Source organism: Desmodus rotundus, chromosome 4, assembly GCF_022682495.2.
Source record: "Desmodus rotundus isolate HL8 chromosome 4, HLdesRot8A.1, whole genome shotgun sequence".
Classification (NCBI taxonomy): Eukaryota; Metazoa; Chordata; class Mammalia; order Chiroptera; family Phyllostomidae; genus Desmodus; species Desmodus rotundus.
Window position 1 is genome coordinate 101,249,570 of NC_071390.1, and position 144,179 is coordinate 101,393,748.

The following is a 144,179-nucleotide window of genomic DNA, read 5'->3' on the forward strand; positions in this document are numbered from 1 at the left end:
TCATCTTGTATTGTCACGGAGAGAATAAGATATGATTGATATGGAAGTGGCTTACAAATACAAAGCACCATGGAAATATAAGTGGTATTATTCTTGTTTGTTGTCATTGGTCTCCTATGGAAACATGTCTCCTCAGGGGGGGGAGAAATAGTAGCAACATCAGGCACCTGCCCAGAGGGCGGAGCCGTGGAGCTGGAAGGTGGTGGGGCTTCCAGAGCTGTTGGAAGCCCACCGTTGTCCGGCATTAAAGTCCTCTCTTGGTCACTTATTTACTGGATGAACAGTGATCCAACTTTTCTGAGCCTGAGCTGTTTTATTTGTAAGTGAGGGAGAAAATTATTTACTTTTCAGTGTTAGGAAGGTTCAGTATAATATGTAATAATAGGATCCTGTTACATGCCCTCTCATGTAATCCTAAATAGCTTTAAACAAAACAAAACCAAGAACAGCTTTCCAGTTGAAATCAATAAAAACAACAAAACCACAGACCATAACATTTTGAAGATAAACAGAAGTCAAAAAATATTTAAGTATTAATATACCAAGATTGTCAAGTATTCTTACTAGTATAACGTGAAAAGTATGTGATATTGTAACAGGATGCAGCCAAGAAGGGGCCCCAAATAGGGATTTGTAATGGGGTCCAGAACTCAAGGTGTCCAGGAAATATTAGAAAAATATATTTAGGAGGACCTCACCCTCACAAGTCTGGGCTGGGGGATGGGACACATGGAGCAGGGCCATTGGGAGCTGCTTTGCATAGCAACAGCTGTGCAGCTAACCTCTGGCATGGTTTCATGAATATGTTAAATAGCTGTGGCCATGCTTTGAGCCAGGGAGATGGGAGTCACTTCCACCCAGGATGTAACTGGGAGGCGACTCCCCATGGTTACAGCGCCTGTGTGAGAGCTTGGAGATGATTGGCTCCACACCATGGGGCCACATCTGCCCAGACTTACTATGACAGCCAAGAAAGGCTGGAAAAATATGGGAATGCTAGCAGGTATAACATTGTAGGAGGGCTCGGAAATGGGGCTGCAGAGGAAGGTTGGCGCTGGGATTTAAACCCCGGTGCGGCAGCCATGCCGGGGAGAAAACCACACATTGGGCTTAGGAAGCAGGAGAAACTTTGCCGGGAAGAAAAGGGGAGAAAGGACTCTTGCTGGTGGGCCGTGAGAAGGTGCCACCTGGCTTTGGATTAACTGGAGATCATGGCGGCGACACAGCTGATGGTGCCGGGAGCCCAAATCATGGACTTCTACTTCTTTTCCCGAAATATGGTGCCCCAGACTAGAGCAGAGGGAGAAGGAAGGACTGTGTGCATCTGTGGGTATTCTAAAGGACTTAGTACTTTAATGAAGACGTGAAGTCATTACTCTAAGTCTGTATAACTTTTGAATAAATAATTCCTTTCCTTTTCACAAATCTTTGGCATTGAGAGACAACTTTTCTCTGGCAGTGGGCAAGGCGAACCTAGTGGGGGGGACCACTGGAGAAAAAGGGGGGGGTCCTTTCGGTAATAGTATATCATTCACCACCACCCTCCAGGTCTGTTCTGTAACAATATGAATGGCATCATTATTTTGTCAAAAATATCAATGTACATTAACTATAATTTTTAGATGCCAATACTACAAAATACAATAATTTGTAGTTTCTTTTGGTTTGTCTATATACACAATCAAATTATCTGTGAGTAACAGCACTATGGGAGGCAGAATAATGATGCCCAAAGATGGCTAACTTTAACTCCTGGAACCTGTGAAAATATTATGCTATGTGCCAAAGGGGAATAAAGATTGCAGAAAAATTGGGCTTGCTAATTAGCTGACCTTAAAATAGGGAGAATTACCCTAGATTATCCAAGTGGCCCAATGTAATCACAAGGACCCTTACAAGAGGAAGAGAGAGGCAGAAGAGGAAGACCCTTAGAGATGGTGGCATCAGAAGGACTGGGCCTGGCCTGATGTTGCTGGCTTTGGTGATGGAGGAGGGAGCCAAGGATGCAGGCAGCTGCCAAGAGCTGGAGAAGGAAGGACACTGATTCCCCCTCAGGGCCCCAACAGGAATGCTGCTCTGCCAACCCCTGAATTTAGCCCAGTGGGATCTTTTGAACTGTGAAAATATAAGATAATAAATTTGTGTTGTTTCAAGACACTAAATTTTGGTAATTTGTTACAGGACCATAGAAAACTAATACAGGCAGTTTTTTTTTGTTTCTTTCTTTTCAACCCTTTTATCTTATTTTTTGCTTCCTAATTGCATTGGCTAAGACTTTCAATACAATACAGTGCAAGACAAAAGTAGGTTTACTATTGTTCATGTGCAAAAATAGTACTATAATTACTAAGTGATAATGCAACCAGAACTTTCATGTACTCACAACTGTAAACTTGCTTTTGCCCCACCCTGTCTTTAATAGGAATAGTGATGTTAAATATTCTTTTCTTGTTCTTGACTTTAAAGGGACCATTTCTAACTTTTTGCTGTTAAAAGAAGATGTTTGTAGACTGAGGTGATGGTTTCACTGGTGTACACTTCTCTTCAAACTCAAGTTGCATACATTAAATACAGCTTTTTATAAGTCAATTACACCTCAATGAAAGTTAAAAAAAAAGAAAGACATTTGCTGTAGGTTTTTTTAAAAAACTATTCCTTTATTTTTACCATTTGCATTTTTAAATTATACTCTTTTCCATTACCATTTATCCCCCTTATGCCCTCTTCTGCCCACACCCACCCCCAGCTGTAGGCTTTTTTTTTAAGATTTTATTTATTTATTTTTAGAGAGAGGAAGGGTGAGAGAAAGAGAGAGAGAGAAACATTAATATGTGGTTGCTTCTTGCACACCCCCTATGGGGGACCTGGCCTGCAACCCAGACATGTGCCCTGACTGGGATTCAAACCGGCAACCATTTGATTCGCAGGCCTGCACTCAACCCACTGAGCCATACCAGCCATGGTCCATGCTGTAGGTTTTTAACATATTCATACTTATATCTGATTAGGGAAAATTTTTCCATTTCAGTTTTTATCAGGAATATCTATCGAATTTTATCAAATGCTGTAACTTAATTTCCTCTTTCTTATATATTTACTACTTTTTCTATATCAAAACATGATATAATTAGGCTCTTCTCCCTTATATATCTTTTAAATTTTATTTTTGATTTTAGAGAGGGAAAGGAAGGGAGAACAAGAGGGAGAGAAACATTGACCTCTTGCCTTCCACATGTGCCCCGACTGGGGACCCGGCCAACCCAGGCACGCGCCCTGACCAGGATCCATCGGGTGACCTTTCATTTTGCGGGACAACGACCAACCCACTGAGCCACACTGACCAGGGCCCTTTCTTATATTTTTGAAAAAGTGGTGAGTTAGGGAGGACAATACTCTTCCAAAATTAATGGATCCTTTAGCTCCAAGAATAGACAAGATACCTTTATTGCGGTGGCATTCTCAGAGTGGCCCTGGCATCGCAGATGAATTGAAGAAGAGAAGTGAGAGACGATAGGGCAGTAAGTCGTAAACAGTAAATTATGGGCAGCGAGTTTAAAATAGCAAGTAGAGCAAAATATGTGACTACAGTCATTTCAGGATAAATTATCTTGTCAAACACCTTTACCCAATTTTTCCATTATCACTCGCTTTTATTTATGTTTGTTTTGATTTTCTGAAAATAGAATAGTCTAGGAAACTCCACAGTTATTCAGTATCTAAATGGCAAGATATTTGATATTTTGTCCATCTATCAAACATGTTAGCCATAGGTGAAGTCAACAAGTATTTTTCTAAAGTCTTACCATTTCAGTATTCCTAGCTTCTTGGTCAGCGACTTGACATATTGACTCAATATAAACATGGCTCACCTCTTTCCTTGTTCTCGTATTCCAACCACCCTTTTAATTTGCAAGTCAACTCCTAATTTTGTAAGAAAAGTTTATTTCTAGTTGGCTGCCTGTTATGCACTGTGCTGAAAAACATTTCCCAAATGGGACTTTATTACTCATTACTCTTGGATCTTGTCATTGCCTTTGAATGATGGATTTGGGTCAGTACTAAAGTGAGGCTCCAATTCAAACTGAGACGAGAACGTTCGGTGGAGACATGAGAGGGGCCAGGGGAGGAATGGAGACGGAAAAGGGGAGGAAAGGAGTGCCACACAGTGAGGTGTTCCCAGTGAAGACAGCTCTGAACCGTCACTACTTGGAACAGCTCCTAAGAGAAGAATGTCACCTGAGCAAGAAGCACACCGACTGCCACATGCCTGAGCAAGGGAACTGAAGGCAGAGTGTGGAAGAGGGTGGCAGCGGTCAGCTGCAGCTAATGCTGCTGGGAAGAGCCAGGGAGATGAGGACTGAGAAGTGTGGGCTCTCAGTAAGGACTTGTAAATAACTGGGGACTTGACTGCAGGCATTTGACATTCATTACTCAATACATTTAAGTGATTACATTCTAATTGAACAATAATAACTGATTTGATGTGGTGGAAATAAAAGTTAATGGAGTGTAAGGAGGTTTAATTTATCCAGATGGAGAATTCTGGCAGAAAGGTGAGTTTGGAGGGGAAGCTCAGTCTGGAGGCATGACTATCTGATAAACAGAGAGTCCAAGTACAAATTTTTAAAAGAAAATCATCATGGCTAAGTATGTGCACTAAGTTGAATGGGGGTATTGCAATATTGTAGAGATGTAAAATAAAAGTATTTATGGCCTGTGTATAAATCAGAGAAAACAGGACAAAGTATTCATGAATATCAATAAAGCTTTATAACAATACAATTCATTACCATTGTTTGGGTTAATATTGTAATAATTACACACTTTTTACATTATGAAAATAAGTCATAAATAGTGTAAAAATAATTCTGAAGATCAACTTCTCACAAACTAAGAACCCTGTAAACAAGTTATGAAAGCAAATAAAGACAAATTAGAAACTGAACACAATGCAATTATCTTCAAACTGCAAATTGAAAATCACACGCATCGTTTGATTCAGCAATGTCAGCTGGAGAAATTAAAATGAAATTGAAATAAGAAATCAAACAGGGAGAATTCATCTCAATTATTTACACTACAGAGAAAAACAGGTTTGTGCCATATTTACACTGATAAGACACAACATATCTTAGAATAATCAATTGCATGAGACTGGCCCACAATACATTAAGAAAAATATGCAGTGTATTGTGTGCCAAAATAGTTTGTTTGCATTTTCCTCTTATTTTGTATTTATGTGATTTTTTTTGGCAATATAAAAATAGCTGCATGTAGAGATGAACTTTAAAATGTAAAAAATACAAATAAAAATATAATATTTTCTAAAGGAAAATCAGATACATACATCTTTTTAAAATGTTATTCAGCTGCATGAAACATTTACAACAGTATAAAGAATATTCACATAAATGTCAATAATATGTAAGACATTATTTTGTGAATCCAATTTATTAATATTTTGGGGATATGTGAGAATATCAACTACATTTTAAGAGGTGATAGTACTTTATTAAGTTTTCAATAATCATAACAGGGTAGGTTTCAAAAGTCTCCCTATTCCCAAAGGACTGTCCTGTCAATAAGCAGCACAGGGAGTCTTATGCATTTAAACACACTGAAAAAATCAGACATGCCATTAAAATGTTTCAGCATTGGATTAACGAACACTAAATCCATTAAAAATTTAAATTGGAAGGGTATCTCTGCTATGGTGTATAGTAAATCTAGCCAATATGAAGATATTTCAACATAAGTGGAAAAAGTAGGGACTGAAGGTCAGCAAGTCATAATTGGTCAGTCATGTTAATTCCACGAGGAAAGAATAATTTTAACAGCCAGAATCAAATGCATGATATTGTTCTGAATTGTTATTTATGTGAATATAAGAATATGTTGCTATGGTCTTGACTTTCTAGAGATAGCAGGGATTTTGTTTTATGTTTTGGTATAAGTCGAAACAGTTCATTTTTTGGTAATGTTAACTATTAATCTAACTTGATTATCAAGAAATAGAGAAAATATCAGATTGGAATATTCTTATAATTACTTATTAGAAGGTATGAAAACACCACTCACCAAGCAAAACATAACTGACTTCTGAGCAAGATAATACATAGAGGCAAAAAAAAAAATGATGAAAAGTGGTGTTAACATTTTATGCTACGATAGTAACAGCCAAAAAAAACCAAAGAAAGATCTTGGAAAATTAAGCACATTTCCTAAGTAATAAAATATAAGATACCAACAATTTTTCCCTAGACACTGACATGTTGGGCTGACCATTTCCCAAACTAGCAAAGGACATATAGAATGAACTACTGGCCGTGTAAGTTCTTCCTGTGCCTTCAGAACGCCATGCAGAGGCAGTAAATTCAAGAAGACTTTTTTGGAGAGAAAAATTCAAGACAGTCTCATTTTTTCTATAAAATCAAATAAAAAAGAAAAATTCTTCAAGACTGCTTTTCATAATGGAAATAAAAACTACAAGAAAAATTTAGGTCTACGTGTGTGTCAGGCATGCTATGAATGTATGCAGGCTTGTCTAATTCTGGTTTTGTCACACAATCAAATTCTGTAAGCTAAAAGGTGGGAATGAAAGTTGATGAAAGGCAGAGAGCACGTGAAAAGAACACATGACATGAGGATCCATGACCCAGGTAAGGACACGTCATCTTTGGGTTCATTGTTCCGTTTTGTTTTATGTTAAAAAGACTGGTCATTGATTGAACCATGATTACAGCAAATTCGTGAAGTTTAAAATAAAATCACACACTAACAGTTTAGGAATGCTATTAAACAGAGAAAGAAATTACCCATAGACCAGTTGCACTGTCCATAAAGAAAAATAAAAGAAATAACATCAGCACCAACACGAATGAAAGACAATTTTAAAGCTAAAACACACACCAGTTTGGTATCCTTAAAAGATGCTTATCAGCAATAGAACACGATCTTGATTTACTTCCAATGTGTCTTTCATGTATTTTTTCCTCAATCCTCTATCCAATTATATAAATTAAAAGAAAGAAATCTTTAAAATATATGTATCTGCCAACACATATGTCAGCAGACATAATTTATTAGTTCACTTGGCAGTTACTTAAGGATTCTCTATATTGATGACAAAATGGATGGTTGAAAATATTTTAGTAACCAAAAGTTTATGATTATCCATAGTGGTTAAGACCCAGTAATTCCACTGAATGAAGAGGAGTACTGTGATCCCTTTGTTTTTCCCAAGGAAGTACATGTAATAGAAGTTAATAATTTTATTCCTTTACTCATAGAATAAAGGTCAATGCTACCAAGTGAGAGCAAAAACCCAATATACACATAGGACAGAACAATAACCTTAAAGGGCTGCATTTTTAAAAAATTTGTACATAAAATGATTATCTTTTGAGGTATTATTCTTTAGAAGCTGTGCAAGTTTTAAATAGTGATCCATCTCAACACCAATTTCTACTAGAGGAGTAGAAAGAAAGATAGGATGAACTATAACCACCAGATTTTTCTCAAGATACTACTGTTTGTTTTCCTGAGGAGACTATAGTTTGATCTGCTTCAGTTCATTTTTCCAATCCACTTAAGACGAATTGTTTCAGACACTGAACAACAATACCTTATCCTAACCATGTTGTACAAGAGATGGTTAGAAAAATGCCCTCTGTTGTTCTAAAGATGCCGCACGGGCTTCAGAGTGTGGAATGTTACCAGAACGGTGACCAATCAGGCTGACCCAATTGTTTGAACATCTTTCCAATCTTGAACTTAATGGAAATAAAAAGAAGGCATTTTGCGTAATTGAGCATTTGGTTATAAAATATGAAAGAGCTCTTAAGGACCGTAGGATCCTCGTCTTATAACCATATCTTAACTATTGTCAGCTTAAGTCATTGATGAACTAATTTTCCCTCTGGTGGTGAAAACCTATACATGAAACTAGAAATTTCCCCACAAAATGGCATCAGGTTGGGAGAAAAATTATATTGTTCCATGTACTAAATATGACTACTCCTCATTGATGAGTTTTCCCTAAAGGAACTCTCCCCTGTAGAACAAGCCAGTTCAGAACACTGTACGAACACTTTACTGTGCAAAGAAATGCTCAGTCTAATCCAGTTAGGTAACTTCTGAGCAAAAAGATGAAAAAATACTCTCTGTATGGCAACTATATTTCACAGCTTTCTGAGATCTCAGATTTGGTCTATGCATACAACAAACATTTAGAAATGTAAAAAAAAAAAGATAAAGAAATCTAAATAGAGACAAATCTTAAATCTAAATAGAACTACAAAAAAAAGAAATGAGTTAATACTATCAAATGTGACCAAATCTTGACTTTATCTTTACTGCTAATCACTATGTATGTTATATTCATCATATGAAAAAAGTCAAAAAGTACTGAAAAAATTGCTTAACTTTGATACTTTGCTATGACTGAAGTGAAAGTGGAGCTTCTTTTACATCCTCTTCAATTATTCAGAACAAGAGAGAAAGAAATTAGTAAAAGGTCATTTTGACTATTGGTTCCAAGTTACTAGGATCTGAAGACTTTTTGTTAAAAAAAATTGTTCAAACAAATATGACAAAAGTATTTCAGATTAGTGTTCCTTCTACTAAAAAAAGAAAAGAAAAGAATTGAAAAGAATTGGAAGTCTTCTGTTTCTAGAACCTTGTTGAAAATGTTTGAAATGGGTTCCATCTTGGAGAGAAGAAAAGCGCTCACATGAGCTTCTGTAGAGACTGTGGAGTAAGCCCCCTTCAGGACGTGTGAATTTTTCAGCAACCTGAGTTGTGGTGGGATGTACAAACCCTTCATCCTCAGAAACAGAGGCTGCCATTCCAAGAATCCTTTACCCGAAAGAAGCTCTGTTATGTCGCTGTCATTTTCCAAAAGCACCCATCCTAACACCTGCTGAAATTCAGTTTATTAAAAAGAAGGTCTGCTGTTCTGGGTGCCTGCACTTGTAAATCTGTCTCCTACTTGGTCACACGAGAAACGGCGCAGGAGGCTGAACGGGTCCTCTTTCCTGGTCTTCACTGCCAAGGACAGCCCAAGGAAAACCAGCGGCACAAGCAGCTCAACCCCTTGATATTTCAACCAAGGTGGCCACGTGAGCCAGCAATACTGGAAGCTGTAGATCCGCAGCTGGGACTGCAGCTCCCTCAAAATACAAGACCATGTGTGTGTGTGCTCTCCGCCACCTTATCTCTTTTTGGCAATAAGCCACGGTGTAACCCCCTTGAGATGACAAAAGAAACAAAAGCTCAGATGTGATCAGAGGACTCATGGAGAGGCATGCTAGCAGCTGGAGTTGCACGGCAACAAGCGGGTTTGGCACGGTCATGCTTTTTTAGCTGGTTTCCGTAGGTGGTGTGAACTCAGTGCTGAGAGTGAAGGTGAGTAGGGACGTGACAATAAACTCTAACATCAGTCAGTGTAGTACACTTTCATGGTTTCCAGTCCATATTTGGTCACAATTTTATGTAAACTATTTCACGGCACCTTTTGTCCATGCAATGAACAAGCCCAAAGTAAGAAAATAGCAAGAACAATCATTCTCTATCACTGGTATGTCCATATAAATACACATCTTTACATAAGATAGAGATACTGATCTATATTTTTTGCATGCTTCTCACTAGTTTCACAGGTTGCCCGTTTTAGATGTAAGAGAAGAAAAGATGGACATGTGCCCTACTGCAAACAGGAAGAAGCAGCTACACGTAAACATATCTCAGACTTGTAAAATCTGCAATTCGATTTTCAACTATAAATATAAAAAGTGGACCATTATATACACAACTTCATGCTTGGGAGGTTAGATTCATCACTGCAGAAAAACAAACAACAAAAAAGACAAATGCACAGAATTAGTGGTCTAGGATAAACATTCCAAAGTAACATTTATTTTAAGAAAACTGGTAGAACCCTGAATAGAGGTGTTTTTTATTTTTAAATCAATGAACCAATCAATATACGTCCTACACATTACTTTTCTGAAACTCCAGTGTCATCGAAATTTCCACCCTAGCTTCCACTCACATTTTCCTTTTGCTATGGAGAAGTTTCTGGTAAGTGTTTCAGTAACTATTGTGAGAAAGCAGAAAATTCGGATTTTTAGCATATATGTGCCATAATTAAAATATATATCCTATTTATAACTTACATACCCTTCCCAAAGCATTAAAACACTCTGTGTCAAAGGCTGAGGATTCTGACCCCAATGGCACTCCACGCTTCATAGACACCTGACTACAATAGTCCACTTCTTGTACCCTCTTTCCTTTTGCTAGTCCTGCCCTGCTGTGGCAGACGTGCAGGGTAAAGCTGCCTGCTATGAGGTCTTTAAGCTGTATTACAGGTTCCACTGTGATCTAAGATACCATAAATCCCTGGCTCCTCATTTTGAACAGCCTTACTTATCAAGGTTTTCCTAGAACTAATGTTAAGTCTGAGAGAACTGCGAGACAATTGTCTTTGAGGTAAAAACTTACAGAACAGATCCTGCAGATGTTGACTTTTACTCAAAAATAAAAAGCAGTGAGAAAAGTAAAATGTCCAATTCATTAATTAAAAACATCTGTTATCTCTCCCCAAGATATATAAACACTACATTAGATGTGTTTAAGAGGCTGGGAACTTTGTAATCTTTAGAGACAGGGTTCACTCCGTGTTTATGCGTGTTGTGTCCTCGCCAGAGAATGTGCCTACAGGAAGTATTTCTCCAAACCCTCACTTATCTCAAATTTCAGACAGATGCACATTTTTGAGTACCAGTGTTTTGTAAATAATCTATAAAATTTAAAACATTTCCCCCTACCCTTTAGATTTTAAAACTTACTTAAAAAATCTGTCACCTTGTTTTCAGTAGGTTCTGCTAAAAACCTGTCAGCTCTGCCTGGACAAAATAAGGTTTAGTGAAACATTAAAAAATACAAAGGCTCAAGGTATTTTTCCTATTAAATAGTTTTAAGGTCCAGGTGAGGATGGATGACAACTTCAGTAGCCTGTAAGTATTTTCTTAACCATAACTTCTGCCTTTTACTCGCTGTGTGAATTACACTGAGAACTGATACATCATTATTCTTCAAAATGTAGAAAACTGAACTGTATCTAAAAAGAAAAGTAATTTAAACAAAGACCAAATCATTTTGCATGAAAAAATTATTACTGAGAGTAGCTCAACCAAGGGGACTTGCTCCCCAGTCATGATTGGCACAGCCATTGCAATTGGAATTTTCCGACAAACATTTACCACCACGTTCCAGAGGCTAATGAATAATAACGTTCATAACATAGGATGAACTACAAGGAATCTACTGGTCTTCTTTTTAAAATATTTAAAAAATAATTTGATTTGACTAACAGTGTATTTGAGATAGCTAAGTTGACCACATAAGAGATTTTAGATCATGCCATTTTTCTAATTGTTTCTTTCTTCTCCTGGGGGAAGGGGGTGTTGGGAGAGGCTGATCACAACAAGTTGCCTGTGTGTGTATTGGGAGTGCAGTACGCAACACTGAGGTCTTATCACTGAGTTATTATTCTTTATGTAAGAAGATGCTAAATTTAAGAAGTCCTTATCTTATGTAGACTTTGGTACCTATTCTTTGGAAAAATGAGTACTTACCAGGGACATTTCTGATTTTCTGATGCTACTTATATTACTACTATGTTTGTCCTTTTCATGAACCCAAAAGATGATGAGTGCTTTGCTTTTTGTCATTTTTATGCCTTCACAAAAAGGAAGTGATTTAGAAGTCAATGAAAATGAGGCGAACCCAAGTTCTGAGTGGTGTTAGAAGGCTGCTAAAGTCAGCCTTTCCTACATCTCCCTCTGTGTAAGGTGTGCCAGTGGCTGAATTAAAAAATCATTATAGTATCAGATTACAGGTCAAAGGTTAAGGAGTAAGTGGTAATTCCAGCTCAGGATGGTATTAAAAATTCTGAGAACAGGCATTTCTCAGGTGAAGAAGAACCTGATGATAGGTCCATCTTCCTGAGAACCGCTTGACCTCAGACGTGATTGAGATCATTATCTGACAGGCTGAAAGTGGAGTTTGGGAAGCTATTAAATAAATGACGCTGCTGAGAAAGAAGGAAGGTGTTTCTTTTCCCGATCAAGCAGGGTGAGAGTGGCTAAGCAAGAGAGTGAGTTACATAGGATCTCGCCAATATAGTTGATGAGCTAAGATGAAACCAGGAGAGTCAAGTTTCCCTTCATCTTTCTGCAGTCCTACATAATTCTGTATAATTTTGCTGATGAAACATGTCTGTAAAAAGCTACTGACTAAGCCACAAGGTTTTAGAGAAGAAATTTCAAAATGATCAAAGGAGTATGCATACTTTCCCCTAGCTCAGTTTTACACCAGTGGAACTCCTTTACCCTCCGGTAGCACGTACGCACAGTCCTGCACAGGTTCATACCGCGTTGGTTAAGGGTTTGGTATCCCCTCAGCACAGCACAGGGCCAGCTCTTCCCTGCCACAAATTCTGCCATTGCTGTTCCTCGTCCACCTCTAGCTCTGTTACTTACTAGCTCTGGGCCTTGGACGTTCCTTAGTCTCTGAATTTCAGCTTCCTCATCGGAATCACTGAAGGGGACACCCCGTGGAGTTATCGGGAGGATTAAATAAAATGATACCCCTTCTGTGAAAGGGCTGATCACCCAGAAGTTTCTCTGTTAAGGAAAAGTTCCCTTCCCTACACAGTGACCATGGGTAGCCACATAAAGAGGCAAGAATAAACGAATAAATCAAGATATTGCTGAAGAAAAACGATTATGCTTAGATTTTCTGCTTTCTCAGCTTTGTGACTAATAATGACAGGGTTCTACCGTGTATTTGCATGTTTGCCTAAGTAATTGAGTATAAATAGAAAAAAATCACAATTAAGATAGTTTTCAACAGTAGGAGGACAAAGAGTTCCTTGAGAGACAAGCAAACCATTATGAACATGCACTGCCTGCCCCTTTCCATCCAAAGAAAAGATTAGACAGAGAAGGTTCCAAATCACAATGTTTACTGAGAACTGTTTCCACTCCTCAGTTTAGGAAGAAATCAGTAGTAAACATAGTACTCACAAGTATTCTGGAGATGGAATCTTTTGCTTTTTAATATCCAAAAAACTTTCAGCAATGTCGAATTCAAAAGCTCTGCTCTAAATGGAAAAGGCTAGGCCAGGTGAAGAGAAAGAGAGCGTGCTTATTTTAGAAAAAATTCCATAAAGCCTACCTTTTGCCAACAGCCAGGCATGGGTAATCCATCTGGCCCCTGTTTGATAGAGAAGGATAACAATTCCTCAGGCTCCGCAAAAGTGATCATACTTCATAATTCACATGCTCAGAGGCTTAAAAATGGATTTCTACTCATTAGGTAGCTTTAGTCATAGGAATCTTTTCTAATTACAACATCTTCCAATAGAATTCCCAACATTAGTAAAAATGAAGAAACTCGTGTTTTTCTAGAGAAAGTACACATTTTGAAAACCCATACAGCATAGAAAAAATAAGCCTAATTTTGAAAAAGTTATTTGTAAAGCATGGTGGGCTACTCAGTTCTATCTTTAGATAATAAATCTATATTATTTCTCTTAATTATTAAAACACATTTCACAATTATTTTTATTAAATAAAGCGAAATAACTTCACTTCCTGGTCACTATGGTCTATGGTCGAATGCACCGTAACGATGAATAATCGATGATGAACCATTTCTATCTGAAGTTCGTAGCTCTTTACATGTTATTTTTCACTTTTCTATATTGAAAGAAGATGTAGTAGAATATATTTAATCAATTGAATTAAAACATAGGCAGCCCATCTATATCTTTACAGTAAAATGTTATCCATAGCATTCGATTTTTCTATTAAAATTCTTCAGAAGCCAGTTAACAAGTTCTGAATAAACAAGGGATTCCTAAATGCTGCAAAATTTATTTTTATTTAAAGCATAAATACTCTTCAGATACAAATGATACAAAAAAGGAGAGCGAGTTGGTATATGATGAGGCATGCTTATATTTTCTTCTCACAAAATGGTTGTAAAACATTATTTATTATCATTACCAAGCAAACAAAAGACTGTGCACTTCATACTGATATTTTCTAATTATAATTATGAGCTGAAAAAATATTTTCTGTAAATAGTATCTCTTAAAGGACATGAGATACATAAGGTTATCTTTATAGAATCATGCTTAGCACTGAAAAATAATATAAGAACATGCAGACCAAGTATAACCATCAACACACCATAAAATGTTTTCTGTTATACCTCAGAATATATTAATACACTTTTTTAAAATCTAAAAATGCCCACTTTGAAATAGCTTTATAAGACACTTGGGGAAAAATCGGTAATGCCAGATTGGTACAAGGAGAAGGGTCACCCAGTAGAATTTTAGATTTTAGTATGAGGAGGATTTTGAGTTCATGCCGATGGAGATAAGGGAGTTCTGTCTATTTTTAGGAAAGTGAGTTTCAAAAGGAGAGACCATTAAATCGAGAAGGTTATGTGACAAAGAAGAGGGTCTGGGCTGTAGACTATTGTCATCTTAAGAAGCTCAAAGAAGCTTGGGTTACGTCCCCACGGTCTCTTAACAGCATCCCCTAGAAAAGGCTAACTCTTGACTGCAGAAGCCTAATTCTGTAGGCTTGGCCTTATTTTCATCCTGACAGAAATTTTGTGGAAGAGGCAAAAATGCCTTTACTTCCTTTAGGGGAAAAGAAAAATAAGTTCAATGTAGGAGAAACACCCAAAGTTATGGTTTAGCTGTGCCTTTACATAGAAGCTTTTCATATACTTTAATGTAACCTTTAAATATTTACTGAGTAAATTAATATCCCCAGAAGGCAGACATGGTGGTCATGCCAGTTGTGAGAACGAGGTTAGGAGATTAATTTGCAGTCACTGATAGAAATGCATGCTTGCTCTCTTCACTTGGCAGAGTTGCTGAAGGAGCTATTCATGCACATGCATGTAGTGTGTTTATCATGTAAAGCTTGGTCCAGAAGCACCACTTTACACCGATAGAGATGAATATGTAATAAACAAAGGAACTGCATGCAGGGAGGTAGGAAAGAGAAATACTGTACCAATTGGCAAGGGGCATCCAGCCCATCCAGGCCAGGCTGGCCTGGCTCCCCTTTTTCCCCCTTAATGCCACGGAATCCCTGTTTGTAAAGATTAACTCATAACGTTACTAACAAGAAATCATTTACATACAAATTCTGCTAAAGAAATAAACACAATAAGAAAAGGCTGGGAGAGGAGCAACTCTGAAGTGAAAAGTAACCAACAAGGAGGGCTCGTCTGGGAACCGCGCCCTGGGTTTGAGAAGTACAGAATCATGTCATAGACATTCACGCTGGATCAATACTTGAGCGTTAAGAAACCAGGCAGAGCTGGTGGCCAGAGACAAGGTGTGGACCATACCAGGATAACCCCGATGGATACTCCTGGTACTTTGAAATCTATGTGAAATGAGCCCATTCAGAACTCCTGCTGTTACCGGTCCCTCCAGCTTGCTCCTCTCCCTTCACACATGACATCTGGAGACAGAGTTCCATGAGTCAGACATACCAACGGGCAAGGTGCATCTAATCCAGGAGCACCCTGTTCTCCTTTCTCCCCTTTAGGCCCCTTTTTGCCTTTCTTTCCCTTTTCCCCCTGTGGATACAAGGGTTTAAATAAAAGACAGGTTTTATTGGGGCAGTGGGGATAATGGCGATTCAAAACATGATTTAGCCAATAAAATCTGGAAGGGCATTTACCACCGGTTTAGGTAAGGCATGATATTATAAAAATGACAGAGTGACAGTGGATTCTGGGCAACAATATGTGGCATTGTATTTACAGTACTCAATGAGGTGATAGAAGGAGGCCTAAGAGGCCGACCCATCAGAAAGGAGCATCAGTGCCTACAGAGAACCCAGGGCGGTCATCCTTCTGAGTGAGGTGTTTCTGCCATGGATCTGGGGAGGGCGGGGTGTGTGACATATGCCAACTGTACTGAAGCCAGCCAGCGGCACGTGAAGTTCAGAGGAATAATGGATACTTCGCCCAATTTTCAATACCTGTCAACTTGTTTTTTTCCCTAATCCTATAATGGATGAAAGCTTCATTGAGCCAGAGGAAAAGAACATTAACAGCTTCTACCTTTTTGAATATAGCCACCATTTTTTTGTAGCTCTCATTAAAAATTATTCAATGTATTTAAATATGCTTTTATATCTTTTAACTTTTTTTTTCAGGGAACTAAAGAGCAAATATTTTCCTTATTAAGTCAGGTAAATAAATTTTAAAAGTGCTAATACTTCTCAGCAATACCAATTGGAGAAATGGACTTATTTATAAACCCAGGGATCTTCTTTAATTCACTCTTACTGATTTCATGCCAGGTGTTCGCAATGGTAAATGGGTTTCCAGCTTACTTACAAATGCCGAAAAAAAAAAAATTCTGTTCAGGAGAGGAAAAGCAGTTTGGACTCAGCTGAGCTAACACTAAAAATAAGGTAGGCAGGATAATTACATAGTGGGAATGTAGCCATGGAAATTAGTATTAGGAATCAAGGTAAAGGTTGTGGAAATCTGCATGGATCAGAGGGATGGAGGAATTTAGGAAAGGAGGCAAAAGGAGGAGAAGGAAGGAATGCACCTCAGCTGTTTTACATTAACATAAATATCTGCATATTTATAGACAAGAAGTTGGTGAGTACAGAATATAAAATACAATACATATTTAAATCAGCATAGCCATTTTGCAATCAGGATGGCAGTTACGATAAAACTGAATAATTTCAGAAGCAAAACAACATGAATAGTTGAAGTGAAAAGCCACACATATAACAGAAATATATGAGATGTGCATTCAAATTAATGTATTCATTCTGACTGCGAGAGCAAAAGCGCCTCATTTATCTCCTGTGTGCCAAAAAGATTGCATCAGAAGGCTCGGAATCAGAAACACTTGGGTTTCTCCCATGCTGGGGAACGAGAGATTCTCTTGTGTGGTTTTGTTGATCACGATTAAAGACAAAGACCTGAGAAGCCAGGGTAAAATGACGGCAGGTGCGACCGGAGGTAAGATGGGAGGAGCGTTCAGGAGTAAATCGCTCACTCATGCAAGATGAATAAACATCCTTCCTCAGCAAATAAGTTTGGGTCCAAGACAAAAAATTGATTTAACCTTGTTTGCACGAGCTCTTTCCTCTCAGGACGCAGTGGACTCTTCTTTACGTGGGCATGACTGACACCAGGTGTGTTAGGTGTTGTTAATTTAGAATTCACTTCATTGTTTGGTAAATCAACTCATTAATAATTCAGCAGAAGAGTGTTGTCATATGAATGTTGAGTGAACAGGCTATGGAAATAATTTTTCAGTAATGTTTGGTAAACTTTAAGCTTTATGGAAAACAGACAGTAGTATACACAAAGAATAATGTATCGGTGTTATTGCCAATCAGCATAGTTTGCAACAGTTAGGGATGCCCTATGTAACGCAAAACCTCTGTCCTTGTGGGAGTGAGCCCGTGAGGGCTCCTGCTGTATTTCTCTCCCGTGTCAAAGAGTGACATACGAACATGAAGTGTTCACATCTAGAATGCAATTTTCCTAAACATAAAACTTCTACACCTGGAATCTGAAATATGGAAATGTCTTGTATGGGTGATTAACATTACTCTGAGGGTTACATTTGCAGCTTAATGTTTTTGTAAGTTACAATACTGGTAATTTCTTCTTTGTTTAAAAGACCATTAGTACTGAATATCCTCATAATACTGACATACTTTTGAGTGAGTAAGGTTTTAGACTCACACAACCCATTAGGTAAATATAAAATCTATAATCTTTACAGCACAATCGCCTTGAGCTAAAATACAAGATTTCTCTCAAAACCTTTATATTTTATAGTTAGAATTTATTATTTGGAATAAAAGAATTATTTTTGCCTCAGTTTCCTTGTCTGTGAAATGGGCACAAAGAGCACCAACCTCAGGGGGTTGTTATCAGGATTAAAAGACTTATCCTATGAAAAGCTTTTGGAAAAACACTAAGTACTCCATGAACGCACTGGTGCTGATGATGACGGTGGTGGTGGTGCTGTCACACAGCCGCTGGCGGGAGCTCTCTGACCAGCGCAAGGTGAGTAACCCCAGGGCTGTGGCGCGCACGCGGCCCTCAGACAGCCCTTTCTTTGACAGCTCTCATTTCAGCCTTGGTTTTCAACAGCTGCGAACTTCACTGTTAATGAAAATTAACAGTGAAGTTTTGAAAACTTCACTGTTGAAGAAAACTGTGTGCTGTTACGTAGACCAGGACATGACTGAATCTGAGAAATATAATTGGTTTCAATTTGAACTGTGAAAGCACAATTTCAGCCATTTCACGATGTTCTCTATGCTATTGAGGTGCTCAGTTTTTGCTTGCTTCTTTTGCTGTGTCCAGTGTAAAAAAAATTATCTTCAAAGATCTAAGCAAAGGGGAGAGGAAAGAAAAAAGTGATTTTGAAAATCCATACCTAACTTTTACTTTCAGACATGAAACCATTTTGCCTGATTTGGGCTCCTATGGACCCTGGAGCTGATGGTCCTGAGACAGAACCTAAACACGACCTCATAAAATACACCAGCATCTTCATTAGAAACATCTGCAGCAGCTAAGAGCAGCAAGTCCTGGGCCCTGCCTAGTGGGCCCACTGGGGCTTATCAGTCACACTGCTTCTATTTTCCAATAAAAAAAATCCAGATACAGAACCTATCTTCTGTTTCTTCACTGGGAACATTGTGAAGATAATTGGGGTGTGGGCTTTTCCATGTTAGGTGAACTCTGCCAGAAAACCACTACAGATTTGTGCGATTTTAGTTTCTGTTAATGTGTAATAAATGCTCTTTTTTTTCATTTTCAACAGTCCCCGAACATTACATCTTTCAACACATTGTGTCAGGTAGTTGAAAAATTGTAGCCTGGCTATCTGGGGATTATAATGTTTTTCTTCTATACTAGTGAGTGCTCTTATGTCTAGTGGTATAGCCTTCTTCATTCTGCCGTGAAGACCTGATGCCTTAGATCAAGCATCGGTGTGTTTTTGGAGCACAGGATGGAGAAAGATTTGATGTAGGAAAGGATCACACAGGTTGAACAGCAAAGCAGACAGCATGAGAAAAACCAAGCAGGCATGTGCTGGGACGGAGGGGTCACCTTTTCTCCCTTTTCTCCTAGATCACCCTTCTCGCCGCGTGGTCCAGGGAAGCCCTGCAGGATAAAAAGCAAACCAAGGAGATTGATCTGCTGATGTAACTGTGGCAACACCAAATTCAAAACAATAAATGTAATATTTCATGTTTCTCAATGTAGACATAAAGAAAAATGGCAAGCCCAACAATCTCAAAACTTAGGTCCAGTAGCACTTAGAAATAATAGTTTACTAACATGTCAATTATCTACATACAATAGAGTTCTTCCCAGGAAACGTCCAGTGGAGAGAATATCGGGGTCCTAGTCGGGATCCTGGCAAGTTCACTGCTCTGCGTGGCCTTGTGCAAACCACTTACCTCAGCATGTTAGAGCCATGTCCGTAAAATGGGGTCGATGATATCTACTACACAACTGTTGGGGTGAGTATTAAATGCAATAATGTACAGTACCAGAATTAGGTCTGCACATCCCAGGTGCTCAATGAACAGTAACTACTATTATTTTTGCTATTGTTATTATTCACATAATACGGGACAAACAGTGGTCATTTCAAGAGGCATTTACTTTTGAGATTCTCTATATTTATAGAATTGTAAGATATAGGGGGGCTTTATGCTAAAGGAAAAAATGTCGCATCAGAGCTTTGACAGTAGACATGATATACCGTTACCTAAGGGCGGTGTGTGGAAGGTACTTCAATTTTATGCATATTTTAAAATAAGTGGTTCAACTGCAAATGTTGAGAGTGTCCCTAGTTTGGGAAAGTATTTTGAAGTGGCAGTATCACTTGTCTGTTATTAATTTTATACTAGATAATTATCCTTTCTTTTCTTTTATGTTTAATTTATGCAAATGCTTCTGGTGTGTTTTATGTCGCTGTGTATATGCACAGCTGTCTATATTGTATGTGTAACTGCGTGCACAGAAACAGTAAGAAGTATTCTCGCTGTTCCTGATGATGGAGACCACCAGCATCTACTATAATAGGAAGATGTTCACTGCACGTATTACTTACATCAAGACCAGGCTCTCCATCTTTCCCCTGCCAAAGAACCACAGTAGCTGCATTAGTGTTCCTAGGTTTCATGAATAGGTTATTGTTCTATTTATTTCAGGCTGCCTGGACATGCAACACTAGTATTAGAGCTACTTCAAAAGGGTGAAAAAGGTTCTCTACGGATTAGTAATACACATCTCTTTCACTAAATCGAGTGAAGTGACTGTTAATGTTGCTGTTACGAGTCACGAAAAGTCTTTCTTATATATTGGGTTAAACAGTTTGTTATTTGGCTGAAGTTGAATGCTTGGCATCTAAGTTATCGATCCAGGAGAAAGATGAAAGGAAAGTGGTTTAGTCGATTTAAAAACACGCCAGCACTAATAAAGTATGCAAGTCATTGCCGCTTTAACTTGGTAACTTAGCAGTTAGCTTGTAAATGAGTTAAGAAGGGGCAACCTTATCGTTAAATACAGTTTGAATTTGGCTGCATGTGCACCTTGTCTACAAATACTGAGGGTGTGAGGGTCACGACTCAGACACCGTTTCTAACAAGCTTCGCAAACGCACGATCGATCCCCAGCCATGAGAGGAGTCGGACGACTGTCGTGACCAGACCACAAACTCACTCCCAGGGCGTGGGTCGCCGGGCCATGAGCCCGTCCCGTCAACAACGGGTCTGCCCAAAGTTACTGAGAGGGCGCTCTAATTTCGTCCGCTGAATCTGTTTCAGAATCAGCCTTCGTTTGAAATCTATTTTAACATCAGCCTCTCTTTTAGCACCAAAGTAATCATGGTTTATTCTGTCACTTCACGAAAACTGAAAGTACAAGGTATGTGGATGGTACACAACATAAACCTTAACACAGCATATGCTTCTACTGTAGTCCTTCCCTACCCCATGGAGCCCTTTATGAGTATCCCAGAGATAACGTTCTGAAGCAGACCTGAGGCCTCGATTAGAAGTCTGGGTAATTGAGAGTTTTTAGAAGAGAGAACACTACCCACATTCTATGTTCCGAATATCCGTTGTCATCTCAGTGACTTAAAGGGACATCAAAGTCATCATAAACAGCAATTTGAGAACTAATTTTATTAGTAAGAGTAGTCTCAGTGAGTAACCCACGAGAACAGACCAAGTCTGCAGGAAGTTGTTTTAAAGAAAGCTTCTACAGCCACTTTTGGTAGCGTGGCCTCCCAAAGAAGCGGCGACTAGGGGTGAGCGGTCAGATGGTCTAGGGACGGTGTCATCAGACTGGGCCTCCCGCCTTTCGTCAGAACTGTTCCTCTCGTGGACAAGCTCTGATCCTCTCAGTCTTGTGAAGGGCAGGGGCGTGCGTCTGCACGTGAGTGGGAGAATACGATACGAATATGACCCCTCTCTGGGGGACGTGGTGACATCGGGGTTGTAGAGTATTAGTGGGCTGCTCATTGCCCCTGTCACATGATTAGTTGGCCCCGTGAGGGGAGGGTTAACCATGCCAGTGGCAGGTGGTCTGTGCAGTGCAGGGAGGCACACAAAGACAGAGAACTCACAGGCAGACCATAGGGTCCTCTGGGTCCCGGCTCCCCCACAGCTCCTTTTTCACCCTAAAATAAAAGGCAGAAAGTTCAAATCATACCCAAACACCAATATTCACACATGTGCCCTCAAGGCCTGTGTATAAAGCCTCTATTTGAAGTTCAGTCTATCAAAATCCTGAAGATTCAGGCTCTTTCAGAGTCGCTGCCAGTGATACAGTAAAATCATCCACATTAGACTATTTTACTAAATCACCTTGGAAAGAGGGGCTGGTTGTGCGAAAGGACCGGCATATCTAGGATGCTGTACTTGGGTTATTTTGGCACTAGTGTGAAACATTTATTTGTTATTCATTACTTTTAGTTACTATCTTTTTAAAACTATAAGAATAAAATGCCTTTTTTTTTTCTTTCTGTCAAACGTCTCCTCCTCAGCGAGGCCTACCCTGACCACCCAGGTCTTCTGGAGCTCACACGCACATGCAGGGAGACATACGCGGTTACAACCTGTGTACTCTTCCCTGAGCTCGTCACTGGAATATTCACGCTCGGGTGCCGGGGCCTCTGGCTTGTTCCCTGCGGCACCCCCACGGCCTACAATAGTGTCGGGAACCTCAGTAAATATCTGTTAATTAATAACTCAAATCACATTAATATAACCATGTCCCTGTTTAGCTTCTTTTCTGAAAAAGAGGGTTTAAAAACTCTTATGTCTTCTCCTAAGTGCCTGGTGACCGTCACGGCTCTTTCTCCATGTGCCTATTTAAATAGAATAGCATGCCTTGGCTTAAATGTCCATCTTGAGTGCTGCTAAAGAATAAAGGCACCTGGAGGTGGTCCCATGAAGGTGGAATATAACCGTGATGACAGAGAAAGAGGTGTTCTGCATTTCAAGCAGAGTTCCCCTCCACAGCCATCTCCGACATTAACGTGTTTGAGGATTTAGCATGAACACTTCGGGGGCCACGTGCTGTTTCCATGAGTGGCCCAACAGAAAATGTTACCTTCTTTTATCACACCCCTGAAGAAGTTTAAAGGTTAGCAAATTTTTTTCATGGGTAAAATGCCAAGTTCAGCTAATAACTGTGCGTGTAGGTCCAAGTATGTTGTTGTGTTTCTCTGTGCTCCAGAGTCCCTTTGGACCACAGTTCAAGTCTCTGCTACCGTTCTTCTTTAACCTAACTGTAGGGTTTGGTGGATCTAGCTGGCAAGGCCACCTGTAAGCATACAAAGAATAGGGAGATTACTGAAAGTAAACATGATAAGTGCTTTTGAACATTATTTTTGTTACTGAAGGAGCAGCAATTGCCTCCAGGAACACAGCCAGGCTTTGGGGGTCAACGTTTGGATTTGAATTCCAGTTCTGCTACTCACTGGCTGTGTGGCCTCAGGTAACTTTCTTAACTTTTCTGTGCCTGAATTTCAATGGCTATAAAAGGAATTTTTCTGAAGACAAATGTGATGATAAAATATGAAATTTATTGTTGCCAAATAATATGTCTCATACATAGTAGGTATCATTATTATTATACAATTAGAGGTCTTATGTTTAATTAAAAAGAGCTTGGCAACTCAAAGATCACTTAACAAAATAAATTTATTTCACTCTGAACTGGCATGTTCTTCATGGTCTTTAAAAGGCAGTGGTGGGTGTATGTGTGGGAGTAGTGGCAGGTAGGGGTCTTGAAGGAGGGCTCTCATAACCGGGAGGAGACCTAGTTTAAAAAACTTGACAGATTAGAGTAGATTTAATTTGAAAAAATCCCCACAGATTATATTTATATACTTATTCCCTGCTTTGACTGAGTACAGTGGCTTTATTTTGTTTTAAAAATGAACATACCATGGCTTATTTGAATTAAGCTGCCACTAAACATTTGTCTGTGAAACTTCTCTTATAGAATTGCCCACCCCAAACAGTTACTTTAAGCTAGCAATGACCATCCCATTCCCCTCACCAGTGGGGACTTCAGAAGCAGATATGAGGTGCGGGAGGCATCGGCTGGGGAGCCAGGGGGAGGACTCCTCGCTCCAGGCCAGGAGGAGGAGGCCTCTGGGTGCTCTCTGCACTGCCCTCCTGGAGCGGGGTTTAGAGCCACCTCCACCAACCTGCCAGTGGTCAGAAGACAAAGGCAGCACGTGGAAAGGGCACAGAAGCAAAGCTGAGAGTCCCTCCTTTGAACATTTTGTTACACGAAACAATAAAAGTCTTTATTGTTTAAGGCATTTGAGTTGGGGTTCTGTCACTTAGAGCTAAAAGCATCCTAATGGTCCCAGCTGGAACACTTTCAGGAGTGAAATATTGACACAGGGATGGGGATGGGCAACTTCTTTTCCCAGATTAAATAATTCTAAAAACCCTTTGAACCTCTCAAATTTAACATCCTCTACACAGTTCCTAGGCAGTTATAAGGCCGGATGAGGAAACCAACTGGAGGCAGGAACCATCCATCAGGTGCTTGAAGAGCCGAACGCTAATGGTGTCAGTCATGTTTTTGACCATTTCTGGATAAAATGGCCTGTCAAATGCCTGGTTTCCTTCAGCTGGTCTAATTTTATTCAGGCTCTTTAATTTGCATGTCTACACTAAGGGATTATTCTAGAATGGCCCCCTTTCCTGATTCCTCCTGCTTTAACAGTGGAAACTTTTCAAGAAGGTCCAGATGGCGCCTCAATCACCATTGAGAATCACACTCCAGTTCAGCACTTTGGGTGAGGGGCACTTGGAGAGCTCTGATACGTGATCCAGCCAAGACAGTTAACATGCTGAGTAAATACAAGTGTAACACTTTACACTGCACACCATTTGACTTAAACTATGCCATCAAAAATTCTTAGAGATTTCATTTGCTCTCCTGGTTAATTCTGCCCCAGGGCCGAGACCTGATACTCTTGTGACACTGTGGAGCTATCGGAAGTAGCAGCTGATTTACCAAATGGTAAACCCTCTTGAGCCCCAGGGCATTCTGCCAAAAGATTACTTGAGATTTGCTGCTCCATTTTTAGTACATGTGCTGAATTTCTTGATACAATGCTTGAATGGTTCAGCCCTGGAGGCTCTTCACTTTTAAATATTTTTAATGACGATGATCTTCCTAAGTCATTGACTTGATCTGAGTTAGAAATAAGATCAAATAAATATCAAATTATATATTCCTTTAAGACTCACCTCTTTCTAGAAGCATTCTCAGACAAAGCCAGCCTTCCTCATTACTGTATGTACTACCTGTATCTATTTGTATTCACTTTGGCCTCATTATCTGTTTTGGGGGGGGGGGGGTTTGCAGAAATTTTTTTCTTGTGCAATTAAGTTGTAAACTCTTCTAGATCAGGGCAAACAGCTGTTTCCTTTTATAGCATTGAATAAATATATACAGTATATTAGTAAAATATTATAGGATGAGGAATTAATTATAATGCTATTCAATTCACTGGAGCAAAATAGACTTTACATAAACGTGAGGAGAGTGTTTCTCTTTCCCACTATAAGTTCTGTACATCGTAACATGTGATAAATATTTACTGAATGAGTGCATTCAATTTATAGAACATGGAATTGGGGTGTACGCCAAAGAAATCACTAGGTGAGCCCTCTATTTTAAGGCAAATTGTCACAGATTGATGACACTCCATCTAGCCTTGAAAGACCAGAAAGTTGAACAATGAATCATTCCATCACTTTGAAGCCCTCGCTATTAGGATACTTTCTTTACATCCCATCCCGGATGGTGAGGAAACTGATAACACAGTTCCACTCAGACACACAAATACTCCTGTCTTCCAATGTGAGGAAAACAAAAAGTGGGAGAAAAACCGAGAAAGAGAGAGAGGAGTTCCAGACAGACGACCAGCTGCTGATGCAGCAGCACATTTTTTTGTGTCAGATATTTATCTTCTGCTCTGTCTTTTTTTTCCCAAGGATATGGAAACATGGCCTAGCAATAGAGAGGTTAGTGAAAGGTTTTTGTTTTATAATGCACTGAAATTATTTCCGTATGGCTAAAGAAAGACAGACTATTCTTTCTTTCTTCTTCTTCTTCTTATTTTTTTTGGTAAACAGGAGCATGTGTAACTGTGTGGAGGAGAATACTTAGGTTTTGTCATTTTCTTTAAAAAAAGTTATGACTTACTCTCAATGAATATGGTAGCTTTATATAAAAGATTATCAACCAGAATATGTAGTCCTGGAAATTTTAGCCCCATTGACTTCTATTTACTGGACTAAGGCCAAATAAAAATATCTTCCTTATGGGTTCAGAAAGAATGGTCTGAGCTATTTATTTAGCTATGTAAATGTATGCATTGTTTTCTGTAAGGCCGCCATATTCCGCGTTAATTCTCTGCTGTTCTCTTCTCTCAGCGTCACGGCTCTGAATAGAACTTAAGATGATATCTATTTTCATTGAATATTAGATGGCTCTTTGTTTCTCCTGGGAAAGGAACAGTTCAGTCCAAGTAAAATGAAAAGGCAATGCTCTAGGTCACAGCTTAGAAACCTCAGGAGCAACTTACTCTTTCTCCTTTGGGACCTGCAGGGCCATGGGGTCCCATAGGGCCATCTGTACCCTAAAAGAAAGATAAAAATAAGATAATATGAGGCATATCCCAAGGGCTATCAGAAAGGCAGCTGTAATTTATCCTGGACCTTTCCTGGGTGAATGACGCCTGAGAATGTTGGTACGACAACTCATCTTGCAAAGTGCTTTATACTCAATTCTTTCAGGCCAGTAGTTTTCAGGAAACTCATGGAAAAGGGATGAGTTATATAAATCTATATTTCAATGAAGGGCACACACAAAAAGCTGTGTATCATACTTAATTATACATTTCCTCTCTGACTAAATGGAACCTCTTCACTTTGCCCCCATAATCTTAAAAAATATAGTAATTGTTTTTCCTTCTTATCACCTCTAGTTTGCATTCGTTCTCCACCCCAACGTCACCCCCACTTCCTTGGCCACGGATGCTCTGAAGCCTTGTATTCAGCTGTTTAAGAGGCTTGAACAGTTACACAAGTGGAAAAGAATTAAATAAATGAGAACAGTGTTCAAACCAAACTTTCTTCAGCTCTGTTGGGAGCAGTGGGGGGCTTAGAGGGAAGGAATTATTCTCGCAGGTTCTGTTGTGGCTGAAGTCACCAGGCTTATGAGGCATAAACCAGGCAGCTGATGCTTTAAAGGCATGATTGCCTTCTGGCCTCCTGCTTTAGGATTAGGATTTCTGCGGCAGATGAACGACCTCTGAATGAACATAGGAACACTGAAGTCCAGGAAAAGCAATGACTGCCTGAAGGTGAAAGCCTGAAGAAGTGCTTTAGAACCGAAGAGCTGAAATTTCTTTTTGATTCTTAAAAATATAGCAGGGACTTCAATATATTTCCTCACTTTCTGGAAGACTATGCTTAGATTTGCAAAGAATTTATTACAGAATTTGCAAATGAAACTATTCGGCACAAGTTTTTATGTGTTCTTTATTTCTCTCCTGTTCTTGTTTATTCTGTTAGAGCCTTGCGATATGGAATAATTCAGGGTTTTACATTCACTCTAACGTAGGTGAATTCTCATCATCTGAAACTGATCTTTTACTGCCTGAACTCAGTGTTCACCTTCAGAAGACTTGTAAATACTGAGTGGCTGAAATTTAAGAGGTGGAGCTGTTAAGAGCCAAAGAAAAGAGACAAAATGACAGAAGACAGACAAGTCATTTTGATGAACAAAGATTTGAAAGTTAGTTCCAATGAAGTTACATTTCTAATATAAACATAAACATAAAAGAAAAAGCAAGTTAAAATAAATTCACATGATTTTAATCCCTTCAGAGGGCCTCTCTCATGGAATTACAGGAAATGTCCATTGGTTGTGGAAAAATCTGTCGGGATCTAAGAGAGTGACGCCAATTAGAGTGGACATTCTCACCCGGCAAGCAATCCACACCTGAATTCCGTGCTCTGTAGGCAAGCTTGTGCGTCTAACAGAGCTGCAGCCCAGGCCCTGTTCACTTTTCCCTTTTCCACCTCTATCCTTTTCTTCCTTCTCGTTTCTCCCCAGTCCTAGGCACCCTGCACCCTCATCTTTTCATGAGAGCATGTGAGTGAAAGGGTCTGTCCTGAGGCACAGAATTCATAGCCACAAACGCGCTGGAGCAAGACGAGGCACTGACTCACCCGGGCTCCTGGCTTTCCGTCTAAGCCAGATGCTCCCTGTGTGATTTGGTTGGTAGCAGGGTTGGTGGGTGTAACACGAATGACAAGAACAGAGATTAGTATGAGGTACCAATGAACAAGTGTAAAACTTCAAACAACATAATACTCAGTCACAGGGCTCTGGGATGAATATCACATTGCTACAAATTGTTAGTTAAAAAAAAAACAAACACAGGACAATAAACACCCCCACAGACGATGGCATTTTAATGACAATTCCATTTGACAAATTCTTATTTAGAAATCAAGTTAATGAGATTATAGAGTGGATTTTAAAGTAGGTACCAGTAACCATCACAGGCTGCTGACTTCCATATGAAATTCATTTTCTAAAGACTGTACTATTCACAATAGTTTTCTTTAAGTTCTGAAGGAAAAATAATGGCCCATCTCCTAAGAAAGGGGTCATTATAATAATCAATCAAGGTTATCATTTCAGAGGACAAGAAAAGAGCTCTAGTGTTGCTTGTTAAAATAGCATTTATGAATAACAAATGCAGAACTTGAACCTGCCAAGTGAGTCTGGATTTTACATGAACAATGGTCAATGTTTTCTGGTTTGTCCTTAACTGCGTTCACATTAGTCACCACTAGAGGGACTTCTAGGAACAGGAAAAAGCCAAAATAGTTCATGAGTCCAAATAAAAAATAACTATGGCAAACAAAATTGTTCCTCAGTTCACTTCAAATAATCATTGCATCAAAGTCCGATGGGGAAGCGCCTTAAAAACTAATGTCGTTCTCAGATAATGCATGCTTCTCTTCACCCTGGGCTCTAGGCTACACCCAGCATATGATTAAAAGATGACATTTTCAATGCTTATTTCAAGAATAAGCACAATTACTTCTTTGATATGGCTTTCATATATCAAAACTCAAATATTGACTTATAGTCATTTAAAAATATTGATTATCTAATAATCAAGGAGTATTTAGGAAAAATGATGCACTCGCCCTATAAATTCTCTTGGCAAGGTTGCCAAACTATTTTCCCATTTTGTGCTTGAGATGTAATCAATAATACAAAATGAAGGGAAAAAAATCTATTCCAGCTGTAAACTCTACCAATGATGCTGCACCATGTATATTTTGAGTAATTTTAGATCCCATTTTATAACTCCTTCTTCATAACGCTGAGTCAGACTCTAACTGCGAAACACATCTTTAGTTAGCAATAATTAAAAATTTGTATCAGTGCGTTGCTGTTTGCTTAATGCTAGCACATGTAGCGTTCTCTGCTAGACACTGTGTAAAACTTATCACTAGCCCTACATTTGAAATTAGGGCAAACTTTTAAAAAATCGGATTAAGGGTTTAAATGAAATAGAAATCCAAATATTCTTTTGCCTTTTGGTACTTTTTTTTAGAGTCACCACTATTACAACATTTAAAAATCAATAGGGAGAGGGTAAAATTTTTGCAGCGATAATGTATTTACCTGGAAGGTGATTTAATGACTTACACATGTTACAGAGCTTTGATGCCTGATGTCCACTATCTAGTTGGTGTGACTGAACCTATGCTGTAACACAAGGCTTGCACCACCCATTCCATAAGTGAATATATACTGAGCATCTACCACACCCCTGGTTTATGTAAAGCACTGGTTATCAAGTACAATGCCTTAGTACTTAAGATACAGTATCTTAATAAAATAAGCGGCTGTCAATTTTTTATGTGTAAAATGTGTGTAAACTATTTCCTGCTATCAATTTTATGTCATATTTTAATGATGTAATCTATAATGTTTTTATTGACTTTTATCAGCATTTACTGAATAAACATCATAGTAAAAGCTTGAAACAAAAACCTCATATTTGATGAATATTTTTTAAAAATCTCTTTTTAGTTGTTGTGGAAAAAAGACTGGCACTTTTCTGTCCTTCCCACTAGTGCCACAATAATGTCATAGGAGAGCATTTCCAAAACATACAACACACAGCATTCAGACCACAGTGTGACTGACTAAGGAGCCGCGGCGCCGACCCCATGCCATCGACAAGGGCCAACTGCAGACCTGCCACCAACAAAGGGCTACACTTTGGGCATTGAAGGAGAAAAACAATTGACGAATAATTTAAAACTGCACTAAATTATGAAAATGTGTGGAGAAATTAGGAGCACAATACATTTTTCAAGAGGAGACTGCTGTGAGAAGAGCTGTCAGCCTTCCAGGCAGAAGGTGGGCATGTTTGCCACTGAAGGACGCAACACTTACGGCGTTGGGTGCTATGGGGTCTTCCTCTGACGGGGAGCAGACGTCAGAAGACAAAACTGGGCTGCGCTCTGCGCTAGCACAAGGCGTTCTCCAACTACAGAAATCTCGACTATAAGATAGTCGCTGAGTAAACTGGAGTTGTTACTTAAGGTAGGAAGGAAAGTCTGAGATGCGCGCTGAAATGGAAAATTGTCTTTACTTACTGGAAGACCAAGGGGTCCTCTGTCACCCTTTTGACCTGGTTCACCCTTCAATCCTTTAACACCATTTAACCCTGGTTCGCCCTAAATGCAAAAGCAAATGCCAATTTTGGTTGCTATCATGGGTGTTTCAACTATGAGAGAAGAGAGCCAGTCTCTGAAATGGTTGCAGATTCCAGTTTTAGGAAACAGCTGAGTCAGGCTAGATTTGTCTTGTATCGGTTCGGCATTAATTTTTAAAACACTAAAAACTTAACGAGCTGAAATTGACAAATACTATTCTAGGAAACCAAACTGCCTAGAAAGTGTGCTCTTTACCATCAAAATATATATACGTATAACTGAGGTCCTGAATTTTTCAGTTGTGTATCAGGGAAACGGGTGCTACGCTAGATTGTTCTGACCAAGCGAATCAAAGACCATCAGAAGGGAGGATGCTGAAGGAGATTCAGCAATAAAAAACCTACTCGGCTGCGATGGAAAACTGGAATATGCAGGACAGTGTTACATACAGACATTTTAAGCCTTTAAGCATTTTGCCCAGGGGAATGAGCTGAAAATATAGCAGCTGGTGTTTGAAGTAATGCCATTAAGTGAGTCCTCATTCACTGCCATTGCCAAGTCAGGTCCCCACACGGATTAATCAATAGAGGAGACAGCAAATAGCCAATCCCAGAAGAGAACAGGAAGATCACAGAACTTACATGTAGTAGTCTCGTCTGCCCAATGTTAGAATAAAGAAGGTTTGCATTTAGCTTAGGGTGACAGGACGAAAGCCAGGGGAAGTGATAAATTTTGTTGACTCTTTTCTTTAAAAAAAAAATCTAAGAATACGGTGCACCTATTTTCTATCAGCAGCAGCATGTGAGAAATAGAGTTCTGACTGCTTCACATTTCAACTTCTAAGCACAGACATTAAATCCATCAAGAAAATGTTGGGAGACTTGAAAGAAAGATGCCTTCAGTCTCAAAGCCCTGTAGAGTCCTTCTGGGTGGGGTGGGAGTGGGGAGAGATTGGGTCTACCCAGTGGGAGGCTGGTGTTTCCCCCTCTGTCTGACGATGGAATCCGTGGGGTGCTGGTTAAACATAGAGTCCGGGGCCCTACCTAGACCTTAGTAGCCTTCCTGTGTATTTTCAATAAGCCTTCCTGGTGATTCTTCTGATCAGGAAATTCTGGGAAATAGCTCATCCTTAGAACCATGGTATATATTTGAACTTCCAGAGGGGTCACAAAGTAATGGGCACATGTGGGCCCAACCTAGGGGAATTCTGGGTTCTAAAGATAGGATGGTCATGTGCTGCCGCTATGGGAAATCCCAAAGTGCTCTGGCTGGTAAAGCTTGATCCTGGGGATGTCACAGAGCTAGAGTTAATGTGAGGTTAAGGCCAAGGCTCAATAGTCAACTTCAGTTAACTGGTCTAAACTTGAGATACTTGGCTTTCGTATGTGTGTGGTCTTTCAGCGAGTGGTCTTGTGATGATGGATAGGCAGGAAAGCCTGGGAAGGCTGTGGAATTCTTTGCTGAGGAATCATGCATTGATAGGAATGGTCATTAATTGAGAAGCTGAATGTATAAACAATCTAATTCAGTGGCAAAAAGACCAAATTTCAATGAGGGACCTAAATTCCAGTCCCAGATCCGTCATTTAATTAGCAGTGTAATTTAGGGTAAATAACCTAGATTTCCTGGGCTACAGTTCATCATCTGTACAATCAAGGAACTAGCACAGGTAGTCTATGAGGTCTTTGAAACTTTATAAAAGTTCTCTGAAGTCTATGATTGAAGTACAATTAAAGTTAAGTGTAGGCAAAAAAATCATTGCATTTTAGATATCGAAAGAACCTTGGGCATTTATTAATTTAATGGTAATGGGATATCTGAATCACTCCTGGAATTAAAAACACAGTCTTGATGGCTTTAGCCTGAGTTTTCATGACTGGGCTGCTCTCTGGGGTGCCTTCACGTCCAACGAGAAGCCGAGGGTGGGAAAAGAGGCCCAGAGAGGTTCGATGACGACTAAGACCACAGAGCCAACGGATAGATGGGCTCTCTCTTCTGACCCCCGGAAAAATGCTCTTACCCCAAACTGTAATCCATGATTCTGAGACACTATTGCTCACTGGCCTTACCAGAAGGTAAATTATTCTACAAAGAATAAAGAGGCATAGACTCCTCCCACACTTGGGTGAGTCACCTGTCTGACCAAGGGAAAACCCGGATTTCTGTGAGCCCGAGGGAGGCTCCAGAGGAGAGGGTGGGCTGCCCTTCTGATGCCTACTACCAACACTGCATGCACGTATTCTCTCACCCCTCACCATTTGAATGCACCAACTCACTACTGAGGAGCTTTCAAGAGTACTTGAACCTTCTCTCAAACAGCCTTGTGGACCAGCTAAATTTTTCTGTTCAGAACAAAGCATCAAATCACAAGAAAATAAAACAACTGACATTTATTGGGTGCTCATCGACAACTGCACCAGATATTTTGCTATTAAATTCTCACGACCCTATGTGGTAAGTTACCTAGTTGGGTAAAAAGGATCAGACAGGATTCATAATCTGCCCAAGGGGACACAGCCTGTCAGGGACAAAGCTGAGATGAGATGTCATCACACATGTTCCCTGGAAGAAGGAGATTGTTTTTCAGGGCTCACTTCAATCCTCCAAGATGTCCTCTTGGTTCACATGAAGGCAGAGAACAGGTGAGACCATCTTCACAAGACAAGCTGTGCCAATGCCGAAGAGGAGGGGCTGATCTCCATTGCTCTCTCGTTAATCCAGAGTACATGCATGTATGCGTCTCAAAGTATGAGGCGTAATCTCCTCAGGTTAGAGCACCTGATACTCCTTGCTCCATTCTAGGCCAGTGACCTCCAGGAGGGTACAGAATTAGAGTGCTGGATAGTCAAGGCATTTTGATGTGGTACTGCTACTATATGACAAGCAAGAAGTATCAATAACATGTAAATGTACAACTACAGATACTATCATAAGAAAGCATCCAGACTGGTGTGAGAAACTCATCAGATTTGGTCTAAATGGTTGGTTTTGAGTATATTATGATTAGTGACTTAAGAACCGCATGCAGTGACAAGGAAAAAAGGCAAAATGAGGAATAATTCATCTCCAGGTGCTATCACTTAAATTTGTTCTAAATCATTCTGTGTTGTGAGAGCTAAACATCTGGATACTTAAAGGCTTAAAGATCATCAACATTCTTGACAAGTAAATAAGACAGGACAGACATGCTTCCGTCATGCTGCTCCATGATTAACAAGGAAACAGGAATCAAACAACCAAGGGATTTGTTAGATTACCTTTGGTCCAGGAAGTCCGTGGGGTCCCTGAAAATGAAAAACACAGCTTTTAATTAAGAACTGAGTTTCCCAGCAGAAGTGATTATACAAAGTAACAAAAGAGCTGTAAAACCAGAATCCTTTTGTTCGAGCTATAGTTAGAGGCAGGCCGGTGGATGCTAGCACCTAGTGGAAGTTCCTTCCAGTTTCTGGATGGCTCTGTCACAGGACATTTATTACCAGCAATGCTTTCTGCTAAATATCTGTGAGAGGGAGGAAGGAGTCTGAAGGGGTTATATGGAAGGAAAGAACAGAAAAAAAAAGTATTGTACTTAAATCCACACTACTCCTATTTCTCAAATCCCCATTAAAAAATCTAGGTGGAAAATGTGAGGTGCTTTATAAATTTATATGGAATACTGATAGGACTTAAAAGACAGAAGTTTGCCAAAGTCAAGTCCCAGACTTTAAATGCCAGTGGAGAGGGGAACTTTTCCATTACCGGCTGTTCTAGAGCCAGGCGCTGAGCACGCTGAGGCAGAACAAAAGGCGGAGATGACAGTCAGGTCTGGAACCCTGCTGACTCACTTATTTCAGACTGAGGAGGGGGTTCTAACGCAGTAGTGGTAAGCGTATTGGAGCGTATTTATTTTTACGGAGACGAGTTCTTCAAGGTTGTTGTAGCAAATGTTCACCAATGGAAAGAAGTCATAACGCATGCATGAATCAGAGCTTTCCCCCTGCATTTTACGGAAAATCTAAATATAGAGACTGATTAGCCAACCTAAATTAACTAAAATTTACTGTGGATTGCTTTAAACTTTTCAAACAATTTAAATAAATATTGGAGAGAGGAGTATTTAAATACCCATCAGTAAAATCATACAAGAGTAGGAAAATTTTTTAACGAGCAAATATCTAGAAATTTGTTACATACGTCTACATTGGAATAATATTTTCTCTTTAGATAAGTTGTAGATAACATTTTCAGGAAGTGTCTGATATTTATTAAGTATTCTTATTTCATTTCAGTCATGATTTAAAATTCTTTTAAGTGAATTAACTTTATGATATGAACAGGAAACAGTGAAACAGTGTTTTTAAATTTAATCTCCTCACTTAAAGTGGAGGGAGTATAAGAATCCCAAACCTATACCATTTGTTTAATTCTTAATAAACTCTTTAGCTGTTAAGAAAATAAGGTTAACTGTAATTGTTTTGTGGGTGAAGCAGTAACAACAGTAAGAAGCAGATGGCCGGGTCTGGGGCTCTGCTCTGGGGCTGGAGCATTCCACCAATGCTCTTCCTTAGAGCACAGAAGGGGAAAGTGAGATCCCCGTCTCTATTTAATCTGTAGGACTGAAGACATGGTTTATTGAGGCACCATAGACAAGAAAGGGACCTTAGAGGCTGCTGGGCTTGTTTCCCTCCTGCTCCAGTCAAAAGCACTGGAAGCTCTCTGCCTCCCATGTTCTAGTCTTAACACAACGGTCGTTAGACATTTGGAGAATTATACTGGTTTATGGCCGCCTGCCTCACTGGATGTAAGTTCTGGGAGGACACGGTCATTGTCGACGTCGGTCGCCGAGGGATGCCGGCAGTACATACTGTGTCGATCGAAGTGCCACAAAAGTGCAAAGGAAAAGATCCAACAACGTATGACATCTGTGGAAGTGAGCTTCAATTTTTATCATATTATCTTATAAATGTCCTTACTGGACATTTCATTAAAGGATGTTAGTCTTCAAAGTTGGTTAGAAACATTCATTAATGGCAACAGTTATTAATTTTGTTTTGCTACTCATGGCCTAGAGCAGTGGTTAGAATGATTTTCCAATGTTCACGTTGTAAGGTTGGGGTAAAGCTTGCCAGATCTGCCTGTCTCCAACTTTCCTATCACAAAAGCTGCTCTATCTCTCTCCAACCGACGTGTTTGGGGGAGTGAAAGACAACACTGTAAAGTCAGTATATCTCAGAGCACCTCGTATTTTCCATCCACTCCACGGAGAGTAGTACGAGCTACAAACGGGCTGTTTTGAGGAATGCGCTCGTGTCTTCCCGAGTCGCATGCTCATAAATAAATGATTGCGTTCCAGAGAGCAGGGAGACTTACCATGGGGCCGGGTGGGCCGTGGGGACCTGGAGGGCCTGGTGGGCCTATGATCTGTGTGTCCAAACAATAAACATGGATTTGGTTACTTCACTGAGATAAGGCGGTTTGGCTTGAGTCTTTTGCTGGGTTTCTGCTAAGGCCATTAATAGTTGCAGAGCAAGAAGGAAACTGGGAAGAAATGATGTGTTTGATTCTCTAGGTACAGAAATTCCTTTATGGGAACAAAAAAAAACTTTGAAAAAATACAGTTGTATTACAAATGCCAGAATAAATCAAAAGTACATTAAAAGAAAAGGAAGCAACTGATTACCAAGAAATGCTATAATGCCACAACCACTATTAAATCCTCCAGTGTTTCACTAGGCAACAACAGGGCTCCGGAGGAAAAAAAAGAAGGTATGTTCTATATTCACAAAGCTGTACCCACAAGTGTCGCAGGAAAGCCATTGATTTTTCTTCCCCGGGATTAGGCAGTCCTCTGAAAAATTGCTTCTAACTGAGACCTCTGAAACACTTTGTCTCTTATTGTATACAGGGCTGACAGGTATTTATTCTACAGTTTGACAAACCAAGAGGTTCATGGTCTTTCCACTGTTGAGAAGCCATCTGGCACAGGGGGAACTAGGTGAATAATAGGCCCGCTGCAGAGTTTTTCGGGAGTCATGGAAGTTCGGCCACCACGGACTTACGGAAGGGCCCTGAGGACCTGGCAATCCGGAGTCTCCTTTCTCTCCTTTCACTCCATTGGCACCCTACAAATGACCATTAAGAGAGTTGAGCCGGTCAAGTCATTTCCAAAGTATAAGGAACAGCTGAATTTTCTTCCAAAATCCATCATCGTCTTGAAATTTTTATACTGTACACATGATATATAAAAGAAGGATTTATTCCCCTGCATTTCGCCTCAAACAGCAAGCTTCCCCAAACCCCTAGACTGTGGGCGATATGTGAAATAAAATATAAAGTAAATGCAATATAAACTAAGTTAGGCTCGATTGGTTAAACTTATACATTGCTGAATACATCATATTATAAATGTTATATTTTTTTACGGTGGTGCTCACTTTAAAAGGGAAAGGTCAGTCTTTTAACTATGTTATCATTGACATTTATTTATACACTTCCCTGTTTTAAAAATTGAGGGCAGTGAAGTTTTCTGCATTCTTTTCCTACATTTTCCTACAATTTCCCCTCCCATTTTTCTCTAAAAATTATGGGGAAAACCATAAAAATACCACCTCATAGTATCATACACATAAAGAGAACAATTTCCAGACTAATTTGGTTTTTAATTGTTTTACATTTTTTGGTTTGTTTACTTTTAAATTATGGTTTATTTAAAAATGAAGTTATCACTATTTTATATGTACTAAATTAAAGTGATGAACTTCATTTATTTTACCATCTTCTAGTGAAAATAATTCAGGAAACATGAAGGCTTATTTTATATTTCATTTATTTAGATGCTTCAAAATTTGTTGTAGAGCCCCAGTTGCAGGAATTAAACAACAATACCTCAAATATTTAAAAATACTAACATTATATGAACCATTAGAGGAGACTGTAGCTAATAATACAATTCTTTTCTGATTATTTATCTTGATATGAACACAAACATACCGGTAATCCAGGAAGTCCGATTCCTCCTTTTTCACCTGGCACACCCGGGTCACCCATGTCGCCCTTGGAGCCCTTGAGTCCCTACAAATGATACAATTTGCACGTAAGAATCATACTGACCCTTGATAGTTATATTCTAGAGAAAACAGAATTCCGATCAGTGTTGTCATTAGGTGGGTCCTTATGTGGGGATGATTCTGATTTTCATTTTTAGGTAGAGGTATTTCTAGCAGCAGCCTTCTGCATTCAATCAACGCTGTTTCCCTGCATAATAGAAGGGATTAAATTCTGCCGCTTAGGCCATGTGAGTATGAAAAACATGAACTTAGGTATTGACATCTTTTCTCCTGACTCCATATCTTTACCTGGCAGCTAATTCTATATCACCAGTCCTGAAAACAATTTGATAGATTTAATTCTCAACAGTACAGTACATTTGAACCAGAAGCTAGTGTTTTAACAACAAAGGTCCAAACAAATTTCTGCCATCTCCCACTAGATGCCCTGTGGCCCCTTTAAATGCAGGCAGAAGTTCCAGCCGCCATGAGTTCTCAATGGTCCAGTCATTCACTGCACACTGATACTCATCGATGTTCAGAAATACTTCAACTTTTCCACAGCGTTTGCATTTTGTTCTCACGACATCTCTGTGAGGTGACCCAGGATGTTGTTTTTACTCTCCTTTCATTACAAGGACATAGATAGATGGGCATTCTGAATGCCAACAACTCTGAATTAGTGATACTAATACTGAAATTAATTGATGTTGTTAAGCATTTTCATTGAAGGAATATGCATGATTTCCTCACTCCTCAAACTGTATTCCTCAATGCAATATGACCAGATGGCCCATTCTTCAGCAGAGAAAACCAGAGCTGTTACAGCAAGGGGCTCTGAGGCTAGACAACCTGCTCATCTTCTCTATACTAAAAACCGAAAGGGACAGAAAGGTTTCCTTTCTTGTTACTTATACCTATTTCATAGCACCTACTTCGGAATCACCCATTAGGTGAGTGGGTAGGTGCCTGAGTGACTAAGTAAATCTTACTGGTTAATCAGACCCTGGTTGGTTTTAGGATTCTAGTGATAACAGCAGAATAGCTAACCCTCTGGACGTAGTAGCAGAGGAAAACCTTGTAAAGCCTACAGGAAAAAATCCAACTATTTTACATGTAGACACCACGAAGCATGGCGTTATGCATGTCAAGTTATTTGTAATGACCAATAGTGGTAAAGGAAATATATACAACCGGATTTTAAAATCCTGTTGTGACCTCTCATTGATATGGCAAATCATCCAAAGTCTCTTTTTGACTACCACATTCATTTAATGGGACATCATGTACTTTCAACATATAACTCTGATATTATAACAAGTCTTCTCTTAAACTTAATTTACCTATTTAATACTATCACCTGAGGAGTATATTTCACTGTCCCAAAATCCCCTTGATTTCTTATCATCTACTTGATTTTGGCATTTCTTTGGTAAATTATGGAAGCTGAGAAAACAGCAAATAGCCTGAGACTAACCCTGTGATTTGAGTCTGAAATTTGAATGCTCTCCACAATCTCCTGGCCAGGTTCTTTTTGGCTTATGGGCGAAATCCAGCCCAGTGCTTGTTTTTGTACAGGCTGAACATTTAAAAAAATTTTAAAGGGTGTTAAAAAAAAAAAGAATATGCAACAGAAACTGTATGTGGCCTGCAAAGCTTAAAACATTTGTTATCTTGTCCTTTATAGAAAAACTTTGCCAACCTCTATTTTAGGGGAAACCCTTTGAGAAACTGCTATGCCCTGCAAAGCTACAACTGCCCTGTTTGTTTCTGCCTTTTCTACTGATCTAGAAAATTAAGTGTAATTGTTACCTGGGAAAAGAAAATACATGTATCTAATTTTGTGGAAACTATGTCACTGATTTTCATCTTGAATCATCTATATTCACTGACACAAAGAAGGCTATTTTTACTAAATAGGTAATAATTTTACGAGTCTATTAAAAATTCACAGAAGTATCACCAGTAGATTGACAAAAAGTTTAAAGACAAAACTAAGGCATCCTATAGTTTGTATGTTTCTGCAAAGAAAAGTGTCTAATTTAAAACCAATTGTTTTTTACAGTTAATATAGTCTCCAGAACAGATGGTTAAAAAAAAAAAAAAAGGCTATCCTATATCAACACACATGCCTTTCTTGGCTTCAAACGTGTAATAGAAGTAGTGGTCAGTAACAATGCTTTAAGTGGCAGTATGTATCTTTAAAATTACCTGCTCTCCATCAACTCCTGGGATTCCTGGAGATCCTGGCTCTCCCTGTTAAGATAAAAATTGATGGTTTCCTTCCATTTATCATTGGTAGCGTATTAAACTATACGAAAATGTTGCTAGTTGGTAACAGTACAATTTGGCTTTCGCAAATGTATCATGACCCAGGAATACACTATTATAACACATATCTAAACTAAATGAAAGAGCATTTTCTTGAGTATTATGTACAACAATACTTGTATGTTGCTAAGATCTAGTTTTCTAAATTTTTTTCCTCAGGTGAGATGTGGGCTGAAAAAATGGTGAAAGGAAACTGACTGAAAAAATCGTCGGATGGCTGACCGTGTGCTCTAGCAACCTGGATGCCTCAGCTAATTTTTTCTACTTAAAAAATCTGTATGATTTCTCTTACTTTCCAATTTGAGAAAAAAAGCAAAAATATGACAATTATCTTGAGAAAGAATAAAATGCAAAGTCCCTTAAATTCACAATATTTTAAGTGGCACTGTTTGAGCCATAGACACAAATTTATAATGATTGTGAATGTGTTACTTTCAGATAAGCCTCCCTGGAGGCTACAATAAATCAAATGATATCTTAATCCACGTAAAATTACTTTTGGATCAATTCAATTCTTATACTATGCTAGGAATGCACTAAATTTCCTATTTATATTGTGATTTATTAAAACTCTTGACAAACCCAAAATATATAGATTTATTTTTTGTTAACTGAAGATGTGTGATTAAAAATAAATTTAAACAATGTGCTAGAGGTTTTTTCAAACAACAAATGTCAGTCACCTTTCAGTTGGAAAGATATGAAACAAATTCTTTGAAGGTCAAGATATTATTTTATATCAATGAATTGTATATTTGGATTCCATTATCAGCATCCCTTGTTTCCACATTGTAGAAAATTTGTAAAAACAGTGCTTTTGAGGGTTGAGTGGCCTGCCTCACAGACAGAATTCCAAGGGCGCTGACTTGAGGCTGTATTTTTCTAGAAACGCTTGTTTGGTGATGTTATAAACCACAATATTGAAATGGCTAGAGCTCTTTTCCCTGGTAAAAACTCTTAACAGCTATTGGCCACAGCATGAAATCCGAGCTTTCCAATGTTTTAGAAGGCATGACAAACAAATGAAAAAAAAAAGAAAGAAAAAGAAAAGAAAGGGCTTTTCTCTTCCAGATTTCCTGCTCTTTGTGGTAACAGCAAAGTTTATTTTGCCACAAATAAACCCTCTGAGGTTGGATGCCACTGGCTAAGTCCTAGTTTCACTCCATCTGAATACCTGTCAGTACTGAGGTCCAATAATGACTGCTTTGCTAAACTTTTACTTCAAAATGTGACCTACAACTGTTTAAAAGGAAAACATAATTTGCGAGTTATTCATGTATCCTTCATCCATCAAATGTAGTTTGTGAAGAGTTATTTGATGTGTAAGAATTTACACAGTCCTCATTTGGTTAAGGAGGAGCAATGCTAATTGAAAAGGTCCCCGTTCAGTCTCAGGTTGTGAGTCCTGAGTTCGAACGGGGCTTACATTTGGCTCAGGCTGTACTTGCGGAGTCTTGGTCACAAGCACATCTCACCCCAGTTATCCCAGCCTCCTCCAGGAGAGGTCATGGAACACATAGAGGCCCCCATCCACTGACCCAAGATCTCAACGACCACATCTCTGTGAGGTGTGAGGGGTGGGGCAGAGGGACAGCACGTGGGGAAGGGTGGCTGGGTAAGAGCTAAGAGAGTATGACTAAGCGCCACCCCTTCATCCCACCCGTTTAGACATTCGTTTGGCCAATTACCCTGTCTTTCAGTTTCAGCTCAAAGTCATCCTTGATTCCCAAGGCTGCGACAACCTTCTTCATTCACATCTTGATCAGAGCAGTTACCCTTATTTATAAATAATTGTGTCTTTGCTTATCTATCTCCCTCCCCAGGCTGTAATCAATCCCCTGGATGAAACCCCTCATATACCGTAATATCATGACTGTATGTTAGTGCTTATCACAGAATAGAAGCTCAAAAAGTACTTATTGAATAATTGAATTAATAAATGAACAGCAATTGGATTATAAAACAAAGGGGATGTAGGTTTTAATGATACAACCTTCTTGGCCAGGTGGCCCTTTTTGTCCCCGTGGGTCAAGGGATGGGTACCTTTCGGGCTTCTGTAGGCATCTGGGCTATATAGAAAAGTCCTAGGAGTTGTGGAGCTTTGCAGGGAATGAGGTGCCTATTTAGCGCTGGGGACAATTTTTTTCTGGAGACTCAGGCAAGTGAGGAGATGAAACAAGGAACTCAGACCTGGTTGACTCTGCATAGAGGAAAATAACCTGCCGGTTTCCTTCTAGGTTGTCTAGTCAGCTCATCAAGATATTAAAGAATGAGAACCCAGACCAACTTGTTCACCAGGAACAGAGATTACGTATGACCAGAACGTGGTAGAGAAATGGAAAATTAAAAGCCCCAAACATTATCTTACACTGTTATACAGGAACTCTGCTTGAAGTTAAGGTATACGTTCAAATATGATTTCACATAGCCAACAACCTCGGGAATGTTTTACTTTATATTTTTTATAATAGAAAAATAACGTTTCTAGGTGCTAGCTCTCTGTTCTCAAGTATCTTGAAAGTGATGAGTAGCAAAGCTGATGTGTGTGTATGTGTCTGTACGTGTATAATAGACTTAGCAAATAAACTGCCTTGAGAACTACCTGAACTGCCTACAAAAACCCAACGATGAAAGTCATATTTCAACACACACAGCTTAGTTCTGAAAAGCCAGAGTAACTGGCCCTGTGTTCACTGACCACATGACTAAGCTTTAGTGTGGGGGGAGAAAGCTAACACCAGCAACGAATTTTAGATATAATCAAGTAATTTTAAGTTTCTACTGTTCATAGTTTATATGCTTCATTAGATAAGATTTAAATGACAGAATGTCTGAATACATATAATAATAGGATGTGTTATACAAAATGACTCAAAAGTGATTCCTTAAAATTGTCATTGTACACGCAACATACTAAAGCTCCCCTTATTCTTTTTATTACAAAATGATTGGAAGGAAGGATCTTTTTTAGTGTCTGCATAAGTTTTCCTTCAATCCTCCTCTATTTAAATATTTTCCTTCCTTCAGACACCACATTTAGTGTTTATTTATATTCATAATTTCTGTAAATCTTGTTTTCCCTTGTTTAATATTCTCTGTCTTTCTCCATTTCCTCCTCCTAAATTTAAATTGCTATTCCTATTTCTTTCCTTTCCTTCCTAAGTTTCCTTTTTTCCTGATTCCTCTTCCTTCAGTCCAACTTCAATTTCTGTTCTTACCTCCTTGAGCAATAATACTGCTGATCTCAGCTTCTCCAGCATTTTGTAAGATTGATTTTCAAAGATACAAGTACTTAATATAAAATTCTCTGTACCATATGTGGTCAATGGAAACTAGTAAAATAAAAAAATAACCTTTGGCCCTTGTAGTCCTTGAGGTCCAGGTGGTCCAGGGGGACCCTAAATCCAGAAAAGACAAAGTTATAAAAAGTAGCCAAGTCTATGTCTTAAATTTCATGCTTTAAATAATAAGTACACTACACACATTCTTGATTTCTATCACAATTAAATACCCCCCAATATTCATTTGCAATGAGGAAAAATGTTACTGGTTATAGAATCCTAAAAACTCCCTAAACTACCTGTATACGCACCCACATCAACAAACATTTAGGCCACAATAATACTGAAGATGCTTTGGGGTTGATCTGTAAGACAATGTAAAGTTGCCGCTATGCCTCACAGTCAGCGGCTTGGGTTGAGTTAGCTTATTAGTATTACCTGTGTTTCTAGACACATTTCTCCCCTCCCCTCTAAAGGCTTTGATTTCCTGAACACTAAAGAAAAACAAGCTACATAAGATAAGGCCAAAGACTTTTAAGAAAAACAACTTTTTTTGACCTTTTTTTTACTAAGCAGACAAATGATTCCACTGGGGCAAAAGTGTAAAAGGTTATTAATATAAGAAAAACAACAATCTCAGATGAAGACAGCCGCTACATCAGTGCCATTGGGAACAGCATGCATCACAGCAAGTACGAGGAAGCCCCAGACCGCAGAAACCATGCAATGGGAGTTACCGTGACGGTTAAGGTGGTGATCCTCTGTTGAGAAAGTGAATTGACAAAGACAAAGTTACCTATTTTGCGTGCCAAAGTGCAGTAATACATTCTGAAATGATCAACTTTTTGAATATGTTTTGGCAAAACTGATATCTCATAAGGAATTGGCAAGAATCTGAGAGCATATTATCTACCTTCCAATGAATACAATATATTGTAAAGATTCTTTTAAACACTATTTTTAGAACTTTATTTTTTTTTAATTTATGGATTAAAAAAGAAGATGTGAAAATATTAATTCACCTGATTTGAAAAAAATTATGTATAAAATGTTATACACTAGAGGTTTGTCAGTGTAACTGTGACCTGAGAAACTCTATCATTCATAGGAGCTCTATCCTGGACCACTTTGATTAGAGAAAACCGAGCTATCTAATTGCGTAAGTGGTATGTTTTTCTCTTTTAGTCTGTACCTCATTGCGTGTGTGTGCATGCCACATCTAAAGAGAGAAGCTGACATGGGATTTATCTAGTTTCTTAATGTAAAGTGCTAGAGTACTGTAACAGAGTATATTCTCTGAAAATATAAATCTCCCGAACACTTGATCCATGAATAATTTCTGTATCAATATTTTCTACTTTAAGCCTTGTGCTAAATGTTCAATAGGATCTATAACCAATTTATGCAGTCGTAGAGGGGAACACACTCTCCATTAGGGACTCCAGTCCCAATAGAGAAGTGCTATCCGACTACTTGTAAACTTGTGAACACCGCTTTAACGCAATCCCTTTGTTTTCCACTACTCCATTCATTTCTGATTCAGGTTGTTCTTGCAGGGGTTTTTTTATTGTTGTCTTGAAAAATAATCTTAACATTATCTATCGTACTTCAAACACTTGAGCTTCCAGTGACATGGTGTCATTATTTCTTAGAAAACAATACATTTATGCATGTGTATAAATGGTTCAATTTTGTACTTCATGATAAAATCAATTATGGTCATTACAGCTACAGAGAAATCATAGTAGGAGAAAAGCAACCAGTACTTCTAAGATTAAGGCAAAATTACCACAAACTTGGGCAGGTTTATAAAGAAAACCAAGGCCCAGATTTTTATGTCATCATATCATATCTGTGCTAAACTAAGATACCATTACTTTATGCTTATGGGATCCACCTAAAGCTACAGTAGAATTTATGGTGATGAGAAAGCTACTTCTTCACTACCTATAGCAATAGTACCTATAGCAATAGGTAGATGAGTCATTCAAAAAAAGTTGTTAGAAAATTATGGAGTAGAAATAATTTCTTTATCATTGCCTTCCAATTACATATCGCAATTTTAACTAGAAGGTAGAATCATAATGCCTTAGAAAGGGAAGGGAGTTTAAAATTGAACTCTCAGAGGTTTTCCTACATGTGGCATGTACAATTCATTTTCACCTAAACACAAAACTAGTTTGTCTTTTTTTTTACTCTGCTATTAAGGATAATAGCATGTTTTATAATGAGGTGCTCAGTAAAAAATATTACTAATGGTAACTGAACTATCTGACAGATGGAGATTAAGTGATTTTGTTAAATTACTGTATTTGTGAGATCTAAAAATTATACAGGGCAGGCTCCATCCAGTTAGCAGAAGAACAAGTGGCAGTAAACTAAGCTAAGTTCTCAAAACCAAGTCTTTACTGCCGTCCTGAAGCACCAGCGTGCAGACGCACAGACACGTCGGAAAGATGTCTGCTCAGTTGGACTTCTTGTATTTGGCTGTTTAGTTATTTATTTTGAATTTTTTTCCTTTTATTGATTCCAGAAAGAGAGAAAGGGAGGGATGAAGGGAGGGAGAGAAACATCGATGTGAGAGAGAAACCTCAACTGGTTGCCTCTTGCATGCGCCCTGACTGGGGACAGAACATGAAACCCAGGCTGGGAATTGAATCTGAGACCTCTGGGTCTACGGGACGACACCCAACCAAATGAGGCACAGCTGCCAGGACTCTAGTTCTTCTAATTAAAGCTACATAAATTCCACAGGATTCTCTCTAAAAGTTCAGTAACAACTTGAAAACCAGAATGTTGGTTGTGATGAAGAGAGACCATTCTGTAGTGAGGCATGGTGTGAGACGGGAGGCTAGCACGACTGTAAACTGGTTGAAGGCTCGCAGGCTGCTTTGTAATTTATTCCCTGAGGTACTTAGATCAATTGCTTTGGAATTAAAGGTTGTTGTGTTTCATTTCTGACAAAGATGCAAGCTGAAAATCACCCATGATTTACACTACAGAACAGGTTGAGTTTGAATGGTGTTGAGGAATTTAAAAAGCTTGAGTAGGAAATGGAGAGATTTTACTGCTAATTGTGGAAATGTAATCACCTTAAATAAAAATAAAAATAAATGGCTTATGGCAAATGTTCATGTAAATAACAACTTTCAATAGAGACAACATAAAATCTTATATTTGTAATGTGATACTTTTATAGCTGTAATATATTCCTATTTATCTAATTATCCTAGATTATTTTTGCAGATTTTTTTTAGAGGATGCAATAGAGAAATGAAATTTGGTGAAACTGTGAAAATCCATCACTGTTTAGAGAATTAGAGAATGAATGTCTGCAAATTCCTCTCAATCTAATCATTATTTAGTCTAGTTCGTTTTATTAGGGACTCTTACTCCACTACAGTATATAATTAGGAAAGCAAATAGATAGTTCTGAAGTGAAAAAAACTATAAACTATTTACGAGTACAACATATTGTTGTCCTAACAGGTCCATAAGAATAATAGATCTTCACAGCTTCACAGGTTGAAGTGTAAGTGGGAACTAGTTGATTACGATGAATTGTGACTTGTGTACAGCCATACAGAACTCCAGGTGAGAGGAGGAACCTGAGCACAGTATCTTTTCATGTCAAGATGCAGGTGTCAGAACTTTAATAAAGTGCAGTGTGCTTAGGCACACCAGCAAAAAGTGTTCAGGAGCTCCTGAAAATAATCCTAAGCATGCTAGATTTTATAGACTTTTAGAATATAACTTATTACCCCAAATCCTCATTTTATAGATGCAATCAATGAAGTATAGATACATTGATTTCCCCTAAATGATTTAGCTAGTTAGCCATAGAGGGTAGATCGAAACAGAGATTTCGGTTTTAGGCTAAGTGGTTCCCTTTCTTAACTAACCAGTGTCTGTTAATGATACTGTAAGTCTTTGAATTTCTTGAGATAGAAGTGGCTCCATGCCAAGCCCTATTCATGCACAGAATGCTTTAAAAGTGCTCTTTCACAAGGTTTCAGGAAATGGCCAATAATACTGGAACTTTTTTTGGAAGGTAAGAGAACCTTAAAGATGGTAGTAAGAATTATGGCACCACTGGAAGCAGCTTAAGGGAAATTTACAGCACTGTTAATAAATTAAGTTTAAAAAGTGTCCCTATATTTTATAAGTAAGAACTTTGAAAACAGCAGATACGCCTAAACTTCTTGTTCTGTTTCTCTCTTTCTTCACAAGTGCCAATGAAAAGAACAGAAAAGCAGGCTGAGCTAAACACAGATTCTGTAAAAACTATTTAATGCTTTACTAGTTAAAAATGGTAATTGTAGCAAAAGACCCACAAAAATGTATGCCTACCAAAATTAAAGAATGTTACTGAATCATGAGGATAGGGAAAAAAAACCCAAACAAGTACAAAATAGCAAATATTTAAAACAACTTATTTGCCTTTCAAGCAGAAAAAAAAATGTATTGTACATATGAGCTAAGTATACTCACTCATTCAACCAATATGTTTATTTACTATGGGGGATAGAGAATAAGCATAAGACATGTTTCCTGTCACCAAGTAACCCCAGTCAGGTAAGCAGCAACGCTAAAACAATCTGTATGATTTAAGAATAATTAAATGTTAAACTACTGGGCCCTGACTGCCGATGTTTAAAGGACTAAGAGGAGGAACCCATCCGGGGGGCGGCAGGGGATTTTTGGAAAGGATTTAGATGGGTGTAAAAGGGAAGAAGAATGGCATAGACTGGGCGGAAAGAGGGGGACTTTTATGGATGTGATCAATATGACTGGTTTGGGGGGAAATATGTTGCGGGGAAAGAGAAATTCCATACAGGAGAGGCAGGATTAAGGGCCTTAGAAGTCCGAGGGAGAAGTTTGAGCTTCATAGAGTAGGTGAGGAGGTCCATTTAGGTTTCTGAGCACACTGAAGCCATCAAAATAGTAAAAATCAGGCAAGTGAGCCTTGGGGTGATAACGGAGTGGATCAGAAGAGCAGGGAGTCATTAGGGCAGAGGAACTGGCTGAAGGCTTGTTGAGGTGTTAGACCTGAAATAATGGAATGTGGACCCAGTTGGGAATGGATAGAATGGGGCAACCTCATCACATACTTTGAAAAGGGAAACAGCGGCATCTGGTGATATATAATGGATGAAGGAGTACGAATAGTTTAAAAATAACTAAGGTTTCTATCTCAAGAAATTCAAAGATTTATGGTCTCATTAAAAGAAACTGGTTAGCTAAGAAAGGAAATCACTTGGTAGATGGGAAAGGTAACCAGTTTAATTTCGTATCGTGGTGGCAGTTAATAAGGTAATAATATAACCATAGAGGAGATTTTCCTAGACAGCTGGAAGTACATGCCAGGTCTGATCTGGCAATGAAAGATTTGGAAGCAGCCATACTGCCGAAAATTAGGGAGTGGACAGAGAAACTGGAAATACAAAAAGGGAGTGGATCCATTAAAAAAAAAAACCAAAACAAAAACTGGAAGAAATGAGAGTAGAGATCAGAGAAACCAGAAAGAAGTTTCAAAAGGAAGGTGGTTTAGTGTAAATGTCAAGAGAAGTCACAGGTGATAAGTACAGTGTGCTTGACATAGAGGTTATTAGTGACCTTTATAGGAGAAGTTCCAACAGAATGACGATACAGGCTAGAATGCAGGACTCTAAACACGGAAAGGATGACTAGGGTGCAAAGTGATGGAGACGTGCCACGCCGCCTATAGTTTTTACTGAATGGAAGACAAAGAAGTGAGTGGTAGCAGTAATAAGAAACACCCACAGAGGACTGTGCCAGGCAGTCAGCCAATTATTCCCATTCAGCTCACAACAACCGGATGAGGTAGATACTACAACTGTCCTCATTTTAGAGAAAACTGAGGCACGGAGAAGTAAATTAACCTGATGCATTTAGTAAGCAAAAGAGCTGGTATTTGAACCCAGGCAACATCAACTGCAGGACCACAGGGCTCTTCATTGCTTTGCTAGGCTTGCCTTTCAAGTGAGGAGGCAAAAATTGGCAAAACTAACACAAGATCTAAACCCATACTGCAGAAGAACAGGGAGTGATTGCACCAAGAACAGACCAGAGATAAGGATACATATCTGAAGGTAGGAGGGAAAGGAAAGATTGAAAAATGTTAGGAAATAAAGAGGATAAACTGGGGCAGAAAGAAGGGGGTGCGTCAGAATAGGGAGAGGGGGCGCTTTGAGCAGTGGACCTCTGGGATCCCTGGGACGCGGAAGCTGATGTTCACACACATTACACGGTGTGCCTCAGTGTCGCCATCTGGGTCAGGGCAGGGGGCAGTCACTTGCCTGCAAGGCTTCGTGGAGGTTGCCATTATAGTCAATGATCTCGGTGGCTCCTTGATCCCCCTTTTGGCCAGGTGGACCCTATAAAAAACCAACCAACAGAAAACCATGTGGTTAGGCTGGGATATAGAGGGGACTATGGAGAAAACAGAAGTAGCAACTTACAGCTTTCTTTGACCATTAATTCCCTATGAAGGCACAAATGCATACATAAATCATGCTTGAATTTTGTCTTTATTTCAAAGGAGGCAAATCATTTCTAACTTCCTTGTCCGTGGTATGTTAAAGATATGGAATCTGAATAAAAAGAATATGATTCAATCTCTGAAACTGTTTTCTGAAAATTATAAAATGTAGGCTAATCCGATTTGACTTGCAAACATTTATTGGCTTAATCCATATTTATTAAAGCAACCCAAACCTTTCTAGTCATCTACAACTCAAAGATTGCTTTCTCATTCTTTAAGAAGATAGAACACTGTTCTTGGGAAATGCCTGGTTTTTACAACAGGCAATAGAATTCTATCAAAATAAAACCAAACAGGGACCACAAAAGAGAATACATATATTTTTAGGACTTTTATCCTGCTTATGATATCTGCCACTGAATTCCCATTAGTCGTGTCCTCATTCCTTGCCTGTGTTTAAGACTTTGAACATACAGGTTATTGCTTTCTATATAACTGGGCTAATTGAAACATGGAAAATTCTACTAGCTGGATGACTACGGGTTTGCTATCGCTCATTTGTCAGAAGGAAAGTAGATCAAGAGGGTTCTTTAGATCATCTTCTCTTGAGCTTGTTTTGTGAGTTACAATCCACACACTCATTGCTACCAGTGACTGAAATAAAAAATAAGAAGAAAGGGAGTAATCAGGCATAGTTACAGTAGCCTACCTCCAGGGCTACTAGTGGGTGCTTTTAGTTCAAGTGCCGGGTGAAAGGGCACACAGACACACACTTTAAATCTGGGCTTGTCATTATGCTAAGTGAAATAAGCCAGACGGTGAGGGACAAATACCATTACGATCTCACCTTTAACTGGAACATAATCAACAGAAGAAAAAAGCAAACAAAATATAACCAGAGACATTGAAGTTAAGAACAATCTAACAATGGACAGGGGGGAGTGGGGAGGGGACAGTGAGGAGAGGGGATTACAGGAACTACTATAAAGGACACATGGACAAAATCAAGGGGGAGGGTGGAGGTGGGGGAGGGAGGTGGGTTCAGCTGGGGTGGAGTGGAGGGATGGGGAGAAAAGGCATACAACTGTAATTGAATAACAATAAGAATTAAAAAAAAATCTGGGCTTGTAAGGAGGAAGGGGAGGGGCAAACATGTAGGTGAGAGACACACCCACCCTTGGTCCCAAGGTTCCAGAGTCTCCTTTGTCACCACGGTCACCCTTCACCAGTGAAAAGAGAAAAAACCTAATTAGTAGTCAGGCCAACAGTCTAGAAATATCTCAGATCTAAGGATGTATTTAATACCATACAGCAGCAGCCTTAGTACAAACTTCTGGAGTTGAAAATCACAACTAGAAGAACAATAACCACCACCATGGCAAATGCTTCTTTAAAAGAGAATCTTAGAACAACAATATGTATGTTACTCTCTTGCTAGGGATCTTCAAAAGCAAAACAAGTGGTTTCCATGACACCCAACGTACACTTTTACCTTTCAGACTGAACCATGTTCTTGCTTTTATATGAAAAGGTTTGGGGCAGAGGAAATAAGAGCCAACCACTTTATCTTTCCTCTGAGAAGTAACATGTAAATAACTGAGACAGGGAAGGAATGGAGAGCTCATTTTAGGGTGAATCAGAAGGGATAGTCACCAGCTAGGCCTTCCTCTGATGATGGGGATTGAAGGAAAGTTTCCTGTAGGTATAGGCATTTCAACACTCGGAAGGTGCTGCTTCGGACCTTGGCTAGCTGGCACTGGTGGGCAGGGCTGAAAGTCCGGGAAAGGGCAAAGCCAGCTCTCCCTCTTTTTAAATGCAATATGGAAAATCTCTGAAGTTCCATTTATGGTGTTACCACCACCCTGGGGAGGCACCAGGAAGAGTCTGAATCTCAAACTGCACGCACATCACCCCGAGAACACTCAACATTCTCAGAAGTCTAAACGGAAGTGTTGGAGAAGAGATTTGAACCTGTGTATTTGGAGTTTCTTTAAAATAGCATTAAATTTATTCAGATATTTTTCTAAATGGAATTAAAAGTATTTTGACATGCCTTTTATATATTACTATAAACTGGGTAAGGACCAATGAAGAGAAGCAGAAAAAGCAGGAAAAGGGATTATAGTTTGTATCCATCCACACCAATCCACAATAATTAAATTTGCTATGGATGGAGAATAATTCCTACTCTGGTTTCTTCATTTTTCCACTAATTTTTCCATGTTATATATTAGCTAACATCATCTTAAATAACATGATTCTGCTAACAGTGCATAGATAATTGCAAACATTATAAAGAACATGGTAACGGAAAGAATTTAATGAGTGGTTAAATTTTAATGCAATGAAGGGAGTCAACTAACTTAAAAGCAAAGTATAATTTGAACATTTATCATAAAGATTGCCAGAAAATGAAAAATAAGATTATTCCATACGTAAGTTAAATTAAGTACAGAACTTAATTTTTTTCCAAGGAAACTATTCCTATGAAACAGAAAATACAACTTTCCTTAAAGAATAATCTGAAGCATAGGAACTCACAAAAACGAACAGGATGAAACAAACCAATTGTTTTGGGATATCACCATAGGGACAAAATTATTGCAATCCCATTGTGTGGAAAAGTTTAATTGAAAACATGATTCTCTGTGGAAGAGGCAAAAAAAAAGCACAGCTCTGAAGGCCTCATGTTACATTAGCATGATTGCCTGGTTACTGACCTTTGACCCTTTTGGGCCTCTAGCTCCTGATTCACCTTGTTTCCCCTATGATAGGAGAATATGAAAATGAAAAAGAGAAAAAGAGAGGAGATAAGAACAGGAAAAAGAAATTATTGGTGACTCATAAAGATGGAAACACTTTATTTTAACTACCATAATATATGGCTTTATGTAATGGAGGCCATTAAAACACTAAACACAAGTATCATCATGGTTTCATTGGTTCATTCCCTGGTCAGCCCGTCAACCTTCATCCCACGGTAACTGCCGACTGCCCTCCCACCCGTGGACGGCAGGAGCGCTGTGATTCATTCTCATTAGTCTCAACAGTGTCTGCATAAATTTCCTTCTCGTCATTTTCTGTGTCTCTGGGATGGGTTATTAAAATAAAGTGTTACCATATTAGTTTGCAGAAAGTTTAGAGAAATAGAGATTGAACAGTCAAGTAAATCTTTGTGCTAATATTTTCAAGGTGTTACCGTAAAGTTACCATCGAAACTAACGCAACACATATCAGCATGTTCTCAGCAAGTTTTAATACCCAGTGAGTGATAATTTGTCAACAACAGTCCCTCCCCCTTTACATTCGGATGTGTTATTAAATTTGTTCATTGAAAAGAAGAGAGAAAACTGAGAAAGTTGAATAGTACCATTCCTTTGGAAGAAAACCAATTGGTATGCCTTTCAATAAATTATTCTTACATTTCAATAAATTATTAACGCCTGTTGAGAAATTTTTAGATTTTAGTTTTATGTTTTCCAAACTGAAGAACATCATTTTCCAATATAAGAATAACTGACCTTTGGTCCAGGGGTTCCAGGCTCTCCTCGCTCACCTCTTCCAGGGGGCCCCGCCTCCCCTCGTTCACCCTGTCACAAATTGCAAAACCAGGAAGTGGCAACCTCCCTCTCCACCCTCCCACCCTCAACCAGTCCCTGTAGATTAATAAATAAATTGAATAAAATTAAGGAAAGCTGCCACTTATTTTTCATGTACCCAGCACTGTATTAATCTCAGCATGAATGATCTCATTTAATAAAATGATGGTTCAATCAATTGTATTATCATTTCCACTTGATAGATAAGGAAGTGAATTGGTAAATGCCTGTCAGAAACCTATGCTGGTACATGCAAGGCCTTTAAAAGGACTTGATAAGGGCTGTGATGATACCTCAAAACAGAGATAGATACAGTTTTCATTCTGCAGCCACTTTCTGAGTACTACTGGGATGAAGCATGGCAAAGTGGTCAAGGCCTTGTGATGGTTATAACTTGTCGCTTTACAATGGCCAGGCTACTTGTAATCCCACATCCTGGGTCTTAACCCTAGCTCTGTTATTTATCAGTTCCGTGTTTTGGGGCAAATTAGTTAAGTTCCAGTAGCCTCAGTTTCCTGTGTAAAATATAAAAGATTATAGTACTGATCTCATAACTTATAAATGTAAAGTGCTCAGCATGGTACAAGACACATAAGTATTACAGCTTTTACTTTAATCACAGCTCTGTGAAGTATGAACAAGGTCACTGGCCCCAAGGAGCTAGTGATCTGGTTAGACAGACAAGATCTACATAACAAAATAGTTAAGAATTAAGGAGTAATGTAAGGCCACAGGTGAGAGAAAAGGAAGCCCATGGGGTCTTCAATAGTCCAGGCATTGGTAGGTTGCATTTTATAATAATGCTGTTTATGACTGTGTTACTAATGAGTCCAGGAACTTCACAAAACACTTTACGTGCATTACTCTATTTAATCCTCAGGGCAGATGAAAAATGCGTTAGTATTCACAGTCTACAGACGAAGTGCCTGAAGTTCAGAGAGGCTAAGTAACTTTCTCAAAGTCACAAAGCTTTTAAAAGGAAAAGCTGTAATTTAGAACTGTTTGTGCTTCATCTTCAACTTCTGTATAAATGTTTTTGTATGTAACCCTTTGAACATTTCTGGTCACTTGCTTAGGGTAAATTGGTAGTTGGGGAATTGCTGTGTCAAAAAGTATGAACATTTTAGAAATTTGCCAAATCGCTCTCTGGCAAGACAGAGAGTAGACTCTCTAGCTTCTTGCATGGTAGGTAGAATTTCAATAATCAAACAGGTTTTCAGTTCAGCCTGGTATTAGCACGTTTACAGAAGGAACAGATTCATCTTGGAAAAGAGAAGAAAATGGATTGGATCTGTATGGCTGATGTAGGGCTGTAAAGGATAAGGATTCTGAGATCCTTATCTGTGTTGTTCCCGTGCTGGGAAGCCTTTATAGTGTGTGGGGGAGGTGGGCTAGGGTAGGGCAAGGATGAGAGAAGACTCAGTAGGTTTCTCAGCATGAACCAAGGAGAGTGGGAAAACGGAGAAGGCGGGAAAAGGGCAAGGACTTGACTGGGTACAGGAGATGGTAAAGGCGCTCCGGAGGGCTTTTCCAGGGATTAGAGATGGATGCACATCTGTTGATATATGAAATTTTTACTTTAAAAAATACCATATTTGGTGTTTTTCTTAATATTTTATAGAAGAATTCTAAAATAGTAACTACAAGGTAATATTTTAGGGAAAAACACAAATCTTAGAAAATCATTTATCTGTAATATACCATAGGAGTAGAGTCAATATATATTTACCCAGAATCACTTTTTTAAAAAATCACAGTGCCCTTAATTAGTTGCTTATCACTTTCTGGATCACATTATTCCTTTACTTCTCTCCCCTCCTGCCCTCCCTCACACATACTGGAATGCAAGCTTCAGGAGAATAGAGAATGTTTTTGCTCCATTTACTCTTCAGTCTCAAACACTAGAAAAATGTCTGGCCAAAAAAAAAAATTGAATTAATGAATAAACAGTAGTACTCAAAATATTCTAAATTATTGGGAATAACACCCGTCTCTTTAGACTGCTGTATGTCTCTCCCAGGACTGAGGTAGACGCTGAGGATATAGCAATGCATAAATAGATTTTTAAATGGCATTATCCATCTTCCTTCATTATGACTTCTCTTCACTGCGTTAGGGGTAAAATGCAGGGCTAATTTATTTTTTTGAATCTGAATTGAGTGGTACAAATCTAGACTACCTACAGAATTGGAAAAAAACCCAGCATTTGGCTGCAAGAGACTTTTACATAATCATGACTTCCATTACAATACCTAACTCATGAAAGATAGACAATTTAGCTGAAAAATAGACTTCATGATATCGTTAATAAAATGAATTTCCTATCTACATCCCTTCTTGTGCAAATACAAAACAGGGACCTTACATTCTTTACTTTTATTGGCAGTTCAGAGTAGTATCTGTTACAAAAGTATCTGGTCTGTAAAATCAGGCTGGCTCCTTCAGGAACAGTAATTAATGTTGACTTTAGGGCTCTACATCTGGATTTTTTTGAGACTGTGGAATAGTTTAAAATCAATAAATTATAGAAGAGATATTTGGGATAAACTCCACTCTCTGCTGTCCACAAACATTTGGAGATTAGTTAGCACACACGCCTGGTTCTCTGCAGCACCGACCGGGTTTCCCTTGTTTGTGCCCGAACCCCAGACCGCTTTCCTTCCAGGAGGCTGCAAGCTCAGGAAGTACGACGGTTCTCACATGGACACAGAATGCTCATTATTCTCTCACTCTCCCTTTATTCCAGAAAGTGTGTTTCTTGTGTGAATCTGTCCAGGCTAAAACAGGCATTTCTCATATTTTGTTAATAAGTCTGACAGCTCATTATGTGAAAAAGAAATTGCCTGAAAAAAAAGGAATTTTGTATAAATTCGACCAAGTTTCAGTCCCCCTTGGGCCACACACAGTTTCCATTTACTAGGATTAGAGTTATTTTCTCCTGACCAGAGGGAATGAGGACCCTTCTGTCAGAACAGACCATGAACACATTTCTCCAGCTCCTGGAAATCATCCTGGTTTATTTCTGGCAGATGCAGTACATACTGAGGCAAAGACTGCTATAGTTGAAAAAAAAAAAGTTTGATCTAATTTTGCCCCTCCTTTGATTCATGAGTCTGTCATGAGGAAGGTTCCATCCTCAGAGCTGTACCTTTTTATGTCTTACTGGGTAGATAAAAAGAAAACCATAGGCCCAACTGTATCCATAGCAACGTGATTTTTTATTTGCCGGCATATAGATTGTGCTTTTAGGGCCTTCTCTAGGGTTGCCAAGTGGAAGATTATGAGATGGTTTTCATTACAGAATCTTTCTGCAAACGTTTTTCAGGATGGATCTTTTTGGGATGAGGCACTTAGGAATCTATATGACATCAGTACTCCTTGAAATCTAGGGAGTGATGTGGGAATAATAATAATGTTGATTTACAAGTATGTCCTAAAATCAGTGATAAGGGGCAGGAGTTAATGAGTTCTATCTCTCCTCCTCAGAATTCCCCCACTTTTCCATATGGCCAGGAAGCTAATAGCATCACATCTGTTTAGGAGCAATTTCAGGGACAACTGGAACCACTAAGATATTCTACCTTCCTGTTGTCTTATTACCTAAGGCTAACAGTAACTTCCTGTTACTCCATTTAAGGTGGTATCCCCATTTGAAGTGTTAGAATGGTTGACAGGCTGCTTTAGTTCTCTATTAGGCTAACACAAACGTTCACCTAAATAATAAAGTTACCCCACATTTCTTTCAACCTAACGGACTAAAAATACATGACAGAAAAATTCCGAGAGAAAAATTCAGGAAGAAAAAACGACTCCACTCACCTTTGTTCCTGGTAACCCTGGTAAGCCTGGCTCTCCTTGAGGACCCATGAAACCTGGTTCACCCTTTAAAAAGATGGGCACAGGAGGTCGTTATCACTTGACAACAAGTACATAAAGTTAAGCTATTTCCTTCCACTGGGGTTTTACTCCTTTGATTGTATACAGCCTTCTTGCTGAGATCCAGCTACTGACTATAAAATTAATCAGAATAGGTTTTGGTTTGAGCAAAGCTCTGGAGAAGCTTTAGAAGGTTGAAGTGGCAAACCAAACCGATAAATGTCTTTATAATTTCCTTTCTCACCTGTTGTCCAGTGCTTCTTACCATTTACCAAATGCAATTAATTATGTTTGGGTGACTATGGCAGGTAGCCTCTAAGGTGGGCATAAATGATCCCACCTCCTGGTATCATGTCTTTGTGTAATGCCCTCTGCTTGAGTGTAGACTGGATTTAATGACTCATATCTAATGAACAGAATTTGGCAGAAATAATGGGATATCACTCCTGAGACTGTTATTAAAAGACTGTGGCTTCCATCTTGGGGGCCCTTTCTTGTTCTCTCTCACTTGGATTGCTTGCTTTGGGGAAAGCAAGCTGCCATACTATGAACAGCCCTATGGGGAGGTCCACATGCTGAGGTCCAAGGTAGGCCAGCAACCACATGTGTGAGCTTGGGACTGGATGCTCCACTCAGGTGAGAGCACAGCCCTGTCTGACAGCTTGACTGCGTCCTCATAGGAGAGACACTGATCCAGAGGCTCCCAGCTGAGCTGTACACAAATTCCTGTTTCTCCAAAATTGTGAGATAATTGTTTTTTGTTTTAAGTCACTCTAGTTTAAGGGGGTAAAAATGATATGCAGCAATAGATACCTGAACAGTAGAGGTGGCTAGGGGAAAAGACTCGGGAATGTTCAGCATGAAAGGAAAAATCTTTCTCCTTGCCCCACCTGCATAACCTCTTCTCCACTACCTGGAGGAAGGTATACCAGTTGTGGTATAATAAAAAATACATTCGGTCTTGTTTCTGGTTCCTTGCGCAGAGCTCCTTAAACCCTCTGAATTTCCTGAGTGATAACAGTAATAGGAGCATCTTTTTTTATTCTTAACAAGCCCCTTTCAAACCTACCTGGGTTTATAAGGTGACTCTTGCTGGGCCCCCAGATAACTTCAAAATGGGGACTGGAACAAGAAGGTGGAAACTTTCAGCCCTTCCTCTCTCACCATCTCCAGAGAGGGGAGAAAGGCTGCAGGTGGAGTTCAATCACCAATGGCCAATGATTTAACCCATCATGCCTACAAGGGAACCTCCAAAACCACCCCTAAACAAAGGGGATTGGAGAACTTCCAAGCTGGTGAGCATATCCACATGCTGCTGGGATGATGCACACCACCTCCCTGGGGACAAAGGCTCCTGACCGCATCCTGTGTACTTCTTTATTTGACTGTTCATTTTCATCCTTTATAAAAATCTATAATGTTAAGTATGGCCTTTTCTTGAGCTCTCTGAGTAGTTCTAGCAAAGTATCAAGCTTGAGTTGGGATAGGAGTAGTGGTTATGAGCACCCTCAAATCTGTAGTTAAATCAGACAGAAGTGCAGGTGGTAACTAGGGGACCCAGGACCTGTGACTCACGTCTGAAAGGAGGGCAGTCTTGTGGGGCTGAGCCCTTAAACCTGTGGAGTCTGATGCGAACTCTGAATGGTTAGTGTCACAACAGGATTGAATTGTAAGACACACAGTCGGTGTCAGAGAATCAGAGCTGGATAACCAGTGTTGGAAAAGGCACCACATATTTGGTGTCAGGAAACACCCGAGACCAGTGTTCATATTTTCCCAAATACCCATAAAGTTTTGTTTTCTTTTTAAACACTTGAGCTCAAAGGTAAGAGGTTCTAATTTCCTAAAACCTATAATGAAGTTTTAAAGCAAAAAACAGAATGCCCCTGTTCCCATGTTTCTTTTCCTTCCTTCCTTCCTTCCTTCCTTCCTTCCTTCCTTCCTTCCTTCCTTCCTTCCTTCCTCTCTCTCTCTCTCTCTCCTCATTGGACTACTTCTACAATAGCTGCTAATGTTGTACAGTTGATTTTTGATAAGGTAGTGACGTTTCAACTTTAGTTTTTTGATACTGGGAGTTGAGTTTTTATAAAACACTACATAAAATGTTGGTATTGGGTGAGCAACAAACTGATATCACCACCACAAAATGTATCATATCGATAAAGAACTCAAATGGATTTATCTCTGGCGCTGATGCTCATGGTACTGGTTTAAGAAACAAACGAGGAGGAGAAGAACTAGTAGTTTAGGTTTATTTTTTGTGAAATTTCTTTAACTCTATTCTACCTGTCCCCATGCACTTACACATATTGGAAAGGAGAATCTGAGCAAGTAATTTTCAGTGGACTTAATGGTCTAAAATGAAAATCAACTATATTTCAAGAAATCATGATGACTATTCTACTTCTTGTAAAAGAATTTAACATGTTATTTTAAACAAAAAAGTCATAAGGAATAGATTTATTTACAAATAAGATATTTTTCTCAATAAAATTATACACATAAATATATAAACATTCCCTCTCCACCCTCAAGGAAACGAGCTGTATTAAGTCGATGTGTACCATTAGGAATGACTTACTGTCATGGAAATACAATGCGAGTTAATCTGTTGAAAGTTTACATGTAGACAAGACTCTTGCATATCTTCAGGGGGAAACAAATGATCTCACTCTTTAGTAAAGCAAGGAGAAGCACTGTTAAAGCGCACTAATAAAAGAGAAAGAAGCAAATGTTGCAAAAATGTATTTCTTATTCATGTTAGTGCTCAGTTTATAAAAAGATGAAACATGCAGTTTCATAGTTCACAAATAAATAAGGCTTTGTGATCTCAGTGGCTAGAGAGGTGTTTTTTCCTTCATTTTTAGAAAACAGAACATATATTAAATTCCTCCAAGTAAATGTATAAAAGTTCCTTTAAACAGAGAGGTCAGAGGAAGAAATTTAAGGAAGCATCTACCATATCCATACACTTATTTAGTTCAATTTATTCAAGGGCAAAAGAGCATACTTAACTTTAGGGTCACAGACTTAAGTTCATTTAATTCTAGAGCTCTCAGCAACTTTAGAGACATTAGCTCCACCCTCTCTATGGGGAGGAAATAATCATTGGTCTCTTCTTTGTCTTAGTCTTGAAAGGCTACTATTGAAGAAAATAAGGCATAAATATGTCTACTCGTGGTCCTGACTGAGCTGGTTGGGCTGTTTCTCCTAAGCTTACAGCTTATTAGTGTACAGAGTGGGAAAAGTTCATTGTTATGGTTTCAGATTCCACATGTCACCCAACCTTTAAAAAACGACCACTTGTGGAGTTTGGGTAGTATCAAAGAAGGACACACCTAATTTTATGAAAAGGCATCACTAAAATAATCTTCCCTTGTCCAATTACATATCTGTGTAAGACTGGTTTTCCTTTATATATTTTAACTAAAACAACAAATTCCAACAGATAGAATGCAGAAGCAGATATGAAAATCCAGCTACTTTCTATTAAACCAGACATTACAGAGATTTGCATGGAATAAAAAATAACAAGGTCTCTTTTCTTGCTTTTTTGAAGATTGTTATAGTTCCTAAAACATGTTATTTTTAAAAATGGAACACACATTCCATTTTTTAATGTCTGACTTAATTTCTACTACAGGAATATAAATAGATATAACCTACACAAACAAAAGTCTTTCAATCCTAATTTGTAAGTGTGTAAAAGGGTTTTGAGACCAAAATGTTTGGGAACTGTTGGTACAAAGTTACAGGACTGAGTTAAAGTCTGACTTTGCAGGCAGGAATCTTGACCTGCCAAATAACAGAAGATTCTGGCATTGTTAGGGGTGGCTTAGTTAAGACTTCTTATGAGATAATGCAAGCAAAGCACTTAGCACTGTCTCTAGAATAAAGTAAGTGAACACTAAGTGTTTGTTATTGTTGTTGCCCTTATCTAATGGCTCAAAAATTTTAGCTATCATTATTATTACTAGTAATAGTAATAGGAGTATTGTGTCTCCCCAACTCATTGGTGATATTCAAGGTGAATGCTTGTTTCTCTACACCATGGATGGGGCTATACTCAATACCTCTTCAACTTCTTTCAAGAAGGAAGCCTCAATTTCCTCATGTGCACCTATCATTTTATGACACAATATCCATCGGCCAGAGTATGTAGGGTTGCAAAACCAAAAGTGTGTAAGGTAAAGACGTAACAGGTTTACTATGAATGACTTTTCATCCTATAAGGAGGAGAAAGAAGAAAATGGTCATACCTATTGCATTTCCCCATATAAAATGTAATCCTATAAAAACATCTTGCCTTTTTGACAAGGACTAATGTAGAGTTTAAAGGTTTTAGATTTTTCCGAAAATGTCTAGTAGAAAGACTGTGACAACCTAAGTTCTATAAATACTTTAATATGATAAAAAATGAAAAGCAAGTGGTTATTCTACTGTAATCACAACTCCAGTTAACCAGAATAGAGGAAGGAGACCAGATCAGGGGAAGGTAGGGGAAAGCAGCTGAACTATGATTCAAACACAAAACACTTTGATGAAATCATCTTTGGAGTAAAGCAGACTATACAAAAATGACGTTACGTCATTTTTTTCAGAGCAATAAACAGGAGAAGTAACTATTTATACTGGACTATAAAATGATTCTCAGACCTTTTTTTTTTTACATACCTAATCTCATTTAGTCCATGGGAAATAGGAGATCACTAAATTGAAAATCACTCACACGTATTTGTCTAAGCAGACAGATGGGAGTGAGGCGTGGTAGAGGAAACTGGCGCTGTAAGGAAATGAAGCTCTTCTGTTACTTTTAATGAGGAAACAACTACATCTAGAGGCTTTTTTCTTTTTCTTTTTCCCAGACAATTGCCTGAATTAGAAAATCCAAATTATAGTGTCAATGAGCCATTACAGGACCAAATGGGAGACATCAGGCAGAGGCCCTGTGACAAGGGCAGGTGGCAGCCACCATGTTCAGGGAAATGTGGCTTTACACAGGTAAACAGGAAGCAAAATAGCTTTACAATTCAAGTGAAAACAATTAATATGACATTTTCTGAAAAAATATTAACCTTTTCAGTTTATGATATGTTAGAGCTTCCTTTTGAATGACAAAAAAAAATGTCTATGAAAAGTAGGAGAAAGGCAAAGGCTTTAAACATTGGTTTGTCATAACACCAGGGTGCCAAGGAATAGCCTAAGAATAAGTTAATATAGCCAATATAACTTATAGCCAATATAAGTTAAGGAGAGTACTAATTATTTCAGAGTTGCTTTAATCTGATTTTCTCTCAAGTGTCACATATATTTTTTCTCTTGTTTCATATATACTAATTTTTCCTCCATCTTTGTATTCATTCACCATCTCAAGTGAGGTAGCATTTTAGGTGTTTACTTTTGTTGTTGTAGAGAATAAAGTCAATTGGGATTCTATTCATATTGGTGCTGCTGATTGTGTGTGGAATGGAATTAAAAGAGTGAAGGCAACCAACTGACAGATCTTAAAATATAATTGCATGCAAAGTACCTCATTGGGGGGGAGAGAAAAGTAATAAGAAGGAGGAGAGGAAGTGAAGAAGAAGAAGGAAGGAAGGAATGGAAGGAGGGGGCAGAAGTAAGAGGGAGGAAGGCAAAGGGGTGAGGAAGAATGGGGAGGAACAAGCATCTCAAAATTTTTATTCCTCTGCCATGGCCATAACAAGTTGAAATAGGTTTAATCTGCTGCGTGTCCCCCCCACCCCCAACTAGTTGTAGAAACTAGGTCTACCCTTGGTGTCAAACAGAAAAAACCCAATATATTTAACTCTTAAATAAACACAAAGGTATGATTTAACCAAAGCCTGGAGATAAAATACATATACTATTTATCAAAACCCTTAATACAATCTAAAATGTTAATCACTAAAACACAATTAATAGCTGGCACCATATTTTGCTACCCAAGCCACATGCTAATCAATGATTAAATGATTGTCAGAGAAAGAGAAATCTCAGCTGTTAGTGGTATTATAACATGGCATTAATACAACATCAAATTCCAAAATGAAGAAAAATTTGGTCTTATCTTGGATATTGCATCTGATTTCTTCCTGAGTTGTTTCATGAATTTTGTCCTTTGTTTATCCTTAACATTAATTAATTAGCTCAGCACCAGAGTTAATAACCCAGGTTTCAATACCAAGACTGTGATAAGACTGTAGAGACTGTGTTGAGCTGGTAGGAAAGATGTGGTTTTGGCAACTAAACTGGGATTCAGGCTGGCAGGGGAAACGCTGTGAATTCCGAACGAAGCACAATATAGCAAGCCTGGTAGTAAATTGCTGGAAGTGGCAGTGGCAGCAAGCAGACTCATCTGCAAAATCTCGCACATGTTGCTAATCTGATGAAAGCTCTTAATAGTCAGGACACATAAAGATGCAGAAATAAGTCTGGATTTCAGCGATGGCTGAAATCAAAGGTGGATCTTCACCTGACCAATGTTGGCGGGCCCAATCTTTTCACATTGATCTTTCCAACTATAGCTAACCATTTCGGCAGCCACAACTTTGATCCTGTAGTATAAAGTTCAACAGAAATAAGCCACAGTAACTAATATGTACTATAGTCGAATAATTATCCTGTTTCTTCACCAAAAATTTCCCTTACTGATTAGAATGTCGGTATTCGAGCTCTCTCTCTCCTCTGCTTTCTTTTGTAGATCGGCAATATTTGCTCTAAGATAAAGTGAAGATATCACAAAAACAAGATTTTGACTGAAGTCACTTTTGATCAACTCATTTGCTATTATTTTTAAAAATTTAAACAGCCTATTGAGATAGCTTAAATTCTGTGTATTCTGGCTGGTAAAAAAACAACCCCAAAACAAAATAAAAACCTCAGATCAATGCAAACCATTACCATCTACAAATCAAGAGGGCAACGAAACCTGGCCTTCTATATTACAAAAGGCCAATGAAGGCCAGGAAATCCTTTAAGAATTTGACCTTTATGAACTCTGACAATGACCATCAAAGGTCTCATTAAGTCCTAGAACTCCATAATAAAATCTGGACCAATTTTTCTTCAAACCCACATTTATTAATAGCAAGAAAGTGTTTCAGATGACTTTACTTTATCTTTTAAATGGCTTTTTGGGACAGTTCACCTAACACTTTTTGTCAAATGTACATAAAGGATGTCCTTCGTACAGACGAGAAGAGTCAACAAATATGGAAATGGGATTATTAGTCAAGGTAAAAAAAAGAGACAGCTTTGCTCATACAGAAATGGCTCACCAGGTGTTTCCCTCTAAACTTCCAGAACTTAACATCTGTTAAATAGAAGATTGGTCAGAAAGTCCTAACTGATTAGCTCTTGCCCACAGAAAAATCTCTGGTTTTTCATTTATTACCATTTGTTTTATTTTTATAAGTCATTATCAATTAAAGAAGTAAAAGATATCATTTTTTAACCTGTCTTTAAAAAAAAAACCTTTAACACACCAACTTAAACTAAGTTGTTTTTCTATGATATTTATTGCCCACAAGCAGATCCAATTTTTAATTGCCTGCCCCCAAAAAACAATACAACGGGGGCTGGAAAAATATGTGCTGGTTTGCCTGGGTGTAAAAAGCATCACCAACAATTTTGATTAATGTGACTTGACACTGAATGCATTAGCCACACAATATTCTTTTCGCTTAAAGGCTAATTAGAATTCAAGTCAGCATGATGCCTACTTTTGAGGATTTACAGCAAGAACATTTGTTGTAATAAGAACCTCCAGGCAGCCAGCTTCGGTAATGATTGATTTGTAAAATTATTGAGGGGAAGAAAATGAGAAAGTAGAGCCTATCCCCAAAACACTTAATTTTCCTTAAGGATCAAATTTGAGTATAAATTAAAACATCTTGGTGGCTATGATGGAAATGAACTACCATAGCAGGTTTATTTAAAACCGAGAAAACATACCTTTCTGACTTTTTTTCTTAACAGGATTACATCATGAAAGCACATTTGGTGTATTTACTGGAGGTTTTATTCTGGCTTCTAAAAATCTCTGATTTCTGGTTGTATGAGTTTCCTAATTGGGTTTTTAAATTATTCAACTGCTCAGACACACTTCGTATGAGCAGGGAATAATTATAAGAAACAATAACACAATGTTATCCTTTTAACCAGTATCTCTTCCTTTTTTTTTTTTTCTTTTAGGAATTCATTTCATTCCCTATGTACTTCCCCAAACTTTCCTCTGCTATTTTTAAAATGCGATTTGATGTTTCTGAGGAAGGACCCTCGTCTCCGGCAGATTTAGCACATAAACTTCTGGTAGATTACTGAGCACCATGGTCAACCCCAAGGATGCCAAAGCAAACGTTCCCACCACCCGTAAAAGTTAGATGTTATATGATTTAGTGTCCAAGATGATTTCATGTAATGTGGTATAGAGAGTTAGTTACTGTCTCATAATTTCTCAGTCCTCAAGTTCTTGATCTAAATGTCAAATTTTCACTAATGGGGAAGCCAGAGCAAAAATATCAAGCTTTGAGGGAAAATACAACAAAAACTTCTTAGCCATCTAAGTAATTTGATGTAATTTTTACTGTGGTATGTATATCTACTGTATTAATTTTACTGTATGATATATTTTTTCAATTTATTTTCTGAAAATGAGATAAACTGGTAGTCTATGTTGCAAGGAGAAAAGCAAGCTTTGAAAATCAAAACTTGTAAAAAATGTCTTGGGCTGGGCAACACCACGACTGAGGCCTAGAGAATTTCTTCATTAAATGGTCAAGTTTTCCTTTTGCTTTTCATGTGAACAGCATCAGGAAGAACTTAGTGCCATGTCTTATGCCCAGAACATTATGTCCCCATCTTTTGTTCCTAGAACAGACGTCAGTGACAGGAAAAGGGGAGTAGTGTGATGTCCTGTTTTGAGAGAAATTGGTTATCTGACCGCTCTTAAAGATAACATTCACTTATCACTGAAAAGGAGTTCGCAGAATTTACATCCGTTGACCTGGCTTTATGCTCTTTAGGTTAAAATTACTCACATGAGGAAAGACAGGGTATAGAACAGGTATGCAACCAATGTTTCTAATATTCCGAGCTGCTCTAAGAGGAAGAAATAACAATAGCTAAAGTTTATACAGCGTTTAATATATGGCAATATTTTAGAAGCTACACATATATTAATTCATTTCTTCCTCACAACAACCCCCTGAGTTCTGTCCAATGATGATTCTCATTTTATAAGAAAACGTGCTGATACAGATTCACGAACTGGTGGGCGGGGGCAGGACCGGGATCTGCATGCTGGTGAGTGGGCTCTGCAGTCAGGGCTCTGGTTGCCTGCTCTGTATGTGCTCCTTCATTACCAGGGTCACGCAGTCACAATAACAGGGCTAAGTAATGTATTTACATTTTTCAAAATAACTGTGGAGAGAAAAACAAATTCTTTTTAACTGGAACTTTGAATCTTACTCTTTTAGGTGATACCAGAAAAGCTAGCTGCAAGTTTTGCCCTTGAAAAATATATTTGCAGGCTTGTTTATAAAAATAATTTTCTGAGCTCAAATCTTATTCCAGAAGATCAATGTCTGCATGGTACATTGTGCATAATTTAATTTTCCCAGTTGAACATCGCGACACTCTATGAACCATGAATGCATGAAATAGGAATTCCAAATGTCTTCCACATGGTGAGAGGACTTTCCAATATTTGTGCAGGAAGCTTAAGAGTAATTTGAAATTAAGTTATGCCTGTTCGTAGTGACTTTTATTATGTATGCCTAAGGTATTAGCACTTTTCTCTGAGTGGGACTCTGAGGTGATAGATGAGTCTGCTGTCTGTATTTAGGCACTTTGCTCATTTCCTGAGAGCTGCGTGGAAGGCATTTGGATGCTCATTAAGTTTCCAACCATTCCCCGAGTACAACAGGTGGCAAATCAAAGCTTCCCTGGCATGTCATGGCTGATTTCCTCAAGGTCTTGGAAATAACGGATGGCATTTGCATGCGCTCTGTAGTGTCAGCAGATAAGAAGGCAAGGAATAGCGACAGAAGTATTTCCAAAGCATAAACAAATGCACAAGTCCAGGGAGGCTCTTTCTACCATACTTTCTGGATGCACACATGATGGTTTCACCTTTTAAATACTGTTATTCTTTCAAACTATGAAATCATGATTAAGTCTCCTGTGGTTAGCTACCTAATAAAAGCAGGTGTATTAAAGAAATAAAAACATCCCAACTTAATGAAGCTATATCATAAAATTACAAACTTTCAACTCTACATTTATAAATATTAAGTGAGAACTAATGACTATGATGTGTTCTTAAACTCTTTTACAAATTTGCTTACATATACTGAAAATCTGCTACATTATAAGGAAAGCATTATCATTCACATCCTGAATAGAGAAGACAAAGCTTATTCATCCAAAAATAGAATCTGTAATTTAAATAAAGTATTAGATAGTTACCTAGCAGTAGTTGGTAATTACACAGAAAAGGTTTTTGTCATTATCATCTTTTCATTGTAATCAATATCCAGGTTACAAAAACAAAGATATCAGTTCTATGATCTTGACAACATTTGTCTGGCAGTTATAGGGATAACCTTAGGGATAAACGCATTTGCTGGAGGCGGCAGGCAAATCACCAACCTCTTTCCTAATTTGAAAGAGTTTGAAACATTCAGATTAGTCCACAGACAAAACTATTTTCATGGTGGAGGATATTTTTCATGGTGGAGGGCATAAAATAACTAAAAGGTACCGATAACGAAATAGTAGTAATTGAAATTGTTTGCTTGTTTTAGAAAGAAAAACACTCAACACCTTCACCCTATATATCCTCTCTCAACAAGAAAGCGCCCCTCGCCCAGGAGAAGGGACAACCGTATTGTCACACAGCACTGACTTTGCCTGGGCAGCCCAGCCCGTCCACCTACAGGCACGTGCTACAGCAAACCCTGCCTGGATCCTTCCCAAAGGCCCCTCCTTTTAAATGCCTTCCTCTAAGTATAATGCTACAAGGTCCTTTATAATTAATGCTGAATATGACTTTTTAAATTTGTTGTAAAATTCTATGATCTTCCAGTCATTTTTTAAAAGCTTTTTAAAAATGTGTGGGAATTAATAAGGAACTGCCACACATTACTCTATAATATGAAGTCACATATTAACTTATGAAGTCATTTTTTGCTACTTAACAAATGATAAGGAAATAACTTTGGCTTTTTTAGGAAACTATTGTCACACAGTGTGTTTTTACACTGAAGAAGCCAAGGCCTAATCATACTGTAAAAACACGCATCCGAACTTCTGCCCGACCAACCCAAAACCGTCAAACAAAAAGCAGGACCAAAATTTCTGAGTGCCGACCTGGAAGACATAGCTTTCATGTCTGTTATTACATTAATTGTATACAATGCACTCATAAAATATTATATATGATACCATATGTCTGAGAACCCAATAATTCGACATATTTATTCTAAAATCAAATCATTTTCTGTAATGTACTTTAAACACAACCTCCATAAAACAGTGTACACAACCTCACACTGAAACTAGGAATACTGATTGTAGGACCATCTAATGCATACTGGGGATAAATTCAAAACTCCGTGAGGTGAAAACAATGTAAGGAAAAATCTACTTGCCTTATATTACCCTATCAAACAGTTCTGGAATTTAGAAAAGAACTAGAAAATAAGAAGCTGATTTTAAAGGAGTAACTACAGCTAAGGTAGCAGAAATTCTAAGTCTTCTCAGTTGCCATGTGAAAAATGTTACACAATTAAAAAATATTTCTTCACATTTTTAGATGGTTTAAATATATGTAAAACAATGCTTGAAACTAAGCCATAAGCAATTGTTTCAAAAGATACATAAAAAGTTTATGGGAATAGTATATGGCTCAAAATAGTTTAGTAACATGATTTACACTTTCCAGTTGGAACTATTGACAGAAAGTGGAAGTGCAAAACATTTTAGGGGGATTATTATAAGGGCTGAATCATAAAAACAGCTGCCTAAATGTTAGATTTATGGGGATGTGAAGACTCTGATTCTACTAAAAATCTGATAAGATCTTAAGACTAAAAGTAAATGTTAAGGTAGACATTCTAGACTTTAAAGAATTCCTATGACTTCAAATGAAGTAGTTTTTATATTTACTTAATTAAGGGGCATATTAGGTTACATAGCATAATATATAATCCAGATAGCAATGGAAAACTTTAAAAAATACCTGTGCTTAATTTTTAATGCAAAAATTTAATTGGTTGAGATAGCTAGTGAGTATTTAAGGAAGAGAGTTACATTTTTAGTTTTCATTTTTCCCCCTTGTCTTCCTGTGGTTTTTGTGACTCTCACAATTACAGTTCTATGAAGCCAAGACTGTCAATGCAGTATTTACCTTTATCCCCGGAAGTCCAGGAAGCCCAGGAAGCCCTGGTTCACCCTACACAGGAAAATCACACAACATTATAGAATGACATTCACTCAGACACAGTCTCTGGAGAAAGCGTGGCAAATTCTCCTAGCTGAATACTTGCCATCTCTATATATACTGTCTTGTTTTAAGAAGTTTGGTGAGATTATACAGTTCAGTCAACTCTTGATTCAGGAATTGGTTGACCATTTTGCAGATTTTTGAGGATTTTCCCTTTTCTTGCCGGTTGACTGTTTATTGGCATTTCTACCAGAAGGCAAGAAAGAGAAGTAAAAGGAGAATAAACCTTCATATTTTATTACTTCCTGGTAGATGATTTGCTGGGGGAGGCTGAAGCTCTTTGCTGAAATAAGGATTATGTGTGAATCTCAATAATGCCTCTTAGTCCAGTGCTCTCTTACCTTAGATAATCAAGAGTTGGCTGTATGAACAGATGGTTACATCAAAACAATATACATTAAAAGTCGTGCTCACTTAAAAGTACGGTAAGGTTTCTTTTCCATTCCTGAATGATGAGAAGATAAATGCATGGTTAATACTACACTTAACTCCAGCCCATATTTCTGACAATTGTTGAGTCTGGGTAAACCTGCCTAGCAATTTAGGGCTAATGGTTCCATGCAGCTGTTCCTGAATCCAGGTTGGAGATTAAGTGGTACATTCTGGGTGAGCACACTGGAGTCATGATAAACCTTCTCATTTTCACAGAATGGTCTACATTATTTGAAGTACAAAGTATACTGAGAAGAGGTTACATTACTTAGAAAACCTCCTGAATTCCACTAAAGAAGCATAATGGAATCACTGGAGGAAAGTCCGTCCTGTGTTGGACTGAGGTGGCTATTTGTGGAAGTAACATTGGAAGGTAAAAGGGTTCCACGTTCTCACAATGGTCAGTCAGCGGGACAACAGCTACACTGGAAGAGGTAAGAGCATCAAACTAACCACGGAAGTGGTAGAGGGCGGCACCTCTTTTGATCTAAATGCTCTAACAACCTTCATTTCAAAGAAAATCAAACTGCAGACAACCACACATTTCATTGTTTAACATTATTTCTTCCAAATTATGGAGAGTCACATCTTGCTCTAGTATTAATTATCCCTAAGTGGCTTCATATGCTGTTCATTAAGCTGTATGGTTAGACACAGAAAGGACAATGACTTTCCTGATGGTTTGGGTCAAGGGTGCTTCAGGAATGCAAAAGAAAAGCAATTCTGTCTGGAACTGTCAGTGAAAGTTGGCACTGTAAACAGTAACACTGAGATGAGATTAAACCAGAGAAGAAAGGATGATCACTAAGAATTTGATATTTCTTTCAAAAAAATTTGTCCAAGTAAATTAAACTTCATACAGATAAAACATTATACCTTTGATTTTCTTTTTTTCTTCCCATTTTTCCCTTCAATCAGTCAATTTAGGGAGATTTAGTCAAAAGGGATTGCATTTATATTTTATTGAGGATTCTCTTTTACTTTTAAAAAAGTATTAGGCTCTGGAAAATACTAAATTGTAGTAGATATACAATCATAAAAAAGTAAATGTAGAGGTGTCAAATCTATAGTTTTGCATTGTTTTAAAAAAGTCCCCTAACACTCAGAACATCCTATTTGAAACATAGGCCGTAACCCTTCCCCGGCAGGAGTTCTCACCACACCCTCCCATCTGACCAAATTAGAAAGATCACGTGACTGATTTGAAGCAAGACATACACATGCGTACACAGACACACAACCACGTTTCCTAACGGTGAGGAAGATGTATGAGGCATTATGAAACTCTTTGTGATGCGGAGCGAATACTTACAGAGGCTTTGATCATTTATAATAGTGGTTCCTTGCACTATACTATGCGTGTGTGTATGTGTGTACATGCCTATAGAGGTTATAAACGTGCTTATGCATGAACAAGTGTTTCAGGAGTTAGTATTTCAGTCATATTTTTATAAGTTTGACATTTCCAAATTTATGTTTACTTGAAAGGTGATATAATAAAATCTTATAAAATATTTCATGTTATCCTTTGTGGAACATCTATCTCTTGACATTTTTAAGAAGATATTTCTTCCCATGTAAAATTTCTATCTTTATACCATGAAGGATATCTTCCAATTAATAGTAAGCCAGTTAATTCCTCCATTCTTGCCTACTCCTTGGTTCAGGCGCTTCTCTGAGTTGAGTTTTTAGTTATACAGGGTCCATGGTCAGATCTGGGTCATAATTAAGAAGTAGTTTTCCATCCATTTGAAGGATACTTATCCAAGTAGATTAAACTTCACACAGATAGCTGATACTTCCGCTTTCCTTTCCCTCCCACTCTTTACCCTCCATGGGAGGGGACTTGGCTGCCAAAGCCGGAACGCTGCTGCCCTCCTATGTCCCTGCGATGGTGTACTGTCCTCCTAGCTACAGTTCAACTGTGAGGGCCCCTTCCAATGGGGACCGAGTAGTTTTACCATTTAAAATTTAAAAAAATATTTTAAAATTTAAAATATTTTAAAAGATGAATATTTTAAAAGACTTAAGAAGTTAGGAAGGGAAGAATTATGTGGTGGAAAAAAATATTTTTTATACATCTACACACTTTACAAACATATATACACACTGTAACTCATGTATTAATCATACACTCTACTGCTGAGTCTGTAAAAGAAGAAAACCTATAATGAAATCATTCCTACATTACGAATGGTACTCTAAAGAACAAACTTTCATACTGTAGAGTACCGGGCAGTGGAAACTGATCAATAGGATTTTCATCCTCTACTTTTCTGGGAATGTCCCTAACGCAAGAGCTTAAGTGCCAGTGACCCCACAACACAGTTTTGCAATGGTGAGAAAACTGTCAGGAAAGATCTGTTGAATTGATTTTGTAGTCACTTCTGTTTGCCATTCTGTAACGTAAGCAAGCAAGCAAGCATGGACATGATCTACTTTTAAATCAACGTTGGGTAAGTATTGCCAAACCCAGATATTAGACAAAGAAAGTCACAAATATTGTGGGACAGTGAGACTGCTTCAGAGGGTAGAATCTGCCCTAAATATTAACGGAAAAGATGCCACTCATTTCAGGGTGCATGTCTATTCACACTGGTTCTAAGTTTTTCGCAGTATAATTTAAAACAGGTGTTCAATAAAATATGAAAGAAATGCAAGGTTTCCATGTGTAAACCTACAAACTTCCAGAAATGAATCTAAAGTATATTTCCAAATAATTATGATAAGGCAATGTTTTATTAAGCAATTGAGAATCAATTTGGACCCTCCACTCTAAAAACAGTGGGACTATATGAGATTAGAGCAGATTTGTTTTGTTTTTTAAAAAGACACGACAGTCTTGCAGACATTTCTTGTAGAGTAACCCAGAATTGAAAAGCAGCTTAAATTCAGCCTTTCATTTTTACTAAGGGACCTGAAATTAGATCATCTGAGATTAGTTGTTTTTTCAAACCAAAGCAGACCATGGATTTCTGGTAGGATGATGTCACTAATTTCAAGTTTTCAAGTAAGGAATCAGTAGGAAATCTTAGGAATTAAAGAGCAAAATTTTCAGCGTTCTGCTGTGCTCTTTGGAAAAGTCTCAACTTTGCCTGAAACTGGTCCCGATGATTTGTTATTCTTAGATTGTTAGTTTCAAGAAGAAAGGCTATTTTTAAATCAGAGAAATATTTAAAGAATGTGAAAGACCTCAAAATTACTTTAATCCCAAGTGTTCGAACAAAGCAATGATCTTTGCAATGACTTCGAGAATGTGGGTACTATATTTTATCATGTTTTATGGTTCCAAACTATGACAAGGGAATTGATTCTCTCTTTCCCTGTGCACTAATGAGGTAAAGTCTATGTTTCTATTCATTTCCGCCCCCTAAAACATCAGCTACTGCTGGACAAAGGCAGGGTCATGATCTTCAGAGATTTGACCTAGTGCGGAATTCACATTGGTCTGTTAGCTACAATACATCTGCGGCCTCAAATCCGACTGCACCGGGCATGGACATCCGGAGGCTGCAGCGAGAGCAGTTGTTTCCTGCCTCGGACTCCAAGGGGAGCACGGGTCTAAACATGTGCACTGCATGTCCTCCAATTTATCACTGAAGTGAAACACAACAATAAAAATAAATTTGCATATGTATCTATAGATCAGTTAAAGTGGTTTGGCTGGTGTCTGTAATTAAATTTCACTTTCTGAACAAACCTCTTTGTATGACTAAATATTCACTGCACATATAGATGTCATTTGCAGAAAAATTATCAGTAGGGAAGTATTTTAAGTGAAAGAAAAGGAATATAATTGTAAAAGAACTGCCCATCCTCCCTATTGAGACCATTTGGTAAGTATTCATTTCTTCTCATGAAAGATGGAAGCATGCAGAGGTCTTTAAACATGCAAGATACGTTGTTGCATTCCAACCCAACCGAGCTTTGTTAGTCTCAAACAGCTCATAGGCAGATTTTAGTTCGTAGCATCCTTTTACATGCACAGAGTGGGTCTTCACTTTTGTTATGGTCAGCACCATCCCTTTGAAAACACACAGCAATCAACAACACTCAGCATGCAAAGCAGGAAACAACATCATTTTGCAATAATTGTTTTCTTGTTACACAGATGAGACAGTGCAAAGACCACACTAGAATAAAGATGTTACCTTTTGCCCTGGACGACCAGATTCTCCAGGTTCTCCCTGGCCAAAGAAAGCCAAAGATGAAAAGGGTAGTCTCACAAGAATTTTCCAAAACCCTTAGGTCTCTGGACACTCTCACAGAGATGGTCCAGCCTCCTTGATTACATATATTTTATTTACTTTATTCTGTTACTCTACATCGCATTAGACACAGCAAAAAATTTATTTTTGCTATGAATATACCTAAAGCTCACATAATAATCCACATTTCCATAAAAACCAATCAGAAAGGGAAGAGTAGGCAAGACCTCTTATTTAAGCCTTTATCAAATTTCCAGCAGCTACTTCCTATTGTGTTTGGAAGCTGATTGTTGCAAGAGAACAGGAACAGAGTCATAACCCTCAAAGTCGGTAAAAGGGAAGAGAAAGCAGAGTCTAGTGAAAATCAAAACTGTATCTCCTGGGGTACCAACTCTTGCAAGGCTAGAGTTACCTTAATTCCAGCAGCAGATGATCCAGGGTCCCCCTAAAATGAAACCCATGAGAGATTATTCCACAAATTATGGAAATAGGAAACACACAAACATACAGAGAGCCATTATCAACAGGGGCACTCAGGGGGACCCCATGACTAATGGGCTTAACTGGGCTCCCTAAGACAGTGTATCAGTCTGTCAGCTGTTAAGATGTGAACAATTTCCCATATAAACAATGCATTTTCTAAAAACATGGGTTTACTTTGAATGCAAAATACGTAAGGACTACTATAGTCTCTGAAATAAATAAGAATATATAAATACAGACCTTTCCCTTCATATACTGCTAAAATTGTATTCTAAAGCAATAAGTTGTAACTTGGGGATCTGGAATTGTGGTTTTCCCTATTTCTGGAATTTATTAATGTCAGTGGCTATCATTTAGTGGCAGCTCCCTGACCCTTTCACTCTTCAGAAAGTCAGGGTTCAACAGATGAAGCCAAGGGTTAATGATGCTGAGCTGGAAACAGCCGCGCAGCAGGTCAGCTGGTCTTCCTCGTGAAGCACTGTCACAGCCGTGGCCAGCACGTTTTTTCGGGCTTTACACTTATTTCATTGTAACAGAGTCGCCGGAAAGTTACAGGATGATGAATGACTTGTGGGTGACAGGGATACATGTGAGGTCTGAGAGAAAATCTTGAGATAGAATCTGGTTTTCTAAGAGGCACTGTATTCCCTCCACATTTCATAGAGTCTGGCCACATTTCGAGAGCAAAAGTGTTATAAATGAGTAGATAGGGCCAAGTGGGAAAGAGTGTGGGACAGTTGAGAATGCTGCTTTTTCCCTATAATCAGGCCCGCAAAAGGCCAGCATTTGCAAGCTCCTTTCAGGTCTCCAACCCGTGAACATAAAGGGAGAACAGTGAGTTTTTTGAGACTGTCAAGAAAACAGAAATGGCCACAAGGAGGAAGTATCTCCTTTGGGGATCGCCTCGGTTGTCACATCCGCAAGAGCGCTCAAGCAGCTCCTGGGGTCTGTTCCCTTGTTCTGGATTTAGGAAGCTGCTCATCAGCCCCATTTAGAGAGAGATAAGGCCTCAGGCTTCCGTACATAGAGTCCCTGTCCCCATCCCTTGATTCTTTCCCCCTGTCACCTCTGTCTATGGCTGGCACCTCCTCTTTCTTCAGATCTTGGCTGAAGTGGCTTTGCCTCAAATAACCCTCCACCAACCAACCAACCTAGGCACACGACCCTCATACACACATTGCACTGGGCAGCGTAGCTGTCTGTGTAACAATGCATTTATTTATGTTTCCTGCCTATTCTTTGTGTGTCCATCCATGAGACAGTCCGACTCAGTGTCTGTTCTTTTCTTTATGGATGGAGAGCACTGAATCATTTTATTAAAGATTTTATTTATTCATTTCTAGAGAGAGGGGAAGGGATGCAGAAACAGAGGGAGAGAAACATCAATGTGCAAAACACATAGCAGCCAGGGCTCAGTGTCTATTTTTATTCAGTGCTTGGCCCATAGTATTATATACTTGATACATACATATATGGTGAATGAACAAATCTCCAAAAGAATATTTTAAGCAAGGTGGAAGTCAAGGATCAAAATTTAAAAACAAAACTTTAGGAAGAAAATAAAAAGCTTAGGAAAGATAAGGAAATAATAAATTAGCTTATTGAAGAAACTGATATATACTTGAGTTTCTTTAACATCTATAATTATTAATATCCAAGGAAAAATTAAAACATGATGAGACATAAAGAAGAGGACCCAAAATATTGTAGAACGACACTTCAGTCATTCACAGTCTAGTTCCACATGAGAAGCAAAATAAGTATGACTAACAAGATAATACTTCTTTCTACTGAATCAAGTCTGAAAGCCATAGACACCAATGAATCAAGTGTGCAAGATCTCACACAACAAGACCTTTGTATTCATAGAAGCAGTTTTGACTTGGCTAAGTCCCTTCTTTCATCTCATTTATGCCTCACAAACCTCCCAGGAGTTAGGGCAGATATTACTATTTGCATCTAATAGATGAGGAAATTGAAGCAGCTAGAGGTTAAGTGAATTTTGGACTCCCTAGACTCTTTTGTCATAAGAAAACAATTATTGGTTTATTTCATTTTGACAACAGGACATAAAGATCATAGTAAAATTATAAATAAAGGCAGTTGCTTGTATTAACTGTGGTTTAAAAATGTTTTTTCAGTGTTTTAACAGAAAGTGGCTAGATAATCCACTAATGAAAATAAAGGCTAGATTCAGTTCTCATAGAAAGTGGGTGGGAAAGACGGTTTCCTGAAAGGCTGATGTATTTGTGCAAATTAGAGCCATTTGATGGACAACTATGAGTGATATTTTAATTCTCTTTTTAATAAATTAGAACTGTGAAATCTCAAAGAATTTTTATAACTTTTAAGTGGAAAAGCAACTGCTGGAAGGCATTCATGAGTTAAACATAGTAAAGGATAATGCTACAAGAAGTGGAAATAAAAGTCAGTGTTTATAATTCCCATTCCACAAACAGTGAAAATGAATACAGAATTAAAGTAGGAAAAAAAGCCACAGTGTCTTAAGTATACTCTTGGCTGCATAAATCAGCTGGTTTGGAAATAAAAATTTTCACAGGGTAAATCATAAATGGGGATAAATACTTTGAGAAGATACTTGAGGTAAATGAATTTGACTTTACTATTTATCATTCAAGCACAGAAAGTTCTGTTTTTAGTTGTGATCATTTTCAAACACAAAACTTGGTATATAATTATATTACAAGGTCTGTCCGAAAAAAGTCCAGCCATTGTTAACATAATGAGAACAGTTTGCAAGCCATCAGTGTGACCTGGCAGCCAAGGAGAGTGGACTGGAATGCATGTGCATGAACAAGGAGGACTGCCCTGTACTCATCAGCGGGGGCAGTGGATGCTGTTGAGTGAGCATGTGTACTGTGTGGCCATGGCATTCAAAATGACTGAGTGAGTAGAGCAATGAATCTGCATCAGATTTTGTGTGAAGCTTTAACATTTCTCCACGGAAACTATTCAGATGATTCAGAAGGCCGCAGCTATGGGTAACTGGTGATTGGCAGCTTCATCACAACAATATGCCCGCACATGCATGCCTTCTCCTACAGAGCTTTCGGTGAAACATCAAATTACCTAGGTGACTCAGCCCCTCTGCAGCCTAGACTTGGCTCCCTGCAACTTCTGGCTTTTTCCAAAACTGAATCACCATTGAAATGGAAAAGATTTCAGACTGTCGATGAGATTCAGGAGATACAAAGGGGGCAGCTGATGGCGATTAGGAGAACTGTGTGAGGTCCCAAGGTGCTTACTTTGCAAGGGACTGAGGCATCATTGTCCTATGCACAATGTTTCTTGTATCTTCTTCAATAAATGTCTCTATTTTTCATATTTCATAGACAGATACTTTCTGGACAGGCCTCATATGTATATGTTAATAAAGTCTATGTGGATATATAAAGTGAATGTGGCCATATTTCTATCATTCATTACTTTGTTCGGTAAGTGTTTACGGAGTACCAGCGATATTCTGAATTCAGGGTGCTAGGGGCTGGGAGACAACAGTGAAAATGCAGCTGTAACCCCCGCCCTTGTCCTGTGCACATGATAACCATTTACTTACACGTGTATACAAACGTATCTCTGACTGAAAGCATGAAAGATACTTCCTTTTCATTAAGAAAAACCCGGGACAGGAAGAGATTCTCATGTTTTGGAAATTCTGTGTCATTGTATATACACAGAAGACGTGATGAGCACGTGCATGGTGCAGGAAGAAGTTACACCGTTCAGTGAAAATAAGAAACAGTTGAAAGGAAAAAGAAAAAAAGGTAATGATTGTTCATTTAATAAATATTTGTTGTCTTCCAGGAACTTGGATTGGTGCTAGAAATAGAATAGGTTGGTATCATACAGTTTTTTCGTGTTTTTCTTTTTCGGTACGCTGGATGTCCAATTAAACAAAGAATTACAATACATTGTGATACAGGTTATGAAAGGGCTCATGAGGAGGGCTGTGGGAGAGTGCAGCAGGGAACGGAACCAATTCCGAGGAGACTGAAGGCTGTTCCAGGGAAATGGCATAAAATCAGGTTTCCGCTCACTATGGAATAGGGTTAGAAGGTGGAGGTGGGCAGAGCAAGAGTGTTCTGAGCAGAGCTAAAGGCATCATAAGTGTAAGTTAGAGAGGACTCTGCATTGACTGGGGTGAAAGCACCCACTGAGAGCCCTTCACATGTGATTTTCAGAAGACAATTTGCTTCGTGGTTCCACATATGGGTGTGGCTTCTGCAGAGGCTCAGGGGATGTAAATCAAAGATGATCTATAGCCATAAACCAAGAAGGCAGTGTATTCATAGGAATGAAGATGGGGGAGCAAAGAAAATGAAGGCACAGACAAGTAATACCAAGAAAGCGAAGGTGAAGCTTTTGAATCAATGGATAAAATTATAAACAAAAAAGTGGCCTGTCCAAACCCCCGCGTGTGCCGCACAAACATCTACTTCCAAGTGAGGGAAACAGATAAGAAATCCATTTCTACACTTGGTGGTGGGATCAACACTCCAAAGAGCAGAACGTAACCCCTCCACCGTAACTCCATATGTGACTGAAGCGGTTCTGGAAGGGCGTTCTGAACCCTCGAGGGCACCGTTCTCACTGGCCAGTGGTTTTTACAGTCGCACGGCGTTTCCAGATGACCAGTCTGGAAAGGCTTAGATTGCTTTACCATTCAAACGCACCGAGTTGCATCAAAAGGAAAAAAAATCCTATTAAATCGGATCAGTCAATGATGTAATTTTTACTACATCAATGACAGAAAAGAAGCATTTTTTAATTTTACATCTCAAAGTTGGTAAATGATGAATTAGCTTTACATGCTAAACCCAAAGGCCATGAGAAGAGCATTTCCAACATGCTGGAAACAAATTATGTGACAGAAGCAGGAAATGTTCTCAAAAACGCATCAAAAATTATATCCCAATTACAGCGTTCCCGGGGATGAATGCTGCAGGTCAGATTACATATTATACGCTGCAGATTCCTATTTACAATTCCCTGTTTAGGCCCATTGAAAGTTTATAGAAATGATTTCCGTTTTAACTGAAGCATTTCTTGTACTTAATTTCAGTTGACTAATAAAACTTTTTGATAAAAAAGGAAAACAACGAATCCAGTTGATTTCAATTTCCATGTGGTAAGAAAGCTAACATTTATTGAGGGTTTACTATGTGTGAGTCAGTATGGTAAATGATTTGCATTAATATAAAAAATAAGAACAGTATCCCTTTGAGATGAACTTGGTCTTGTAAAAGAAAAAAGTTGCTTTACTATAGGAAAATTAAATTTTTAAAACGTGTGATTAAAGAAACAATTATTGGCCTACATTCCAAAAATGAAGCTTTAAAAATACATCTTCCGAAGCATAAAATTCTCTACGTAAGCTCACAGAGGCGTAGTTCAGACTTTATACATATATATGCATATGTATATGTATACACACACACATATATGTGTGTATACATATGTAACTTGAAGAAACTGTCTCAGTGTAGAAGAGTTCCTTTCTTTAAGCGGAGGTCAGCAACTATGGCCCACAGGCCAAATCAGCTACCGCAGTTTCTGCGTTGCCCACGAGCTAAGAATGGCTTTTATCTTTTACATGGTTAAAAAACATCAACAATAACATTTCATGCCACATGAACATTACACAAAATTAAAATTCAGCACCCTGAAGTAACGTTCTATAGCACACAGCCACTCGTTTGTGTACGTGGCGTCTGCGGGTGCTGTCACGCTGTAACGACAGAGTTGAGTAGTTGTGACAGAGACCATATGGTCCACAAAGCCTAAAATAGTTATTTTCTGGCCCTTGACAAGAAAAGTTTGTTAACTTCTGCTTCTAAGAAAAATAAGAAAAGCTAAATATCCAGGCTTACATATCTGGGGTCTGACATTTTGACTTGGAGAGTAATCGGGGTATATTGTTCTCATTAGCATTAAACACATCCACGCCGTCTTTGATTTCAGTGTGGCACTTAAATTTGGCAGGTAAATAGAATGGGTCTACAGCAGTGGTTCTCGGCTGGGGCTGATTTTGTTCCTCAGGGGACATTTGGCAGTATTGGGAGGCAGGTTTGCTTGTCACAACTTAAGGGCGCCACTGGCATGCAGAGGGCAGAGGCCAGGAGAGATGCTCCACGCCCACCAGCCCCCACAGCGGTGGCCTGGTCCTACGTGTCCGCAGTGCGGAGGACGGGAACCTGGTCGGCAGGAGACTGACCGTCGGCAGGAGACTGACCGTCAGCCCGAACCGCCCGCTGCTCCTGGGATACAAACACCGCTGCTACTTGGCAACATTAATTCATTCCTACCACCATGCCATATTTATATTAATATTTATAAGAATGAGAAAGATAAAATTTCTCTTTGTTTTATGGCTATGTTTTTTTTATGACTAACCATTATCCATCTGCACTGTAATAATTTTCAAAGTGGAATATCCTTATTCTGAACTATAAGCCTAAATGAATAATTCAGGTTTTTTTCATTACTCAATTACTTAGGTTGATTTAAATTAAAATATGACTGACTATTCTATTTTCAGTTTCTTAAAAGATCTTTTTCTTCATTCCTAGCAGACAGCACGAGTGAAAGTCATCTCCTTCTCATGTCAGAGACGACTGTAAGTACGAGCCACAGCAAAGGCTGCCGTGCTAGATCTCGGGGAAAAGAGAGGAGGTGGGAAGATGAGCCACAAGACCACTGAAATATAAATAACGGGTTAAAAGGTCAAAAATAATGACACAACAAGGGCTGACAAAACATTTGGATTTAGTAGACTTCAAATGAGGCACGTCTTCAGGAGTGTATCTGAGAATCCAATCAAGGGACATTTACTTTTAAACCTTTCAATCTCACCCCAATCCTCTGACATGTTCTCTCCTACATTGGGACAAATAGAATCATGTTAGAAATTCCATTTGTCTGTCTCAGCATATAAAGGGAGTGTGCCATCTACACATAAATAAGTGTTTTTATTCCTTGAAAGGCATATTACTGGAAACCTACCTATACATTTTCTAAAACTTGTAACATGCCATTTTGTGTTTAAAATAATTAAATTTGTCACTAAGAGCTTCTTTTATAAATTAAATATTTAAATGTTTTCTCAACTTGCAGGATTATGTTTTCTAGTCAAACAAAGCTACTACCACTCACTCACCTCTCTCAAAATCTCCCATTTTCATATATACAGAGCACTATTTCTTGCTCATACACATACCCTTCCATACTTCGTAACACTGTACCTTTTCGCCTGCATCACCTTTGGGGCCACTCTCTCCAGCATCACCCTAAGAGAGGAAAAAAGACATAGGTATAAACTATATTGGTGACATTATGCGAAGAGTTTTAAGTTTTATTTCACAAGCACTATATGTCAAAATCTGTTGCAAGTGTCGTACAAAGCTAATGTTCTTTTACTTGACCAGCTGCCTGATATCACCGGTCCAAATACATTTTATTACAATGAACATGGTTGAACAGGTTTAAACTACTCCATGATATTGATGGAAAGCAGCAATTTCTCTGATACCTAATAGCTTATCCTGGCATCTAAAGCCTCCTTAACTCTCTTTTTTCCTCTGCTCAGAGCTCCACTGTGATGAGGACTTTCTCCTGATCATTCTGTCAATATGCACATGCCTTACCACCTTTGGGCCCATTCCTGCCACCTGGACCCCTGCCCTCTCCCTTGCCTTTGATCTGTATAAATCCTAGTCGGGTCTTCAGGCCCATCTCAAGTCTCCAGGGCATCACAGTGCATGACCCAGCTCTCAAAACCTGGGCCCTGAATATTTATCTGTACCTGCATGTTTTGCATTTGTGAAATGAATGTTTTATATTTTATTAGAAAACTGCTGTATAAAAGTCATACATTGGGGAGTTTATGTTTCCTTGGTTGTTTTCAAGATTTCCTATACCTATTCCCTTAATAACATCTCCTTTCTCCCACAAAGCAATGCATTAGAAAAATTACCCATATTTATTACCCATGCTTTGCTTCCTTAAATTCCGAATTCTTTAAGTCTCATAGCACGTTATGGTGGAAACATCATTGATTTGGAGCCAGAGAAACCAAGCCTAGCCCCAGCACCTACTGGGCAAATGAAATTTTCTTGGCATCCTATTTCATGTGTAACATGAGGGAAGAATGCTTTATGGGGTCGTAAGAAGTAAACAATATATTGAGTACAAAGCAACGAGGACAGTAGTAGCTGACACGCCAGCTGGTAATGATAGCTGTTAGCAACAACCCGGCATCATTGTTCTTACATTCCCGGAGCTGCTACGCCCTTCTGTCCAGCTTCATGAGAGGTCACTTTTCACTCACTTAAAAATGTCCTTAAGATAAGAGGAGGAACTGTTGATAACTGTTCCCCTGAGAGGAGGAGGGTAAGGGAGGAAGACATTCTCTTTTTTCTATTTTCTTTTCTTGTTTCATAAGCATGAAGCCACCCTGAGGCCGCTGTCCCTGTGACGGACACCCGGCCGCAGCCGGGGAGCCCGAGCCACTTTATCCAAGCAGTCCCGACGGGGCTGGTGCTGCCCCCTTTCCCTCCTTAGTGTCCCCACCAAAGAGTCATCTGGTGACTAGTTAATTTCAAGTTAGTTACCATGAACTGGTTGGGCGCCAAGTAAAAGTACTGATAAGCTGTTATGAGGGACCTTTGATAGGAACTTGGCGGCATACTTTTTTCTTAATTGCTTAGAAATTCATTTATTAAAACACAAAGTACCGACTTTCTGGTGTTCTACTTTATGCCAATTGTCTAGACTGATTTCATAGTGGATCGGGAATAATATTTTTCAGTGGAGAGCCATCATGATGTTATTAATAAACGACTACTCTGCTGATGAATAAAAAATAATAATAAAGCTTCAAAAAAAAACCCCAAAGGAAACAAACTTCCTCATTAGGAAAACTGCTCGGAGTGGTCAGGAAACAAGGGGCTGCCTGCCCCTCGGGTTTGCTCTCCCTCCATGCAGGTAACGGCGCCCAGGTTACAGCCCCCTTCAGGACTGTAATGACTCAGTTTGCTGGGTCTGTAGACGCACTTCTCTTGGGATTAGAGGTGATGACACTGATTTGCCAGAAAGATCGGATCACCGTGAAGAGCACTATGTAGTATCTTGGAAGTTTCCTACGCAGACAGCACATTTCTTAGACACTATTAAGTAGCATGAGAACCGGGAAAGTTAGCATTAAAGAATGCACTGGAAGTCTAAAAGTAATCAGGACATGCCCAAAGGTAGTAAGGAAGGCTGGCTAAGAGAAATTTAACATATGGCTCTCTTCTTTTCTTTGTTTCTCTTTTTGGTTTTTATGGGAATTCTTTGCGGGCAACTCTCAGTATATTCACTGCAGTAAACATCTGTATCCCTTTAACTTAGTGACCTAAGAAGCCGTAGAGAGACATGGATGCTTAAAAAGCACTGGAGTGGCATTAGCAAGCAGGGAGAGCAGAAATTCTGCAGGCCTGGCAACTTCTGAAAGTCATTTAAAATCCAGACACAGAATGTTTAAACTTGCTCCTTTTCTCTCTATTTCTTTAAACTTTTAAAAAACTTCTATCCATATAGAAGAATCACACTATTTTCTCCTTCCATTAATTAAGTTTAAACAACAACGTCAGTGGTCATTACATCTATGTATCTGTATGTAAATCCATCTATCCGTACTTACATACAGATCTTTGGGGGAAAAAAGATAAATGTAGGCAGAATAATTCTCACCTTTTCTCCTCGTTCTCCAGGCTCTCCCTGGTCAAAAGAACCAAGATTGGGTGACATATTAAATTATAAAACACCTAACTAAGCAATGCCAAGCAAAATCAGATATGGAACATAGTAGGTAAATCATGTGACCTTTGGAGGGCAATATATAGTTACTATATAAAAACAAATGGTGAGTTTCCTGTAGAATTGGATATGGGCATCAATATCAAATAAAATCACAATTCTTTGCTTTTAGAGGACTAAGGAAAGGTATTTGAAATTATCATCCTGAAACTGGCTTTTGGGGCTCTAAGGAGAACAATGTGGTAGTAATTTAATGTCTTGGGCGGTTTCTCTTCTAGGACTCTGTATTCTGCCCAAACTCAGAATCAGTAAGGTGGGCCAGCACATCCATCCTTCCATGAGGTCTTTATTCAAAGCAGCTCCTGGTGCATGGGTTGTTTCAGGGGTTCGGAGTCCCCATGTTGTTCCCCAACCTGTCTTCCCCTAACATGACCATAAACACAGCCCTGAACTTGGAGCCCTTCACAATGTCATGGACTCTTCAACCTACAGGTAACCAGCATGTTCCAAATTAGGTGTATTTTGGGAGGCACTGGTGGTACCTTCAGCAAAAACACTAGAAAGGCAGAATCAGAGTGAGTCTGGGAGAATGTCTTCATTCAAAACGATGACCCCGTCTGTATGAGGACTAAAATGAAACACTGTGCCGTGAAGTGACCCTCACTTTCACTTCACCCAGGAACGGACAAGGGACAGAGTGGGAGGGTTCTAAAGTAATTTATACATATTATGATAATATCCCCTTTCTAAAAAGTACGAGTAAGTGTTGTCATGAGATCAACCACCTAAAAAATGTTATAAGGCGATTATTGTGTGTTTAAAAATTATAACCCACTCTAGAAGTCAGTTCAGAGGCAAGACTCTTCATTCACTGAAGTCGGCCTGACCCCAGGCTTTTGAATTTCTGGCTACCTTTCAGTGCTCAACATCCATCCTGAGGGTCGCTAGGCAACAGAAGAATAGCACTGAGAACAGGCATTAAGCATGAATTCCTATCATTTGGCCTTTTAGCACAGAGCAGAAGAGGGAAAAGACAGGGGAATGGCTGTAGTAGCAGGAGTATTTTCTTTCCTCTCCTACAGGACAAAGGACAGGTCTGCAAATTTTAGGTCCATCCTAGGCACCTGTCAATAGCAGTGTGATTTGGAAAATCAGCTGACAGGCATCTGTGGGTATGGATAAACACCAGCACAGCTGACAGGATTAGACGTTAGTTTTGTACTTCAAGGGATGTTCACTCATCAAAGGATTCGGGATTTGTCTGCCTGTTTGGTTTAAACTAAACTGTCACCAATCTCTTTATATTTAACAGATCCATTTGTCCTTCAGAAACAAAGAAAACTTGCAATCCAAAAAAAATAATCTTCATTACATTTTTTCTCTGTTTAGTAATTGACTACATCCATTTTTACACTTTAAACACGCCACATCTTTATCCCACTCTTTATCTGACTAACTGGCTATGTTGGGTAAGTGCTAGAGGCGGCAGCCACGTCTTGAGGAAACGCCGTAGTGGCACTGTGAACATCATCTTTGGTAGGTTTTGTGGATATTATGCAAATTCTAGACCACATGGACATGGCCTATGTTTTAATATGCTCATATTAAGTGGCAAGTGACAACAGTCATATTTGAAATATAGGCTTTCTCATGTTGTTTAAATATCCCAGAATGTAGGTTTTAGACAGTCATATCCTGCATTTCTGATGCTAACAAGAAACACAAATATAATTTATTCATTTGTCACAAAGTTCTGTACTGAAGCATATTATACTATTGCTAAAAAATTCTACCCAGGTAAAATCAGTGGGATATTTTAAAAAATTGTAATAGCTATAATTTCATGAAAACTCCTGTATCAAATGCTTCTGCTTGGTTTTATTTGTACTAACCTTTGGCCCTGGCATTCCATTCTGCCCCACTGCTCCAGGCACCCCGGGCTCACCCTTGAAATAAAAAATAGATATGGCTAAATAAAATAGACAAAATCAGTACATTCCGTAGATCATTAGAAGATATGGCCATCAATAAGGCTCTAGAAGTAGATGAAAAGGAAGTGTCTACCACTATAAATACAAGTTAGCATGTTTGGTTCAAAATTCCATGTGCTAGGCACCAAGAATAAGGCAGGGCTAGTTTCCTTTGTTCTGTCTTTTCTCCATTAAGAAAGCTGAAGCAACTTGTCAATATGAAGTGAACATTTACCATGGTATGTGGTAGGCAGCAAATAAATATTTGTTGCATGAGTAAAAGGCATCTGAAAACATAAGACTGTCTTGGAAGAGAACTTTTAAGTGGTTCATCAACTTAGGAAAATATAGGCTAAATCATAATATTATTAAACTTGATCAAATGAGCATTTCCAAATCTAAATCTTGAAGAACACACACGTCTACTTAATTCATTTGACACAAAAGGAAAAAGTAACAATGGCTTTGTTTTCTCTTTCCAATTTCACTGTAAAAATAATTAGAAAAAAACATTCAGACTCGTGGCTCTTGGTGTCATATTGAGGGATAGGCATGTGGGAAAAAGCGGGTGGCTCTTAGGTTAGAAAGTGTTCCGTTTCAGCAAGATGATGGTGCGCACTGATCTTTCTGGCCTCTGAGCCAGCACTTGTTTCCCAAGGAGGGGAAGTACCCTGAAGGGCCCAGAAGCGAGGGAGAAATCCTCTGGCTCTCAGTGCTTCCATACAACTCCAGCTTACAGCAACTAGAATTTCATGTTCACTTAAAAACATTCTCAGAGCCCTTTACTGTGTGCTCTAGCTACTGGACAACTTTCTTCTTCCACTGATGGTAGTAAAGTCGCTTCTTAGTTGATTTGAAAAAACAGATTTTATTATTAGATTAGTTTCAGATTCACAGCAAACTTAGTTGATTTTTAAGCATGGTTTGTAAGTCACTTGGAAGGCAGGGAATGTGCCATTTTAATATTTGTGCTCTTGGCAAAAATATACATAAACATGTATGTATATAAAAACGTGCATTAATAATAATAACATTTTAAGTGCCAGGAACTTCACATTCATTAACTCAATTATCACAAACTTCTGTGAGGTAAATACTACTTTTAGCTCTACTTAACAGATGAACCAATTAAGGCACAGAAAGGCTAAATAATTTTTTCAGATTTCCACAACTCTAGCCAAGATTTGAACTCTCATGATCAGGCATAAGAGGTTGTGTTCCTAACAATATAATGCATTGCAGAAGGAAGGGACGTGTTAATACCTACAGACTGGGAGAGTGGGTGGTAAGCATTTCTATCCTCATTAGCAATTGGTTTATACTCCTCACTTATAAAGAATGTACAGAAACTGGAATTAAATGTTACTTATAAGGATGATTTATGTACACCCATCAGATAAACAAAGCAATGTGAAGCTCATGGTGTCTTTCTGCAACAGAAGAGAAAAAAATGTTTTACTATTATACTGGATCATTATAACTGTGAACATCTTAACTTTCTGGAAGAAATTCTATTTTCCATATCAACTTACACTATAATCATAACTCTTGCACATTACTTGGTAAAATGGCAAAACTGTTGACTTAGAATAATGATGGCCATCATAAGAAAATTTTGATAGGCCATCTGTAATCACAAAGGTTAAGAACTTGGAAATAAAGTCCATCCCCAAAGAGGACCATCACTTTACTGTGCAACCAGAAGAAGAGCTATCCAGTCTGCTCTCTCCAAAGACGCTCCAACAGGACGCACCACTGTCATAACTCATGGCAGAACGCAAAAGAGATGCTGCCAGGGAACAGTACGAATTCTGTTTAGATGTTCAAAGAATAACCATGGTAGCCAGAATAACAATAATAAAAATGGCTAGGCTCTGGGAACCAGACAAAATACATGCCAAGATTTTTAAAGCTAGGAAGAGAAATATTGCTTAGGCATCTGCATAAAATCTTCCTTAACATATGAACATTGAGGGACTAAAACTTGATCTCTTTTCTTTGATTTTATGCACTGGTAAAATAATCTTTTAACATAAAAGGAAACAAAAAAAATTGCACCCATAATCCCATCACCTTATCACAACTGTTTTCATTTTTCCTGTTTCCTTCTAGTTTTTTTAATGTATGCTTACATGGTTTTAAGCAATTGTAAGCTGATTACAAAGTTTGACATTCTGATTTTTTATTCTTTTACATCACGCATTTGTCTTCACACAGTATTCATTATTGTCTTATGAATAGTTTACCTAATTATCATCTGCCCAAGTCAGGTTTGATCATCTGTTTAATCTGTTCCAAACTGTCGAATACTTAGATCATTTCCAATTTTTTGCTGTTAAACTAAAACTAATGCCTCTGAAATATTTCTTATTTGCTTTCCAAAAAGGTTCTGAGTTTTATCTGCTTGTATAGGTGCCCACTCATCAGTGCTAAAGATCACAATCTTAATCATTTTTGTGGCTGTTTTAATAAGCCCAAAGAAAGCTTACTGCTGCTCAATTTTACACTTATCACTTGTAGGTTAAATATTTTTCGTGTGTTTGTAATTTAAATGTGTATCTCACATAATGTGAAAGCTAAAAAGCAAATAAACTGTTTCCTGAATGAATCAAGGGAGGATAGAATCAAGAAGGAAAAATGACTCTGAGAATTTTATCTTTCTATTAAAATACATCATGAAAAATATATTTAAACTGAGATTAGAAGGTTATGGAGCATTCTGTTATTATTCAAGCTTAGTTCCCCAGGTTGTGAGAAGAAATGTTGAAGCTAAAATGTCATATAACTCTGAGCACCAAGGTAAAGCACTGGGGTCCCGGAAGGCATTAGTTCATTCAGCTAACACTGGTTTAGTGAAAATCTGCTAGATGTTCTACTCTGGACTGTTTCATGGGATAGAAACATGACAGTGACATGACAGGCGTCTGTGCCCAAACAGCTTATTTTTGACGGAGAAAAAAGATATATACAAAAATAACTTGAGGGTATCTAATTGAAGTTATAAAACTATTTTTTAAGCAAAGCTTCCTTATATTTCATGAAGAGGCATAGTGAACAGAAATCAAAGGTAAGTCTTAATGAGGAATGAACCATATGCCATATATAATACTCACATTTTCTGATATATGAGACAAAATATAATTATCATGAGGTCTCTTCAAATAAAGTTATAATAATATTATATTCTACATAATGTAAAAATGTACATATGCAGAAAATATATCAGAAAAGAAGAGACAAAAAAAGGAAATTAGGCTTTGTTTGTGTGGAGAGCTAGTCTCGTTTGTTGGGTCATCTATCCATTTATTTATGAATGCATTTCACATTCACACCTTCTGAAGGACAATCCAAAGACAGAACAGAGAGAAACAGCAGCTAACACCTTAACTGCAGGTAGGTTGATGGGGTTTTATCTTCTGCACCTGAAATTCTGTGGCTACACCTGGTGTATTATCCCCAAGTGATGATTTGTATATTCAAGCTACAAGTACATTGGACTGGCTTTCAAGAAGGATGGCTTGCTGCTTTCTTTTCTTTCTTTTTTTCTTTTCTTTTCTCCTTTCTTTTTCCCTTCCTTCAGTCCTTCCTTCTTTTCTTTCTTTTAAATGAAACAGTCTTTAGAACTCTAATGTAAAACATCACGCAGGGCTTTTACAACTATTTCAGGTACTGCTGTTCAGGAGCAACCTGAAGGAGTTCCTGAAGGTAGAAAGGAATGCAGCTTTCTTACGGCACTGAGCACCAACGGGAGTAGGTCATGTCACAGTAACAAGGCTGGCCAACACTGGATCACAATTGTTTTTCATTCTGCCAATGAAAATGAGTTGCAGCTTAAATTTTTTAGCGTAATATAATTTTACATTCACTTGTCAAAAACAGCAGTGGATGGAGTATGATATTGGGCATAACATGGCATCATCCTTACGATGCTTCTCCTACCCCTGGAGTTGGTGAGGTTGGTGCACATGCGCAATGAAGACTAACAATGGGCAGTGAGGTCACTGATACCTCTCTAAAACAGTGGGTGCTCAGGGCTGTTCTTCGTGATAGTGACTGACACTGAAGGACCTCTGTGGCTTGAGTGGTGAGCAGGACTGGCCTTAGTCATTCTTCTCCTACAGACAGTCATGGTGTAGAGCTACTGTCCCTCCACAGGGCCTCAGGGCCTCACGGGCTTTGGTGTCAATTGGCTAAACACCACTCGGTAGAGGAGGATTCTCTGAAAGTGAGGCACCCAACAGGGACTTCAGATACAGCTGTTTGGGGAAGAGTTAGGAAAATGGGGTTGCTACTCTCCATTCGTATGTATTCTCTCCCCCTGGTTTTCATTGCAGTTTTTCATTCTAATCTCCTAATGGCAAATGAGCATCAACATGAACTTGGGGGAAGGTGAGAGAGACAAAATAACCAACATTCTTTACCTTAAAATTTATAGAAATGTAGCATTTCATCACGCAATAATACAACATAAGAATTCTCAAGTGTAAGAACCTTCAAGTATAATCAGTGCTCTAGAAGAATCCTCAGTCTTTTTGTACCTCTGCATACATCTCTGAACTCCCAGGGATGCTCACCCCCAGCCTAGGAAGCCAGACTTAGGGGAGATCTCATGGGCACTAGTAACAGGTCAGCTCCGCTATCTGTTTAGTAAGTTTGTGTGGGTTGGCCTGCTGAACTATTTATCCTTATAGACAGCTTCTTATATATGTGTTATCTATACATTTTTAAATCTAAAACACAGCCCACATACACATCGGAGGTCTACAAATGTCCCCTTAGTACAGGGGTGGCCCCAGAATCGTCACCGTGGCCTTCACTCCCTGGGCCTACTGCCTTACTTTGGTTTTTTTAGTGCACCAATTACCAAATAGGCCATTTTTTGTTTGTTTTTTGTTTCCCTCACTATGACTGCCAGATTTGGGACATAAAAATACAAAACACTCCGTTCAATTTGAATTTCAGACAAACAACAAATAATTTTTAATTTAAGTACAATATATCCCAAACGCTAAATGGGACATTGTCATATTAAAAATTATGGGTTGTTTATCAGAAATTCAAATTTCATTGGGCATTCTATATTTTATTTGGCAACTCTTTCCTAACCCCATCCCCTCACCAGCACTAGAATAGAAACTTTGTCTATTTTGTTCACTCTCTTTCCATAGCACCTACAAACTATCCCTGACACACAATAATTGTTCAGGACGTGTATGTTGGAGGGAAGGGTAGACACAGGAGGTGCCAAGCATTAAACCCACATGGGGACATGAAACACTCATACCCTTTCAACACTGGGAAACTGGACAAGACCTATAACCATGGGGGCAAAAGATGGCTCTTTGTCTCAGCTACAGCAGGACCCAGGGAAAAAATGGGACAGGTGTTAGCCCCGCAGTGACACCTCCAATCACACAGGTCCATCTGCAATATTGGGACTGAAAAACAGAGAACGCACGGTAAGAGTGAAGGGTGGGAGTGTGGAGGAGAGTCTCAGTAAGGACAGGCTGCTAGGAATGAGCTTCCCAGCGAAGCCCCTCAGCCCCTCAGGATTCTGGCAGGGCAAGCGTGGCTGCCCAGAGGGACGAAAGGCTCCAACAGTTCTGCCTGTGGGTACAGAGGCCGGCCATTATAAACATGCCCCTATGTTCGGTTATCTCCCTCCTTCTATCTGCTCCTTCCCTCACCTCATGTGCCTCCGGTGAAGGGTGAGCAGTAGCTGAGGCAGTGTTGGTTATATAAATTATCTTGTTATCTAAAGTTCCCAAAAGACCCTTTTAGAATTTACCCAAGTGTCATCACCTTAGGAACTCGCGCTAACATCTCCTTTTTCCTAAGCACAAGCACTCGCAAAATAGTGAACTATTTTAGTTGAACAGGGCCAGTCATTTGCAACAGGTGAAGAAACACATTCAGGGAGGGGAAGTAATTTCTCCGGAGCAAACAGGTGCAAAGAGGAAAATGTGAGGTTAGAACCTAGGTCTTCCAAGTCCCATCTTTCGTTTCTTCTGCTTGAGCAACTTGTATCAGAAAAACTCATTCAGTTTTACATTTCTCTTCTCTTTATTTTAGCATAAAATAGGAAAGTGGCTTCAGGAAGCCTCCGGTCTGTCCCATGTTTTCCACTTCTGGTCCTGGGACACGGGGTGAATTTCTTGAGCTTTTGTGGAGCTCAGCTTTTCTTCTATGCAGTGTGTGTGGGGGGAGGGGGGGGAGGGGTGTAAATTAAGTGCTTCCTTTCTTCCAGCTTTAAATGATTACCATTTAGTTTTATTATTATTATTATTATTATTATTTGTTTTTGTTGGGCTAAAGATGTCAGCAGTGGCTTCTTATTTTTCAGACATCTGATTAAACTTGGCTCAAGTCCCAATTTCACAGGGACCTGCTCTCCAGGCCCCTCGGCTCGAGTCCTGCATCTGTACGTGCCCCATCTGCTTTGCCCAGACCAAGTTAGACGTGTCAGTCAGTCAGTTGCCTTGAGAACCCTGCTCTCCCCGGGCCTTTGGTGAGCTCAGGATGGAGCCCCTGGTGTTCTTGCGAAGGTGTCAAATCAAAGAGCATGCAGTCTTCCTTCATCTTACTGCGTCTCCTCTCTCCCCCTCCCACCTCAAATTCTTCCCTCCTTCCTTCCTTCCTAGACCATCCTGGGCATTCAGCTTCACTCTCTGTTATAGGAAGCAATGCAGTAGTTGTGAAAAAGCTTCTGCTTGCTAACTCTTTTCCTCTGCCTCCAGGAAAAGATCCCTAATTGTTTTTTCCATTTCTTCCCTGGAGACAGAGGAGGGTGGAAGGAAAACCAGAACGCCCTTAGCCTGGGTGTTGGGTTTGGTTACGCTCAGAGTTCTGCCATTCCTTTAGAGGACTTCATTTTATTTCTCTAATCAGCAAACTCCAGCCCTAAAATTAGAATCTCTTTGTCCGCATTGGTAATAGGAATACTAATGAGTATAAAAGTGGGCAGGTCTATCAGCAGGAATTTAATAAAAATACTCTATTTCAGATACTATACTGAAATAGGTCTTCAACTGATTACAGTGATAACTGAATTAGGCCTCATAATCAAGCCTCATTATGCTTTTTAAAAAGATGTACAAATGTCTAAAAATGTAAAATAGGAAAACGTGACAGTTGTATTAATCATATTACAGTATGGACTATTTAAAAAATAAGCCTGCTGGTTGGCTCTTTTTATTTTAGTTTTCTGTACTGTTACTGCAGGGGGAAATGTACAAAATATAATTTGAACAAAGAAATTGAAATGCAAAGAGACAGTAAGTATTTAGGGGTCACAGAAAGTAGCTAAGTGGAGTTTATTTGGGTAAAATTTATACAAATGAGAAGAATTATCTGACTTGAATACATCCCTAAAATTTAAAGGCTTGGGTAGGAGTACAAGGATGATGCCCATCCCACCCCACGATGCCTCTGTCCCCCCTTCTCCTCCCAGCCCCAGCTCTCTAGTTCCCCAGGAAGAGTTCTGGGGCTCGTGTGTGAACACCACAGCCTGAGAGCTCTGCTGGCAGATTCCTACTGGTAGCTGCTCCAAGGCCACCCACAGGCTTAGGAGCACACGCCCAGCTGTGCGGTCCACCCTTGGGAATAGAGGCCTGGCGATGAGGCCAGTACAGGCCCTGGAAGCAGTCTCAGGACAGTTGAAGGAGTAATCCTTGCATCCAGGGTACCTGGGGTATGACCTGGAAGTGGGGTGACTGGGCTGCGAGTAGGCATATTTCCTTGGCCTTAAGGACTCATTTCATGGGCAGGGTCCCACTACCAGAGGGACAGTAGAGGCTGGACAAGGAGCACCACATGCCAGGGTCTAAGGGAAACACTAGTACCCCCTTTTTAAATAACTTAAGAAGGGTGTAGAAGTGGGCAAAAACTAGCCAGAGAGGGTGATGTCACAAAGGGCACTCTTTTCCGCCTAGAAAATAAATTGTTCTCTGTGTGAACTCTCACGGAAAAACGAAAGGTGAAGAACAGAGGCATGTTTTAGAAAGACAAAACGTCAAAATGGGTGAGGGTGGGTATGTGAGCTGGGAGAGTTGGCTGGGCGTGGGCTAAACCTCACACGACACTGGTTCAGCTCCCCGTGCTCCATGGGTCTCTTCTAAATCAGACAGTTTGTGTTTACTGCAACTTTCCATGGGACTGGGGCGCCAGAAAAGAAATCCCAGTGGCAGTAGCTAGTCACTATCTGACCCTCCTCTAGCAAGGGCTGAGGGAGAGGCCACGGCCTGTGAGTATCCAGTTACAAAGGGACTCAAAGTTTTGTTGGCTGTTTGGGGAAAAGATACTCATCCACTCTTTGGCGGCAGATGGGAAAGAATGGAGCCCTGGAGTGAATGGCAGCCACCCAACAACCGTGAGAGAAGGGACTGGGCTGAAGGCAGCTGCATGGAGACAGGGGAAGGAGTACAAGCGCCTGTGTTCTTTGTGATTCGGGCTAGTTGCCGGAGCAAAGTAAAGCTGAAGCCTGCACTAGTGCTCAGCTTGCAAGTTATATGCCCAGTAAACACCTTTGTTTGAAAAACTAATTTTCTTAAGTTTGCAACCTAATGTGCCCTTCACAATATGTCCATTTTTAAGACAAAAAACCCAGCCTATTTTTTCTCTCCTAAAATATAGTTCTTAATTATAAATCTATATATATTTTGGATGATAAATTATTCTTTTTTCCTGAGAAGGAAGTGTGTCTAATTCTTCATGGAACTGTTAAATATTATGTCCAACTGGAAAAATTCTAGAGATCAGTGAAGAGAAGTAGAAAGAGATAACAGTTCTTACTAATACTCGCTCACACACCCAGGAGGTTTCTGAGTTCATGGTTATTCATGTCTCTGGTTCACAGAGAAAAATACCTTGTTGTTATATAACAATATATTTGAATAAACAGTTGTTACTTCTTTCCTTTTTTTCTGATTAAACTTTGTGGTAAATGTTATACTCCTTACCTGACAAACAGAGAAACTAAAGCTCAGAGAAGGTAAGCAACTTGCCCAAGGTTATATAAATACTGATGAGCAGAGCTGAGATATTCTGAATTTAAAATCCTCACTATAAATCTGGGGGCAGACCTCCCGGCTTTGCAGCTCCGTTCTACCACACAAACACCTGGGTGGCCCTGGGCAAAGCATTTGTTCTTCCTGCGCCTCAGTTTCCTCCACATAAAATAGAGATAATTACTATACTCACCTCATAGGACTGCTGTGAGGACTAAGTGAACTAATGTGCCTGCTGCATTTAGGACAGTGCCCGAAAAAACGTTAGTAATTATTATATACGGCACCCTTTTAAGAGTAAAATTCTCCGCGTTGGGCAGAGAAGACAGAGAAAAGAATCCTGAGAGAAATTCAGTTCCTCATAAATTCAGCCCACAATTGGGTAAAGGTCCCTGTCCCCTTGGCAAGGTGGCCTGGTGTCATGTGGATGGAACTGGGTAGATATTAACCCGTGAAGAGTGTCATAAGTTACTTCATTGCAGCCTCATTTTTAATGCAAATTTCACAGTCAAGAGTATCATTTAGAGGTCAGATCTAATGACATAAAAACAGACTTTGTGGCTTATATTGACTTAATATTTTAGGGGTCAGAAAGTTGGATAAAAGGTAGTCGTGACGAATATAAAAATCCTATAGCAGTTGCTCATTCGGTGATTTAGAAACAGAATTCTAAGACCAAGGTTGTCTGTAATTAATTTGTAAGTACTGCAACAGAGAGATGGTTTCCCTTCCCCTTGCCAAATGCGGTCCGCCTTGTAAGTTTCCCCTCAAATCGCCTCTTCAGGGAAGCATTCCTCGACCCTTTGCTCCAGGCCAGGCTGCCCTGTGCTTCTCCGCCACGGACTGAACAGCACAGTAATCTAACAGATTTCAGTTTGGATGTTCATTTAACGTCCATATCCCCAGTTAGGGTGGAAATTCCAGGAGGGAAGAGACAGCTTTAATGTCAGTGCCTGTACTTAGTAATTAGGGCTGATGAGATGATTAGAGACACCAGTAAGTGCATCAATGGACACATTTAAGGGAACTTAAAAAAAAGCTTGAAAATTATGTATGCAATTTAATCAGATCTACTAAATCAGTATTTGTGTTCTCCCTTCTTTAATATATAGTCTTTTCAATTAAAGTGAAAAAATAAGTGGACTTGATAATGTCACAATACATTCAGACACATTTGCTTCGCTGTTTCCTTGTTTTGCGATCCCCAGTGAGCAGCCAGCTTCCCTACCTCTCACCCCCCTCACCCCACCTATCCCATTCCCTCAAGTCTCTCTTCTCCCCCTCCCTGTATTTCCATTTAGCAGAATGATAACTGGTATCAGATTTTATAGTAACATGCCTAAATAAAGTCAGGGGAAGTGTTTTTATTTAAAAAATCTTACTATCATTGTTTTATTTCAAGCCAGCATAAAATGACCTCTTTCAACTAATTTTTTATTTCTCTCTAGAGGAACTAAATTAATTACATAAAGAATAAAATTGAGTAAAAAGTCTCTTTAAGAGTAAATTTGCATTATAAAAATGCCTCAGAATGCATGAATCACACTCAGGGATGAAATGATTTGACAATATGAAATATCCTGTAATAAATAAAAATGATGTTTCTTAACAAGAAAGAATGCATCCTATTGTGATGCAGAGTTACCAGAGGGAAAAGCCATGTATACTTAGACTTCTAATGTATACAATTGCCAACTTTAGAAGATAGATAAATTAATAAGAATAATTTAATTCTCAGCTTGAACCTGCAAAGGTACTAAGATTCTTTCCCTAACTATTCAATTAATCTAGAATCAGAAATCCATCACTTCATTTAACTCTACACATCTTTATTTAAAGTCTAAAATTGAAAAGTCATAAATAGATTGGGTGGTAGATCACTGGGTAGAGTCTGTTACGGGAAAGCTTTAAGCTAACCAGAAAACAAACCAAACTAGGACATATTCAAACCCTTCAGGAATGTTTAATTTGGACTGTTTAATGATAGGGTCAAGGTAGCCAAAGAAAAGAGTGTATTTAGTGGTTACAGTAAGTAATTCAAGAATAAAAATTATTGAGTTCATTGCATAGCCCACCGTATAGACATGAATAAACAACTTGACCTTTGGAAGTCTGAGCGCTTCAATTTATCTGCTTTCTAAATAGACTTACAATAAAAATGCCATTAGAAGTATGCTGTGGAGATGAATGTCAGGGAAGAGCTGTGAGGCTCGTGGATAAGAGATGAAAAGAAACTGTAAATACCATAAACTAATTAAAATTTAATGTGGCTAAAAATCTCATTGCTGTCTGGGATAGATTCATAGATGATACATGAACAGCAATACTTAATTTATATTTTATTTCGAAGTCTTAAAAATAATAAATTCGAGGAAACACTTGAAAAATACGTGAAACAAGATCACCTAATATTTCTCTTTGCTTTGGAAACAAGGCCTATAATTCTGGGACCTCAGAAAAACCCTAGCTTGCTTAGACAAAAATAATTTGTTTTTAATTTTGAAAATGTTTAGTGTTATTTTCATTGTAACAAAGAGACAATGATGTAATCTAACAGACATGGAAATTAGACTCGTGCAGTACCCTCCCTTCCTCCCCAGACCTCCTCTTCTATGACATTTGCACAGTCCTGGGCACTGATTGCTTTTCAAATAAATTGTCATTATGATGATTTATTCTTATGGATGCCAATTAATGTGAAAATGTGGAAATAGAAAATATATAGGGTTGTGATTATACCTATTAAGGGTTGAAATGTTAAAAATCCTGACATATATTACCAATTTTTTTTGTCCAAGTATGCTTCAGTGTTAAAAAGGCCCACCACAAAATTATTTTTAAAAGCCCACATACTTCTCCAGTGTATCTGAGAAGTAGAGTTTAATTGACAAATACTCAGATGTCTGTGTGTATGTGGGAGAGAGAAAGAGAAAGGAAGAAGGAATCACGAAGTACAAATAAAAAGTTAATTATTATACCTATGCCAACAAGATCTATTCATGAGAATTACAAAAATTTTGGTATCCAATATAATACAGAAGAAGAGAACAACACTTCACATTTTTAGGTAAGACAGCATTAAATCCACTCTAACTGTTTCAGCTGTTTGTTAGAAACAAATCTAAATTACGGAAACAACTTTCAGAACTGGGAATGGAGATGCTAGAAGCTGGTTAAATTGGGAATGAGACATGTGTGACCTTTCGTAGATACACAGTATCACTTAGGCCGGTAGAGGTAAATTAGTACAGCCCCCACCTCTCCTTTTACAAATGAAGCCACTTGACCCAGAGAGGAAAAGGGCCTTTCAAAGGCTGCCTGTGAAGCGAAAGACCACAGAGTAAGCATCCTGACTCCAGGACTGTGCTCCTACATCGTTGCCCCATGCTGGTGGCTGAGCTCTCAGGTCATATGAGATGTGTCCTTCTCTTTCCCGTACCAGAATTACCTACACCCCAACTACCTAGTGTGGGGCATGTGTGTATGGCGGGGGTGGGGGGAGCCAGACAGAGAAACATTTAATATTTATATTTAGATACCATATATTTTATACATTAAATTTATGTGTAATTTTATATATTCACTTTCTCCTTATCATAAAGTCAACTGGCTTCTGCTCCCTACTTGAGCGGGCTCATTTGCTGAAACTCTTGAAGTGTGATACTGTTACAGATATTTGATAACATTTATTGAGCACCTATTATATTATATTTACTTTAGGGATGTCATCTAGTTAATACTGTATGGTCTGTATTTGTATTTTACACGCAAGCCTTAGAAACATTCCCTGCCTTGCCCATTGGAGGACAGGGACATGCAGCTTTCTCTCCCTCCGCCTGCAGAGTCCAGGCTCCTCCCTCCACCCTGCCCCACACAGCCTTCCACTGCTCACGGGTTGGGCTTAGGGGCCGTCTGCAGATGGTGACACCAGAAAGAGCTAGAGTGGAATTCACTGCCATGTTACTGCTTGTGTAAGCCTTCTCCCTAGTACGATCTGAAGAATGGGGAAGACCATTACAAAAATAAGAAATGCTCAGATTAGCAATCAGGGTGACGAAAATTTAAAGGAAAGTAGTAAAAAAAAAAAAAAAGTAAAGTAAAAAAAAATGTCACCACCAAATTGATTAGTCAATGCCAATCACCAATTCATTCCAATCATTAACAAATCTGAATGAATGGAAAACGTTCTAGTAGAAAACACACAAAACATTTTCTTAAAGCAGTTTACTTTTCTTTCTTTTTTATAGGAGAAAAATTGTTTATTTTCTACTTATCTGCCATATTTCTTTTTTATGCTGAAGCTTTCTTTACTTTTTGTTACTTTATTTTTTCTTTACTTTAAAAAACTTTTAATATATAATCTTTATTATATATTTTTCCCACTATTATTTAGTCCCCTTATAGCCCCCTCCCCCAGAAATCACCACACTGATGGCTTAGAAATCATATCCTTCCTTAACCAGTGTCTGAACACTATTTTCTAAGCATTAAAAGTATATAGTTGGAAAAGGAAAAACTGTAATGTGGAAAAGATGTTTTCCCAACACAGTTTAAAGACATTGAGGTACATTTAAAAAAAATTATGTCATTGTAAGCTGTGTTTTAGAGAAGCAAATTCTAGAGATCCAAGAAATATTTCATATGCTTTAAGTATAGAACTATTACTCAATTTCCAACTTTGTTTTTACTATCTACATGACCTGCAGTTTCAGTGAAGGGGACTCATTTCTTGCACTTTATTTTCCTACAGATGACATGCCAAATATCACAACATTAGATAATGACTAGGATTAACAGAAGTCCCACACTCAAAGTTTTAAGTTCCACAGACTAGGAAAAACAATTTTAAATTACATTTTGCTGATACCTTCATATAAGTGTGAAATAATTTGGCTTCCCTGGGTTTTACAGAAAATACTTTAAAATGCCACAAAGATGTATAACAAGACATAAAACCACAAATATTAACTATTTCCTTGAAACATAATTTAAACTTGGTGACTAGGACAAGGACATGTCACATTCCTTTCTCTTGCTAAGGAAATTGCATATTTCCTTTGCAAAACTAAAGAATATGCAGTCTTCACAAGCATGTATGTGACAGTTTTAAAGTTGTTTTGTTTCAGGTGAAAGGTTTCTATAAATTTTCATGATTGTCTCAAAGTTGAAAAAAGAAACAAAGAAGAAGGAAAACACTAACCTTAAGTACAAGTTTTGCTTTTCACCAATGTTAGAAACAATGTTTATGCTATATTCATGTTTTGTCCTTTTAAAATATTATTCTGAGTTATGTAATTTTCAAATCCATCTTCAAATGAACACACTTCTGAATTTTTGCTTACGTTTCCCTCCTTGATCCACAGTGTTCTAAATGGAAAGTTCATCTTCTCTCTTTACCAGGATTTGCAAAACGAATGGATATGCCTTTTACCAAATAGAAAACAGAGCTGTGGCGGGGGCAGGCAGTCCACTACTGCTGAGTGTGGGTGTTTGGTTGGTGGACTACAAGATACCGTGAATCTTGGTGGAGAACAGTGATTTCACTTGGTAACTGAGTAGTTCTGGAAACAGAGAGCCCCTTTTCAACCACAGATCAATTAAATTCCCAGAATTTCACTCAAATGGAATGAAGAAGTTTAATAGTTTCATTACTGTCATAAGAGCTTTATGTCTGTTCACTCATTTAGTCCTTACACTGACCTTATTAAGTAGGTTTTGCTATTCTCTTTTGTTTTTTGCAGGTGAGGAAATTGAGGTCAGAGAATTCAAAGACTTGGCCAAAATTCACAGTCTCTTTAGTAGATTTTATTATTATTATTATTATTATTAAAGATTTTATTTATTTCTAGAGAGAGGGGAAGGGAAGGAGAAAGAGAGGGAGAGAAACATCAATGTGTGGTTGCCTCTCATGTGCCCCCTACTCGGGACCTGGCCCATAACCCAGGAATGTGCCCTGACTGGGAAGTGAACCAGCAACCCTTTGGTTCAAAAGCCAGCACTCAATCCACTGAGCTACACCAACCAGGGTACTTTAGTAGATTTTAAACTGTGATTGTTTACATATTATTAGAGAAGAAAAGATGAGTTGAAGAAGGTCATGAAGATTTATTCTGTCTGTAAGTGTTGGGTTCCTTAGGGTTTCAGAATTTAAACCAGAGTGCTCGGATTTAAAATCTTCTGGGAAGACAAGCTGATGGATCACAGGATTTCACAGAGCCAGACCAAAACCTCTGAGGGAGACAGGAAAGTCCCCAGCTCAGCTCCCTGGCTCCCAGCACACTGGCCCAGCCAGTGGCTGTAGTAGCTGCAGCCATGGCTTCCCTGGTCTCTGTAGAGGTTCCAGATTGAAGAGCCAGTCAGGACTGCTGGGGAACACAGGATGCCAGACCTGGCTGTGGAGTAAAGCTAGGTGATTTTCCAGCTAGTAAGTATGTTGCAGGGACAAAAGTATAATCGTACACAGATATGTCTATGGAAAGCTGTGTGTGTGTGTGCGCACTTTACTTTATCCCTCCACATTGTTAACGGTACAATAGAAGTGTAGGACCAGAGCTTGACAAGTCTATTTAACTCCCAACTTTGCTTACCAGTAAAAAGAGCTTGTTTCTGAATTCAGATTTCAATAGGTTTCTAGTAAAAATAACTTGTTAGTGAAAAATAATACATGTTGCTTTTATAATTACAAGAATAACTAGAGTACCTTTTATTTATCACAATTTATGTTAAACATAGCATTTTCCCTATATCATATGTATTTATGAAAAAGATACAGTTATATATTTTATATAAATTATCAAAATAAAATGAAAAAGTTTCTAAGTTTCTATTTAATACATCTTTAAAAATTAATTAATTCAACCATTGTTACGATAATTTTCTTATGTTTCCAAAGTACTTATAGAATTTTTATCAGCACATAAACTTATTACTAATTACAGACCAGAATAATTTTGTGATTTCAGCCACCTGGAAATGATCAAAAATACAATGGTCAATAGTACTCACCTCTTGCCCATTCATCCCTGGAATTCCATGTGCTCCAACAGAACCCTAAGGAGACACATTATTAGATTAAACTGCTATGACAATCACAAAATATTTCTATTCTAAATTTATATTGTATTAGTTATGTCAGCCATAACTTTACCTTGCTAAAACATATCTGGGAGGCTATGTTTTTCAGTCCTTATCCACTGTGTTCAAACATATGATAATGTTTGCAGAAACTATGGAGTTAAATTTAACCATATATCTAAACATCCATGTAACTGTAACAAGATTTTCAAGAAAGTGACATCGTATATTGAGATCTATGGCTGTCACAAGGCCCCATGGCTCTAAATTTGGGTGCTTTTAGGAAACAAATAGGCTTAGTTATATCTTGAAACAGCTTAGCAGTAGCAGCAATTCTTGAATTTGATGAGTTTAAATAGCATGAAACAAAAGGTAATTAAAATAACTACCACTTGTTCCACAATTAGTCAAATAAGTGACCCATGTTTTAAATGCAAACTTGTTGTCTGCATCCCTTTCCCCCAGACTTTCAGAGAGCACATTTAAGCCACACTAGTATGAATATGTCTTGCAAAGTAGACTGGAAAAGATGTTACAAATGTTAAACACTGACGATAAACAACACGACTTCTGTACATAAAAATATTAAGTGTGCGTGCGTGTGTACACGCACTCAGACACATGCGCACATGCACACCTCGGTGAGTGCCAGTGGCTGGACACAGGTGTAGTGACTGGGAATACACAAGCTAACTACTACCTGAGGAAAATCTGGGACAGTGAGCTGGCTATAGTGACATTAACAAATGTTTTCAAGTAGTGACGTCATTTCCCTCCATACACTTCCTGTGCAGGCTCTGGAGAGCCCATTTTTACAGAAAATGTGCTTTTTCTTTCCCTACCACTAGCAAACAGCTTTTTCTTAGCAGATATATGATACTAAAGTTCTTAATAATAGTGGAAAAAGTTAAAATATAGTAATTATAAACTGGCTGCCCTAAAAATAAGTCCATTAAAAATATAGTCATTATACGCAAAACAAATTGAGATGGCAAGTTCCTTAGTGCTTTCGGGGTGAGATTGAGTGGGCCATGAAAGCCCTTCCCGGAGCCCGAGGCAGTAATTTTATCCTGGCTGCACGTGGATCAGGGTAGCTTTACAATTTCACACTGCGCTTAATAGAGACATTATTGCGAAGGACAAAGTGTTCCTCCTATACATATGTCATGTCACAACTCACTGGCTTTTACTTGGTTTGTAGGATTCTGTTTCAACAGATGCCACATGCCCAATGCTTAGGGATAAAAAGTCTCTATCTTTGATGGATTAAAGATAAAGATAATCACTTTTCCACCTGTTGTAATGCAATTGTTTTCTTTCGTTTTCTGCAGGTTAAATATCCTCTTTTCCCCCTTGTGGGGTGGGGAGTGTAAAGGGGAATGGGGACTTAGTGATACTTTGTTGGCAAAGGGCCATGACTTGCTATTGATATAGTTATTACTGCAGTATCGATATAATTTTAGAAATTGTAGATCCCCTCCATCAGAATATAACGGCCAATTCTGGTGACTACCTATAATGTTGAAATGATAACCAGGAAGTCATTTTCCAGGTTACCTCAGTGAAGGAAGACACCAGTGGGCTGCTTGAATACAGTCGCCAAGCAACAAGTCTGTCCTTTGTTCTGGTCAGTTCTATGGTCATGTGACAGTCAGGTATTTGAGCAATGCCATGTGTTTAATTTACAATGTTGTATGAACCTTGACATTCTAAGTTTTGTCACATGTTATCAGTATTTGAATTAAAAAATTCAATAACTTACAAGTTTGGCAGACAGCTTAAAAAGAGTCTGCTCTGGATTTACTGGATTTTCTATAATGGAATTGATTAGAAATCTAATGGCTCACAAAATATGACTGTATTTTTATAAAGCAGACTGCATAAACCAGACCACTTCAGCGTGACTTACAATATAATCCCATTCACCTCTTGTGCTTTGTTTTTTGGCAATGGGAGCATAATTATCAATACTTTCACAGCATTGTTTATACTCTACCTTTTGTCCTGGAGGCCCCATAGGACCCTAAAAAGAAAAATCAATTCAATTAACATAAGCCTTTAAACTTAAATGACCAATTAAAACTGTGCTGTTCTATAAGGCTCTCCTTGCTGTGTTGAAATATGCTCATGTTTTGTACATCAAGGAAAACGAAAATTTTCAGTTGGAAGTACATAAGAGATCTTTTCTTCTCACTTATTCTCATTTGAAGAACATTAAGCATATGCAATAAGATTCTGATTTTTTTCCTTAAAACAGAATCTTTGTTATCCCAGCACCTCTGTTTCTTCATGCACCTTCAAATCTATCACATCGGTCTCATTTAGAAAGCTCGAGGGGTTGCTGCTAGAAGCATTTAAACTTCAATTCAAGTCCTCTTTCCTTTTTTTTGTTTGGCTCAGTCCCTCCTCCCCCCCCGCCCCGCCCCTCCCTTGGACATGGACAGCAGTGTGGTGATTGCTGGGAGGATAGGGGTATAAGGAAACTAAATGGTAATGGAAAAAAAAATACAGTAAAGATTAAATAAAGGAAAAAAATACAACACAATTCCCCAGTAACTGGTCACATTCAATGACTTCGGCATCTTCAAAACCTCAGTAAGCAGATTTGCAAAGAAATAATTGAACAGTATTACAAATAAACATGTTGTTCTATTTTTTCTCTTATGAAAACTGACCTGCACAAACACTTGTTTACAAACTAGGGGATGACAAGGTCAATTGTGGCACCTAGAATGTGTCACAAAAGGAACAAAAGATGCCGTCAGCTGTTGCGTGGACTATGACACTAGGGAGGGAGGTGGGGGAGGGACGAAGGAAAGTAATGTTTAGGAAGGTGAATGGCAATATTTACACACAAAATGGCCATGTGGCTGTTCTGAGATTCAGTGGTTTGTCAACCACGAAGGCAGGCTGGGGCCCTGGCGGCTTTATTCAGAACGGTGGGAAAGAGCACAGAGAGGTACAGCTGTAACCTGACCATTCACGTCTATTTTAACGTGAAAATATTCAGCGTGTTTCTTCCATTTTTTGCAAAAATACCTTCACTTTTAGTATACTTTAACGAAGTTATAGATACTCTATCATTTCACATGAAAAGCTCTTTATTGCATTACATATAACTAATACCTAGCTTTTTTTCAACATGTTACTTTTCAGTCAATCGGCATCTTACATTCGTATCGGAAACATTAAATGAGCAGTAGAGTGGTCATTAGAAGAACTGGTCATACATAATTTTTTTAAATTAAAAGTACACAATGTTTAGGAACATTGAAAAAATCTGTCCTCATAAATTATTTTGTAATCCTCACAGGAAGACTGACAATTTCCTCATATAATCAGCTTTAGATTATTGAAAGCACGCGTACAACATCACCTTTATCTATTCTTTTTAGATTCATTCCACCAACCAACTTCTTAATGAGCCAGTTGTCTGATGTATGTGTGTGGTCAGACAACCTCCCCCCATCTCGCTCCTTCTAGTTAAAAGTTTCCCTGGTTACATGTTATGGAGAAAACAGAGGCTCTCAGGTGTAAATTCCTCAACATCATGTGTCTCACCAGCTCAAATCCACTGGACCTGCCTGCTCCGGCGGAGGACGACGAGACCCGCCTCCCGTGCAGGGCGAATGCATCTGTGCGTGCTGCATCCTCGCCTGTCTGCCCGTGGGGCCTTGAGAAAATCAATTATCCCTGCATCCATATCAGAGCCCCCTGCTTTCCACTACTTCCTTCCCCTTAGCACATAAACATGTGTGACCATTTCCTCACTCGGGTAAATTGTTCGGGAAATGAATGTTAATGTTGAGTAAAGTCAGAATCTGAAAGTTGTAGCTACAGATCTGAGAGTAAAGGAAAGATTTGGACTTTATCACTGTCTATGATTCCATTTTCCCAAGTGTCTCCAGAGTATTTTACTTCTTAAAATGTTGATGTTAGAAAGAAAATCACATAACAAAAAGCACATTAATTCAATGTTTAGACTGAGAATGTATATGTTCCATTCAAAAAGGTTTGTTTCCCACTATAAACCTAACTTTGTCACTTGAAAAAATATTGTTCACCAAAATTGAATATTTCATACATTGATGTATAACCCTGGAAGGGGATAGATACCTCATATAAAAATAAGAGCAATTTTTAAATCAAGTATTTTAACTAGAGACTAACATATCTGGTATTTTCTAATTTGGTCTCTGTTGCATGATCAAACATTTAGAAAGATTGCTCATAACTCTGAAATCCATAAAATTACATTAATTGTACATTTTAGCACAATATTTAATGAAAGTCAAAGGACTGTTATAAAGAAAGTAAATATGTTATTCTTCACTGTTAGGAAACTACTGCTATTTTTGTTAAACTCTAAAAATGCAAGCAGTTTTTAAGTATAACATTAATTTTGAATTGTGAGTACATGTCTTGTGGATTATTCACAACTATGTTGCCAGGGATATATTCTCAGCTCCCCAAAATGTGCATATTCTCCTTTCATCTCACTGGCAGGACAAATGGTAGCAAGCCAAGGACAGTGTCAGCCCTTCCTAGGAGGAGCCTGGGTATACAGCAGAGTTGAATACAGGACGCCCGCATTAGAGTAAGTGCGAACACACACACACACACACACACACACACACACCAGTAATTATTTTACTGATCGAGATGTCGCTTTTATGTATGTGCTTTGAGTATCCTTAGATTAACAATCCCATTATATATCTGTGATATTGTGGTCGCGAAATTTAAGCTTATAAACGAAGGCTTCACTGTTCAAAAATTGATTTTGAAGTTACACTATGTTGCTACCAGCTAATTAAGATGTCTACATTTGATTATTTTGTGGTTTCTAGTACAAATATAAATATATAAAGTAATGGGCAAACGTCATAGAACCATTCACTAACTTCTGTAATCTTTCTCCCTGTTTATATTTTCATCTTGTTCAAAAGTCACTATGAATAATGACGTGGAGGAGAATGTCCTAAGTTTGTTATTTACTGGTCAAACTAATGCTTCTTATTGTCCCTAAAATTAAAGTCAATTTTTCTAGTGTTGTAAGATTTCTAAAATAATTACATTATTGTTGTTCCCATGACTTAACAAGTTTGCATCAAATTTTTTTTCAAGCCAAAGAGTCAATCTTTTTAGTCCGTTTTTATTAATCAATGAGTTGTTTCTTTCTTAGACACTTTTTTGGTGGGCACCTTTATATTTGGCTATACTTTGTATCCAATTGATTAAAATGAGAATAATCTGGCCTCTTTTATTTTTCAAAATAATTTATTTGTCTATGTCTCAATATTAAAAACTGTGTAACATTCAGAATCTCAACATATTAAGCTATATTTCTTTAACTCTAGACGTGTTAAAATACAATTTGAACCTGAAAATATGCCCATTTCAATATAGGTTCTGGGTGTGGTAAAATGTACAAACTTTTTTTCATTTAAAGATACTGCATAATGGACATACCTTTATTCAAAAGATAAAAACAGATGAGCCACTGAAAAATTCACTTGTCTGCAAATGGACTTTCACACAAAGGCTTTCATGGTCTTTCAGAAAAGACCATGGAGAGTATGCAAAGTTAAGTTAAAACATATAAACAAGTAATAAATTTACATAGTACCCTTGATTTTCTTTCCTGTTTACCCACACCCCTGCTAGATTCCATTTCTAAAGATTATATAAAATTTTAGGTAGAACATGGTGAGCAAGTAAGTTAAAGAAATATGTTCGCCCCCATTTAGGGATTGTCTTTACCCAAAGTGTGTTATTCAGGCCTGAAGTTGACCCTTTCCTCCTTGTGCTCCAAATTGAGAATGTATCTTCAGGGGCACTGCTATGTTCTTGTTCAAACCCTCTGCTGTGTCACCTAGCTAATGTGACATCCACCCAAGGGCCACTCTGCTTTTTGTCACCTTCAATTCTTTCGGCATAGTGCTGCTTGAGCGGGCTTTCTTAAAGGTTAATGGGTTCATACCTTTCCTCTGCTGAAAAAACCCTTCAGTGTCTGTCCATAGCTTTTGAGAAAAGTCCAAGCTTTTGTAATAGTTGCAGTTCACCGCATAAGCCATGCTTTCACATCTCTGCCCTTTTGGCTGCTGGTTTCTACAATGGGCTTTTCCTGTCTCTGCTCCTCTCCCTTCTACCCACTCAGTAATTCAGAGCTCGGTGTCCCCACCCTTGGGTGAGGCTCCCTCCTTTGTGTCTTCAAAGCACCCCATGGCAGTACTTCTTTTATAGAATTTACCAACAGTATTGCATTTGGGTGGTTACTTCTTTCTTTACTTTAAATGTCTTTTATTATGCACAGTAGCCAGGACATAGCAATTGCTCAGTGAATCCTTTTGGGTTCATGCACTAATTCACCTGTGTAATGGTTTTTGAATGCCCACTGAGTATCAGGCAATGTTCTAGGCACAGGGGATACAGCAGTGAACAAGCTAAACAAAAATGCATGGCCTCCTGAACTTCATATTCTAGTAAATAAAAACAGTAAACAATAAACACCTAAAATACAAAGTTGTGTGGGGCAGTAAGTGCTGAAGCAATAGGAGGCTTGGAACCGGGAGACAGAGGTGGAAGGATTTAAGCTGGGGAGTCAGGGAAGGCCCCGGTGTTAAAGTGACTCCTGGGTGGAGCACTGAAAAGGTCCGGCAGAAAGCCAGGCACACAGAAGGTGGAGAATCGCCCAGGCAAGGGAACAGCAAGAACGAAAGCCAAGAGGTGGGCGCCTGCTAAGTGTGTTCAAAGGACACTAAGGAGGCTACAGGTGCAAGGAGAACATGGGGGAGGAGATAGGGGAGGAAGATCATATTTGTATGGCCTTGTAGGTGCTTATAAGCACAGTGGTGTTTCCTTTGAATGTCATAAAACTTATAAAGTAAATACATAAAGTAAATCAAGTTTTCTTTCTTATACCTTAGACAATAGTGTCTCAAGACAGGAATGACAAGGTTCCCCACCCTTGTGTTCCCCGGAGTCATTCTAACACTCTGGGCCTATCCTAACAGCCCGGGGATCACCTCTAAGCGCAACGGTGAGTGCAGGAATTCAGTTCACGGCCTCTATACTAAAACAGCAAAGAAAAGTCATCCTAGTTACACAATCACATCAACACTCTGAGTGTTGTGGACGGGGATGTAAGTCTAAGGTCCCCAATGCACTTCAGAAAGCCGTCATGCAAACAGGAAGTCAAATTATCAACCCAAGTTCATCTTCAAAGCAGGCAGTTAAGAAATGCATGTTTCTATAACCATTATGGTTTTGTAGCACTTTCCAGTTCATAAAAATGGAAAAAAAAATTAATTATAAAAGCCTTTTACTTGGTAGATCAAGGAATGGGAACAATTAATGAACTTTTCTGACAAAAGCAAAGTTAGCACAAATTTGATTGAGGTATTAATTACTTAAACAGGACGCAGAGTTTCTAAATGATGTGCTTCAGGATGCCTCTCGGGAGGTGTTTGAAGGCAAGTTCAGGTTGCTTGCTATTAGGAAATGATGCTGTGTGAGCAGGGGGTGGACGCAGTTCCTGTTCTGTCCCTGATGGCTAACAGTAAAATCTGAAGCTCTGAAAGCTGCTGGTCATTTCTAGATACAAGAATATACAAGCAGCTTCTGTAATAAAAACACAGAGAACGAAAGAAACATGCATCTGTCTGAGAAGGGGAGGATAAAAGCCCCAACCTTTAAGCCATTTAAAATTATTTGTTTTGAGTAAGAATTTTTCCATGATTTAATAAAACGAAGAAAATTCTTTTAAAAGTCTGGTTCCATAGGGAAGAATGATAACACACATAATCTGACTTATGGAGTCATAAAATACTAGTATCAGACTTTCTCAAGGGTTTGGTGCAACAGACTTCAATTATAACTTTTTGCAAGATATTAACCGGGTCAAATGCATCACTAGATCAGAGAATCTATAAACTTAGTTTATAAAGAGTAGGAGGACATTTGAAATAAATAATGGAAATTTGTCTTAAGAAGGATTCACTTAAGATGTACTTATATAAAATTCCACGTTCTCCTTGAATGATTGATGAGGGAAGGTCAAGAAACATAAACTCTAGCCACTTTTATATGTATGTCTGGAGTACAATTCAAGCGATGTTTTACAAGATTCAGATTTCATAGCTTAAGTGTGTGGAAGTGCCAAACCAGAAACTACTGGGAAATGTTTAGAATATGAGAGAGTGTGCTGAAATGTTTTCGGTTGTGGAAGTCAGTGATTTAGTTGAACTGGGTAGGAAGAAACCTAGCATAAACAATAACGGAGCAGGACAGTGCTGCGATGGGAGAGCCTCATCTCTTGTTTCGAGCCTTTCATGGACTCTGCCTTCCGTCACACTCAATCATTTGTATTTTCCCAAGCAGTCTCCTATTAGTCTTCACGTGGAGTTCTTCATCATTCTAGCCTCAGCAGTCGTAACTCACTTCCTTTGTGAGCCTTCCCCAGGGCACCCAGGCAGAGCTCGTTTTTGTCCTGTGGTTCCGTAGCACATTTTTACTGGCTGTATTTTAATATATTTACATTTTTCTAAAATGTACTTGACTAGGCAGCAAATTCTTCAGGCCATAGATTTTATACCCTCAGCACCTAGGTCAGGGCCTAGCAAATAAATAATGATTGACTAAACCGAAACAGTGAATTAATGAATAGAAAAATTATTAAATTTCACTTACTAGATTGCCTCCATTCTTTTACTGCTCAAACTATCATGCTTATATGGCTGGAAAGAGTTCCAGTTTTGAGGCAGTTGTTTCTGCTTCAGCACTGGGAGTTGTGCTGGGAGGATATCACCATAGTTCCTGCCACTCGAAGCAGTTCCTCTAACACAGGTCTCATGCATCCCACCAGTAGCAGGACATCACTCTAACTCACAAAGATTTGATGACAAAAGCTTTAAATGGAGTAATTACTTTTTAAAATAAATGATTTCTGATTTCTCTAGTGCTGACTTCTGGGGGGAAATACTAAACCGGGATAACTCGTTTATTGGTGTTTCTCAAAATCATGAAGCTCTGACCTCTGTAAGGAAAGTCTCTCAAAGCTCAGGAAATTAAGGAAGTAACACACTTTTCTCAACACTTGACAAAACCAGGACCCAAGACTAAATACTGAGCAGCAGATTAACTGCTCAGTATTTAGATAAAAGACAGATAAGAGACAGCAGCAGGTAAAAGACAGATCTAGGTATTTAAAAATCTATGTTCTGATTAGGTCCGAAAACAGAGACTGTATCACCTCTCACCGGATGTTCTGGGCTGCAAATAGCTTACTCCATCCTTTCTAAATATTCAATAAATTGTTTCTTGTTGCTAAACCCAAAATGGAAATGACCCAGAAAGAGAGAAAAATTAACAGGCTTCCGCTGCCCTCTGTGACTAAGCATGCTTCCCTGGTGCACCATAAAGGACACGAATTTATGGCTCACAGAGGCCCATCACCCTGCAGCACACTCAGTAACAAATGTCTCTATTTGGTCATGTAGAAGTGCTTCCCTATTTTAAGTCAACAACGCTGAGAAACACCAGCTACTAAAATTTAAATATTCCTTGATCAGCAGAAGCACTTAAACTTAACAGTATAATATGTACTTGGGTCTGTTTTCTGTCTAGACCAGCACTGTATGGCAGAGCTTTCTGGAATGACGAAAATGGTCTATCTTGCTCTATCTAGATGGTAACCACTAACCACGTGTGACTACTGAACACTTGAAATGTGGCTAGTGCAATTTTAGGAAATGGATTTTAAGTTTTATTTAATTTGAATCCATTTAAATGTAAACAGCCACATGTGGCTAGTGGCTGCTGTACTGGAAAGTGCAGATCTAGCACTTGGGAGTGTAAAACACCCAAGTCTGCAACCAGGTAACCTGGACTCTGCCTCGTCCTGCCACTGACTGCTCTGTGACCTCGGTCGAGTCACTCATTCACTGTGATGCTGTTTCCTTACCTGTGAAGTGATAAACTAGATCATTCCTGAGATTTCTCCTATGTCTTCCACATTCTACTTTAAAAACAGCCACACAGTGTGACTGGAAATTGACTCAAGTATCACTGTCCTCATGTGGATCTGTGTTTTCATCGCACCCTGCACATTCCTGAACACACGTGTACCCCAGATAGCCTATAGCACACGAATGAGTATGAGAAGATGCAGAGAAATAGCAGTTTTGTAGCAATTCTGTTGGATTTATCCTGTTTAATCTTGCTCTTGATGTGCAATGACATTGGCTGGAAGAAAAATATAAATTTGATTCCTTTGTATCAGTACCTGATTTATTAATTCATTGAATTCATATCATTCAGTCATTCAGTTTACTGAATATGCAAAGTACCAAGCACAATGATTACACGACGTGATAAATGCCGTGGAGGAGAACAGAAGACAGCTTCTGACTTAGTTTGGGGGATTGTGACGTTGTGTGAGTAAGTGAGTGTGTTTGAAGCTTTCTCAAAGGAGGTAACTAAAGCAGAAGGCTATATATATATATATATATATATATATATATTTTAACTACATTCAGACACATAGTCTCTGTACTTCCCTTAGCCCTGGACAAGAGGACTCTTGCTTTGGGGCCCATGCTTTAGAGAGCTCTTTTCTGGCTCACTCCTCCTCATGTGGTAGCTGACCTCCTGACCTTAGACTGTGGTTTGGGTGCTACTAACCCTGGAGTTCTCCACCCCAGTGACAAGGGTTCGCTTCAAAGACTGTGAGTTGCCTCTTTCTCAGGTCTGTTTTTCTGGAGACGAACCACACCACTGGTGCGCACAATAATAAACTGGAGAAAGGAGCAAAGAGGTGTGTGGCTAGAGTTTGATCCTGTGCACACCCCAGAATGTCTACATGTGAGAGCTTGAATCTCATCAAGTTAAGGGATGGAGGGAGGTGTGGGAGAGAGAGGCAGCAGGCCAGGGCCAGGAGCTGGGGCTGAGTCCTAGCTCTCGTCATTCAGAAACCCAGCGCATCCTGGCTTGGATCTCCAAGGAGGTCAACAACTCTGCATTTGAACTTCCCAAGTCATTTTGAGGATATATGGTGAAGGTCAGATGATAGAACATGCTTATTTAATAGTTTATTGGTTTGGTTTATGTCTGTTTGATATTTACACATACTATACAAGGGTTTCTATTTACATGCTTACCCTAAAATTTGTACATTTGCCTTTAATCTGCAGATGTAAGGCACAGGCCTTCAATGGACCAACCTTTATTTTGAAGTTTCTTCTTAATCTAATGATAAGATATGAAAATTTGGTAAAAGAGATTAGTCATAATTTCATTAACACACTCACACAAGTGTGACATATTTTGCATCAGTGTAGCTGCAATAGGTTGAATTCTATAGTTAAAATAAATGATAACTGGGAGAAGTTGATTATAAGCTTGAAGGAGACAATTTGGAAGGCTTTCTTCCACTAAAACTTACTACCTGACTGTTGTGCACTGTGTCTAAACATTTCAGAGTCCTGGAGATACGCACCGGTGACGTGGATGAATGGCTAGCTGAAGTGTGCCTGTGCACTAATACGAAAACGTGGTAGGATGGCAGGACTTTAGAGCTGGAAGTGGATTCAGATACCATTTAGTCTCACCACTTTTATAGATGAGGAGTCTAAGGCCTCGATATCTTAATTCGCCCATTAGGATAAAGCTTTTAGACCGTTCACAGGAACAGTGCAAGATAAACACAGAGCTGATTCACAGTCTAGAGTTGTTAAGAAAAGCAAAGTGAGCATGAGAAGAATACAGACACTTATCTCTTTGGCCTTTTAGACTATCTTTTCATATTTATGTTTCTTGATTGCATTCTTAAACTACCACTAAACATATTCCCCCAAAAGTTGACATTTGTTTCTAGGAGACCAAACCAGCTTTAAAGCCAAGTCAGATGTTCCCATCTCGTACCATGCTAAAGTGACCTTTGGACACTTTACAGCAGTCCAGGCACATAGGAAGCCACACAGAGTGAGTTCCCTGAAGCTGGGCAACTGGATGGGGCAGTGGGACAGAACCAGAAGCAGAAGGCATTACTTGTCTACCTTCTCTCGGTCCATTTGGAAAACAGCATTACAGGCTTGGGCAAAGGCACCAAGGAGGTGGGGAGGGGCCTGTTGGTGTGGCATTTGCATGTACTTCATGGACAAGCAGATGAAGTGAGGACAACAAAGCATTAGAAGAGTTGCGAAGCCATCCCAGCAGGCAGTGTGCACAACTGAAGCACACAGTTTTACCAAACAAGATTTCATTGCGAATATGTCGTCTAATTACTGAATATGCTGAGATGACTTTGGTCACTTTTGCGATTTGTGACTTGAAGGTGTGAGGTTTTGCTTCCTTTGCCAGATTAACAGGAAGAGAAGCCTGCAGCTGCCTCGAGGTCTGCCATCCTGCTGATAAAGGTAGCTGGCAGAGTCAACACAATGAAGTGAAATGACGCGTCTTATCAGATCTCTGGGACAGCAAAGCATTATAACTGAATATATTTAGAGTAAATCTTTACATATTGGTTATTTCAATTTTATTTTCAATGAAGTAGAAGGAATTATTTATGCTTATGTTATTAACTAACTAAAAATACATTCACTTGACCCAAATATATTAAATATGATTGCAGGAAAAATTAACATAAACTGAAAATATGTGTAACCTCTCTGACACAGTCCAAATTTCACTTTAAGGAATAATAACAGCAAGATTTTTCTGGGTTTCAGATTCTCAGACACCATCAGGGACCAATGAATGACATTTTAAGTACTTTACTAATTCAGAAAGAGATGAAAGGATATGATATGGAGCTTGTATATATTGGGGGTAAGAGAGAAGAATGAAGAAAGAGTTTCAGAAAAAAGAAAGTAGCTTGGTCTATGAAACCTTGGATATACACATGTTGGATCAAAAAATAGTTTCCAATAGTCCCCAGAGTGAAAATGGGACTGGTTGCTGTGTGTGTGTGTGTGTGTGTGTGTACACCATCTACTTTTCATGCTTTTGAGAACTTCCACTATATTTGTCAAAAAAGTAAAAATATCAAAAAGAAGATACCTTCAAAAATACTATTTTAACAAGCATTTAAATTTCTAAAGACCTAAGCACAAAGCTCACTCGTGCTAGGGTGGAGAACTTTAGCATTTCCAGTTGTGGTCAGTCCTTGCCGTGAGGCTGGGTGTAGTCTTCTGAGCTAGAGCTTTATTTAGATGGATTCCAGTGTATTTTAGCTCAAGGGTCTGTCTTTTAAAATCTCATCCTGAACTCCTCGGAAAACCTGAAGGTCATGTTTACAGAACAGATGCACAGCAGGATTAAACAAACGAGGAACTGCCTGAGCAGCAGGTCTCCTTTATTGTATCAGAGAAGCTGTTAGTCTTCAGGTGATTATTTTTGTAATATAAAATATATATCCTGGATTAGGAAAACAAACTCCCCACCTGACACACTCATAAACAGTTTTGTAAGATCTAATTTTAGATTGTTCCTAGCTTTTTCATTTCATCATCAGGGGCATTTTAAATTTTTAAGAATCCTCCAGTGCTTCTCGAGACTCTCACTTAAGCAAATGCTTCTGCACAACACAAACCAAGAGATGTGGTGGCTATTGCGGAAAACGTGAGAACGGTGGTACTTATTATCTTTCCTGAGTGTAGCTAATGGATGAACGGGGGAGCGTCATGAGGAGTCGGTAATGTAAAATGATGACACGTAGGAGAAGGCCAGGTGCACGGCGACAACACACAGGGACAAAAGGAGTAAGCTGCACTGTCACCGCAGGATCTGTGGTTTCAGTGACGTCCATAGGCTCACGGCTCCTAGCCCTCACGTTTCTTAGAGCTGGTCTGTACATCAGGTTGTACACTGAACTTTTGTTTTAACCTCCAATACTTCCCATTTATGGAACTCTTTGTAGTTCATACAGAGTTTCCTACTATTATTATTATTTTACTTGCTTCTCACCATAACCCAGTGAGATGCGTAAAATGGGAATTTGTCCATATGTTATAGGCCAGTAAAAAGGATCACAGATTCTAGTCATACGCTCCTAAGTACTTCTGAGGCCAGAACTATGGGTGCAATGTACTTTTCTGCCTACCAGACTTTGAGTCAACACACACACATACACACACACACACACGATTTCAAAGAAAAGCTTTCTAAGGAAATTTTTCTCCTTATGAAAACTGCTATTATATTTCCAGTATCCCTCTTCTCTCTTTGCGATTGGTTAACATATACAGGTGCTATTTAACATAACAAACATAAATAGTAGTTTTAAAAAATGATAAGATTTTTTAAATCATAGAAATATTTCACCTTAAGCAAATTTAAGATAAAAAATTTCAGCTTGCTGGGAAGAATGAAGAGATTATATTGCTTTACAAAAAGATTTCGAATAGGATTGCTTTAAATAGCAACACTCCTCAGCACATGTAAGACATGTTGGTTATGAAAATATGACTCGCACAGAACCTTACAGGAATGCGTCTGTTACACAAACCCATGCTCCCCTGTAGTTTACTCTAACGAAACAACTGAGGATAACAATAATAACACACTCGTGTATTTGTTCATTACACATTTTAAAGTGCTTTCTCCTGATTTATTGCATTTGTCCTTGGCAACCTTAAAAGGGAGGCAGAGACCGTATTATTATCCTTTCTTTACAGATGAGAAATTGAGAGGTTAAGTGACTTGCCCAAGGTCAGACAGACCATTCCTTCATTTGCTGCTCTTTGAGTGATGTAGCTTTAACGGGGTATTCACGGAAGTAAGGTTCTTCCTCCTATTTTTCTTAACCAGCTGTGAAGGCTATTAAAACAGAAGTGGATGATCTCACAAATACAATGGTGAACGAAAGAAGCCAGGCACAAAAGTGTACTGTATGATTCAATTAATGTAAAATTCAAATGCAGGTGGAATTAATCTATGGTGACAGACATTAGAATAGTGGTGAACTTGGGGAAGAGAGGGTGGTAACTGAGGGTAAAGGGGGGTTTCTGGGTATGGTAATATTCTTTGACCCAGGGAAATTCCCTGAGATGTAGACTTAAGATTTGTCTACTTTCCCTTATATATAGTACAGAAGTTTTCTTTTAAAAAGTATTTTACACCTTGAACAACAGTACAATGCACTTCAGAAGAGCATTACATTGCACATGGCCTTTGACCATTTGTGATTTAATTAAGTTTCTTAGCTGTGTTTTTAAAAATGAGGATATAAACTAAATCTGAAAAGTTTAAAGACAAGAAAAAGTTTATAGAAAAAACACCCAGGATTATCTTCGTCTCAAGAGTTGCTATAAGAAATGGGAAAGTGGAGCACACTAATAACAGCTAAGGCCAGGTACAACTCTTATGTTTCATGATATTAAGCTAGCAATTGTAGGGAAAGGGGATTAAATTGCCATTCACATAGCACATTCCAGAGAAAATGTGTGAATTTGAGGAAGATAAGGTTGTAATTTAAAACTCCACTTTTAGTTTAGAACTTGTGTATGAGGACGCTGCACTGCACGTCGGGGCCAAAAGCCGCAGTAATGGTGACAATCTCAGTAGGACACGCACCCATGGGAACAAACCAGGGCTCCCGAGAGTCCCAAGGAGCCTCCTGTGTAAGAATGCTTGGGAGGGATTCTGACCATAATCCAGGATAGAAATCGCAGGTGCACTCAATTGCCTAGAGCACTTTCAAAATTTATATTGTAGTTTTCCAAGAACCTTCACCTCTCGTGACCCTATAACCCTGGCAGCTATGCTGCTCTTGCATGCAGAGTTACCACTGACAACACATGTTTTGTTTAATTTTTATATATGGTCTTTTCTTGTTGTTTCATTTTGTTCTCTTTAGAAAGAATCCGATATAGTGTCTCCCCCTCCCACCGAATTATCTGTATCAAGTACCTATCTTGATGTTATAGGTGAGGAACAGAGAATTTCCGGGCGAAGGATTCAGCCCCAGAGTGCTCTCATTTCACCAGTGATGTTTCAAAGTCAGCTACCCTGCAGCTCTGCCTACAGTTTGGTGAGTTCTTCCCAGGGGGGCTATTGCAGGCATCCAGTGCAGGGATAAGACTTTGACCTTTAACCCAATTACACATTTGTTTTCATTATCGACCAACCACCCCATTTCCTTGCATCAGTTTCACTAGAACTTTGCTAGTTATTTTTTACAAATAAATTTTATACTCTGAATGTACACCTGTAGGCTGCATGTCGCACATTCTGTAGAATGGGCATGGTCAGGCTTATTGGGATCACTGCATCCAGGGCAACACAGTGAGACGCCGCTGTCCTGTGGCTTATTGGGTTATTGGGTTATCAGCTGGTGTTCCCCAATACTGTTCATGTCATCAAATAGGTCAGAAAGAAGGCTCCAATGGCAGCAAGAGAGACAGGGAGAGGTGGGTTGCAGGGCTTCTACTCTTCAGGGTTCAGCAAGCTGCCCTGACTCCTCTCACTGGCAAAGGATGAACAGTTGTGAGGGACTGAGTCTGCGCGACTGTGGGTGAGTCCACGCGGGACCTTGTCAGGATCTTTTCTAACGATGAGGCTCAACAAGGCACAACTGTTTCTCTCGGGGTGAAGTCCTTCAACAAAAACTCCTTGAATCACTGCGGAAGGTTTACTATACTGATTCCCAGTTAGTTACACCAATCTTTTCAAAACTCGTTTTGTGTATGCTATTAGGCGTATCCCTGGATTTAATTTCCCTTGCAGCAGATCTGCCGAAAGCAAATTCCCTCCTTTGCCCTTCGTGTGTCTCTCACTCCTCCCACCCAGAATCTCCCTCTCTTTTCTTCCTGTCAGTTCCACCGATGTGTCGTCTTGAGACCTTCACCATGTAACAGCCATATCACTTTTAAACCTTTACTAGTTTTCACTTTCTGCCATAGGTCACATGACAGATACATTTGTTACACATAATCTTGACAACAGTGTTAAGTAACTCAGACTTCCATTATTTATTATATCAAGTTTATGACAATTTATAGAATTCAAAGTAAAGGATAAATTGAGTTACTTGCCATTGAGCCTTGCTTCCCTGGGTTCCCTGGTTCGCCCTTAAAAAAAAAAGTGATAATTTTATTAATGCTATAAACATTCAAAAACAATGTCAATATTCTTTTTCTTGTTCAGAATTCCCATTGGGGGTGCATGAATGTCAAATATATTTTTCAAGCTAAATAGAGAAATGCAAACACAATGCAATAAAAAAGGCAAATATTCTTTCTTCAAATGTATTTTATAAACATTTTAGGATTTAATAAAATGAGCCTAGATTATAGTAGAGATTTAAGGTCATACCAAGAATATATTCTAAATAAAATTATATTATGTCATTAAATGGTCCTAGAGAAATATTTAATTGTAATTACAGTAATACCTCATTTATTATTATGTCTTGTTCATGATGACATAAGATGATGACACAGCCCTCTTTCTGAGAATCCAGAACTGCCATATATATTTATGGGTATGTGCATATACATACGTATGCACGGGAGACAGACAAGCACTCTTAGTGCAGAATTAAATAAGAAAAGGAGCAGAGATTGATTTTGAATTTTAATTATCCGGGATTAACAATGGCTGAAGTAACATGCTTAATTAAAATGGACAGAATATATTAAAATAAAATGTTCTGCCATATTATAACTTTCAAATATCAGATTCATACAGAATTCCTTTTCATGTTTTATTATATTATTTTAACAGCAGTCATTGGTTACAGAGGTTGTTTTTTGAAAGATACACTTGTAATGCCAATATATGTACGTATAGATAGTAGGTAGGTAGGTAGATGCTGGACTTTAAAAATAAGTACTTCTCAGTTTATAAAAGATTTTTATAAAATCTGTTTTTCAGTGGTTGTGATAGTATATAAAATTAACTCTGAGACTTTAAATCCAGTTCAAATTATATATGTGGAATTTTAAAAATATTCATACCTTTGTATAAACAGCTCCATTTCTCACTTCGATGAGTAAACTACACTCGCTTAAAGGATGACCTAATATTTGGATGGCTTACAATTTGCCAACCCTAATGTTATCTTGTTTTTCTGTAGAGTAGCAACACCCAAAGATCTGACCGGTTCTGCGCCATCCACATGGCTTTAACTGCTCTTCTTCTCGGAGAGACACGCATTGGATCTTAGCTGGAGACCAGCAATCGATTGGACAGCTTTGAATATCCCTAAAGCTGAAGCTTCTTCTATCTTTTGAGATATCCAGCCAAGAGAAGGGGAACATTCGACAATTTTGGATGAAACCACTTTCTCTGATGATTCAGTTAAAGCAGTCCTGTATCATATGTTGCAAATTAATTCCTCATTTCATACGACAAATTAACAATAGCTTTCAGAAAGGGAAATGGGGCTTATAGAAGGTTGTCTAAGAAAAATTTTAAAGCACCTTATATTCTTACAAACAGAATCATTCTTTGAAAAAAATACATAGTATATGAATATAAAAATAAAATATGCCAAAACAATGACTATACTGATTTTTATTTTTTCTTTTTGGTTGTCTTTATTTTCAAAATTTTTAAAATTATGGATAAATAGTCTCCATATTACTTTAATGTTTTAACCATTAATTTTACTGTTTTATCGGCAATTCTTTTTGGTCAAGTCATTAACAAGGGATTAAATATTGGAAAGATTTAAATTCTTTACTCTCCATAAATTGCATGGGACTTTATCATCTCTGCTATTGCTCTTTTGGAAAATGTGATTAATCCTCCACCTGGGTTTTCAAGCTGGTCTCCCATTTAAACCGCAGGCACTGACCGACTCTATGGAATCGGGACTCAGGTGACATCAGCCTTGTCCAATCAGACTTCTGGAGGCTTACCTGAAAACCAGCTTAGTTGCTGTCCCCAGGCCTTTGTGGTTTGCAGGGGGTCCCCGTGGACTGAGTGGTAAAGCAGAATCCTGCTGGCAGGGTCCTCTCTGCTTGGGGACTTCCCTAGCATCCTCCTTCCATCAACCCACTCCATGCTCTGGACCCCCTTATCCTACAGCCCTTCCCAACCCCACTCCAACCCAATCCTCAGCCCTTCAAACAAAACCAAACCTGTGACAACAAGTGATATGAAAAGCAACTCACGGGCTCTCCTGGCATTCCACGGGGGCCATCTTTGCCTGTGTCCCCAGGAGGCCCTCTTGGGCCTGGAGGGCCTGGTGGGCCTGGGGGCCCAGCTTGTCCTTGGTCACCCTACAATGGAGATGGGGACAGACCAACCATGACCACAGAAGATAAAGACTCAGGTCTTCTTTTCCACACTTTAAATTTGCATTATCTACTTCACATTTACACTATGAAAGAACCAGAGCGGCCAGAAACATGAAGCATGTAGGCAATTTGCCTGCCAGCAGGGATCAAATCAATATTCATGCTGGGTGAGCTAAATGCAGCTATTAAAATCACAGCAGCTCAGGAACCAGCACTACTCTCAGCTCTTGGAAACGGTGCGTCTGTTTCCACTCTATTCCGAGCCGGTATAAAACCTTTGCGTAACTTTATCCACGACAATGCTGCATCAGTTACATCCACTTTGTTTAATAAAAGGGCTGCATTTGAAGTTGGGCAATGTGTTTTCTTTTTCATAGCCTATAAAATTAAGCATACAAGGCTATTGTCGTGCTACATAATAATTTATACATTACCCAAGCTAGAGACCTTAGAAACTGGGTCTACTGCTGTTTATAACTTAAACTGTCTTTTTCTTAATTAAGAAAAAAATTAGGCTCTCTATGCCTTTTATTTTGGGACTTGCACATACATTTCAAACAAATGCAGCTCACTGAACATAATTTTGTTTTAAGATATTTCTAAATAAATATCCTCCCACTCCAGCCCAACCCATGAGAGATAAACGGCAAAGCAGCAGTATACAGAGTAATAACTGAATGCAAAGAAGAAATCAGACTTGAGCAAGAATAAGCACTACCTTAATCAGGCGGCGTTTAATGAGCTGCTGATCAGCAGAGAGAAACCCATGATTGATTTTAGGAAACACCATCTGATCAGTCAGGTGAGGTCAAAGGTTGAAGTTCAGAGATGAGAGAGTTGAAGAATAGACATCAGAAGGCCCAAGAAAGAAATAAAGATATACACATTAGACTTGTAATGACCAGTAAAAAAAAGCAGAACTGGCACTTGTGTCTCATAACAGACCCTCTGGCATTTCGTGAAAGAAACATAACCGTGAAACAGGATGGTGAGACCAGATTTTTAGCTAGGGATGGATTTTTTTCGTGTCCCATCATTTTTCCCCGGGTGTTGGGCCTTTCTCAGGCAGGGTACTACAGGGGCAGGGAAGCTGGAGTCACCTGCACTCTGCACCCCGAGCAGAGAGCCCGCAGACAAAGTGCCAGTTCGGTTTCCGTCAGACTCGTCAACCAGCATAATGTGGCATGAACACGACTGCCATTTCATTGACGGTGAGGTCCAGAGAACTTACAATTATTTACTTGACTGAAAACTATCATGGAGCTTTGCCATGCGTGCACACTCGACCATCGAGGCGCGGCCCAGTCCTAGAGAATTGTGCCTGCCTGTCTTCACTGTCCTTGCTCGCCTCCAACATCCTCCTGTCTTAAATGCTCAAGATTCCCCTTTTTGATATCTGCTTGACCTCACTGACGTAGGGGAGGAGGGGAGGCCCCAGGATCCCAAAGCCTGCTATGTCAGTTGAAAGGGAGAGCAGCAGGACTCGGCGGCCAATTTAGCAGTTCTTGCTCACTCTTATGCTGATTGCAGGCTCTGACGGAGCGCATGGGTGCCAACCACAAACCTTGACGGTGAGGATCTGATTACTGTGCAGGGCAGCAACTGTGGGGAAGCCTGGCAGACCCTATGGACAGGGCACAGCACCAAAACACGACACAAAACGTCACACAGACATTTCACTGGTAGACAAACAAAACAAGCATGTACCTAATAGCACCCTGTCCCAGCTCCAATTCTTGCCTCGTTCGACATACCGTAAACAAAATCAGACATACGGGGCTCCCAAGTGACGCATTCCTTACAGGGCCAGAATCAGAACTCCTTGTAACTTGCAGCAGGTACAACAGATCGGAGTGTACGCTCTGTACATGTCTCGAATCTTATGTACGAAATGTTAGTACAAGATGGAGATACCTACAGACACTGTTATGAAAACAACACTTCAATTTCCCTCGTTCGATATTCTGTTTACTCTACCACTCAGGACATACAATACGTGTATTAATTCTTTTCCGGACAACCGTGAACAGAGTTTTGCAGCCCAATCAGCAAGTATCCCTCAGAATAGATGTAGTTCACAAACGCCTCACAAACTACAGCCTTACCACCCACACATCGAAATTTCTCCCTCCAATCATCTGGTGACTCTCAGGTCTCTCCTGTTTCAGGAATTCCTGCAGAGGTGGTGGATGGAAATCTGTCTCTTATAACATGCGTACTTCATGTCAGGGGGCGTTATGGTCACACTCTGTAGTGATTACTTCTGTCACATAACTTTTGCAAAAGAACTTGACAGTTCACACAACCCCTTGAAGCAGAGAAGTGGTTTTGAATTCCTTAAACAAGGAGCACAGCAGAGAGGAGGTGCAGGGCCCTGTGCTTCACTAACTGTACTAACTCGTCCCTGCAGGCGTTGTCAATGGTAGGTCTGAGAGCGAAATTTTGCCTTTGTTCTATTTTTTTCCCCTCAACAACATGTGATTTTGGAGACTTGTATTCAATGTTTTCACACAGACCATGTTCAGCATACAAATAAGATAAACAACCACCACAGTAATACATGCTGCCTTCCTACGTTCTCGCCGCTTCACTGTCCTCCTCTTCCCACCCAAATCTATTTTGAGAATATTTTTAGGAAAGGCCAGAAAATTTTTAGTTTCTAATTTTCACTAGTTAGGGTACATTTTCTCTTTTATTTTCTCCTTACTAGGGATATACTTTTCTTTTCAACAAAACCACTGAAATGATGTTTGTAGTATGAGACTTTCTCTTCAGCCCTAATGCCTTTGATTCTCATTCTTCAGAGCCTGGGCTTCTCAGGAAGCTGAGCAGAAGAAATCGCATCCCTTTGGCCAAATCCTTTCTGATAAGGCTAAAACGTGGTTGGATAGTTGCAGGGTGAACTGTTCTCTCCCCTTTTTCTTCTCCTTAAGTAAAAAGTTCTTTAAGCACAGACTCCACACAAATTCAGAAATACTACAAGTTGGAAAACAGATGTGTACAATTTGCTTTTGTTTTACTATGGAATATGAGTTTAAAATGTTATTAGATGGTAATGTGCCAGCATCCTTCCATCTGTGACTCATTAGCCCTATATTACACAGTCAGAATTTTATATATAAACCTCATATTTATGTAACAAAGAACAAAAACAGATACAAACAAGAAGTCTATGAGGAATCAGAATCTTGATTAGTGGCAATAAATCATAATGTCACTCTAAACGGGATTATCTAACAAAAATTAAAAGCCTTTTAACAGCACACATGGTAGGCCTTAGAAATGTTTTGAAGTTTGAATGTATAAATAAGTCACTTCTTGTACGTATACCTGAGCACGACCAGCTTGCTGTTTGATCATATTTTCTAAATGCTCAAAAAAAAAAAGCATTAAGTTTTAGCACTTCTTAGTTCACTTTCCAGGGTTAACCAGATTTAAAGAGGAAGTGGGCAGGTAATTCTCACCTCGGACAGATCCTTCTCCTCAGACAGAAAACGTCTGTGTCGGGAAGCCGATTGTGTGTCCCTCTATCATCCTAACTGCGCACATGCTACCAATTAGTGCTCAGAGCTGCATTTTAACAATTGCGCTAGAACTAAGCGGAAGGACTTCAAGAGTTTACATGTATTGAATAGCAAAGTAGAAAGGGGACATGTGGAGGAATTCTCTTAAATTCTAAGAAAAATCCCACAGCCTGGGCTGCAATGTCCTAGGACCTCGTGCTTCTCAAAGTGTGGAAATGCTTGAAGGGTGCGTGCCAGCACGTGGGGAGTGATCAAAGGCGCTAATAAACATGGTTCATCTTCCTTAAGAGTTCATTTAATTAATGGTAAATAATTTTATTTTTAATTTTTACTTACATATTTTTTATGGAATTTATTGGGTTGACATTGGTAAATAAAATTAAGAGGGGGGACAAATTTATTTATAAAAAATTTTGTGTTTATCCTTACCCATTTAAACTTCAGTCACCTTCGAAGTATTCTCCATCTGATGCAATACACCTACCGAGACACTTTTTTCCACCGCTCAAAGCGGTTTGGAACTCGTCAATTCTGATGCCTTTTAGTGCTTCTGCCATTTTTTTGTTTCACCTATCTCACATCGGCAAAATGTTTCCCTTTGAGGACTTTTTTCATCCAGTAAAACAAAAAAAAGTCATTTGGGGTGAGATCAGGTGAATAGGAAGGGTGGGGCACAGGGGTCATGCCATTTTTGGTCAAAAACTGCTGAACACTCAGTGCTGTGTAGGCAGGAGTGCTTGTAAATCATCCATTGTGAAATGGGCAAACCTGCTGAAAGGCTCTTCAAAAAAAATTCACTGAAAGTCAATACAACCTCTCACAACAACCGCCAGCTGTTGCACTGATACAGATGGGTCCCTAGGACACTCACTTAGTGAGGGAAGCCTTTATTACAAGGGGCCCACCCTCCAGAAGACAATTCTGGGTTTTTTGGGGGTCCTCCCTCAAACATAGGTTTCAAATGTACGACTCTACAACACATCATCTGTATATTGTATCATGTGTTCACCACCCCAAGTCAAATCTCCTTCCACTACCATTTATCTTCCCTTTACCCTCTTATACCTCCCTTCACCACCTCTTTCCCTCTGGTGATCACCATGCTGTTGTCTCTGTATACAAGGTTTTTTGTTTGTTTGTTTGTTTGTTTTACTTAATCCCTTCGTCTTTTTCACCCAGCCCTCTGCTCTCCTCCCATCTGTCAACTGTCAGTCTGTTCTCTGTATCCATGAGTCTGTTTCTATTTTTTTAAGTTTATTTTAGTTTATTTTGTTCATTAAATTCCACAAATAAGTAAAATCATATGGTAGTTGTCTTTCTCTGACTGGCTTATTTCACTTAGCGTAATACTCTCCAGGTCCATCCATGCCCTTGCAAAAGGTAAGACTTCCTGCTTTTTCACAGTCAAATAGGATTCCACTGTGTGAGTGCACCACTGCTTTTTTACCCACTCATCTGCTGATGGACCCTTGAGCTGCTTCCAAATCTTTGCTATTGTAAATAATGCTTCAATGAACATAATCAATGTTTTGAAATCAATGTTATTTCAAATCAATGTTTTGGGTTTCTTCAGATATATTCTGAGAAGTGGAATTGCTGGATCATAAGGCAGTTCCATTTTTAATTTGTTGGGGTATCTCCATACTGCTTTCCACAGTGGCTGCACCAGTCTGCATTCCCACCAACAGTGCATGAGAGCCCTCTTTTCTCCGCATCCTCTCCTACACTCATTTGCTGATTTATTGATGATAGCCATTCTGACAGGTGTGAGGTGATATTTCGTTGTGGTTTTAATTTGCATTTATCTGATGATTAGTAAGACTGCGCATTTTTCATATGTCTAGGGGCCATCTGTATGTTCTCTTTGGAGAAGTTTCTTTCTTTTTGGGCCCTTTGTTCATTTTTCAGTTGGATTGTTTGTTTTTTTGGTGCTGTATAAGTTCTTTATAAATATTGGATATTAAGTAGAATTTTAAACTTTTTTTTTGTAAAGCAAACATTGACCTAATTTGGGGCAGAATGTAAAATTTGCACACATTTAAAAACATGTTTTATGATGATGGAGAATCTTGTCCTTGGGGGCTACCTCCGGATTCACTCCCAGACGCCGGTCTGACTTTGCTTCCCGCAGGCGCACTGGTGCTGAACGCTTCTCCGTGGATCACAGCTTCGTGTGGCGCTGTGAGGCTTTCCTAGCTGTTCATGCAGCGAGCATACTTTTTCATTAACTGTGCCAAATTTTTTCACAGTATTATTAGTCATAGATCTTTCTAAATAAATGAAATGGACATATTTTACTTGGTTTTACATCTTGGAAAACTTGCCTGGTACACAGATGGTTCAAGTGGGTGTGGGGGGAAAAATGTGTCTCCAGAAAAACATGGAGAATGAGTCCAGGAATGAGCTCAAATCCTGAAATAATTTGTGCAAATTTCATTCCCAAATATTTTGAATTCTTCAGAAATTGGATAAAGTATAAAACTACATTACAGAACCTATTTTCCCCCAAGAGCATAAAGACAGACTACATCATGAACCTTCCCGACATGCTGTGAAGCAGGCAACCACCTCACGACCAGGGTTCTGACACCATTGTAGGAGGAGCTCTCTCTCCCTCCACTGCCTTCAAGGAGGAAAGATGCAAGAAGTAAATAATTCATAAGAAACACTTGTAGCTACTTAGGGGCCATAAATTCAAGATGCCATGGTCAGTTTTATTGGATACTCAGTAACGATGAGTGCTATATGAGTGCACTGTGGCGAGAAAACATTGTGTGTCGTCCGAAGTATTTAGGGAGACAACGACAGAGCCAGAAACTCCATCCAGGACTTGGAAGTCCAGACTTTGTCATCATGCTGTTTATGTGTTTATAATTCCTCTCTACTTTGTTTATAGTTTAAACATAATAAAGCTTGACTAACATTGCACAACACTTCAGAAGTGTTTACTGAGCGCCTTCTGTGCGGCATGCACTGTGACAGACCCTGGGGACTGAACGGTGTGCAAGACCCCGAGCTCACGGGGGTGAACATCTGGTGGGGAGATGGGGAAAAGAAAGCAGGCAGTAATCACACAGGGTGACAACTGTTCTGATGGAGAACTAGTAGGACTACAAAGGAACTAACACATGCGCCTAATGCCAGGTGGAGGAGCCACGGAAGAATTCCATAGCCAGGTGAATGAGGGCATGGTGGTTGGCACAGAAAGAGGGAAACCAAACACAGACACACTGCCTAGGAAAATGTTAGAATGGTCTAGTTGAGGGACTGGGCCCTAGAACCAGGGAGAGACATATGGCTAGTTTTGAGGGATAATAAAGAGGCAGAATTTGCAGGACTTGTAGCTTGGTTGAGAACACAGGGAGAAAGAGCAGAGTGGTCCTTGGTCTACATCTTGAGGACTAGAGGATGTTAGAGGGAACACTAGGAGAGACTGGATTTTCTCTTCTAGTAGGTAGGTGGTTACAGATGATGAATTCAGTTAGGGACCTACTGAATTTGAGGTTCTTATGGACAGCCAAGGAGCAAAGGTTGGATATACACATAAAATAGACAAGTGGGAATTATGACTCATAGGGCTGCGTCAAGTCACATAGGGAGGCTGTAGACAGAACAGACTAGGAAAGAACACTTGGAGACTTCAAAGAACACTTGGAGAGAACACTTGGATGAGCAGAGGAAGAGGCAGCTGAAAAAAGGATTAATAAAAGTGGTTGCAGAAGCAGGAGTAATGGCAACTCCCTCCTACACAGGCAAATGACTCAAAGTCACAGACACACACACTTGACCTCACTGGTTATTGCAACATTATTTGTGCTCTACAAATATACAGAAATGACCCATAGTAAGAACAAGCTAACAATGGCCAACATCACTGACAGTTAGTGGTGTTTACTGATAAGCACAGACAGTATGTACACCTGAGGTCGTAGAGGTAGGGAGGAAAAACCATTATTCTCATTGTAAAGATCAGTAAGGGCTCCAATACAAATCATATCAGAAGAAAAGTGTGTGTTGTGCTGAGAAATGAGAATCCCTACATTTTTCCATAATGTAAATAGGACCGGGATTCTGTTTGCCCAAAATATGTCATGCATTACAACACAGACACTACAGTGGGTGTGTGCGCGGCATACATACAGATAAATATTCCTAGAAGTTGATAAAATGATTTCTAGCCAAGAGAGACCAGATGGGGCAATACTATAATAGAATGCAAAAATATTTAGGTAAAAGAACAACTTTAACAGCAGGAAATGTTCGGAGGCTAAATAAGGAAAAAATTAAGAGAAAGAAATTTGCTACTAAATCATTCGACATTGTGGTGGATGGTATAATCTGTTTGAATAGAAAAAATCAACTATATGAAGCTTGAAAGAGCTAAAGGAATCCTTTGAAAAATCATAATATGAGCATTTGGGCCTATGAAAATCAGAATTTATAACTGATTGAGCAAGCCTGCCTGTGGAAGTACTAATTATGAAAAGAACTACAGTAGCTTCCTGTAGATGAATATATTAGCTCCCAAAGTTAATCTTTCATTTGCATAGACACTCAAAGTTCCATTCTATTGTGTTCTATTATAAATGGCAACCATAGTCACTCCAGGAATTACCTCTTTATATGTAAATGACAGGTGTGAATTCACAAATTTTTTAGAGAGAGAACAATGCAATCTCTACACTGACAAATGTCATTAAATACTGTAACTACTTAAATGCTACGCAAAGACAACTGCAAAGGATCTGTGAAAGAGCAGAAAGATGGCTGATAAACTGCAATACTGGCAAGGGTAAAATACAAGAAAAACTGCCTAAACCGCACATACGGAGAAAGGCGCTGGCTGTTACATACAATCTCATTAGGGATCCTGGGAAGAGGGGCTCACTGCAGTGTTTCCTAATGACACAAGGCTGAGAAAGGCCACCAGGAGATGAGAGAAGTCAGACTCCTGAAGCAGCACAGCCCTGACGGAACCGGAGTGGTGCACACACAACACAGGACAGGGACACAGAGCGGTCTGGCAGCCTGCGAGATCACGCAAAAATAAAATCGTATCAATTCGACTTATAAAGCGTTGCCATCCTTGGATTGGAGCTGTTCTCTCTGTTAGAACATCAAGAGAACAGCCCTGTCTGAGGATTTCTTAGTCATAATAAAGATAATAAATAATGAGGAGGACACTGGTAATAATAGTGATGAACATTCTTATGACACATACTATGTGCTGGGCATTAGTCTAAGGGTATTATAAACATTAACTTTTTAAATTCTCACAACAACCACCCTAGTGTGGCTCAGTGGACTGAGTGCTGGCCTGCAAACCCAAGGGTCACTAGTTTGATTCCCAGTCAGGGCACATGCCTGGGTTGCGGGCCAGGTCCCCAGTGAGGGGGGGGGCACATGGGAGGCAACGACACATTGATGTTTCTCTCCCTCCCTTCCCCTCCCTAAAAATAAATAAATAGAATCCTAAAAAATATTCTCACAACAACCATCTGACAGACGAATTTGAGGCATGAAGAAGTTAAGGATTTTGCCTGCTTAACTGTGAATAGGAAAGCCAAGGTTCACACCCTGGCCATCTTCTCCCAAGTCTACCCTCTCAGCCATTATACTTTCCACAGATCTAGTCTCTGAAGTTCATTCCCATTTATTCATTCATTAATTCAAGAAGAATCTAACAGGATCCTATCACAAACTAGACAATACTTGGACTTCGAGATTAGAAAGCTTTATCCCGGCTTCATGGAGTTCAGAATCCAAGCAAGAAAGGAAGACATTAAACAAGCAATTACAATGCAGCTAAGAATTCTTTTTGATATATTTATCTGTGCTTTTTTTCTCTTATTTTTTCCATTTCCTTTGCCCTCCATCAACCTCTTAGTTGGCCATCTGATACTGACTTAGAAGATGTAGAAGAAGGCAGGGCAGGTAACAAAACTTGTCTACCAACTGTTCTAGAAGCAAGGATATCTAGGAAGAGACTGCCTCAAACTGGAAGACAGGAAGGAGATCTGTGGTCCCCAAGAGCACAGGGGGCCTCAGCCCAGCTTCCCAGCAGCACTTCCAGGAAGGCAGCAATACCTTCCTGGAAGAAAGTGCTCTGTGATGTGTCCAGAGGCACGGGAACACAGGAAGCCTTGCAAAAGATTCTCCTGTCTGAAGGGTGGCACAGACGTAGCAGAAAGTTTCCTATGCCCCAAGATGCAGCAGTGACACACTGTATCCAAAGGGCCATGTGGGTCATCACACAGCCTTCTCACAGCAAACTGTGTGGTTGACAGCTGAAGGCCAGGTGCCTCTCTGTTCTCACCCCCAGATCTCCTGATACTGTAAGACCCCCAGAAGTATGAAGAAGACCTAGAGGTGGAGGAAAGTGTAGACATCCCAAGAAGATGGATGTTTATTTTATTTTTCTGTCAGCCCAGAAGAATGGAGGCTGAGATTCAGAAGTAAAATTTTTACAGCAAGTTAAGTCCTATTTCTTACTGACCTGAGTTTTCGGATTAAGACTCACACCCCAAAAGTATGATGACTATTAACAACACAAAAGCTATGAGAGTGCACAGAACGGAAACCTACACCAGGCCAGCTGGGCAGGGAGGACTTCCCCCAGGAAGCTTTCTTTAGGTTGAGACTTACATGACGAAGGAGCCCTACAGACCCTCAGCGCTTGGCTGCTCTCAAAGGGGAGTGACACCTTGGCTTCCTGATAGTATCATCAGGATGAATACTAGAACCAAAGATGAAATATAGTTGCCTTGTCCAAAGCAACACTAAATCTATGCTTGGAATGCAGATTGTGTTCTGGGTGCTCCCTGGAGATCTCCATCCAGTTCTCCCTTTGGGGACCTTTGGGGACCTCTGGGGACCTTTAGGGTAAAGGCAACAGCAAGGACCACAGGGCGTAAGTTCCTTGTAGGTGATCAGATTGATGAGATCAAGAGAGACACTAACTAATGCATTCATTCCTTCATGTAACCAACATTACATACTTACACCAAGTGCAGTGGGAAAAGCTGTATGGGTTTAAATCTAGTTGGGTGGGGAAGTTAGCACATGACTATCAATTCAAATGGAAACTATACTAAATCAGTGCTGTAATTAGAGGCAGGCAGTACTCCGTGTAAACACATTCTGACTAGGGAATGGGTAAGGCTCCTATAAAGGTGGAATTCGAGACAGGAGAAGAAGGACAAATAGGACAAATAGTGTGTGACATGACTTGTGGACTTCGGGCAAGGTACTTTGCTTTGAAGTGCAGTGCGCAAAGATGTGGAAGGTGCCTTCTGGGGATGCTGGTAAGTTGAGTTTGGTTGGGGTGAAGCACATACCTTTTAGAGAGGAGCCCAGAAAAGTGAATAGACTGTAACTTTTGAAACGTCTTTAAAGAAGCTTTAAAGGGGCATGTAGTGGGAAGCCAAAAAGATTTTTACACGATGAAGGCGCCATGACAGAAGCGGGTCTGAGGAAGACAACCCTGGCAAAACTGTGAAGAATAGATTCAAAATAAACATATAATCCTTGATTCCTTTTCTGTAATTCCAAATTCTAAAGTCCTCCAAAATAAACTGTTCTCATGTGTTTAAACGAAAGGTTGTCTCAGTTTGTGGCGAGCTCACTTGGTATCAGAGACTGATTGGAACAGACGTGAGGCCGTTCACGGTCACTAACAGTCCTTCTTAGTGTGGACATGGCCACGTCTCACCGCAGAAACTGCTGGTTTGAACGGTTTGAGCCTCCGGTTCCCTGAGGGTGCCAGACAATAAGTGGTGCGGGGACAGTATTGACTTTCTGATGCCTACAAACTTCAAATTCTGAAACACAGCTGACTCTGAGGTTTTCAAGAAAGGATTGTGAGCTTGTTTCTAAGTTCACATCAAAGATCCTTTCACAGAACTAAAGATTATAGAAAGAGTAGTAAGTTCTGAAGTTAAGGCATTTATTTTCAATCAATAAAACGTGTTAATATAGGCCAGTCTAGCAAATGCCCTGTCTGGATGGCAATCTGAATTTACATTGCAATTTATATCAGTTTATGGTAATGAAAAATAAATTTGCATTTATAATTTCAATTTAATTTTAATCATAACTATCCTGATGAATTATCTAGTATATATCTTTTAATTAACTGCTTTAATGAATAAATAAGCACATTATAATTAGCATATATATTGTTCAAGTAAATGCAAAAACAGAAATGTGAAAATTTTGTTCTTTTAGAAATTAAAAAAAGAGCAACCTCTGCAAGTCTTGTTTAGAAGACCAATTTGATTACCAAACACTGCATAATAATTTGCTTCACAACCCTCCATTAGACAAAATAATGCAAAAGCAAACTTTAATTCTATTCCATCTAAACTTCATGCAATTTGCATTTGCAATACAAATGATGAATTATGGGGCCCAAACTAATAGTCTTTCAATTCTCAAGGACTCTTCCTTCCGAGGCGGGAAGTGCTGACTACAACGACACTGTGCATCTGCTGTTCCACACGGTGAGGCTGCTTTTTCGTGGAGACTGCCAGGTCAAGGGCTCGCCTCGCCTTCAGTACACCCTACCCGTTCTCTGAAAGGAAAGAGTCTACCTCTGGGAGAGGAGACACAGCAGGATTAGGAAAGAACAGTGCCAAGAAAACGGGGGATTTGTTAGCTGACAGGGCATTTTATATTGAAGGGAAAACAGGCATTTGTCCAGTAGCCTGTGAGAAAAATTCAAGTTGTTTTGCATTCCTCATTCTGGGGGAGAAAGCAAAAGCATCCTGTTGTTCCCAGAAACTCTATTCAGTGTCTGGCTTCATGGGTATTTGCTAAACTTCCTTTGTGTGATGTTAGATTGGGTTGACTCTAAAATTCCTCGGGCATGCTCCTGGCTGGCAGCCTCTTTTCTTCTTCCAACAGAAGAGGTAGATGGCCGGAAGCCAGTGGGCAAAAGAGCTGGGGAGAGTCCCATAGGGCTCCGATGGGGCTCAGCTGGAACGGGTGCACAGTTATCCTTGTATTTCCTCTGCCGCCTCCCAAGTTCACCCTCCTCCATATATCAATGTGAGCCCACAGCCAATGTCTGGTAGCCCTCTGAAATAGTGGAGTTCTTAAAAAATGACTTTAGCAATGTAGAGAAAATGGAGTCCTGGGAAGAGTTCACTGGAGACTAATGTTACTTGGAGTAGAACTACTCCAGGTGCCGTCCTCCACTTCCTAACTGGTCCCATTCTCTAACACTGCACCCCACTTTGGTCTATACCTTACTTTTTTCCCAGGGCCAATTCAATTACACAAAACTAAAATAGGCAGTGGCTTGAAAACGTCCCTGAAATTTGCATGTTTCCACATGGGACTGAAATTTTGATTGCAATGTAGGGCTGTTGGAATGCCCTCTAATTATCTTTATATTTGATGTCACTTGTGCATATGGGGTAAATTTAAAGGACAGACAGATGGTCAATATATGGAGGCAGCCTAGTGCCCATCAGTAGAGAAATGGTTGCAGATATGGTGCATATAAACAAGAGAATATTACTCAATAATAAAACAGAATGAAATATTTCCATTTGTGACAACATGAATGGACCTAGAGGGTATTAGACTAAGTGAAATGAGTCAGACAGAAAAAGACAAATGCTGTATGACTTTACTTATATGTGGAATCTAAAACAAAACAAAATAAATGGGCAAAAAAAATAAAAAAGAAACAAACTCACAGAAAGAATGAACTGATAGTTTCCAGAGGCTGAGAGGGGTGGAGGAATGGGTGAAAAAGGGATACAGACTTCCAGCTATAAATAAATAAGTCAGGAGGATGGAACGTACAGCGCAGGGGATATGGTCAATGATATTGCAATAAGTGTGGCCCGTGACAGATGGTTAATAGACTGATCACGGTGATAACACCGTGAGGCATATAAACATAGGATCACTATGTTGTCCACCTGAAACTAACATGACATTGTATGGCAACTATACTTCCATTTAAAAACATAATAAGGGAGAAGGCTAAAGACAAAAATGCGTGGGGAGACAGGGCTGAACAGGAGTCAGGCCAAGGCTGACGGAAACGAGGCCACAACTGGTTTGGCTGCCGGGCAAGCTGGCCCGGAGCTGCCACAGCTTCACGCACTTCACAAGAAGCCAGAAATCCAAGGGTTTCCTTTCAATAAATGCTTCAGATTTTAAATGTTTGCTACCAATTCAAATTTACTGTAAAACATTTCACGGTCCAAACAGAAATACATTTGAGGGGAGGATGTGGCCCACAGACCAGCGGCACCATCTCTGACCTAGTGCTTCTGAATGTTGAATGAGAAACAAGACAAGTGTGGAGAGTTCTGCTGCCGAACAGAAATGATTAACCATGAAGGGGCTTTAATTCTGCTGTACTAGTTTTTGAAGAAAGGGTTACAAGTTTTCATTGCACCAATCGCAGGCTTTAACACAGAACACTGGTGTTTAAATCATAAAAATGTGCAAATATGATTGTTATACAGGACCTTGAGGAGGAAGAACGGAGTGGGGTGTGTCCTCCTAGAAAAGGCAGCAGTGCATCCCACACTGATGGGTCTGCTGGGGGGGGAGGCCCTGACTGGAGCCCCTAGTGAAAAGGCTGTTGTTCTCTCTGTGAGAGTCGTGGTTTCCTTAGGAATCTCAGAACAGAATTTCCTGACTTCTGTGAAATTAAGTCTTTTTAATGATATGGGTACTGTAAATTATAATATAAACTTTTTAATTTGTGATTCTAATTTTGTGCCTGTGGTTGATGATGATATTATTTAATGAAATGCAATACATCTTTAATATTAAATTTAACACATCATATTTATTATATTTAATTTTTAAAAGTGATATTTATTTGCACATATAATTTACTTGTAATAACTACATTGATAAGGCTCAAATTCTTTTTTACCTCCAGTTTCCTTTTATACCTCATAATTTTAAATAATTAGATGATAATAAGCCAGTCAAAAATGTGAAGAGTAAAGATTAACTAGTCTGGGAAAGTTACTGAAAATAAGGGCTCAAAATAAGCCAAAGTTGCAATTTATGATAGAGTCAATTCTCTATTTAAATGTACTTAATATTCTATTTATCAAAGGAACTTGTCACATATATCAGAAGCAATATTTTTCCCTATGATTACAATAATTAATTTAAAATGTAACATGGTCTTTTAATTTAGCAAACATTAAGTAAAATGCTTGCCTTATTTACTAGTAAAGCAAAAAGAAACTACTAAGTAACCATTTTTTGCATTTGGGCACATGAAACAATGTATACGAGGCCTGTCTGGGAGGTATCCAGCCATGTACTATGGAAAATAGAGATATTTATTGAAGAAGACATCATTCACAGGGCAATGATGCCTCATCCCCTTCAAAGTAGGCACCTTGGGACCTCACACAGTTCCAGTTGCCGTCAGATGCCCCATCATATTTTCCTGAATCTCATCAATGGTCCGAAATCTCTTCCCTTTCAAAGGTGATTTTAGTTTGGGAAAAGCCAGAAGTCACAGGATGCTAAATCTGGGTTCTATAGGGGCTGAGCCACCTGAGTGAACTTTTGTTTTGCCCAAAACTCTGCACAAGACTGGATGCAGGAATGAGCATGTTGTTGTGATGAAGCTGCCAATCACCAGTGGCCCACAGCTGTGGCCTTCAGAGTCATCTGAATAGTTTCCACAGAGGAATGTTCAAGCTTAACACAAAATTTGATGCAGATTCATTGCTCTACTTGCTCAGTCATTTTGAATGCAACAGCCACACAGTACACATGCTCACTCAATGGCATCTACCACCCCCACTGACCAGTACAGTGAAGTCATCATTGTTCACTCATATGCATTCCAGTCCACTCTCCTTGGCTGCCAGGTTACATCGATGTCATGTAAACTGTTCTCGTTATATTAACAATGGCTGGACTTTTTCCAGACAGGCCCCATAAATATATAAAGACCAAGAAAAGAATATTTCTCTGATGTCTTAAAAGATCTAAAAGTAATAGCTGAGCTTATAAAATACAAACATACTTCATAGGTCTTCTCTTTTTTCTTCAGTGGGTCTTCAATTTCATCACTCATAAAGAACAAAGTTTATGTTTAAAAACCAAGTGGCATCTGGTATACTCAGATAAGTAACAATTTTTACCACCTCATCAGCTACAACTTTTATGATTCCCACATGTGACTAAAAAGTTACAAGATGTACACCTATCTGTCATCATTGAAACTCCATCACTGACACACAAGGCAATCTTTCTCATCACGTGGCACGGGACATGAGCAGCTATGGAACCAGAGGTGACAGAGAATACCTGGTCATTTTCCAGCACTGGGATGAAGCTTCATAACAGCACACACAGTTGAGATGAAGCTTCACAAATGTGGCTAGAACAATTCTGCATGTCTCTTGGCTTGTGAATTATTTGGGGGAAATTATTAAATGTTGGAAAAATGGCATGAAGCATATATGCTGAAAAAATTATTTTTAAAGGAACTGCTAGAGTCCACTTTTGTATGTCATAACATTATCCAATTTGTGAATTTTTAGGCCCTTAATTTCCCTTCCACTCTCATTCTTTGTGGAATGTCCTTTCTTATGGCTGCCATAAGTAGATGCGAAGAAGGAGAAGAAAAGGAAGTCACACTAAGGCTCACTATAGCAGAGCGGCATGGGATAGTGAGGTGCACATCAGGAGCCCCGGGGCCCCTGGGCTTGGAGAAAATACTAAGGGAAACAGGAGCATTTTCAATTAGAAGAATAAAAGAGCAGGCCTGAGGTCAACTGAGAGTTAAATGTTAATTGATAGAAGAAATCAATAGTAGCCAGTTCCTATTTAGCTTCTAATTCTGTCAAGCAGAAAAATAGAAATATTTGAATTAAATATTGGTACAAATATTGGTAGTATAAGATGCCAAGAAAAATAAAGAAACTACAAGTAAAAATTTTGAGAATCTAAACTAGCCTTAAGAAATGACTTTCAAAACACTGAATATGTGCAAAAAAATTATCAAATCATTCAGATCATTTTTCAGAAACTCTAGAAAGTAAAAGTAGTAGGAGAAAACATAAGGAACAAGATAAATGCTACTAATATAGACAGATTAGTAAAAGTTTCTTGATGGAAGCCAAGATGAGAATTATTTGAAAGAGTAATGGTGAACATTTGGGAAAAAAGTGAGGTTTAAAGTATAATTTTTATTTCCTTTTTAAAAGGGTTATGAGAAGGTGGATGTACCTATATAACTGGCTTACAGCAAGAGGTATGTTAAGGTTTCTTATGTTATCCTTACATACTAAATTAAAGAACTTGAACTGAAAACCAATAAAAATAATGGATTTATGACTGGTTGAACAGTTTACCTAGGTCATACTGCTTAACTGGCCACACAGTTCATGTTCTCAGTCTTACTCCATTCAACATTTGTATCCATGAATTAGATTAGTCTTCTCAAACTCTGGGTCTGGGAATGACTTCTGTACCTATAGCTCAGATGTCCAGAATATGAGACAGAGAGATGTCATATTTATTGGATGGCAGAATTAGACTCCAGGGAGGATAGAATATACTAATGATATGGGAATAAAAGTAAGAAGCATTGTTTGGGTCCAATAAACAAGCTATATAAATACACAGTAGGGGAGTTAAGGGTTAGTAATAGTGGAAAAAAAGATTTCAGAATTTAACTTGATAATACTCTTATACATCAATACATGATATGACTACCAATGTTGTTTAAGAGTAAGCTAATTTCAGACTATATTAACAAACAGAACCATAAGCAGGAAATGCTTATCATCATATTTCACTTGGGCCAGGCTGAATCTGAATTAATGTGTTTAATCTCTAGGTATTACCCTTTAAACAGGACAGAGGCATAACTAGGAGAGTAAGAAGACACAAAACTGTCACTTGCGGAATGGACGAAGCAGCTGAGGTTGGAGCAGAGAAGATGAGATGGGATAGGAAAGCAATTTTAAATCAGCTCAGAATTGCACGCAGAGCATCACCACCACCTTACAAGGTGTGTTCAGGCTCAGGCTGGGCTGGTACTAGTTGAGGGATGTAGTGAATGAGGGCTTGGACTAGAAGGGCTTTGGGGTTCATTCTAATCTTGAGCTTCATTCAATGTTTCCTGAAAATCACTTAAGGGTTGTCATATATGAGAGGAACTAGTTCAGAAGGCAGGACTAAAACTGAACACATAGGAAGAAGAGAATAGCAGACACGGATTCAAAAGAAGGAACAATAAACATTGGTGGAATGGATGATGAAATGCTTTGTAATATATAGCACTGCCTATAATTAGAATAGTCTGCTTTGGAAGAGAGTGGCCTCCTTGCCGCCAGAAGTGTCTGAACACAAGTCAGGAGCCATGAGGTTAGGTTGCTCTGTGTAAGTTTTGGGCAATTGGTTGGCTGTGAAGTGGGTTTATTTTACAGATATAATAGGAAATCAGAATTTTATAGGAAAAGTGAATTTGTCTTGCCCATATTATCTTCCCCTACCATCTTTTTAAAATAGGTCCATGAAGATTATCTAGGAAACTTTTCTGGCATTGCCATAAAGAGTAATAATTCTAATTTTAAAAGGCAATTTTTAGTTCCTATATCACCCAAGAGTTAAAAACCCTGTAATAAAAAAATGTTTTAAATGCATATATCTCTTTTCCAGAAAAGGAAATATAATCTACCTAGTAGAATACTTTTTTTATGCCATCTTTTTTTTAATCCTTTGAACCTCACCCTCAAATTGTGCATTTATTGTACTCAGACAAATCAGGTTTCAATGTATTTTTATCGAGGAGGATACAGAAAAAAAAAAGGATCAAATAATACTAAACCCAAATTAGTTTTTTTTCTTAAGATCTGTCAGCATCTTCCAATATTCCAAGAGAAATGAAAAGATAAGATTTTATCTGAAATTGCCAGTATGAAAATGTTAGCAACTCATTTGCGAAAGCCAAATAAAATTTATCTGCTACCCAAACCTGGTCCACTGTCTCCCACTTTGTAGCCTCCCTCGGCCTCCCAGGAATGATTAATTTGAAACACAGAGGGAAGGTGGCATAAAATAGTGTATGCATTTCAAAAATAAGGAATAATGAAGACAACAAATTTCCTTCCCTGCTTCAACCAAGGCTGTTGCTCTCCACGCTGAAAAGAAATCCCATATCGGAAGCGACAGTTTTTCATACTACAACCCTGTTGGCACACGCCATCTCATTTGACACATTCTAAAAACTTGAGTTATTATAGCAGTTACTATATAAAATTGTGGGTAGATATCATGATTCAAACTTTGCATTCTTCTCTGACACATTTTATTACAACGACATGGCTGCGAAGTGGAAGTAATACCACAGACCAGTATAGAGTTACAGCGTTCACATTCAACATTGTACTGGTGACATAGCAAGCTTTCTCCATTTCGATTTTGTTTGACTTTTCTGCCTAAAATGAAGGGTGAAGTCGTAAAGCTCTACATTAATTTTATGAACACATCCAAAATGTCTAATAGATCTCAGATATTCCCTCCTTCCTGAAACTCCTCAAAATTCATTTCCTTTCACCCTGTTACCTAGGAATTGCGCATGACTGCTTGACAAAAGGGTGTAAGACCGAGAGGTGACTCTGTACTGAGCAAAAGAGGTGACGAAAACAGAATGGCTCTGTAATGCTGTGTTCTAGAATGTCTGAACACAGAAGGTCCTATAGGAACTTTAATTTATCGAAGCAGAAATAATATATATTATTTTATGTCAGAAAATGAAAGTGATGTGTATAGAGTTGAAGTTCGTAATTTAAACATAGTAGTTAACTATTTGGCAGAGAAAGGATAACATATTAATAAAAGGTAAAATATTCCTTACTATTTTCATTATCAAAATCATATTGATTGTCATATAGCTTATAAATTCTTTAAACAACAGAGACATAAAATCAAGGAAATGTAAAAAAAAATCAATAGAAATGGTTACATTTTAGCTAGCAGCTTTTGCCATATGGTGGATATCAATTATTCTAATGAAGACAAAATAATTTCCAATTTCCAGAACATGTGATAAAAGTCTGCTAATGATTCACAGTCTCTCCAAAGTTTACCTTCTCAAAGAACCGTTCCGTAGGATAGAAATAAACTGAGAGGAAAGAAGAATAGAGACTGAAAAAACAAGGTGCCGCTGTAACTCATGTTAGTGTAGGCAGTTCAGGAACGATGTTCGAGTCCATTCCATTTCAAAAAATTTATACTCCTAAAAGAAAATTCTGGTACTGACATTCTAGGAACTTCTGACTTCCTTGGGTGCTAAGAAATATAAAGGAATAAGATGGCTAGCAAATAGCAACTGAATTCTGGACTAAGTCTTAAACATTTCTCTGATATTCCAATCAAGGCAAGTATTTGTCCCTTAAGAATTACTGCAAAAAAAAGCTCCTCCTGGAAGCTTTTTTTGCAGTGGACCCTCCTGGAAGTCAGAGCCCGTGTTCAATATGATAGTCAGAAGCTGTCGCCAAGATCATTTCCATTGAACTTCACAAACGAACATAAAAATGGTGTTCTTTGAAGGCTAAGCGTGAAAGAATGAAAGTTAAGCTTTAAATCATCAAAAGTTAATTTACATTCTCTTTAAGCAATTCTGAAAAGCCACACTGAATAGAAAAATACTTTTTGAAAAAACAGTTAAGGAAGATATATCAGTTTAATCCCCCAAAACTTTCCAGGTTGCTTTGAATATTTGCCTATCTTTTCTAAATAGGAATTGGAGTATAAACAAAAATAGGTTAACATTCATATGTGTTTGGGTCTTGTGTATGTGAATAATAATCTAAACTCATGGAAAACTGTTTCATAAAGATAGTATAGGCAACTGCAATTTTGCATAAATATCCATGCACACGTATACATGTATATAAAATATCTCTATAGATAGAATAATACCTGTTAATAACTGGTACATGCACAAACATACCAACTATATATGTATATAATTGATATGTGTATAAATATACCAACTATACTGTGTTCAAATTTTGTCCATTTCACATATAGATCATTATATATTTATCTGAAGGCTTACTTTCTCTTACTTATATAATACTGAAAATCTTCTACCCAAAATCTCCCTTTCCCTCCACACTTTATTATATGCTTCATTTCCAGGCATTAATACAGAATAATATACAGTATAATAATTTAAATGTTTGGTTGTGAGAAAAGTCAACTGTTTCATAATTCCTAATAAGAGAAACAACTTATAAACCTTGGAAAAACAAAATAAGACAGCAGTTTAGCACTGGGCATGTTTTAGCAGATTTTCTGGTGTGTCCTGGGTTTGGGCATAGCTCCCTCAGTTGCATCCTTCATTCCGTACTGCCTACTTCGCCAGCGGAAGGCTTTCCCTTCTCCAATCCCAGGAATCTCACACAGCAACAACCTCCTCTAAGTCATAATGGGGTTGAGGCTTGGGTAAGATATTTCAAGGGTGGGCCAAAATTTTAATAGTTTAGACGAAAAGATTAACTCAGCTTCTAAAAATAAGCCTCATGAAAGCCCCAAGGAGTGAAGATAGATACTTTTTAAAAAAGAGCTAAACATTTTACTTAAAATTTTGATGGTGTCTCCTTTATCTTTTTCCTCACCTACCAATAAACTCAGAATATTCAGGCTGACGTGTTCTTTGGCAGACAAGGTAAACGAGGCAGCAACTGCCACCTGTTGTTCCCTTGAACTTCCTACAGTTATAGTTGCTTCCTGCTATCTCACATCACATCACACAGGCTTCAAGCCAGAACAACACTGACACTCCGCCACGCCCATTTCTCTCTCCTTCCTCACCACCATTTTTCTATTTAATGCTAATGAATTCCTTCAGTCCTGTAGCTAACTGAAGTTCCTGTCCGGGAAAGAATGTCCTATGTTACTAGTTCCTTGATGTTCTGAATGCCACACTGGGGGTTTTGTTACCATCTTTTCCACCACTAGGCCTCCTTGATCATCAGATTCATGCTGGACTCACAAGCTAATAGCATGATATGCATGCTCAGAAGTTTTCTTGATATGTGGAACTATGAAAACAATCATGTTACATCATTATTATTATTATTTTACTGTAACTCTTACTTGTGTGTGTGTTAAATGATTCAAAAGTTTATTTGTGCTAATAAAAAACAATTGAGGTAAGTAAGGGTTTCTCTTAACACCAACATTTTTCAAACAAAATTTAACTGACTTCTAAAAGATGAGAATCACGGCTTCCTGACTCGCTCCGGAGTCGCTATAGATTTGCATTTCAAGTAAGATCTCACCACTGACATCCTCTCCCTACAAAGCCAGTCCTGTTTGCCACTTGTGATTTACAGGCTGTGTCTGCTATGAGGAGCTGCTGGACACATTAGTGTGGGTATGCTATGAAAGAACACTGCTGTCTGGCACTAAATGACTTTCCAGAGACCCCTCTCATTCAGAACTCCAGGAACTGTTCTTCCTAAACATGATCTGTTCATGCATAAGCTATTATTTCACCCATTCTGAAGGGAAGAATCAAAAATACAGTCTCGCATTCTAGTCCCTTCTGCAAATCCTGACGCACCATTAAAAATCTGCTGTTCCATGTGTTCTTGATTTCTATTTGGTTAATTCACTTCATGAACATTTTTGTTGCAATGACAATTCTGCTTTTGAGAGTGATGGAAAAAGAATGATGGTAATTATGTTGGATTTTGTTAGTGTCAATTACTTATAAATTGCTCTCTTTCCTATTTCCAATATGCTCATTATTCATAGAAATTACCAACTATAGTATGTTCAAATTTTGTCTATTTCACATACAGATTTTGATATTTTTATCTGAAGGCCTACTTTCTCTTCCTTATATAATATTGAAGATCATCTACGCAA

General features: G+C 38.9%; 2 protein-coding genes across 2 annotated transcripts; both read right to left on the reverse strand.

Annotated features, from left to right (window-relative positions):
• Positions 1-14,945: 14,945 nt before the first annotated feature.
• LOC128780756 (collagen alpha-1(XXV) chain-like) lies at positions 14,946-43,802 on the reverse strand. Its single transcript, XM_053923466.2, has 14 exons — positions 43,782-43,802; positions 43,117-43,161; positions 39,644-39,688; positions 37,377-37,457; positions 36,446-36,508; positions 35,757-35,807; positions 33,665-33,691; positions 30,348-30,428; positions 27,888-27,923; positions 26,237-26,290; positions 21,740-21,793; positions 20,222-20,248; positions 19,210-19,263; positions 14,946-15,182 (listed from the first exon to the last, which is right to left on the reverse strand). Exons 4-14 carry the CDS (start codon positions 37,431-37,433, stop codon positions 14,946-14,948), a joined length of 741 nt encoding a protein of 246 aa, XP_053779441.2. The 5' UTR covers positions 37,434-37,457; positions 39,644-39,688; positions 43,117-43,161; positions 43,782-43,802.
• On the reverse strand, positions 43,728-106,167 carry LOC112321425 (collagen alpha-1(XXV) chain). The gene is made up of 14 exons (XM_053923467.1): positions 106,102-106,167; positions 104,514-104,540; positions 102,449-102,493; positions 86,361-86,414; positions 84,403-84,429; positions 81,915-81,959; positions 74,582-74,614; positions 74,113-74,148; positions 56,968-57,030; positions 53,071-53,139; positions 52,270-52,314; positions 50,725-50,769; positions 49,365-49,442; positions 43,728-43,805 (listed from the first exon to the last, which is right to left on the reverse strand). The coding sequence occupies exons 1-14, from the start codon at positions 106,165-106,167 to the stop codon at positions 43,728-43,730; spliced, it is 711 nt and encodes a 236-aa protein (XP_053779442.1).
• Between the last annotated feature and the right edge of the window lie 38,012 nt (positions 106,168-144,179).

Bases quoted from the DNA above. Each gene is read 5' to 3' on its own strand.
- LOC128780756 (XM_053923466.2), bottom strand. From the start codon at position 37,433: ATGGGTGACCCGGGTGTGCCAGGTGAAAAAGGAGGAATCGGACTTCCT. The intron at 30,429-33,664 runs GTAATCTAACAA...TTTTGCATTTAG, and splicing joins ACGGACTTCCTGGACCAAAG to GGCGAACCAGGGTTAAATGG. The intron at 20,249-21,739 runs GTGAGTTCTCTG...GTTCTTTGGCAG, and splicing joins GAGGACCCTATGGTCTGCCT to GGGAAAGATGGAGAGCCTGG.
- LOC112321425 (XM_053923467.1), bottom strand. From the start codon at position 106,167: ATGCAGCACGCACAGATGCATTCGCCCTGCACGGGAGGCGGGTCTCGT. The intron at 104,541-106,101 runs GCAGGTCCAGTG...TTTTCTTTTTAG, and splicing joins GTCGTCCTCCGCCGGAGCAG to GGTCCTATGGGGCCTCCAGG. The intron at 57,031-74,112 runs GTAACATCTTTA...ATCTTTTTAAAG, and splicing joins CTGGTCGTCCAGGGCAAAAG to GGTGAACCAGGTTTCATGGG.